This window comes from Erpetoichthys calabaricus, chromosome 7, assembly GCF_900747795.2.
Source record: "Erpetoichthys calabaricus chromosome 7, fErpCal1.3, whole genome shotgun sequence".
Lineage (NCBI taxonomy): Eukaryota > Metazoa > Chordata > Cladistia > Polypteriformes > Polypteridae > Erpetoichthys > Erpetoichthys calabaricus.
The window spans coordinates 133,305,766-133,449,944 of NC_041400.2; the positions used below are offsets into that span (position 1 = coordinate 133,305,766).

A 144,179-nucleotide genomic window follows, 5' to 3' on the forward strand; every position below is an offset into this window, starting at 1 on the left:
AACTGATTGCCAGGTAAAACCTTTACTAACTCTAGAAAAACAAGAACTTAAGCAAGAACTTAAAAGAGGTGGTGTTTCACATTACAGCCAGTAACATAACATTTCAAGAGATAGTCCATTCATAATTATAATAAGAAAGGAGCTTGAAGAATGCAAATTAGAAGGAAAAAACAATTAATAAATATAAAATCTCTGAAGAGAGGGAAAACTACACTGTAATAGATTTTATTTATTCCAATACATGTTCTGAAAATTGTAACAAAGCAAAAACTACAAAGAAAACCACAAATAATACTCATCACCTCATACAACCCATATTTGCAAATTCACTGTCAGCATCTTTAATGAGAAAGTAATATCTAGGCAGTTTTGTGAGTCAAGCACAGAATTTACTTCCTTCAGTAAACTGCAAGACTCTTGTTTTTCCCCTGTAGTAATGAAATAGCTAAATGATTAATTCTCAGTTGCTTTCTATGGTTAAAATTTAAGCACTCCTATACCAAAAATTATGCTTAACTACATTTCATTCTATGACCTATGCCCATGAAACACTCTTGAGGAGTATCTGCTGTTACATGACATAAAACGTTTATCTGAAAACATCCATAAAAAATATGACATATTATAAAAATCACACAATGCAGAAATTCTGGGAAAAACCTCACACTGAGTCATTTTTACAACACTACACAAAAAATATACTTCAACAGAAACATCTTAATGTAGTATAATATTTAAGACAAAAAAGGGGAAAAAACAGTACAATAGATAAACACTTTATGCAGGAATTCAAAGGCTACTAGTTTATATTTTGGGAATGAAATATACAGTGCCTATAAAAAGTTTATTAACCACTTGTGTCAGACTTACTTAATCCAGTTCATGGTTGCAGGGGCCAGAGCTTATCCCAGGTGCTAGGCAGGAAGAAAGTCTGGACAGGTCACTAGTCCATAACGGGCAGATTCATACACCCATGCTAACTTGTGCAGCAGCCATTTTATAATCACCATTTAAATCTACTGTATACACATTCCTACTGCATGGATTGGACTATTGAACTATTCAGGATAAAATTAGAAACATTTAATACATTGTCTATATATATTCTTTATAGTTATCTCTTAACTTACCATTAAATTTATCATTTAAGTATAATGTGTATAAATTAAAAGTCCACAATGGTAGGATCTTTTTCAGACTTTGTTTCTAACACTCAGCTACTTACTCACTTTTGCTCAGTGTTATTTTTGACTTCCATTTAATCTTTAGACCTGTGGTTCACAAGCGACTTTTCTGCTTTCCAAGCAGATGATAAGAGTTAAAGAGAGAACTTGTGGAACTTGTCTGGACAGTGGAATTACCATTCCAAAGTGAAGAATACCAGAACAGATGTTTCCTTTGTGTTTATCAGAAATACAGTTCTGAAGAAAAGGGGGCTGTGGAAGGAATCATACATACATACATACATACATTCACAGGCACACATAATACAATTTAGGGTCATTCTTAGTTCAAAACCTATCTCCAGCAGGAAAAAGCAATGAACAGGGTTCCAGTCCTTTGCTGTGTCCACTCATGCGCGTGCGCACACACACACAGGACAAATTTTGAATTGATAATTCAGCCTGTACATGGAGGACAACCGAAGTAACCCCCACAAACAGGTAGAGACTATGCAAACTCCACAAAAATAAGGACCAAGAGTGGGATAACCTAAGACACTGGATCTGTGTGACAGCAGCATCACCCACTGCAACATCTTGCTCCACATACAAGAGACATTGCTGCGCACATTAGTGCAATCGACAATTGTTAATGCAGTGTTACAATGTCAATACAAATTTTTAAAAAATGTGTGTGTGTGTGTGTGTGTGTGTGTGTGTCAGGAATTTTAACCAATATACTAAAGGCCAGAACATTAAATTTCAACAAATTGTTGAATGGGTCATTTCCTTTCAATGACATATAACACCTTATTTGCCCAACTTAACCTCATAACACAGAGATTAGCTCAGGATCTTACCTGAGAAGAGGGTAAATAAATGTATGTAGTTATTAATTAATAATAATTATTAATAATTATGTAGTAAGGATTAATATCATCAGTCCAGACTTGCTAATGATCAGTCTTTAAGATATCAAGGAAAGGTCAGGAAACACCATGCAAAAAAGCTCAGCCTATTGTTATTAAGCCAGAAAAGTAAAGCTAATGAAAACGTGGAAGATATCTTACAAATAATAAACCCTAACCTCAATGAAAGGGCACAAAAATACACTAAGGCTTTCTACAAGAACACATTCTTATAGTAGATGTGTGGGATGAAATGGTGGCATCCAGGGAAAATCCACACAAAGTGCATTGAAGAATGCAAACAATGCACAGATGATGACTTCCAAATATTTATCAAAATTTCATCTTTAAAAAGTCTTTTGTTACTATAAATCAGCAAGACAGCAAACTTGAAAATAATGGGGGTTATAACTGCATTAAGATTTAATCATCCACATTACAAATAATTTAATTTAATGTAGAGACATGCAGGTTAGGTGGACTGGCATCGAATAATTTAGTCTAGTGTGTGCGTGTGTTCACCCTGCAATGGGCTGGCACAATTTTGGTCGCAATTTTTAATAGTCCTAAATAAAATAAACTGTTCTTGTAGGTGCTCCCTTAAGTTTTCTTAGTTGAATAGGTTACCATGCTAAATGTCAAGCTAACAAAAGATCAAAGGATTCTTATAGATGAAGCATACAAAATTTGAAAAGGTATTACGTATATTATGGGAGAACTTTAAGAGGTACAGGAAATACATATCCACCAGGATATATATAAATGTATAAATATAAATGTTATATAAAGGCACATTTGAATTAATAGTCATGTAGAAAAATGTTTATGAGACCAATATAGAGCCTCAATTCCAGAACATATGCTCTGTCCAAGCCAACACACCTCATCACCCAAAGAGTACAGTGCATATTTGTCAAACATGGTGCTCGCAACATCATGCTCTGGAGCTGCTTCACTTTAGTGATAGTAAAGACTAGATTCAAGATAGAAGGAAAAAATGCAGATATTGGGAGGGTTTCTTTTTTGGCTGAACTGTCTAAACTCTGGTGAAAAGTGGAAGTTAAAGAATGTCACTTTTCTAAATGACAAATAACTGTATATGAAGCACACGACAATCTCAACCAACCAATGGCTATTTGTTTTTAATCATATACAAAATATATATACACATAGGATATCCCCTTACAACCTGACTGAGCTTCAACTCTCCCTTAAATCCTGGGAAAAAGCCAGGTGTGCTAAACTGTTAGTGATCTAACCAAATAGACTTACTTATTAATCAAGGCAAAAAACACTTCTACAAAAAAATATTTAACAATTGTAAACTTGTGCAACCAAGTCCAACCCATTTTATACTGTTTTTTGTCTTAAAAATGATGTTTTTTTCACTTACAAATGACTATTAGAAGGTTAAAAAAAGATCCAACATGCTTTGTACAATAAAGGTGAAATTTCAGCTAAGGTGTGTAGACTTGATATTCGCTGCACATACAGGATGCGATTTATAATAAAAACCAATGCATAAGCATGTTCTTACCGTTTAGATTTAGGGTCAAGAGAATCACATCCATTCCGATCTGCTCCAGCATAGCTCTCATTTGCCCTGTACTGGTCTAGCAGTGGTTTGAAATCACTTTCCATTCTTATAAACTTTGGTGAAAACTTAAATTCCAGCAATGTTTCTTTTGATAAACCCAACCTATACAAATGAAGGAGAAAAGTCAATATCTTGATCATATCAATGATAACAGTTATTACACTGTTAGCTGCATAAATGTACCATTCTGCATAAAATGCTGATATTGTTGATTCACCCCGTACACCAAGTTTGATTACAGATGTGTTAAAATAATAATAACTGATCCAAGTAAGAGTCCAAGACAGGATATTATGAAGAAAGTTGAGTTTAACAATGGCATTCTGAAATAAAGAGACATTCTCAAATGCAGAGACATACTAACTTTTGAAAGGCAAAAAAATAACTCTATTAGTGCCTTAACTCAATTAAACATTCAATGAGACAGCATTACTAATTACTGCACAACTCTACTGCCTAGAAATAATAAACATCCAAGTTTCATTCCTTATAAACAGCATTGCCACTCCTCACTTACACACAGAGTTAGACCTATTGTTCAGGTTGTTCTCCTCACCTATTAATGTATTAGCAAAATCAACATCATGTTGCTATTTGGCAACTCTAAATTGGCCCAATATGATCAAAATGGAGTGTGGGGATATACGAATATGAACCAGCTGAGTGGTGTTCCATCCTGGACTGGTTTCTCTGCTGTACTCCATGCTGCTAGGATAGGCTATGGCTCTCCAACCAGTAACTGAAAAAATGGAATGGATTATATGATAGTATTTAAAAATACTAATAGTAAACAAAACTCATTAACCCTTCTGCTAATATGAATGTCATGCAGAATATAATGCTGATTTTTAAAACTTAAAATTGTATACATTCCTCACAGCTGGAATGGTACTGCCAAGTACAGCAGACGTGAAACCTAACTGTATCTTAAAGACATAAATAAGTGGTTCTTATACTGAAAGGTGAAGTTTATTGTATGTAAAATCCCTCTTTGAACAACAAGTTTCATTTCACATAAATTTTTCATCCGTCTTACGTAAACAAAGGTATTCAAAATATATACTGTATATGCAATGTAAAACTTACCATTTTTCTGTTGTCCCTTGGAAACTGGTAGTAGATCATTAGTAATCACTTTCTGTGAAGAAGACCGTTACCTCCACTTTTCCAATACAACCTTAAGTAGAGTAACCAAAAAATAAAAAATAAACAAATAAAAAATAAAGTTGATGTAATAGTAATAAAGTAGACAAGAACATTGGAACATTCTCACCTGCTTTAAATCAACTCTACAAATTGCTTTGTAGGTTCTATTGATTTTAAAAAATTTAACATTAAGGATGAAAACTGAAAATTTTAAATATTATTATCTTCAGATCACAAGATTTCCATTGTCTTGCTTTAGTATTCTGAACAAGAAAGTACAGTTAATATTTAAACTGGAATTCAATTATTCGAACGAACTGCATTGGCTGATGGAAATATTTGTTCTGTTGACCTCTTTCATGTACCTAGCCTTATGCACTCCAACCGAATGTGAACTTTTTGTTTATCTGCTGAATATATTATATATATATATATATATATATATATATATATATATATATATGCACACATATAGACACACACTTTTTTATTTTTATTTATTTTTTTTTTTAAACTTAACCCCTCAGCTCCTTTCCTCTAAACCATAAACCCAAAATGGTTTAGTTAACATGGGACTTTATATTTATTTACTTACATGCACATAGGCAGTTTCTGCAGATATTCATATGAACAATACTTATGTGCAATATGGCGTCTTTTCCCCAAGAAGTTTTTTTTTTCTTTCTGAAACTGGCATCACACTAGTTGTTGTTTCCCCATTTCCACCTAGTCTGTTTTATATTCCATTGCAAGACTTGCATTTAAGTAGTCCTTTATTTCTTTAAATAACTCCCATTGCTATTTTAATCTCTTGTTTCCGTATTATTGTGCAGTTTGCTCTCCAATATAAAGCATGAAGCACATCGCTAGGAAAGAAATATATATGCAAAATAACCGATCACTGATAGGTTCAGAATGTCATTAATGTTACATGTACAGAGTACAGTAAAATTCCTATTGCAATGTGCTGTTACTGTTACATTATTTAATGTTACTTTTGCATTTTTAAGCTCAATTTTTTGATCTGAGGACAACACTTTCCATAACTCCTTGGATTCAATGTTATAATAAAACACCCTTGATTGGTATAATCTACTTTTTCATTCTACTGATATTTAAGAGTTGCTAAAACAACATGGAAAGGTCATCACCATTACAACAATTACAAAGGATTTACTTTAAGGACTATTCAAAGATCAGAAATCTAAAGTGAAAGAAATAATATGGTCTCGTAAGTTCAAATTTAGGGGTTTAGAAATCAGACTCTGTGAACAAATCAAGTGGGAACCATAATACTAAATTAAAGTCTGCTTAAAATTGAAACAGAAAAAAGAAAAACATGCATACAATGACAGTATTAGTATTTTTTTTCTCAACCAGAAAATTACCACATAAATAAAATTACTCACTTGTGAAAAAAATAAAGCTATATTTGTAAAATTACTGACAAGATAAAGTGTTTCAGTGACTTCCAATTACACACATTATAGAAGTATTTTGGAGCTGCCTTTAAAATATCTGGAAAATTAAGTACTAGCAACCGAACCAACATATTGTAAACTGCAGTAACCATATAAACATTTGGACCCACAATGACTACCAATGTACTTTTCAAAGTTTAAAACTATTCGAACTTCATTAGCATGCTAAGACTAAGACTAAGAAGTCCTAAATATTTTCTGATAAGGTATCCATGCATTATTTATTAAAGGAAAAATCAAGAATAATGAATGACCGTCACAAAGCTTTTTTAGCATACGTTGGTGTGTAAAATATGTATTCATTATTGTGTCTGTTCAACAGGAAACACCTACAGTATGGTGTGGAGTGGAATTATGCTAGTATCCTTTTCCCAGACATGAACACAAACAGATTCATCCCTTCGCAGAGAGCAAGCTTTTTGGGCTGAATGGCATATTCTTGTCACAACAGTTCCATCGCAAGGCCTACTGATGTACACACCGAAACTCTAACTACTATAGAATGGCCAATTAACCTAACAAGTAAGCCTGTGGGATGTGGGCTAAAATTAAAGTAGTCCACATAGACATCGACAATCCATACAGACATTATTTGAACATGCAGCCTCCATATAGACTGAAAGTGGGTACAACATTGCTAAGCACTAGACCCAAATACCACCTGGTTTAAATTACAGTAAAACAAAAAGAAAAAAAATGCTCCGCTACCAAACTGGATAACACCTTCCAGCACATTTCCACTAAAAAAGTGAGTTAATCAACAGGGAACCATATATATGACAAATGCACCTTAATGTTAAGTGGAACATGAGTACATTAAGATGAATCAAGTGTAATAATAAACCCACATGGTTCCTGTAGTACAAGCGGATTATAGAACATTAGGCCAGTTTTCTTGAGAACAAACCATTCCGCTCAAAATATTTTCCAATCTTATTCACCTAATTTCTCCAAAATAACTGAGTTTTGAAGGTACTTAAATTCCTACTCTCTAATACACTACTTGGTATTTTATTCTATGTGTCAACAGTACCATTTGATGCAGACGTAAGACTAGGATATCAAGTATGCCCTATGGAAGAATCTATCATAGTTCCTTTAGCTTTTTTGCTTTCTATTAGCAGTGGAAGGCAATGACACAGACACCAACATTTTTTAACTACTACTCAGAGATTATACGGTACAAAAGATGTGGTTCTAACACTGGGGTAGTATAATCTCCAATATCATCACCTTTAGACAAAATTCCATTTGTATGAGGCCACTAAATGCAAGTATCAGTAATTTTTGTCTTGCCACCCAGCCCTTTCCACTCAGTAATACTACTTTGTGAGGAATACTTTAACGCTGCAGATAAACAGCCTGTTGCAACTATCAGGATTGCCCTTTGTGGCTATTTTGATACTTTTATATGTAAAAATCAAATATAGAAATGGATCAAACAAAACACTTTAACCTGACAAAGTGATGTACATTTTATTCAATCAACAAAATTTTTCAAATCTTAATGACCTAACACTAAAATTGCCAAAAAGCAAATCCATGATTTGTTTGTTTTGTTTTCCCCCATCTCCGCTGTGTCTTTATTTCTTTCACAAGTGTAATTCCAATTCATCCTAAGTGCAACACAGGTATACATGTGTGTTCAGGTCATCGCAACACTAGAACAAGATAAAACAAGATGCAGTGGAACCTCGGTTTGCGAGCATAATTTGTTCCAGAAACATGCTCGTAGTCCAAAGCACTCGTGTATTAAAGCGAATTTCCCCGTAAGAAATAATGGAAACTCAGATGATTCGTTCCACAATCCAAAACTATTCATATAAAAATGATTAATACAAAATCTAAAGTAAAAATACATAAAACAAATTAACCTGCACTTTACCTTTAAAAACAATCATGGCTGGTGTGAGTGAGTTTCTAAACTCTTGTGGGATTCCACCCAACGGGACGACACACGGAAGAGCGTCCCAAAGCAATCGCAGTCTCCCAGCGCTGTAGCAGTTCGCCATAAAAGCGAATCCGAAAAGATCGCGGACATGCTATAAGCGCCTGCCGTCGGTGGGTGATACAAGGAACAAGGAACATTATAAATGCGCAGGGCACAGTATTATTTGGCCACGGCACTGCCTGACTGCTGTGTCTGTGTATAGGAGAGTGGCAGATCCCGCTACAATAAATAACAGCGCTGTTGCTGTTTCAAGCTGAATAAAGCTGGTGTTGCTAAAGTACTGAGACTCAGCTTCGTGTTTTGGGGTGCAAGACGAGGACTCGCACATCACAGCGCACACACACACAGTCACAATGGTGTAGTAAACAGTGTATGCACTTATGGATGTTGACTATATGAATGAGACACGTTGACTAAAACGGAGAATAGGAGATGATTGCCTACAATCCCGCAGCGAGAGAGAGAGAGAGAAGAACCATCAGCTCAGTTGTGATCACATGATGCTCAGCAGACAAAGCGTATACATACTACTCATATTGCAAGACCTCGCTCTTTTATCAAGTCAAAATTTATTAAAAATTTTAGCTCGTCTTGCAAAACACTCGTAAACCAAGTTACTCGCAAACCGAGGTTCCACTGTATCTTGTTTTACCAAATACCAGTATACCAGTATGCAAATTTCTCATGTTGATATGTGCATCCCTGATCAAGCCTCCTTTTTTCAATATTTGTTATTTTCTGCCCTGTGCTGCCTTGAACTTTGATTTGCCAAATTCAAATAACATAACCTCTACGTAAAAAATTCAAAAACACACATCACAAAAAAACATTCTTTAGTAACTCCAATTTCAAATGTTGGAAATATCCTTCAAACAAGAAATCTCATCATTGTGAAAAGTAATTAGAACACACAACATCCACACAGATTTAAAAAACTGGAGTTTTCCTAACAAAGCACAACTTTGCAAAGTTACATTCTTATCTTAAAAAATGCCATGAAAGCTCTTTAAAGAAGAAAAATCTTTGAGAGTTTAGTATATTACATACTAAACTTTTTTTGTGTCATACCTCTATAATTTATTGCAGCTACTTAGGCAGCCATCATGTCTTTTTTACATTCTCCTATCAAATAGCACATCACACTCGGCACATAATTGAGCAATGATTTCTTGATGAAAGATATACAATGCTTGTTCCACAAAAATATATTTTGAAATAAAGTTTTGGCAGTTGAATGCATGGTCCTCTGCCTGCTTGTTGCTCAGCTAGAAATTAAAAGGCAGTGCAGTGATAAATGCTGGCTTGTGAACCACCTTTGCAAACTTTGCTTGTTGTCCCAAAGATCACATTTTTTTCTTGGTACCCTTGATACCTCTCATACTCAAAAGACATATTGGTTAGGCTGATTGACAACTCTAAGTTGCCAGGAATGAGCAAGTGTAGGTTTCTGCACAATTATTCCCTAAAATGGAATGACATCCCATCCACAGTGGGTTTGTTACCCAATATAATACCAGGATAGAAAGACAGTTTACTTTTGCTAATATTGACTTGAAACAGTCTACTCTTCATGAAAACAGTGTCACACGTGCACTTTTCATCTTTTTAATGTGAAGATGGAAACCTCATGAGGTAGCTAAACACAAAAAGAAAAAAAAATACTGCAGTTACCATAGGTTTAATGCTGCTTTATCTCGTCTCCTATTTTCCTTAATACCGAAGAAGTCAGCAAGAAAACAGATACATCACTAACTAGGAGCATATTCAGCCCACATGACAAGGCTGGATATAAAAAACTCACTGTGCTAATTAAATGAAGCAGAATACAGTAAGATGTCCAATAAAAACTTTATACATGGTTGCTTGAGTTATGTTAAACAGCACCAAACACTTCACACATAGGTGTAGTAAAACAATTTTAGATACATACATATTTATGAGGCATTTAAATAACTAGCCAAAATGTCACAGTGACTCAGACATGAGATTTCAAACAGTACTCCAACTCCCTAACTACCAAACAGGCCTCACTGCCTAATGAAACACACAGTGGAAACACTAACAAATCAAAATTTTGTAATTCAGGAAACTAAAATCAACATTTGCAATATGTTACTGTTATACATATTCAAAATATGTTCAAAGTAAAAACATTTAAGGCAAAATGAAAACAATATTATCTGCTAATTAAAGCAGTGTTAATATTTTAATGTGCAATAGAGAACAATATTATTCAACCTTAGAAAAGACATAATACTTTCATCACAATAATTGTAATACTTTTATTCAATGGATCATGGATATTGAATGTTTTTCAAAAACATTTCCAAAAAACAGAATGTAACTGTTGAGTTTTTGCTTTTTAATAATAGCTTCTATGCCTAGCTCACACTTGAACAACTTTCTTAAATGTTCCAAGGTTTTTTAATCCATCCACCTATTACTTATAATGTTCTCTCATCCCTACTTGTATCAGGCACAACCAACAATTTCCAGTCACAGCTTTGAAAGGTGCCAAAGTTCCTGAGTGTTTACCAGAGTGCAGGATGAATCAAGTAACAGGATACTGTGAAAACCTGATCCACATGGGGATATGCAGGCTCCCCATAAACTCTAGGGACTATGCCACAGCACTTATTCGTAGTCATGTGTGATTAGAGGATACAAGTGACATACTAGTAGTCATTTTTCAAGACTTTATCCTTAAGTGAAGATTAAAAGTCCTGAGGGACAAAAAAACTAAGAAAAGCTGGTGATTACCAATTTCAGAAAGATATTTAATACTGCTTAAGGCGGCACGGTGGCGCAGTGGTAGCACTGCTGCCTCGCAGTAAGGAGACCTGGGTTTGCTTCCCGAGTCCTCCCTGCGTGGAGTTTGCATGTTCTCCCTGTGTCTGCATGGGTTTCCTCCAGGTGCTCCAGTTTCCTCCCGCAGTCCAAAGACATGCAGGTTAGGTGCATTGGCGATCCTAAATTGTCCCTAGTGTGTGCTTGGTGTGTGTATGTGCCCTGTGGTGGGCTGGCACCCTGCGAGGGATTTGTTCCTGCCTTGTGTTGGCTGGGATTGGCTCCAGCAGACCCCCGTGACCCTTTGTTAGGATATAGCGGGTTGGATGATGACTGACTGACTATTTAATACTTTCTCTTAAGGTTAATAAAGACTTTCATTTGGTTGGATATACTCAACAACATGAAGTAATAGTTAATTGCCATAAAGTAGTTTAAAGGGAAAGAGAGAGGGAGAACAAAAAGTTCAACATCAACTTTATAGCTGTTACTTTCAGTTATCCTTTTACAATACTAGTCATCATTAATGTACTGTAACTGCAAAACACCACCACATCATTCTTTTCCTGTTCTCTTTTACTTTTCTAAACATATCAAGGTGCTAAATTAACTAAAAGCAGACTGTTTATCACACAACTTGCTTGAATCTCTATGCTCCTTATGTCCCTGCTTCTTTAGATATTTCTATGTAAAAATAGACTTTCCTAGAGTAATCCCCATATAAGCACAGAAGATCAGTAAATCAGATGACTTCAATATCTACCTAAAAAAGACTAACAGGGAAATGTGTAGACTCGAGCTAAATAACATATCACCTTCCAAAATCATGAGAATAAGTAACAGTAGGAGGACTTGTTTTGCAAGCCAAAACATACAGTATTCAAGTCAGACAATTGAGTGATATATCCATAAATGCCAAATCGATTTTGTGGTATAAAATTGTTTTGTTTTTGTTGCTTTCAAATTAACTTTTCCATTTCAAACATTATTGACAGCAATATTCCCATCAGACACCTCTACTTTACTTTTATTAATGCTGAATTTCCACTCAATTGAAGCTGCCCTAAATATGGATTCCTGTCTTTTACTAAACAGTTACATGTAATGCGCAGGAACTGAACCCAGATTTCTTGTTTGAAAGGCAAACATTCCACCATATCATCACGACAATCTGCACACTGCGACTTATTTGTCAACAGATCACACTGTAATTTTTCATAACAACTGTTGTGACCAAGAAGTGAAAATTGCACGTCAAACGCCTGACTTGTAGTAAGGTGTATCTGCGTGTCAAATTTTAAGTCCATGGCTTTGAAAAAAAAGCTCTGCATAAAAAATAAACAAACCATCAGATATTGTGCTTTACAGAGTGTGATTGATTAATCAAATAAAAACTCCAGTTGACAACATTTTACCGAGCATACATGTCGATCTTTGTATTTATTTGAAACTAACCTGGAAAATGCTCAAATGTTATAAACTCATTTCAACTCAATCAACAAATCAAAGGGCACATGATTCCTGACAGCTCAGCCGTAACAAGACATGTTTATCCGAACTAATACTTGCCATTTTAACAAATTCAGCTGGTAATAGTTGTCGGTACAACAAAAAACAGCAAGATCGCCCAGTAATAGCAATAACTTTTAATCCGATCTTATCTATGTAATAATGAAATCAAACAAACACAACCTGTTTACAGAAAGCATAACTTCCTGATTCAGCTAAACAATTACTTTTCAACAGCGCCGAAGGACACCGCGTCTAAACGACGTATCATTAGCCGAAACGAAAGACTACCTCCTTGCAAGACGCAGACATTCACATGTTTTGGTGGTTTTTGCTCTTTGTAGTGAAGTTTCCTGTTTGATCACTAAACAGCCTAGATTATGGCGTTTCGCCAGGACATTATGCAGTTCCGATTTCTTTACAAAAAAACGTTAAATCTTACAATGACAACATGCCATCCGCCTACAGTCGCGGATAAAGAGATGACTCACTTTGTGGAAAGCAGGCGACATATGTCGCGAGTTTAATGATGGGTTCACATAGGCTCAGCAATATTGCTATTTTTACAGCACAAGCTGGGCCTATACCGTAAATAACACGTGAAGTGTACGGAAATTCCTTTCTAATCTAGGAAAACACTTTTTTGCCTTTAAACATTAAGGTAATACAGCGCGGCTTCCCGCTTATTTCAAATGTACAATGGAATTCACAATTTGACAGAAGCTAGGAACATGATGATACTTTTGTGCGATTTGCATGGTAGATCGTGAAGAAATTCATGTTCTGTGCACAAACACGACAAAATAATATCTCTGACAGACTGCAGTTCGCGTTAACTGTTAAACATTCAACACCTACCGCCCTTTATTTTATTGTAAAAGACACTCCGAATATCTCATCCCTTTAAAACTAGCTTCTTATAATTTGTAAATACTAAGCACACCGATAAACATTCACAGCGGCAGTGTTATTATCATTTACCTGAAGTAGCAAATCCCCTAAGTAAGAGGAAATCTTCACCCAGACAAGCAGCACCTCAGTCTGAAAACAAGAACCGATGCAAATATTTTACGCGTTGGCTTGTGGGAGTTGTAGTGTTTTAAACAAGCTGACGTGATTCCCTGTCTGGCTCTGCAAAGGTGCCAGTCAAATTCAGAACTCGCTGATGTTTCACACTCAGCTCGTGAAGGAACGCGCTTAGCGCGTACCTTCCTACGGATGACTGAAAGGTCCAAGCTACGTCTCGTTAGAAACGTAATTGAGCCCAGAAATAAACGCGCTTGGCACTATCTACTGCGAGCTGTTACAGAGTAACGCTCCAGAATTTATCTTTGAGTGAAGAATCATTATATGATTCTATATAAGGAATACTACGGACGAAGAAAAATTATTTTATTTCACGTGTATGACATAAAACCCCCATGTTTTAAAGAGAGCTGCTGGAAATGATAGGACGATTGCTAGCTCGTGACAAACCTCTGTTCAACACGACATGATTTGTCTTCTAAAGATAATGCAGAATCAATCAAAATACCATTGCTTTCCTCTCTTCGCTTTATGGCAGCAATTATTTGTACTGAATTTGTGAATAAACGTGCAAAAAATATGATTTAAAAAGAAAAAGGTACACGTCTTTTTAGGTAAAGAGTATTCATGCAAGAAAATTTACACCTCTTGGCAAGACAATATGTACTTGGATAACCTGAAATTTAAATATTAACTGCATCAAAAATGACACCTGGGCCACCACATTTGAAACACTTCTTATATCCTGCAGCACTTGAATTAGTAACAGGAAATCTTACCAGAGTGGTTGTTTTTTTTATCATGTACCTAGAAGGAGAAATGCATTCAGCTATAAGGGCTGAATTGAAAATAAAAGAAACATACAAAATAGGTGAACCATTAGATTTGCCAAAACAACCCCTCCCACGTCCTGTCTCCCTTTGTTAGTTGCATAGATGGTGTATGGGAACTCAGTTGTTGCATATGCAGTTGGGCCTTTGTCTCTTATGGTACAAGAAAAAAAAACTGCACTCTAAAGCATAGTTTGAAATTAAACAAAACGGAGACCAATGCTGACAATTTGATGCACAACATTCACTCATTCATAGATAATGAACAGAAAATCCTTTGTAATGTGCATACAATCATCTATTCCACAAATGGAGCGAAAAGTAAAATAATGACTTCAAACACATGGTTCGAATTGGGACAAAAAAACTGTAAGTTGTCAAATCTGGGTCCACCAGTACTTTAAAATACAAATGTCTAAATGGAAATCAGACTTATATGGTCCTTGTCTTTCATATGACAAAAATACAAAAGTACAAAACTTTAGTAAACTTTCACAAGTTAGGTAAAACTTACTTAGTCAGGAGTCAGATAAAGAACTCTGTTTCGTAATGCAGAAAGAATTCTCTACAACTTAACATCTTCAAAACCAAGAAACCATTTATTGTTTTTTACCACATCAAAGAGCCTCTACACATGGTCACTCTTCAGGAAGTGGATGTAGAGGTGAGGCATTGCTACAAGTACTTGGGGGTCCTCATCAGACTGGACTGGTCTAGTAACACAGACGAACTAAATAAGAAAGAGCAGAGCAGAAACTTTTTTTATTAATATGAGTAGTATGTAGTTTAAGCTAATTAAGAAGGCAGGCTCAGTTATGGGATGTAGTCTTGACCCGCTAGAAGGAACAGTGAAGGACAGAATGAAAAAAAATCCTCTCTCTGACACACTAACACTGAGTAATTTCAAGCAATGAATTTGTCAGCTAAGTTTGTCAAGAAATGTTATTGGGGCTCCTTTTTACCAATGGTAATGCACCTTTTTAATGCCTTAATGTGACTGTAACTGCCAAGTCAGTTTTCTTTCATTTTAGTTATTCTAGTGTGTGTGGTAGGGGGTTGGTTGTCTTTCCTAATAATAATAATAATAATAATAATAATAATAATAATAATAATTAGAAGAAGAAGAAGAAGAATATTTATTTATTTATTGAACTTCTTTAAAAACGCAACATTTCCCCCTTCTATCTATCTATCTATCTATCTATCTATCTATCTATCTATCTATCTATCTATCTATCTATCTATGTTAGATATTAGATGTATATTAGAATATAACTTGTACTTTAATATAATTTATAAAGCTAGCATGATGATTTAGTGGTTAGTACCGCTGCCTAAGAGCTGTTCTGTTCAAATCCCAGACTGGGGCTGTCAGTGTTGAGTTTCCTTATTTTCCCCATGTCTGTGAGGCTATTCATTTGGGCACTTCAGTTTTCTTTCCAAACCCAAAAGATATGCATCTCTGGGCATTCAGATAATCAAAACTAGTCCTCTGTGAGAGTGCAGGTGTGATCATGAATATGCCCTGTGATTACTGTTGTTCTCTTGGTTCCTGCCTTATTCACAATATCACTTGGATAGGTACCAACTCCCTGCAATCCTTGATTTAATAACCATGTTCAGTAAATAAAGTAATGGGGTACCTAACACTAAAATGGGTATTATTTGTGTTGTCCCATTGCTGTACAAAGATTATTAGCCTTAGTCTTGGTATTATAAATTTATCCTGTTATCTCTCTTAGTAATAAGAGTTACATATTGAAGGTCCTTTTCTGTAGTTCATGAAGGGTCCTGCTACCAGCCATAGATCTCTTTGGAAACTGAACAGATTCAAAACTTCATTAAGCATTATTTGAAGATAGCTAACATAATGAATATGTTGGTAGAGGGCTGCATGCAATGTTGTAAGTAAATATCCATCAAAACTCCTAGTGTGCAGAAAGAAATCTGATCAGAAGAACTGGTCAATGCTCCTGTTGATTTCAGTCCCATTTCTAATTTGTGCTGGGGCACAGCAAAGAAACTGCTGAAGTGGTCAGATAGACTCATTTTTGCTGTTCTATTTTTACCATATACAGTAGTGTTTCATAATGTTATTGCTTTTAAATTAATTAGGATATTGAAGAATATCAGTGTACTAAATGCATCCATCCATCCACCCAGTTTCCAACCCACTGAATCCAAACACAGGGTCACGGGGGTCTGCTGGAGCCAATCCCAGCCAACACAGGGCACAAGGAACCAATCCCGGGCAGGGTGCCAACCCACCGCAGACTAAATGCATTTGTCTTAATGAATCTGTAATAATCCTGGAATATAAAAAAAATGTAATAGCACCTACAGTGTTAAATTGTGCTCATCTATGTGTTCAGACTATGTATCTAATCAATTTACACATTGCATTTTAAAGATCATGTTTGTGAAGAAGCTTGTGTAGATGAAGAATTAACCACTGAAGTAAGCAGTAATGCAACAGTATTTTGCTTCATTTTCTTTTTTTTAATAGAAATCTTCAAATAAAATGAAAAAAACAGTCATACATGATTTCTTAATATAGTGGGCAATCTGGAGAAATCTTTCTTTGTCTTTTAAATGACTCATTAAGTCAGTCTTTGACTTTATTTTGTTACGTCAAGCAAATTGCCAGTGATGTGGGTCCACACAGTCTTTATGGGTAAGTCACCAGATAAGAGCACCTTTATGTTTATAGAATATGTATTATAATAAAGTATTAGAAATAAACATTTCAGGACTATGATTTCCATCCATCCATCCATTTTCCAACCCGCTGAATCCGAACACAGGGTCACGGGGGTCTGCTGGAGCCAATCCCAGCCAACACAGGGCACAAGGCAGAGAACCAGTCCCGGGCAGGGTGCCAACCCACCGCAGGGACTATGATTTGTTAAATGTTATATTTCATTTATTTTCAGCATACAGTTTTGAGGAAATTTAAAGACATGTCCCCGGATAATGTATCCAGAACTGATTACATATTTACAGTACTTCATCAACATGATTTTGAAACTGTCTTTTGACTTCATATGCAATGCAATCAGATGGAGTTAAGGTATTATTTAGGTAAGGAAGACAGATAATGATGCTATTGATTGACTATGTGTTGCATGTTGATTAGCACATACAAATAAGAATTTCACTGTACTGCGTGACAATAATGACCTACTGTATAACCCTAGTTGTTCTGCTGCCTTATTGTGAAGAGATTAGGGGTATTTACACTGTTGGTAAATGACAGGGGGTTATTCAACTACAATCCTGGCTCATAAATGACCCAGAAATACAACATTTTTTTTCTTGTTTGATCAGTTAGCTGTTCAGTAGGCACTAGAGGGCAGGCTAGCACAGCCTTGTAAGAGTACTGGTGGGGACAATCAGTTTGAAACTCCAAGTATGACTTATAATACTCCTATAATAATGATATAGGATAACAATTATAATAATGATAATACTCCTGGGTATGACGTTAAACTGCATCTGGCACTGCAAGCGGTCCTCCAATTTGCAGGGAAATCATGGGGGTTGGTGGCAGGATTGGCACTCCAGCCACCACTAAAAAAACTTCACACACCTCTGAAATGACAGAAAGGATTCCTTTTTGCTCTCCGCAGGAGTAGCTCTGCTGCAGCCTCCCGTAGGCAGGCTGCTCAGATCATGAAGGGGATGGGGGAAAGTCCTCGGGAGCCCCATCCCCGGAAGAGTCGAAACCGTTGGAGAGCCAATGTGGTCAGGTCTGTTGGGGATCGGAACTGGTGTGGTGCTGAGGCATCAGCCGCTGCACTGCAGCACTCGGGTCCCAATGTGCCCATATGGGTAGGCACATGGAACATCTTGTCTCTCTGGCAAGATGATCATCTTCCTCTGCTGTCGGAGGAGCTGCGTAAACTCCGCATTTCAGTGTCGGCACTATCTGAGGTGCGCAGACCGGGGACTGGCCAGATCTCTGTAGGTGGATACACCTTTTATTGGTCTTGTCACTCTGATGGCTGTCATACTCGGGGTGTAGCTGTTGCTGTAGTGGATTGACTTCTTCCGATGGTGTCCGATGTCACTCCTTTCAACAAGCTTATTATGAGACTCAGATTACAGCACTCCCTGGGTACCTTGTCTGTCGTCTCAGTGTATGCTCCGACCGCGGTGAGTGATGTCTCAGCGAGGGTGACTTCAATGCAGCCACTGGCACTGACAGGGCTGGCTATGAGGATTGTCTTGGTCCCCATGGGCCTGGTGACCGTGGTGAAAGTGGCTCCATATTCTTAGACTTTGCAAAAGTTCAGGGGTTGCAAATCTCTGGATTCCGCATCATTGGACTTGGTACTCCAATACTGGTGGTGCAGTGAAGGAGATCGATCACATAGGCTACTCGTGGGCAGATGCTGGAGGCTCTTGCAAAATTGCAGGGTCTACAGAAGTGCCCAGTTTGTGAATTCTGACCACAGACTTGTTGTTGCTACTCTTCGGATCCAGCTTAGGTCCAGTAGGTTACCACATACTAGGAAAATGAGCCTGGACTGGGCCAGACTCCAAGACCAGGCTGTTTCTAATGAGTTTGCACACAGTTTGTGTGAGGATCTTGCAGATTTGGGTGCGACTGACGATCCTAATGTGATGTGGGAGACCTTCTGTGACAAGACCCTGAAGGTTGCTGAGGGCTGTGTTGGTGTTACCGGTGTTCCCAGAAGGAGGTGTTTCATCTCGCATGAGGGCACCCTGGATATCATTGAGAGGAATTGCAGCGACCGGCTCAGTGGCAACTCTGGTCTGTACCGGGAACTGAGAAAGACGGCTGTGAGGACTCTGAGGGCAGATAAAGAGGCGTTTGTTAGAGGAATCTGTGAGCAAGTGACACAACATCTGTGGTCTAGCAACCCACGTCCTGCTTACAGAGGAATCGAAGCATTACGCACATCCGAATCTGTTCCTGGGACAGTTTCAGTCAAGGCGGCTGATGGAATGGTACGGATGACACTACAGTTGTGACCCGCTGGGCTGGCTACTTTGAGCAGTTGTTCAAAGCTGATCATCTGGCTAGGATGTTGGATACCTCTGGATCCATGGTTCTTGAGGCTGTGAGCCAACCATTCTCACTGAGATTGCACAGGTGGTGAACCAGCTGAGGGGAGGAAAGGCTGCAGGGATCTGTGGTATCCAGGGTGAACTTCTCCAGGCTGGTGGTAAGGCTGTCCACCTGACATTGCAAGCAATATTTGCTTCCATTTAGGAGAATGGCATCATCCCAACTGACTGGAAAATGGGACTTGTCATCCCTATCTGGAAAGGGAAGGGTGATCGCCTAGATTGCAGCAACTACATGGGATAACACTGCTCTTGGTGCCGGGTACGGTCCTTGCTAGGGTTGTCCTCAATAAGATCCATGATCACTTGCTCACCTACCAGCGACTGGAACAGTCTGGTTTTATGCCTAAAAAGTCTACCATCGACCGCATCCTGGCACTGAGGATTCTCATGGAGCGCAAACGTGAATATCGTCAGAGTTTCTTTGCAGCCATTTTTGATTTTCGTAAAGCATTCGACTCAGTTGATCGGGCTGCCCTGTGGGACATCCTGAGGGTTCGCTGGATCCCCTTGAGGCTGCTGGATATCATGGCCAGCCTGTACACTGCTACTGTGAGTGCTGTGTAGAGTGGAAGCAGGACCTCTGTGTTTTTCCCAGTTGATTCTGGGGTTTGTCAGGGGTGTGTTCTTGCTCCTACTCTGTTCAATGCTTGTATGGACTGGGTGTTGGGCAAGGTCATGGGGTCCAGTGGCTGTAGGGCATCTGTTGGTGAAGAAAGATTCACAGATCTTGACTTTGCTGACAATGCTGTGATCTTCGCGGAGTCAATGGAGGCTCTGATCAGGGCGCTCGAGAGACTGAGCGAGGAGTCTGAATGTCTGGGCTTCCAAGTGTCCTGGATAAAAACTAAGATCCAGGCCTTTAATAACCTCTTGGGCACAGCCATCAGCAGTGTGTCTGTTTGCGGAGGGAGTGTTGACCTTGTCGAGAGGGTTACTTACCTTGGCAGTGACATTCATGTCTCTGGTGACTCTTCGTATGAAGTCAGTAGAAGGATTGGGGGAGCATGGCGGGTCATGAGGTCACTGGAAAGGGGTGTGTGGTGCTCCCGATATCTATGTAAAAGGATGAAGGTCCAAGTCTTTAGAGTCCTGGTGCTTCCTGTCTTGCTTTATGGTTGCGAGACATGGACGCCAGTGGCGACTGCTCTAAGACTGCAAGGGAAGCTCTGCTTCCTCTACTATGTCAGAAAATAAATGTTCATACAGTAATCCCTCCTCCATCGCGGGGGTTGCGTTCCAGAGCCACCCGCGAAATAAGAAAATCCACGAAGTAGAAACCATATGTTTATATGGTTATTTTTATATTGTCATGCTTGGGTCACAGATTTGCGCAGAAACACAGGAGGTTGTAGAGAGACAGGAACGTTATTCAAACACTGCAAACAAACATGTGTCTCTTTTTCAAAAGTTTAAATTGTGCTCCATGACAAGACAGAGATGACAGTTCCGTCTCACAATTAAAAGAATGCAAACATATCTTCCTCTTCAAAGGAGTGCCCGTCAGGAGCATATAAAGTCACAGAGATAGAGAAAAGCAAACAAATCAATAGGGCTGTTTGACTTAAGTATGCGAAACACCGCGGCACAAAGCTGTTGAAGGCGGCAGCTCACACCCCCTCCGTCAGGAGCAGACAAAGAGAGAAAGAGACAGTTTGTTTTTCAAGCAAAAATCAATACGAGCCCTTCGAGCTTTTAAGTATGCGAAGCACCGGGCAGCATGTCGTTTCATTAAGCAGCTGCACAAAAGATAGCAACGTGAAGATAATCTTTCAGCATTTTTAGACAAGCGTCCCTATCGTCTAGGTGTGCGAACAGCCCCCCTGCTCAACCCCCCTACGTCAGGATCAGAGAAAGTCAGCGCAAGAGAGACAGAGAAAAGTAAGTTGGGTAGCTTCTCTGCCATCTGCCAATAGCGTCCCTTGTATGAAAATCAACTGGGCAAACCAACTGAGGAAGCATGTACCAGAAATTAAAAGACCTATTGTCCGCAGAAATCCGCGAACCAGCAAAAAATCTGCGATATATATTTAAATATGCTTACATATAAAATCCGCGATGGAGTGAAGCCGCGAAAGGCGAAGCGCGATATAGCGAGGGATTACTGTATATGCACTGTCGTATTTATATTGGTTTTAATAAAAGTGCGCTAGAACGCGTTCAACTTCATGACTAGCTCGTTCAGAATCAGGTATTTATTGTAGATTGTTTGACGTGATTTTCTTGTCATACATTTCCGTGCAGCACAGCACGTTAAACCCTCCTGAAGCCCAGCTTCACTGGAGCTCTATGGGCAAGCACAGAGGAGCTTTTTTCACTGCAGAAAAGCTGGACGGTAATTGGATAAATGCACCAAAATCGTCACTTCCAGGGAAGCTCAGCTTCTCTGGGAGTGAATGGAGCAGTGGGCGGGCCAGGACGCTGGGCTGATGCATGATGATTGGAGGAGCTGTTTAAAGGGCGGAACCCCTTTTTTGATTGACAGCATGTCTTATGTATACATCAGCACTACAGAGATTCGAGTTCAGTCCCATGCGGATTTGCAGGTGAAGTTATACGACAAACTGCTGCACTCTGTATTGTTTGCTGGTGATATAAACCATTTTTGTTTGTACAAATCATTCTTTAAATAATAAAAAAAAACATATTATAGCGTTCTTGACTTTGCTCCTTGTTTCAGCCTTGTAAAGTTAGTTCGTTCATATAATTAAAGTAGCTCGTGGATGGGGAAACTAGCCAGCTAGCAAGCTGTGCATAATGGCAGACGCAGACGGTGCTAATATTGTTGACCTGCTTTTGGCAAAACCATTTAGTAGTCTTCCGTACGAGGAGAGACTCAGAATTAAATGGCAGGGCAGACCAACGCCCAAGATTGATCTGGTGCAAAAATCAGGAAAAAATAACAGGTCTTTTCACCTCTCCTGGTATGACAATGTGAACTGGCTGACTGGAAGTGCTGTGACAAAGAAAATGTACTGTTGGCCATGCCTCTTGACGAAACCATCTCAGGGAATGGGATGTGTTTGGTCAAACGTGGGTTTTGGGGATCTGGGTAACTTTGACAGGTCATACAAAGGCATGAAAAGTGCAAAGAACATGTGGGTTCATGTGCAAGGTTAAGTTGTCTGGGCAGGGTCAGGGTTGAACATGCAATCAATGAAGGTCTTCGCATTCAGGTGGCAAAACATAATGAAACAGTAAAAAAAAACAGGACCTTCCTAAACCGTCTAATTGATGTGACTTCCTTGCTTGGCCATCAGGAGCTGGCATTCAGGGGGCATGATGAGAGTAGTGAATCAGCAAATAAGGGGAATTACAGGGAATTTACAGAAACATTAGCTAAATATGGCTCTGTCTTAGCCACACAATTTCAGTCATCAGCTGTGTTTTCTGGTATGTTCCACTCAATCCAAAATGACTTGATCTCTGCTCTCGCAGCCACTGTTTCTGATCATATAAAAGGTGAAATTCAGACTGCTCCTTTTTTTGCATGGCAGGTGGATGAAGCAACTGACATATCTTGCCATGCCCAACTGTCTGTCATTGTTAGATATGTGGATAGTGCAGGTAAAATTCAAGAGTGCTTCATTGGATTTTTGGATGTGTCAGGGGGTCGAGATGCTCAGTCTATGTTTGAAGTTTTCAACGAGAACATGCAGGGCTACAGTTTTAGAGAAAAACTTGTGGCACAAACCTACGATGGGGCTGCTGTCTTTGCTTCATCTCTCAATGGCCTACAGGCCAAAGTTAAAGTAATAGCCCCTAGTGCAGTATTAGTGCATTGCTATGCACACAGACTGAACCTGGTGTTGTCCCAGGGTGCTAAATGCTTGCCTGAGTCAAGAATATTTTTTGCATCTCTCTCTGGGTTCACCACATTTTTTTCAAAGTCCACAAAAAGGATGTCTTTTCTTGAGTCTGCAGGGTCTTCAAGATTGCCCAGAAACGTTCCTACTCGATGGAATTTCACATCACAGATAGTGAGCACTGTGGCAAACAATTATGATGGCCTCCTGCAGACTTTTGACAAGATTACCCAGGATGAGAGCATGGACGATGACACATTAGATGCTGCCAAAGGCTTCATAATGAAACTGGAGGATTTTGAGTTTGTGTTCATGTTGTACACATATGAACAAATATTCTCTGAGACAGATGTTGTCTTTGATATTGTCCAGCAAAGGGCTATGGATGTTCTTTACTGCAAAAAAAGAATTGGGTCTCTCCTTGCTTTTGTCAAGGAGAAGAGGTCAGAGGAGGCTTATCAAGCAGTTTATGCAAAAGCAGCAAATCTCACATCAGACCCTCGAGATGAACCTATTAGAAAACGCCGTCTGTCACAATTACAGGATCCCCAGGACCGCTACAGAAATTTGTACATGGCCATCCTAGACAATCTCATGGAGCAGATTTCTCAGCGTTTTTCAAATTGGAAAGCATGAGCTTCTTAGAATTAGTCAATCCAGGGAAATTTGATGAAATGAGACAAGTGTTTCCAGAGGAGGCATTTGAAAGTGTGCTGAAAAGTTATGGCCATTTCTTTGACTCAGGGAGACTTAGATCTAAACTTCAAGTACTATATTCAGATCATGACTTACAGGGGAGCAGGGGTAAGCTGTGTGATTTCTTGGTGTTTTTTAAAGACATGGAGTTGGATAGTGCAATGCCTCAGCTATACAAGCTGTTGTCGTTAGTGGCAACAATTGGCGCTACATCAGCAGGTGTAGAGAGGAGCTTCTCCTGTTTAAAATGGGTCAAGTCATACACCCGCAACACGATGGGCCAAGATCGTTTGAGCAACCTTGCTCTCCTGGCCATTGAGAGGAAACTGGTTAAGTCCCTGGAAAAGACGGCCAATTGGCACGACAGGGTCACAGACCATTTTCTGCAAAAGGAATGGAGGGCAGAATTTACGTACAAATAGCATAATGAATTTTATGATGAAGGCCTAATATGAGCTTCCCCTGTTTCAAAAGCTAGCAGCCGCCACTGATGGACGCTATCCAGAGACGAAGACTGGACACCTTTGGTACTGTGTCTCTCCGGAAAATCCTTGGGTACCGTTGGTTTGACTTTGTGTCGAATGAGCGGTTGCTCATGGAGTCCTGAATGAGGCACATTATCTGCATTGTGAGGGAGCGTCAGCTATGGCACTACGGCCATGTGGCGCTTTTCCCTGAGGGTAATCCAGCTCGTAAAATCCTCATTGTTGGGGACCCGAGTGGCTGGACCAGGCCAAGGGGTCACCCATGTAACACCTGGCTGCGGCATATAGAGGGTCATTTCCGGAGGGTGGGACTGGACTGCATGTCTGCCTTGGGGGTTGCCAACTGGGATCCTGAATTGTTTTGTTGTGTAGTGGGTGTGGCAACGCACTGTACCAGTGCATGCTCCCCAACTTGACTTGACTTGATGTTGTATATCTAATAAATAAATAAGAATTTGGTTTGTACCTAAACATTTAAATATCAAAGCATCATGAAAGATATGTTTATATATTTAAAATACAGTTTTACTTTATTGGAAATTCAATTATTTTATTATTGTGCTAGGACACACTTTCAGAAATAAAGGTATGAGTTGTCCCTGGAGCTGTACCCTCAGAGGGTATATCAACTGTATCACTAGCGTGGTATTATAATTAAAACCATTAAATACCATATATCCCCAATGACAACACATATTAGTTTTTGTGAGAGTTTACAGTGTAAAGTGGAAACAAGAATTGGTTGGTCAAGGATCCCATGTTTAGCCAAGAGATGTAGTCACATAGGAGGGCACCTATTCTGCTTATCTTGCATATATGAGGGAAGGCAGATGTTTGAAACTATAAGTAATCTCAAACAAGGGTACCATAGCAAAACTCCCTGGACATGGTCACAAGTGGAAAACTATCCCTAAATTAAACATAAGTATAGTTGGAATGGTGGAGAAAGAACCAAGGAAAACATCCAGACAGAGTAAAGCTGACCTCCATGATCAAGCTACAACAGTTTCAAGCTACACCATCCATTGCTATATACAGTAAATGAAAGTGGGTTCCATGGTAGAAGACCAGAATTTTATGGCAAATCACAGCAGCTCAATGTTCACAGAAGACAAAATTATGCTTATACAATAATACCACTACTACTGTAAAACACGGAGGAGGCTCATTAATGTTATAGGGCTGCTGTTCTGCCTCTGGCACCAGGTGCCTTGAATCTGTTCTGGGCACAAAAAAATCAGAAGATTATCTAGACATTCTGTAGTGAATCATATTGTCCTGTGTCAGAAAGCTCTGTCTCAATTGCAGGTCATGGGTCCTCCAGGAGGATAATTACATAAAACATATATTTAAGCACACCTAAGAATGGTTTTAAAGAAAACACTGGGATTTTTTTAAGTGGACTGCTATAAGTCCTGATCTGAATCCAACTTAACATCTATGGACAAAGCTGAAACTCGCAATTGTTATGATTTGCAAATTTTAAAAATGTATTGTTCCAATACCTGCAGGGCATCGTTCAAGAAATAAGTGTTTTTCAGAGGTAAGAGAACTATGAATTCAGAATCTTTTTTTTTCCTTAATACTATTGACAAAGTTTAAAATATGCAGTATTTGCATTTTATTTCAGTGCTTTTTTGTTTTTTTCAGGTGCTGGTATTTTGCACATCCTGTTCCTATGATGCATCCTTTGGTTGCTGGGTGGTGTGTTTTGAGGTTGTGACTTTGACCTTGCAAATGCAAGTGTTTACAGGTCTGCTCTTGCATGCACAATTTATCCTAGCATGGCAAGTTAACCTCATGTTCAAAATCTTTCTTAGCCTTTTGTTTTTGACTTCTCAGTTTTTGATCTATTGCTCTTGTTTGTGACTTATGCTTCTGATTTTGATTTCATTTTGAGAAGTTTGGCTTTCAGTTTTGAACTTAGCTTGCTTTTCAACTATGCATTTCTTCTGTTTATTTGCATAAAAATATCACTAACTCCCTGTGGAGAAATTGGTAGAAGAAACCCGTCAATCTTAAAGAATTGGAGCTGTTTTCTCAAGAAGAGTGGGCCAGTTTACCATTTCAGAGGTGGTAAACTGAAATTCTCATTTAGAGCTACGGAAAGTCCTTGATTGCAGTTGTTGCCTCAAAAGTGTGTGCTACAAAATATTAGATTAGTGGTCCCACTAATTTTTCCCATACCATTTTCATTTATTTTAGTTTTAAATAATATGTAAAGTTTTAATTCAAAGTGTCCTGCTCTATGGAATATGAAATGAAGAATGATGGATTGCCAATTATTTTTGGCAGTTTGAACTTATTTCATGAAAAATTTGGATTCTTTTTTAAATAGTGCAATGGTACCGATACGCTGTGTGTGACTCTGTATAAAATTACCTTTATAATGAGTAGATAAGAAAATATCAGGATTCAAAAACTAAATATGCTAATGGTAACCTCGACTCGGGACGTTGTGGGTCGGTGGGGGGAGTAGTTCGAAGACCTCCTCAATCCCACTAACATGCCTTCCAATGAGGAAGCAGAGCCTGGGGACTTGGAGGTGGGCTCCCCCATCTCTGGGACTGAGGTCACCGAGGTGGTCAAAAAACTCTTTGGTGGCAGGGCCCCGGGGGTGGATGAGATACGCCCGGAGTTCCTCAAGGCTCTGGATGTTGTAGGGCTGTCTTGGTTCACACGTCTCTGCAACATCGCAGTGGCATCAGGGACAGTGCCTCTGGATTGGCAGACCGGGGTGGTGGTCCCCCTCTTTAAGAAGGGGGACCGGAGGGTGTGTTCCAACTACAGAGGGATCACACTCCTCAGCCTCCCTGGAAAAGTCTATTCGGGGGTTCTGGAGAGAAGGGTCCGTCAGATAGTTGAACCTCGGATTCAGGAGGAACAGTGTGGTTTTCATCCTGGTCGCGGAACAGTGGACCAGCTCTACACCCTTAGCAGAGTCCTGGAGGGTGCATGGGAGTTCGCCCAACCAGTCTACATGTGTTTTGTGGACTTGGAAAAGGCATTCGACCGTGTCCCTCGGGGAATCCTGCGGGGGGTGCTCCGGGAGTATGGGGTACCGGACCCACTGATAAGGGCTGTTCGGTCCCTGTACAACCGGTGTCAGAGCTTGGTCCGCATTGCCGGCAGTAAGTCGAACCCGTTTCCAGTGAGAGTTGGACTCCGCCAGGGCTGCCCTTTGTCACCGATTCTGTTCATAACGTTTATGGACAGAATTTCTAGGTGCAGCCAGGGTGTTGAGGGGCTCCGGTTTGGTGGACTCAGGATTGGGTCACTGCTTTTTGCAGATGATGTTGTCCTGTTTGCTTCATCAGGCCGTGATCTTCAGCTCTCTCTGGATCAGTTCGCAGCTGAGTGTGAAGCGGCTGGGATGGGAATCAGCACCTCCAAATCCGAGACCATGGTCCTCAGCCAGAAAAGGGTGGAGTGCCCTCTCAGGGTTGGGAGCGAGATCCTGACCCAAATGGAGGAGTTCAAGTATCTCGGGGTCTTGTTCATGAGTGAGGAGCTGAGCCGTAAGGCAAAGCTCTCAATTTACCAGTCGATCTATGTTCTTACCCTCACCTATGGTCATGAGCTATGGGTAGTGACCAAAAGAATGAGATCGCGAATACAAGCGGCTGAAATGAGTTTTCTCCGCAGGGTGTCTGGGCTCTCCCTTAAAGATAGGGTGAGAAGCTCCGTCATCCAGGAGGGGCTCAGAGTGGAGCTGCTGCTCCTCCGCATCGAGAGGGGTCAGATGAGGTGGCTCGGGCATCTGATCAGGATGCCTCCTGGATGCCTCCCTGGTGAGGTGTTCCGGGCACGTCTAACCGGGAAGTAGCCCCGGGGAAGAGCCAAGGCACGCTGGAGGGACTCTGTCTCCCGGCTGGCCTGGGAACGCCTCGGGATTCTCCTGGAAGAGCTAGAAGAAGTGGCCGGGGAAAGGGAAGTCTGGGCATCTCTGCTCTAGCTGCTGCCCCCCGCGACCCGACTTTGGATAAGCAGAAGAGGATGGATGGATGGATGGATAGAATATGCTAACGGTACTGGCAAGTTGCATCAGCCTGAGGATAGAATTAACAATGAGTCTCTAACAATATGAGTTTTCTATCATTCAAATGACCAGCCTTAGAGCCAGGTGAAAGGGAGCCTATAAAAAAGAATGCCTGCCTCAATCCTATGAATTCCAACTTGTGTGTTAACAACAAGCTGTTCTAAATGCAGTACATCAAGCTACTTAAAAGAGTGATACCTGTATAAAAGCATGAATCGACTGGATCAGCACTGGTAAGCACTGGCACAGCATTTCATTGGTGTCGGGGGTAGTATAAATACAAGATCAGTCTAAATCAGCAAAGCAGTGAGTACTGCAGAGACCCAGAATGAACTTATGTTGATTTCTTAGGAGTTGTTGGAAGGTATCAAGGTTAAGATCTGAGCTATGGAATACCAGTTGCATCATCAGCTCAGAAGGGAAGACAGCTAAGAGACTGCTACCTCTGTGGCCCTGTCACTTCTTCTCCATCTACTGAGGTCCATTGCTTTGGGCATTCAGTTGCTGACAGAGCTTCAGAAAGTATTGACTTGGATAGGCTAATGGAGCTGGGGAAAGTGTGAGAGGTTAATGAGACAAAGGATTAGTGGTTTAATAGAAAAGCCAGTTAGGGGAAGTCTAAAAACTCAGATCTGGACCTGGAAAACTGGTTGAAGTGCCAGTTCAGGAATTAAGACATCCAACAGACTGGTACATCTACATCTCCACAAAAGGAGATTTGCCTGCTCATATGTAGTTGACAGATCACTTCACAGAAGTGCAGCATTTAACACCTTTGCTGCAACATGTCACAGTGCAGCACTCAGTATCCCTGCTGCATTATCTGAAAGCATAGCAGTCAACATCCCTTCTGCGCCACCTGACAGCACAGAGACCCATTCAGTATCCCTGCTGTGGAAGTCTACTGTTGCAAGAACCTGAAGCTGGCCACTGGAAACACTGGCTTTGGTTGGAGGGCCTTATAACTGAGTTGATACATCAGCCTTGAGAATGGCAGCAGTGTTGAGTCTCCAACAGTATGAGTTGGGATTCCATCATTCAAATGAGCAGCTTCAGAGCCATCTTCAGGAGAGGCTATAAAAATGGCAATCCTGCAACAGTCACATCAATTCCAACAAGTGTGGCAATAGCAGGCCATCTTTCTAAGCAGAAACAGGTGCTCAAAAGAATGATGTAAAGAACAATAATTCATTAGGTTGGCTCAGCACAGTGCTACAGTATTATTTTTTCCTCTTCATATAATAACCAATGAATCTTTAATAAATATGTTGGCATGAACACGTTTTTAATATCATTTTATATGTGAGTGAATCACTTTGCCTATAAAATGATTAATCTTGTTTCTACATCTCTCTTTGCTGCTCTACATGAACACATACAAAACTCTGCTGGTTTTAACAGTCATTTTCAGAGTTCAGTTGCCCTCAAAATCTTAGTGGTATTGGAGCAGACAGATTTATGACTGGATGAACTTCCTGATGCAGTCTTCTTTCAATAGCCTTTTATGACATGCAAAAGTTTCAATTATCTTATTCTAATCCCAGGTCACAGTGGTAAATATGATTCACATTATGGTATACTGAAGAGCAATTATAAACATTCCAAACCAGTCAAAACCAGTCCTGATAGCATTATGTGCAATGCCCAAATCAACCCTGGACAGGGCACTAGTTCATCACTGAGTCCATTCCTGCACACACCTGTACATACACGCACACAGGAGACAATTTGCAAACCCAATTAGCCTGACCTGCACATCTTTGTGGATGATAGAGCAAATCCTGAAGAAATTAATGACAAACCTCTATCAATATGTAACCTGCCCAATAAGAAACAATAAAACTCTTGATCTTTGCTATAGGACAATTAAGGGAGCATTAAAATCGATAGCCAACCCATCGCAATGCTCTTCTAATAACAGTTGGGTTTACCTTCTCTTTTATAAGACAGCTTTAAAATGAGAAGAAGTACTCAAAAAGACAATTAAGGTCTGGAATGAAGATACTATTCATTGACTACAAGGACAGTTTTAATGTACAGACTAGAATCTGTTTATGGAAACAAATGCAGATTTTAATAATTTCATCAGTAGCTGTATTATGTTTTGTGAAGATATGCTCATCCCAACTGAAATAAAGTCCATCCTAACAACAAAATCTAAGTAAACAAATCCATATTGTCATTATTATTGTGAGATTTTTGAGACTCCGACAACCTCCCAGATATCCCCCTAACTGCATTGTGCACCGAAGCTCTGTTAAAGCAGGCAGGGATTTGTTGTCTGCCACTGGTACAGCTGCAAGTTCCAAGGCTCCCTGCATGACACATTTGTCGCCCGATGGGTGATGCAAGAAATATTTAAAACCAGTCACTGCTCCCATTTTGATAAATGCTTTGGGAATGTTCTGGTCTTCACAACAATAAAGCTGATTTTTTTCAGATACCTGGACCTCCTTCTCTCTTGTGCAAGTCTGTGACACACACATCACAAGTGGTACCAGAAGTGTCGTCTTGCACAGATGGATCCTCAACAGGCACAAAATGTTCCTTTTTCACAGGAGCCAGATGAGGCCCCTGCAGATGCTCCTGCCCTTATCCGTCCCAGAGATGTACTTGATGGCTCCTTCGGATGATCCTAAATGTTTTTCTTGTTCTGTTTTGAACGTACGGCCATGTTAGTGCGCTGGGACGGAAAAGGCTGGGCGACTATCATGGCCCCTTTTTTCACCAGGGAGGCCCTACAGGACATGCAAAACCTTCCTCCCGAGAGACATGATGACTATGATTTCCTGAGGCAACAAATCCTTCTTCATATGACTATGAGCTCCTTGGCCAGGGGGTGCAAGTTCCAGCTGTGTCAAATGGATCAAGATCACTCTTTCAGTACATTTTGTGTATTACATCTGTACTTGTTACTCATTTGACCTTTATCTGTTTTCCTGATATGCTTGAACAGATTTCTGACATTTATCAACCCTTTATGCTATTTCTTTAAGATGAATGCTATATTTTAATATGGAAAGCCTATAAAAACACTTTATCCTAATGGCTCTGTGACTCCTAAGTCTAATTTTTCTTCCACACAAGGCAATGGTAATATTAATCATCCTATCTCAGTTACACCTTAATAGGACACCAGCAGAAAGGACAGCCTTATCTGTCTTTTCCTTTCTTTTTATAATAGTGGCTCAAGTCTTATGCATCAGATTTATTTCAGCTATCTGAAACCCTCTGAAACCAAATAGTCCAACAACGTTTCACTTTATTTTTGACAACAAATATCCAATAACAGTCTTTAGTAAGAAATATGAGCTTTGTATTTGAAGAGCTTATTTAAAGCCAAGATTTGAACATTACAATGGCCACTATAACTTCGCTTGCTATACATCACCCATGCCATCCTGCCAGATAGAGGATGCCTTTGCAATCATGCTGGCCAGAGTCAGCATCAGAATCAGGCGGCCTTGTGGAATACAGCATGAAGATGATTGCATATTCCATCCCTCCATGCTTTGTGAATCTTCTAACATTGTTTTGCTCTTGGTAAGATAAACCAGTGATTGCAAACTAGAATCATAATTCTTTACATTTACATAGCGCTTTTATCACTACTCAGACTGCTTTACATTGTGAGTGGGGAGCCACTTCAACCACCACTAATGTGCAGCATCCACCTGGAAGATGCAGTGGCAGACATTTTGCCGCCAGCACACTCACCACACTTTAGCTGTCAGGTGGTTAAGGGGTGAGAGAGATAGTCAGTTAGAGACAGGGGATGATTGGGAGCAGAATGACCAGACCATATGGATAATTTAGCCAGGACATTGCGATACACTTTACTCTTTGAGAAGGATGCCCTGAGATCTTTAATTGCCACAGAGGCTCAGGACCTTGATTTTATGTCTGTTCCGAAAGACAGCACCATTTTTATGGCACAATGTTCCTGTCACTGCACTGGGAAATTGGGATCCACACTCAAACCTCAGTTTAAGCACCCCCTGCTGACTTTTGAAAAATGCTACCTTCAAAGAAGATGTCCAAAAAAGTGAAAAGTGCAAGAACTGGGAAATTAATGCTTGGTGAAGAATAAATACCGGTCTGCTAAGAATATGGAACTTCTTAGATTAATATTGTATATTTAAGTGACTCCTTCATCCAAGGTACAGTAGCTTACAAGGTTTGAATACATTGTTACTGCCTGTTGATTATGTTTTTTCAGGTAAAACATGGGTTAAGTAACTTAAGGATCACACAGTAAAGCAGAGACGGCTATTGAATCTGCAACCTTGTGGGTGAAGGTCCAGCACTGAAACCATAACATTACACAATACCAACATTTTAAGTTCATATAAGGTTTAGACATCTATCAGCTACCTGAACATGACTAATTTGCAATTTAGAGGCCCTTGCACTGGCTTAGACTTTCTCTTATTAATTATTACTGTTCCACTCCTGTGTTTTGATGTTTTATTTATGTTAACTTTATCAAATCAAATTCCATGTGCCTGGAAAATTTAGTGGCAATTAAATAGGTTATTAGTGATGCAGGACTTGGGCATGTAGCACTTCTTCTATCACCTCATTATACAAGAAAAAGCTCAACAGTATTTGTTTATCCTCTGTCGACTCTGTCAAATCTCAACCCATGCTGCTATGTTGTATCTTAAATTGAGCAGAAACCCATTTTAGGATATCATGAAATATATTTAAGATATCCAAAAATAAATTTGCAAAAATGTTTAAACCCTGTTTTCCCTTTGTCATGCTGGGGTTTTAAATGTTGCTTGATATTTGTAAAAAATAATTTAAACAATTTTAGCACAAGGCTACAACATAGCAAAATATGAAAAAAATGAAGGGGTCTCAATATTCTCTGAATCCACTGTATAAATTTGGACCATGTCTGAATTTTTTGGCAGATGCTTCCAGGTACTGAAATAACATTAACATTTTCTTCTGAAGCAAAATCTTTCAGGGCAGTCAAAACCTTCACCATTTCAGACATTTCGTAGCAGGGAGCTTTAACACAGTCAATCCAACACTGCCATCTGTCTTTCATTATAGGATTCTTGACATATGTAGTAAGAATAGCTCAGCCCTATACAGTACTGTGGAGTTAAACAGGTTTGAAAGCCATTGCAACAACCCAAAAACACTGATGGATGTCAAAGATGACTACATCACTGATAACAAGGTTGAGCATATGGCTTGCTGTTAAGTTCCAGGCCTATCTTTTGGACACCTTGCTTGCTGCCTAGCATGTTACTTTCCTTGTCATATGATTAACCATGGCAATTGTACAACATCCAAACCTAGTGTTTTAAGGTGATCTAAAAATTCCTTATACAAGCCTTTACCTTTGGAGTCAGTAACATTAAAAAAGCCTTAAACTGCTCATAAATGAAGACACCTTTTGAGGTCAAAGAATCTACAACTCATACCACCACCTTAAGCAGCTCCTAGTGACTCACATCTGCTATGGTTAAGTCAGAGTTCCTCCCTTCACTTATGTTTAAATGTGTTTTTTCTGTGTTTTGTGCTTGTTTTTGATTTATTTATTACAATTATTGATGTAAATTTTGATGTTTATTTTTATTATTTCTCTAGCTATGCATGATATGTCAGTTTTCTTTATTATGTAGATTATATGTGCTTAGATTTAGTCTCTGATATTCCTTGCATTTTGTTAGTGGTTCCCCAAGAGGTAAGACCACCTCTCCATCACGGCTGAGGAATTGCTCCCAACCCTATAAAGATTGATTGGAAATGCAGTCATTCGTTGTTGTGTGCTTGTTGATTTTGTGAGTTCTTGTTTTGTTTATCGCTTCTTTGTATTTATTCCTTCCTGTGAATTCAGTTGCTGTTTTTAGGATTAAGATTTCTTGTTTTTCTAAAGGGGCTTGTTTGCAGAGGATTGCAGAGATTTGTTATGGTCTTGTTTTACCCACAGCCTATGTTTTTATGGTTTTTCCCCTGAAGAGACATACTTTATGCTTTTGATACTCTTTACAATTTTTTTTGCATTGGTAGAGTTCTATATTACTCTACTTTCCCCTTTGTATTTCTTTAATGTGTAGCCTTTGTCAGAATGCCTCAAATCCCATAGACCTACCAGCTGTTTATAAGGTATTGTATTTTTATAACTTCTCCCCACCTTCCCTTCTTCATATATAACCTCGGACAATTACATAGAGTAAAAGACAAGCAGGAGTTAAGTTACAACTTTAAATAATGTATTATTGATAATATTCGTAAAATAATAACAATAAGCAAAGTACACATGCATATTGGAAACCATACAACCTTATAAATGCTGATGTGTAGTTTCAGGTGGCACACAGGACTTGTTACTTATTCTAAGAAAGTAAGTGCAAAATGATGTCTCTAGTTAAGTCATCAATTTCTAGTCAGCTTTCTTCAGAACAGCCTGTCTCAATATTGCTGCTGAGTTGTGCTACTCAGTGTGGTCTTTTTTTCAGTCCATGGTGTGTGAGATGCTCCTTCATCACGATGGTGTAAGAGAGAGATAGGAAGGGTAAAGCAACCAAATTTATACATTCTCTGTTCAAACTCTTCAGCCAATAGGGTGTTGTGTGTACAAAATGGGCTCTGATTCAAAAATCAATCCCAAACAGCCAACTTTAAATCAATAAAATTCTAGTGTAGCACAACGGGTTTTCACACCTGCCCCCAATAGCATTTGTTAAGGTGAAGCTTGCCAGCTAGGTAGTTTGGCCTTCCAGTGGGGGATTGATTGAGAGAGAATGTCCTGTAGATAATCATTTGCCAAACTGGATTTAGGCTCTTCCCTGACCCTGTAATAAAATTCACTATCCTGACTCAGTCCCTTAAGGGGGGGGGGGGGGGGGGGGTGGTGGGGGGGGGGTGGGATGGGGGGTAAGCGTAGTTAAACATCAAACCACTGCTGTTCTTTTCAATGGTATAACACTAATATTACATTGCTTTGTCTAAATTACATATGAAGACATACAAAATATTTTATCAACTTTCACACCACAACACTACTCCAGTTTGATTTTAAAAGTCTGACTTCCATTTTAAGGCCTGGAGAGGCTTATAGTCTCCCATTTTCCCCGAGTCAGGCTTGCCTTGGGGTGAGATATGTTTTTTGAGGGCTATTTTCAAAGATCTCACCCTTTGCAGTTTTGCGGAGCCAGAGGATTCATAACAATAACTTGAATACAGTCCTGTTATTGCTGAATAGTATTTAGCTTTCCTTATCATTTCTACAATGGCATCGAGTGTACCCTTGGCCATAAGGGAAATTAGTTGATTTTAATTATGCTTTTTGAGATAGGTGTTATTTAACTTTTATAACTGAATTCGCCTCAAATTTTCTCACAATCAAACTGAAACATTCATTCAACCTGCCTTAGAAAATTCCATTTCCAGACATAGACAATTTGCCTGAGTGGCACAAATCATATTTTGCGTTTGGACAAATAGTTAACCATTGCAATTAATTTTTGCAAAACTTTTTAAAAGTGGTTTACTTCAATGGCTACAAGGTCTTCGTTCACTTTATCTATAGCTGTGTTTGTTTCCAATCTCTCCCACAGGTTGTGCCAGCTATCCATGTTTCCAATATGTTCGGCAGGACCTTTCATGCTGATTTAAGTGGGCTGATTCATTTCTCAGATTATATAGCCATCTGCATATACTGTAACTAAGTACTCTTACCTCTCACAGACCGCACAATCACTTTTTTTTCAACTGCATACTAGGCATGATCTTCTTATATTTTTCCAAATTTCATCTTCATATAATAGTGAGTCGTTATAAATCTACACTTCTCATTAATTTTTCAAAATATTCTACCTTTGATTAAACTGGCCCACCCCTCACTATTGAGCAATATTCTTTATTGGACACCTGGTTTGGCCAAAGAGTTGGGTCATCTTCTAATGCAGTGGTCTCAAACTCTAGTCCTGGAGGAGCACAGTGGCTGCAGGTTTTCATTCTAACCCTTTTCTTAATTATTGACCTGTTTTTGCTACAGTTTAACTCCTTTTCTTTTCATTTTATTTGACTTATCTTTAAGATTTCTTCTCCTGAATTTCTTCATCGTTCCTCTGAATTGCTTCGTTCTTTCCTTAATTGGCACCAAAAGAGAAATTAAATGTGAAGTGAGTGAGCCAACAGAAGACCAACTAAGTCAGGGCCTCAAACTTCAACCAATTTCACTCTAGCCAGTTGCTTAATTAGGTTGTTAATTAAGCCCATTCTTTAATTCCATGGCTTGTTGCTGCTCTCATTGTGCAATAGCAGACATTTCCAAAATTGTTGATTTTCTGTTTTCTAAGAGCACTGTTAAACTGTGTTGGGGACCTGAGCAGATCAACATTCCTGAGACCTTCATCTTTCTTTGCTTTCAGATATTGTATGATGGATGCAGTTTGCTAACCATGTTTTGGCTTACTTTGTGTCTCATTATTGTATGGCTGCTAATTAAGGAAAAGGAAACAATTGAGGGATCTGAGTCTTCAAGAGCAAATCAATTAAAATGAATTCAAAAGAAGTTAATTAGCAGCAAAAACAGGTCACTAATTAAGAAAATGGTTAGAATGAAAACCTGCAGCCACTGTGGCCTTCCAGGACTGGAGTTTGAGGCTACTGTTCTAGTGTAATAGTATCTTGTTAGATAGGGATTATGCCATTTACACATGCTAGTTGTCATTTCTCAGCATCAAAGTCACTATCATTATGCAAATGTTAAGATGTTTTGCTGTCATCATTAGCCTCAGAATTGTAAGATGTGGCGTGTACTTGAGACTCTAGTAGTGGCAGGACATTATCCAGTTGCTTTTTATTTTCCTTGGCTGTTTGTGTTTTATTGTAACATGACTAATAACCACTAAAAAAGCTGGCATCAGCAGCCTTTTCTTTCAAGAAAAGGAAGTTACCTTGGGGAGCTTGGCAACAAACATTTTGCTTTCTTCCTTTTTTTTTGGTTTGCTCCACATAGGTAACTTTGTTTCATTTTCTATTCAGGAAATCATGTTTTGTACTATGTCCTAGTCCTGAAGTTTATGCCTTATGCTAAAGAATTCCCCACCTTCACTGTGTTGCACTTCCACACGCAATAGATCATTTTTATCCTGGACTGAACTGAGACCTCACATTGACACAATTCCATTGAAAATATAAGCAATAACAGAAAAATTTAGTATGCCTGTACTGTAAGTTTAACATGAATCAATTCAAACATAAAATGCATTTTTTTTCTATGAGGCCCTAGGCTGCTTGGGGCTCTGGGTGCCTTCATACCTTTGCCTGATCTTTAAGTCCTCCCCTGCATAGTCCTACCTTGCATATTTATTTCAGTGATGTCACTACCAGTATCACCATCCACTTCTGCAAGGAGACTTAGTACTACTGACTTTGTTGCTGTGTACAGCTTACCAGAGATTTGAATGAATGGGCAATGTGGCAGAATCCAAGCAGGTCTGGCCTCATCTTACTGCTACCCTACAAGCCTGTTACTGACAGTACCAGCTCTCTGTAATCCAAGCTAGATGCTTTTATTTGTGATTGGAGGAAGCTATTGTTTGTTTTTATCATATTTATTTTATTCATTTTTGGGAACAAATAATTTATAAAGTATAATAAAGTATAAAGTAACCAATAACAGAAACCTCCAGGGATGAGGATAAATGATAAGTTTACAAGAGGATGGAGGATTTTAATTATCCAAATATTAACATGAGGTACAACAGCGAGAGTTTTTGGTCATATTAGAGACTCTTTTTATCACATATTAAATATTGTCAAGGAGGGCAACCTGATTTAGTATTTTGCAATAACCACGACAGAAATCAGGGCTTTGAGGTGATTGAACCACTGTGCTCAAGTGACCATAATAAAATAAAATTCACAGCGTTTTGGCAGAGAGGCCGGCCACTGGGTATGTGACACTGTACTGTTTTGAGGTTGGCAGCATAGATGTAGATGGGTGGTACAGTGTCCTGTGACAGTCACACATAACAGTGAAGTACATGCACTCAATACTCAAACTCGTTGCTCCGCTCCCCCATCACAGTGCAAAATTTAAAGTCAACACTCACCCTTACAGATGAAAAAAAGAGCAAAAACTTTTCTAAAGGGGAGAAATTATTGCAAAATGTTCGGCACAGTCACTTACTAGCAACAAGAACGAAATTATTAGGGTACAAATTATAACTTAATTAACTCCTATACAGACCTAGCATATAACACATGGCATTGCCTTACTTACATTCATCAATGAAAACTTAGGTTCATCTTCCGTAACGGCAAGCAATCCAGAAAATGTACAAATTATCAATGACAGCGGACAAGTACAGTACACTCAATGCTCCAATCTCTCTCTGTTTTTTCTGTGATTTTGTTTATGTTCTGTTTAATTGCAAATAGTACCCTGTTGTGGTGTAGTATTCTTTGAAATTAGTAGAAAAGAAAGTTAACGTTTTGTAACAGAAACTGCATTGGCGTTTCAATGAGCGTCCTGTGTCATTACGAGGGTCATTGCTGGACCTTAGGCCAGCGTCCCGTGGGGTGTGCGATGATAACACATCAGTACCTGTAATCCAAGGATATTGTCAATTCTTTTGACCTGTGGAAGCAAGGCAGAGCCCGTGAAAAACATTAACAGTACCGTACTGTGTTCTAAGCACTTTCTACAAAAGCATTTAACGTAAAGACGATTATGGGAAACGCACCCCGTGCACTCCTGTCGTTGAAAGACAGATTTTCACAAACTCCATTACGCTTGCAAAATTCCCTCTATAAATAATCAAAAAAGATAAAGGGACATCATCTGCAGTATGATTACTTTAAATTGTCAAATATTCGATCACAACACGTAGCAGCATATTCACTGAAGTACGATGCCACCAATTGAGATCATATGACAATTTGGCTGCAATTGGTCTAATGGAGCTGAACTCCTGTTAGTAACGCCATCGCATCTCACACATTAATTTAATATCTAGTGTTGAAAGTTTTAAAATAGGCTTCCATTGGTTGGTTTCAGGCTTGCGCTCTGGGCAGAGGATAATAAACCAGTGAAACGGGTACGAACATGAAAGGAAGAAACCTGACAACAGTCACAGGGGACTAAATCAAGTAGATTGTTGAAAGCAACTGAGTAGTTTCACTCCAGGTGCAAGGGCTTGTGAGACATTCGAGCTAGGGTGAGTATTATTTAAACAGCTTGTAGTTTTGAAGGTCAACTGCAAGTCGGCCGTATTTATGTACTCATTTCTAACCATTACATTTGTCATTGAAAGACTAACCGATCTCAAGTCAATTGAGTTATGTTATCAGATACGAACGAACTATCAAAACCAGTAATAATAATTTGAAACGACAGAATCATTATGTATTTAATTTTCCTCGCTACCTGCTTAGCCTAGTCTCTTGCAGTTTTTGTTTCCACCGCAAATGACAAGAGCAAGTTTGCCAACATCGCCTCTAAAACATAAAGAATCCCTTTCGTTTTGTTCTCTGGTCAAGAGCATCTGTCGAGCTGTGTGTTTGGCCGTTTCCATCTTCGCTGCCGCCGCGCATGCCTCGGCACCCCACCTTGCCCCGCCTACAGAGCCTTTATATTCGCAGTTGCAACCTATTTGGACTTTCTTAGTTTCTAAAGGTAACGGGTAAGTAGTGTACGGCTTGGAGTTTTTGGACACGTTAACAGTGTTTCTTTTATTCTCGAATATATGCTTCGAAGAAATTATGCAGACCATGTACTATTGAAGACTCTAAATCGTCATTTACGTCGGCTTATTGAGCACCTTGTCGTTGCATTTGCGGAGATTAACCTGTGTTTAAACAAATTACTAAACATTAGTTCTTTGACACAAAATGACATAAAAATGTTTATTTACTGTGTTTGCGGTACGTTTATGTCAGACTTAATAGTTGTGTCTTCGTATACCGCAACCACGGAACTCTTAATTTGAGGAAAAAATAAAAATTGTCATCCAAGATCGTGAAGGAATGTTTGCAAAACATTTTTTATACTTGTATCAACACTATAAGTACCGCTGTAGTCATTCTTTAGCGTCCGATGTCGCACTTTGGTTGGGAAGGAACTCGCAGGCGCGGTTTAAACGTTTTTTCTTTTTGCCTACAGCAACAGATAGCGTCTATTTAGTACCATCCACCGCTACACGCATAAATGCTTATCGAACAATAATAGGTATTAGGTTAAAAATATATTTTTGTTAAAATTAATTTTGCTCTTTTTATTCCATGTGGTGGTTTGTTTTACGTAGCGATGACTAGTGAAAAAAGGAGGGAAGTTAAACCGCCAGACAGTTACTTGAGTAGGGGTACAGCTTGTGTGCATCCAGTCAGGGCCCAAACCTTGAAGGCAGAACGTACTCGGATACGCGTACGGTAAGTTCAGAGTCGGGTGTTTTGTTTTAGTTTTCCAAAATTACTTTTGGGCGTTGGCGCGGAAGGTTAGACGTGGTTTTTAAGAAGTATATTCTTCAAAAAAGGAAATGAACGTTAAAATGATCATGGCGTAGAAAATGAAAAGTCAAAAGAGAAATTGCATTTTCATTTTATAATTTTTATTTCGTTTTTTGTAGAAAATAACTCAAAGTATCTTTTTTGCACGCAGTTTGCGAAGGTCAGAGAAACTGTTCTGTGGCCTCCCTTTTAAACATTCTGAACACGAGACACGTGGCCATTATTTCGCACTTTGCCTTGTTTTGGGCAAGTAGTATTTTTTGTCATAATACAGAAATATAGTTATTAGTACATACATTAGTACATAAAGTGTATGAATCAAAACGAGTGGTCGCAGTGGTTCTCAAGGACTCAACTGCAGTGGGAGTAGGGGGCGGCCGAGCCTACTATTGGGCCCCTGGTTAAAGCTTCCTGAGGAGCCCGCGAAGATGACCTGTGAAAATAATTATGAAAACAAAAGGCAAAAATTCTAAAATTACTAAAGCTACAAGAACCTACAGACCTAAAGTCGGACACTGGGTATTCTTAGAGAGACCCTCTTCATCAGTATTCAAAACATTTTAGAGGTGATAGTTTTCTCAGACAACCTTTTTAAAGTGCGTTCATTAGGAATTGTATATGGGTTAGCTGGATTACATTCACACTTTGCATTAAAATGCGTCTCCAAGTGTCCACATTACCGGTTGGAGATCGGATGTGAAGCACAGCAGTTCAGGGTTTAGTGGTGGCTCGTGTCTGACACGCGCAAAACAGGTTATTTCTGCATGTTTAGTCTGTGAGAACGGGTGTTCTAACGAAACATCCCTACCTATCCAAATGATCTACTATTGATACTACCCATGCACAGGACCAAAATTACGCAACTTTTCTACCTAGTGGTTGAAGTTTGAGGTGTTACTGTATTTCAGTAATATGTATGCTTTTCTTAGCCTTACTACATTAATGCATTGTATTACAGGTTTACTGCATAGGTATTTACTGTCAACATTTATAAGTTGCAGGCCTATATTTTGCATGTGTGAACTTTTAATCGTGTACAGCCCATTGTATTCCATGTCACGAGTAATGACCGTCTTGTGAAATCTTTGCATCAGGCTGTCTCTCTTTCGGGCTTAAATGATGCATATAGAATAAATTGAGAATGTTAACATTTCCATAAATAGAACTACAGTAGGGATACTTCGCAAATGTAGGACAAATGTCAGAACACGGGCAGCATTCAATAGCTTCAGTGTTTCTAGCGTGATGAGTAAAATATTTTCGGAAGTGATGCTGGGAAACATACATACACATTTTTTTATATATATATATATATATATATATATATGAAATACCCGGCGTTGCCCGTGAAGAAGTTTTTTTTTGTTTGTTTGAGAAATATATAATTAAAAAACTTTAAAAAAAATAAAAATGAACAAACTCATTAATGTGCAGTTCTTGCAGTCTTGTATTTATGTTATGACATTTGACGCAGGGAACCGACCAACTGTATTTAATTGCAAAAGCAGCAGGGGACTCGGAGTGGTGCTCAAACCTAAAGAATGCGTGCGGTCACCTCCAGTTCACCCTCTGGTGGTCGTTTCGAGTGTCTACTGGATGATAACGTGCATACAAGACCGCAAGATCATCCCCCACCCTAGCCCGGAAAGGGGGTGGGTTAGGGTTGAGTTCATCCTATAATATTTTTAGTCACACCAATGAGAAACTTGCACCAAGTTTCATGAAAATCGCTCAGCCATTCACATGTGATGCTAGAACATGCATACATAAACACACACATTGGGCTTTTATATAATATTATAGCTAGTCATTTAGCCTGTTGCAATAACGGGTGCTAGAACAGTAGTGCAGTAAACATTAGTAGGAACAGTCTATATTAAATGGCAAGGGACTTTGACCTCATTCTGTTTGTTGGTCGTATTTTTCTTTCGGCCTTTTCTTTTGTTGATGTTTACTTTGCTGAGGCTGACCGTTCTCGGTTGTGGGCTGGCCGCTGTGTATTGTGTGTCTTTAATTTTCTGTGACAGTAATACTGGCTTGTATGTCCGTAATATACCTTTTAATTTTCTCTGGCGGTAATACAGGCATGCGCGTCGGTGATATGCCTTTAATCTCCTCTGACAGTAATTACTGGCTCGTATGTGGCTGTAATTGCGTCACTGTATTGTGTACCTTTAATTTCCTTTCGCAGGTAATACTGGTTTGTATTTCCGGTAAAACGCCTGGTAACTTTCTGAGAGTAATATCGTGCATTGCACCGTGCCCCCGCGCATGTGCACTTCACCAGAAGACACACACACACCGAAGGACACCTGGACGCACACACAGGGATTTTATTAAAGAGGATATATATAGAGAAAAGCCAAGCAAAAATGACACCTTTTATTGGCTAACTAAAAAGATTACAATATGCATAGCTTTCGAGGCAACTCAGGCCCTTCTTCAGGCAAGATGTAATCCTATATATACACACACACACGCATACACACATATTAACCAGAGTGGCTCCATTTCATTGCCGGCGCGGATAAGCTAAATATCCACTTTGTTCAGTACTTGCCCTCGATTTTGCTTACTAGCAACTGTTGTAAGCATGGCCGTTGTGTAGTTTCATCCCACACGCCTACATGTTTGATGTTACTGCAGCATGGAAATTGTATTGAATTCTCAGACAGATACCTGGCAGATGAGCAATCGGAGATAAAATGCAAAGCCTCTGTTCACGACAGTGTATGGCATGGGTATTAAAAAGCGATTCATCTCTCTATTTACAAGTTTAAACAATTCAATTACATTTTGCATGTAATCAGTGATACCATTGATTTTAAAGCACATGCACATATATAATCAATTCTGAGCTCACTCCATAATGGATATTTTGCCCCTTTTTTATTTTTTAAATAAGGCATTACAGTAATCCCTCACCTATCGCGGGGGTTACGTTCCAGAGCCCCCCGCGATAGGTGAAAATCCGCGAAGTAGCGACCTGTAGTTTATTTCATTATTTATACACATTTTAAGGGCTTTATAAACCCTTCCCACACTCTTATACACCTTTCTCACTCTCTTGTTAACCTTTCCCACACTCTTAATAAACACTTCTATGCTCTTAAACACTTTCTACATTCTTAAATACTGCACACTGCACGCAGCGATCAGACGTCAATGTGTCTGCACTCGCTTTGTGAAGGTGGGGCAGCTGAACTCACACTGAGTGCAGAAATGGACTTTGTGCTGCTTCTGCCAAAATGCCCTGCTTGTCGCTCTGCGTGGTTAGGAAGAAGAAGAGGAGTGTGTGGTGTGTGTGTGTGTGTGCAGCGCCGCGCAGCTGAACGCACGTTCGCTCTCAAACCCCACTCCCCCGAGGCGCAGCTCGCATTGCCAAGGGGTGGGGAGCTGAATGAACGCTAAGGAGAAGTGGACTTTGTGCTGCCGTTGTCGCTGTGCCTGTCAATAATTTAAAAGCATGTTACATCACCAATTTTCCTGTCTCACTGTCTTGTCTTGCCGTGAGGTTTAAAATGTTTTATAATAGTGAGATGTTACTCAATATCCTTAGCCCGACATCCACATATCATATGTGTTAACAAGAGTGTGTGGTTATAAGTTTTACATGTGTTTATAAAGCATGTGGATGGGGTATTTTTAAGGCTTAAACGTATAAAAATGGATTATTATATGGTCTTTCCATATCGCGATTTTCTGCTGTTGCTGATGGGTCTGAAACATAATTTCCGCGATAGGCGGGCAATCACTTGTATTTAAAAACCCGCAAAGTCGTGAATCCGCGAAAAGTGAAACCGCGAAGTAGTGAGGGATTACCTGTATTACAGGATTAAATTTTTATTTTCAGACATTTGCCATTTGTCATGTGTTATGTCTGCTTGTAGCACTGTGAAACATTTTCATGTGTAGTTTTAAACTCATGCTTTTACCTAGTATTACTGTGCCTTCTGAAGTAATGGGGTCACAATGTTAGTCATTCATCAGTATGGTACCAGTCACTTTAGTACCAAAAAAGCTACTGAAATTTGGTTCTTTTGACATCCCTTGTTGGCATACGCTTATATCCGCTAAATCTTCCTCACCTCTAGCTTTTGTTTAGTTATTTAGCTCGGCCAAGAAACCTTTTGCAGAGTAAACTGCCTTTGCCAAGTGTTTCCTTCTATAAAAGTGCTCTGGTTGCTTTGCATTATAAAGTTAGACAAACATGTGCTTGTTTATGAGATGTGGACAGAGTTACAAATCCTCAGGTTCTGAAATGCTGGTAGGTGAAGGTCTTCAGTGCATTTGTTAAGATCAGTTTCTGTACTTATTTCCAATTTGAGTGTTGCTGTTTTTAGATTAAGAATTATTAAATCATGTGTGCTGTCTTTTTTTTTTTTTTTTTTTTTTTTGTGATTACCAGCTTTTTTTCTGACAAGTCGTAGTACAAGACGTTTCAATTTTAGATAAACCAAATGGATGAAGACTGGATGCTGAAGTGGGTTTGGAGGGTACCAACAGGCTTATGTTCCGAAAGCCAGACTTAATGGTAAGGCCTTTTACCTTGGTACATATTGTCATGCCATTTCATTTGCCTACACACATTATTTTGAAAGTGAACTTTTTCTGAAACACAGATAAAATTGCAAAGAAACTAGTTTCCTGTGCCTTAATATGGGAATTGAGTTTATAACTGCCAGCTTCACTGGTCATTGGTGTTGACAAGTACTGTAGGTCAAGTATTTGGTAAAGCTTCTGTTATACTCTTATTACGCTCTGTGGATTGATGTTAGACTTCAGTCAGGTTAACTGATCTGCACTTGTTAAACAACACTTACTTTTAAACAAGGACAATATATTTAGGTTTTTAACATGTATCTAAACTATTGAGGCCTGGATAAAAAAAGACTTGATATAACACGCTTTTTTTGTTTTCCCCGTAAAAGAGGTCTTTATTATATAGATGATATAAACAAGGTGAATGATTTATTAATTCTTTCCGCTTTTAGGTGTATAAAAAAGTTCAACTTCAGACATTTTAGACATTATGTTCCTCAGTAATGCTATTAAGTGATGATGCATTTTTAATTTATTGAGGATTGTTACTGGGTGGTATTAAAGTTGTTGCCGATGTTTTAAAGTAAATTAGCAACCTGTATGAATAATAGAAGTAATGGGGTGAACTGAAATGTTAAAAGTAAATGAGGGTAAGTGTATGCAAAAAATGAATATGATGTTATGAGATTATTTTGCTTTTGAATTTAAATCTGAAGCAGAGAAATGCATGAATACGATTTTGTTCAAAATCTCTGGGTTTTTTATATTGCAACTAGCGAGCCATGTGCGCCCAACTACATTGCGCGTGTTAAAGTTGTCTGTGAAGGGCTCCCTGTTTAAACGCGGCTGCTAGTCGTGAACTGGGCCCTTCGTCGCACAGCATTATGATTTTTTATAAGGGAAACAAAATTACAAAACAAAACGCCTTGGACATTGATTCGATAGGAACGGCCTACTCAATCACTGTCCGAATAGTAATTATGTGGTGGTGGAGGAGCATTTCTGCTTCTCTCCGTTCACAGTCCGTCTCGTTTTCATGACGCTGTCGTTTCCTGTCACGATCTCTTCTCAACCTTTCTCCAATCTCGCAGTTTGCTTTGTGGCAATCCAAAGAGTAAGGAACTAGGGCTGGGCGATTAATCGAAAAAGTAATCGAAATCGACATTCAGAACCTATAATCAATCAAATTTTTCCAGGTCGATTATTTCGATTACTTTCCCTTTAAAAATACTACCGCGTGTGGAGTCACGTGACCCCGTTACGTTATTGCACCGACATGTCAAGCATGGAGAGCTTAAACACTGACACAACTGAGCAACAAGAGCATTTTGTACCAAAGAAAAACGCAGTCTCTGTCATTTGGACACATTTTGGCTTCAGTAAGGATGACATCGAACAAAATGAAGTCAGATGTAGACACTGTAGAAAAACAGTTTCGACGCCCAAAGGTAACACCACCAATTTGTTTCAACACTTGAAGCACAATCACGTTACTGAATATGAACAGTGCATGGCTCAAAAAAAACAGAGAGAGACTGACAAGCGCCCAGCAACAAGTGCCTTAGCAAAGCAGATGTCGAAAACACAAGCGTTCACAAATGCCACACAGTATGAGAAGAGTTCAAGAAGATGGAAAGAAATAACTGACGCTATTTGTTATTACATTGCAAAGGATATGACTCCCTTGGCTACAGTGGAGCGAAGCGGGTTTAAACACCTCGTTAAAACTCTCGACAGAAGGTACACTGTGCCATCGCGATCACATTTTTCTAAAACTGCGCTGCCAGACATGTACAAGACATGTTGTAAAAATGTAGCTGCTGAACTGAAAAATGTTCAACACTTTGCAGCCACATCTGATCTCTGGTCAAGTAGGATGATGAACCCATTCTTGAGCCTTACTTTGCACTACATTGATGACGATTGGAAGCTGCGCCAGAAATGCCTTGAGACGGCATATTTTCCAGCCGATCACACGGCAGATATGATTGCGCAAGGTCTGAAAGATATGCTTTCTGAATGGGACCTCGCGGAAGAAAAACTTTGCAGCCATTTCGACGGACAACGGTGCTAATGTTGTCAAAGCTGCTGCGCTTAATGGATGGTTACGGCAGCAGTGTTTTGGACACCGACTACACCTTGCAATTGGTAAGTACACATCAGCTTAATTAAATATAATAGCATAAATGCAAAAGAGGTCATTAGGAAGCTTTTTTAAAGGGAGTGAGGCAACACCTTCAGCAAGTTCAGCTACACCCACTCTGTCACTTCAGCAATCGCTAGAAGCAGAGATGAGCAGCTATTTGGTGTCCCCCATGCTGGATAGTGAGGCAAATCCACTGGACTGGTGGAGGAAGCATCATGTACACTTTCTCACTCTAAGTAAGGTGGCAAAAAAGTATCTCTGCATACCAGCTACTAGCTCCCCATCAGACCGTTTTTTCAGTTCGGGCGGAAACATTGTTACATGCCTCAGGTCCTGCCTGAAAAGGTTAACATGCTCGTGTTTCTTAGTAAGAACTTAGCGATCTTGTCATGTCACTGTATGAACATGAATTTACTCTAAGATCACCTCATGCAACAGTGTTTAGAGAGTTCTATTTTCATTACAACAATCTGTTGTTTACATTGATACATTGCACCTTAAAATATTTGTTTACAGAAGATGCAAGAAATGCACTGTTTAAAATATTATTTACAGGATATATGAGTTTTTATTTAGAAGAGATACTGCTTATTTTCTACTTTTAATAAGAAAAACATTGAAAATAATTTATTTTGTTTCTAAAAGTGCAAGTTATTTATTTTTACATTTTTTTATAAGAACAAAGTGACTGTTCGTTTTAGGCAATGTGTGCTTTAATTTCAGTTGTTCAACATTGATGTTCAATAAATAATCAGTGTGTTTCCTTCAATTATTTTAAAATCAAGTAATGCACCTTTCTTTCAAAAAACTCTCACTTGTAATATGTGAGCATATTTACCGTACAAAACTTGTCAGTGAACTATGAGGGCAAAAATAAAAAAAATAAATAATCGTTCATTAATCGTAATCGAGTTAAAATGTTCAATTAATCGAGATTTTGATTTTAGGCCAAGTTGCCCAGCCCTAGTAAGGAAGAAGCGATGCTTCTTTCTTGAACTCCAAACGCAGACTGATGGAAAATCACAGAAGTGTGCCCGACATATATACTCGGACTCCAAGAAGTGGGTGAACATTTGATTTGGACGTAGTGCTGCCAACGACGGTCGATAAAAAACACAAAACATGCCAGATCTAAACACACAGCATGGTTTCAATGCCAGATCTAAACACAGAGTGCTATCGACAGTGTTTGTAAACAAAAGTAACAACCAAGGTGTTGTGTATTCAGCCAGTACAAACAGCATGTAGTCTCCTTTAGTTCAATCCTCTTTAATCACCACACTCCAACCTCTTCCAACGATCCTCCCCCTCACTTCCTCTCCTCCTCCGTCACTACTGCCCTCTACTGAACACAGCAGGAACACCACACAAGGCAGTGAATTCGCAGACAAAGATCAAGATCCAAATGAAGATTATATATAAAGATTTGTTTTGATTCAGCATAACATTGTTGATGAGGAAATGAGCATTGAGTGAACAATTTATTCAATATCTCCCTCTTTCTAGGAGTACTACATATCTCCTTCACAAGAACAGCACTTAGTTTTGACTGGGGCAGATCTAGCAGCCCAGGAGATTCTCAGACTGACGTGTGGCAAAGCTGGCATCCTGTGACAGAGCCACATTGAAAGTTGCCCAGTTCTTTAATAAGACCCATTCTGCTGCCAATGTGTGTTAAAAGAAATACTTGACTGTGCTTGATTTTTATGCATCTGTTAACAATGGGTGTAGCTGAAGCACCTGAACTCTTATCTGGATGAGTATCCACATACTTTTGGCCTCGTAGTGTATTTCAGGTTAAATTGATTGAGCAAAAAGCAGCTGGACCTGCCTCTTGCCTCCACTTCTCACTCAAGGTCACACTCTTAAGTTCACAGTGTTCATATATAAAGGTTTTATTGAAATTAGAACCAGGGTGTGTTAAACTGATTTTTAGATTGGATGAGCCCATGCTTAATGTTAGTCCAGAGTAACACATTGCTAACGGATACTTTCATGCACATTGTTTTTAAATTACTTAATCAATGCTGTATGTAAATGTGCCAGCACCACTGAATTTGTTCCTTAGCTATCTGTAGAAAAGATATCTGGTCCTCTTAAAAGGCCATACTCTTAAAGTGTGTTTGAAAGTTAATGTACAATTTTTTTTTTTTTTGCATTAACTGTTCAGAAATGGCTAGTCTGGTGTACATAAATCCAAGTGGTGGTCCAAGTTTTGTTACAAAAAAAATATTTTGAAGTTTTGTGTGTTAAGCATATATATTTAAAGAATTTTAAGATTCCAGAGATTTCAAACAATCTCGCATAAAGACAAAAGTTCATCCATGTGAGATGGGAGAAGCACTGGTTAACTTCCTTTTTTCTTACAGTATTTTTTTTTTTATATATAAATAGGGAAGCCTTGGGAAGAATGAAAATTGTGACCCATGCTCAGCTTGGTCAGGTTAGTTTTCTTTTGTATAGTAAAAATTAAAACAATGAGTCTTTGTGTGAGAAATCCAGAATGTGATGGTTAAAATCTTACAACATAGGCATTTGGTTTGTAATTTTTTTTATGCATGTGTGTTACCGGTGATATATTGAAACTTATTCCCCCTTGTACACATATGCTGTAGCTCTTCAACACACACACACACAGAAATGAGCAGTCTGGCTTTTAAGATTTGATGTGCTTTTTTCCTGTAGACCCTTGAAGGACTTGGTTGACGTGGGGCAGGTGAAAACTGCTGGCAATGCTCACTTGAAATGCAGATTAAAGCATTTGGGTGACAATGAACAGCAGAACAGATCCCTGTATTTTACCTGTACTATTGAACAGTTCTCACCCATATCTCGTGATGTGCTGCATAAGTAACGGTTGTTCATAGTGAGAAACCACATTACATTTAAGAGCCATGTTGAAAGCTGAAATGTTTTGTGAATGAAAAATTTCATTTGCTGTTTGTTCTTAAATGCTTTGTCAGTAGGTGGAGCCATAATGCCACTTTCCATTATTTTGACTGCACTGAGTGCAAGCTTTTCCTATAACACAGCTAAAGAATGTAGGCATGTTCACTTTGACAGCTTTTGAAGTTTGTACATTAAGTGAAGGTGTTCGTACTACTTACATAGCTTCACGTCTGATTGTATTTCATTGTTCTTAGCAAATACTCTTTACAACAATTTAAGCTGTTAACATACTGCACTTAATTATGGCTGAATACCTAGTGCCTCACTTGTGCATACAGCAGTAACATCAATATAATTAACAATGGACAGAGTCTTGTGTCTACTGGTTATTTCTAGTTGTATTTTTGAATTTAGATTTTTAATTTGCCATGTCATTTGACATGGAAAGAACTGAAACCTTGCACTACACATGAAGCTGTGACAGACAAATTAGATTATATATTTAATTTAAACCTTTCCAGTGGGCCTCTCCATTAAAGCAAGGTTATATGCCCCTGCTGTAGCAATGAGTTATTTTTTTTTTTTAACATTGCTTTAAGTTCAAACATGCTTCATTTATTTTTTCTTGAAAGGCTTGGCAAAAGTAAGGCCAGTCTGTCCTAACTATACAAATTGAAGTGCCTATTGCAAATTCTCGAGTGATCACTTAATTTTGATTATTTTTTCAGGTTTATGCTATATCTCTAGTGGTGTGTCTTATACTAGTAGAAACTTTCGGTTATCATTTTTACTGTCGTACAGTGCATCAGGAAGCTGGTTTTGTTTCATGTCTCTAAAGAGACAGCATGTGATGTTAAATGGGTGATCTATTACCTTCTGACAGAGCTGCCACCTCTGAATCTGTTTACAAACGCATCTTTGGGTTTTTAAATCTTACAAATTGGGAATTTTTTTTTTGCCTTGCTTGGGCCATGGTCTCCAGTTTGAAAGCCATTGGCTTAGATTGCAAGGATTGACATAGTGTGATTAAGGAAAAATAATCCCTAATTCAAACACTTCTCGTGCCTATTGGTTTGTTTGTGTATTCTTGTTTAATCTGCAAGTATTGTTCATTTTAACACTTAAGTTCACACATTTGTTAATTTGTAGGTGATTTTGGCAGTAAAGACAGAAGTGGATTTGGAAAAGATAGAGGTAAGGTTTAAATGAAACAGAAGTTTACATGTTTGTTACTACTATATGTAGTTTGAATTAACACTTGAATTGATTTTGATAGTGTTATTAAAACCCATATTGGTTCCATCTGCTGGAGAAATGTTTCTCATTTAACATGCAAGCAATGTTTATTTTTTACACTTAACACTTGGTATTTAATTTGCAGATAATTTTCACAGTAAAGATGGAAGTGGATTTGGAAGAGAGAGAGGCAAGTTGAAAATGAATGCTTTTTAAATTGTCATGTTCTGTTTCTGGGAATTTTATTTTAATTTTAAAAAATAACACTTCTAAGGCATTCCATAATGCATCATTGCTCCCCTCAGTTTCATACTTGGTCATAGACCCTTGATCTGTATATACTAGACTGTCCTTTTGCTCAGCTAAGTCTTAATTTCATAATCATGGTTATTGGAATTTCCCCAAATATGTTTTACTTGTTAATGTTTATGTATTAAATTTTTTGGATACTGTATATACTGGTCAGTACAATAGTGTTTCCTTGTTTTCCCCAAAAAACAAACTGTTTATAAATGCCCATGACCCACTGAAACCACTTTTTCCTAACATAAATGTAAATGTTTAGTTAAGTATGAGAAAGGAATAAATTCATCGGAGTATGAGTTAAGGTGTATTCAAATAAGCTATAATTAAGGGTAGAACATTAAGGCCCTCACTTGTGTTGTATTGCTCATAGTTTTTAATAGCATTTTTATAATGTTCAGTTGAATTTACAGGTTTTTAAAGTGATCTGTAACTTGTATAATTTAAAAAGAAATCTCATTGTGATCAGGTCTTCATTTGTTTTAATAAAAATGACAAATTAGTGCCACAAGGTGACAGTTGTATAATGAATGTTTTGTTGAAATCTGTGATTATTTTAATCTTTAAAGCATTAATTTCATTTGGTTGCAGTACTCTAAATTCTTAATGCAGTGGAGCTTATTTTAAGAAATTGTACTTGACCCTTCAGTTAATGGTGATGATATTTGATTAATTTAACTTACCTAATTTAAGTATTTGTAGTAACCGACATTTTTGATGGCCTAGCACTTGGGTCTAGTCCTATCCTTGATGTATTTATTATTTATCATTATTGTAGCTTCAAAGCATAACTTGAAAAATGTTTGTTTTCCAACAGAAGTAAATGAAGATTGTGCCTTTTCAAATAGAGGCAGGTTTGGAGGACAAAGAGGTAGGTCTAAATCAGGTATATATAACAGAAAATAGTATGGAAATTGGATCAGACAGATGCGGAGACTGCATTTTATTCCATATGTAGTAGAGATTTTTGATGTTTAGAAATAAGACATCATAGAACTGCAAAAGAAATACAGTATGAATTGTATGTAAACACAAAACAATCTATTTGCAGTCTTTTTTTTTTTTTTTTTTTTTTTGTTAAGATTTGAGACCGCACTGAACCCATGTTCCACAAAATATCACGATAGAAATGTGACTAGAAAATTTTAAGGATAAAGTATGGGCATCTGCTTTTGCAACCTGAACTGTTAGTATCCATTTTTGAAAATGAATGTCACATTCCTCATTTGTTACTTCTGTCAGTTTTCCTTGTAGTTTTAAAGATTTTTCTGTGTTTGTATTTGAAAATGAATCCAAAACTCAATCGGATATATTCTTTTTAAGAATATCTTCAAATTGGTTGAAATCACAATGGAGAGCCTCAAAGTGCTGAACCGGCTGAATTCCCCTCATCCTAAGTTTTGTTTGCACAAATGTAGTAGCAACAGCTTTTGGTTTTATTAAATTCAACTCGTCTCCTTGCAGTTGTAGATTTAAATTTGCTAAACAAATCTGTTAAATAAGCCATGTCACTTTTGAAATAATCAGGTTGGTGTGCTACAGAATCATCTTTTTTTAGAAACTGTAGCACAGAGTCAGAGAGCTTATAAAATTTATTCTCAGGCACCCGCTGATAGTGAACTTCACTATGGAGTAGCAGTTGAATGAATTCATTATTTTCAATACAAAGTTATCCAAACAATTTTGTTCAATGACTTCTGATTTTGTTGACAACTGTAATTCCATAGTGTAATGACCTATGTAGGTGATCACATAGGTGATCAGGTTTTTGGCAACAAAAATGTTGGAGGAGTCATACAATGTACATCGACTACACATGGCTCTGCCTTTTTAAAATATACAATAAAACCATGATAGCACCATTGGTAGTTTTCCTTTAGTGTCAGTAATTTTTCAGCAAATAATTCTTGGGAGTTTTCTTTTATGTATCGTACATATGCTAAAAGTAAAACTTAATTTCCTGTTCAAGTAGACTCGTCAAGTTATATAGAGAACTGGGTTATTTTTAAATAATTGCATAATGAGTCATCTGCATCCCTGGCCATTTCATCAATTCTTCATTGCACTCTGTTATTGCTCAGAGAAGTTTTCTTCATAATATCAGATGCTGGCTTGTGCAGTACAGTGTGTATGACCTGACTAACAGCTGGTTGGATAGTTCTTCACCAATGCCATGCAGGCTTCCAAATTTAGCAAGCAGTATGAAAATGTAAAAGGCGCACAACCAATCATCTTATTTGGATGCTGCCGAATACATGTCAATTTTGGTTGTTTCAGAAATTTTTCTTTGTTTTTCAAAATATGATAAATCCATTTATTTTTCATCAGCATAGATTGATTTGAGAAAAAATTTTGGCAAATCGGGCACATTGGTAATGTTTTGTGTGTAGGTGACTGAATAAAGATTTATTTCAAATATTTAGTATTGCCTGCATTTCTTCTTGGGTGTAGCCATGATATCTGTAAAAGGTTGAATTTAACAGAAACAAAAATGAAGACTTATCACATGCCTAAACCAAAATATTTTAAAATATTTTATTAAATTTAAAAATACATGTAAACTGCCGTTTTATTGGAACAACAATAAGATGCTTTTGTAGACATCATTTGGTGTTCCAGCTCCCCAGACACCCAACACAAACAGGCACCGATACAAATTAAAAGGCACAGAGTCTCTTATTGTAGGAAAAACTCTTCTCACAAGTGTTTCCCACTACTATAGCCACAAGTACCATGAACTTCAATAAGCACACTTTGTCTTCCTTTCTCTTTCTGGTCACTGTCTCCTCCACACAAGCTTTGTCCATCCTTCCATGTGAAGCAAGCAGCTCCTTTTATCTAATTCCAGTGCTTCCAGTGACATGACCCTGCAGCTTTGAACCACTTCTGGGTGAGATTGGAGCCCTATGGAGTAGGGACTCCCAAATCCCACAGCTCCCCCTGGTGGCCCCCACGGGACCCAACAAGGCTGTCCGCTGCAGCTACAATACCCAGCATGGCTTGTGGGTACCCATGTGAGGATCTGAATCTGGTTAGGGCTGCAGCCATTCTCATTTTTAATGTGCCATTCACTGTCCAGGAGGAATTTATAAAATTTTGAAAATGTCCAGAATATTGGTCCATTAAATTGGAAAATCTCCATATCCTTATCATTGGTAAAAATTGAAAGCAGTACACCAATCAGCATTTGCGGAAGTAGTGCACACACTTTTTTCCCCAGAATCTTCACTTCCATTCCGGTAGTAAACAATGCACTTAATGACGAACAGTCAATGTCTGTCCAACTTGGCTTTTTCACTTCCATGGTGGTTATTACCACTTCAGGATAAGCAGAAAGTTGACCAAAACACAAGATTAAATGTTGATGCTAGAACACGGTTTATATAGACTGAGAATCTTAAATCCTAATGTTTAAGGAAATCAACATTTTTTAACAGGTTTTAGGGGATTTTCAAACCAAGGAAAACCAAGAGGTGGTTACAGGGGTGGCAGAGGAGGAAGAGGGAATGGTAAGCATTTGCTTGTTGTTACTATGAAATTGCATACTGTTTAGTCCTACTGTGGAGATTAATAGAATTGTACGATATGTCATAACACTTGTATACTAAAATTATATTTTAAATGTGATCATTTGAAAAGTTGAGTACAACGTCCTTCACATTAGTTCAGCTGTTAACTCCATATTTTAATCTTTTTTAATCTTCATATCTTACAAAGAGATCTCAATGTGTAAAAAAAACTCGCCAAGTACTTTCATATAAAATGAAAAGGTAATGAGAACTAGGTACTACTATTAAAGTTTAAATTATTAGTTGATGATTAAGTCCTTTCATCTCTGTATAAAAGCTAAATGTTTTGCAGTTTCACCATGTCATGGACTATATATATATATATATATATATATATATATATATATATATATATATATACACAATATATAAATTGTCTATCAGTCATCACAGAAAATCATTGATGCCATTCATGGGTGTAGGAGAGGCTCAAAGGCCATTACTTGTAAAGCATCTTACAGGGAAGAAAAATTACTTACAAATGAAGAGCATTCAAAAATGTCAATCTTTACAGATACACTGTACATCTCTCCACTGATTCACCCAATGATCAGACCACATGCTAATAGACATGGCACAAGGTCCAAAATCTACTTTCAGAATCTGTGGCCTCTCTCTTGGTATATGTTGCGCTCTTGATGTTTTGAGAGACAAGATACAGAATAGTTATTCCTTACTCTAAGTAAACCAGAATAAGCAGCAACTCCCCATTCAAACTCCTAAACACCTTCCTAGAATAATGACTTGGTCAGCCTGAACCACAAAGTTGTTCATTAACTGTTTAGCCTGAAACATGCATACTACTTGTGTAAACCTTTTTGGAGATTGGCCATAATTTTAAATGAGAGCTTTTTATGTACCTTGCCAGTTCACAGGCCCCAGTGAAGGGTTAAACTATACTTTTCATGTCTGTAGATACGCATATTTCTATGTATTGTTCCCATATCAAAAATTGAGATTTGATGTATTTTTTCTTGCTAGCACAGTACTTTGCTGTGTTGCGGGTTTGTTGACCAATGGGTCTAGTTGTTTAACAAATTTAAACAGGTTATTGATAGCCAGGCAAGTAGGCAGTTGAAACGTTTGAATAATGACTAGTTGACTGTGAAAATACAATCGCGTCAGAAATTTGGGTGGGGGGGGAATTTGAACAGTTTACTTTGTTTTTGAGCAGTACCCAGAACGAACAGGGTGTGGCCAAAGGCGGGTAGTGAATCGCCCACCACTGCCCCCCATTCAACAGGCAGCCACCCGAGGCACACTGCAATGCTGCCCCCCTCGCCGCCTCTGTTCAGTCACAACAGGGTCACCGCTTGCAGCATCACCAGCTGCCCACCGAGTACAAACAGGGTAGCCGTTCGAGGAACACTGCAAGGCTTGTGTGGTGGACGGGCAGCGAACCGCCCATCGAGCCTCCATCCTGCACATGAGCAGTAGCCGCGCCCCCTCCAGCGTCCCCAGGCCAAAGATGACGGAGCGGCAGTTACTGAGGAGCCTGTGTCGCACCCCCAAGACAGATGAAGGAGCAGCTGCGGCCCCAGTCGGATGTCCGTAACTTGGGGACTACCTGTATGTGAGAAACCGCAATAAATGTTAAATATTTGAGTGCTTACAAATTTTGAACATTCCTGGGCATATTTCAAAGAGTATAGTTTCCCACCACACCACAGTCATTCTGGCCCCTTAATCATCCCCCCCTCTCCTAACTATGTCACATTTTTACTTTTAATAAAAGTAAATAATTTTTATATTTATCTCGGCGAAACTTTAGCTTTGACTGACATGCTTAGCTAGCATTTGGCGCAGTAGCATTGACTTACCATGTACATAAATAACCTTTCATGTCGGAATTATAGTTCATTGCAATACCCAGCCGATGTCGCTTAGCATATAACAGAGTGTAGACATATTTGCTACTTGCTCCTGTGATTACTCAGTTAAGCAGTGTACACTATTAAATAGCATATCGCCAAGTAAAGAAGGTTCCAGTGTGATAAACTAACAAAAAAATTTAAATTACAGGAACTAACACAGCATTTTTATTTTTCTTGAGCCAAGGCTTTTTACTTAAGAACAAATTTTCAATGGCAAATTAATATACCATGATGGTGAAAAATTAAAAACTTGAGAGCTTCAAGTAATGGCATGTGATGCACATTCCTGTAAACTTCCCAGCCTCTTTTATTGGTATTTCTTCTTCTGAATATTAAATCATGAGCCTTGCCTATAAGAGCCACCTCAATTAAAAATAAAAAAAAATCAACAGAAGAACCTTAGACTCATATGTGAGTGTTAGTACGTAGTCATTACTTTAAAGTAATGTCACATTGGCAACTTTCCCAGTGGTTTTCAGTTATAGCCTTAATTCACATTCTTAGCTAGATGAAGGCAGTCGGCAGCATGCTCCCATGAATCCCAGTGATGTAATATGACATGCTCAGTAGTGACTTGCTCCAACAAAATTTCTTTAGTTGTCTAGGTGGCTCTGTGTATGAGATCTGTCAACCAATGAATTCACATCCAGGAGTAGTAATGCATATAATTTCAGCGAAGGGTAAAGAAAGCACATGTTTTGGACATCACAAACAGAAGAGTGGTTTGTCTTTCTAATGTCTCTTGTTTAATGTACGAAGACCTAATTGGGGCAGGTTTAGTTTGGGGATTTTGAGGGGTGTTGCGAAGTTGCAGCTGTATTCTCCAAAACTGTTAAAACTTTATACGGCATCAGCCATGTCAGGCAAAACATTGGCTGTCACAAAAAGGGCAAGAGCAATTGTGTTGGAAGGTCGGCACACAGTTGCTAAATGTGACATGCCCAGCAATTTTCAGTCATTTATATTGCCATGGTCTGGTAATGAGATAATTTGGCAAGTCTGACACATCCAGCGACTAGAAGTCGTGTAATGTGACTTTTTTTTTACTCAGATAATGTTTTAGGGTACTGTTTTTTTAAATGGAGTTAACAATTAATATTAAACAGTGACATTTACTGGCAGTTAATCTATGTTTTATATTTCAGTATAGCAATGTTAAGTGTAGTTTACTGCTGAATTTATATATACAAAAAAGTTTTATTCCTTTTTGGTTCTGAAGACTCCAAACTTTGCAGTATTGTGGCTGGGGTGCTAAATGCATAAACGAGAATTTTTTGCTTAAATTTTTGCTTTGCATTATGAAGGCAAGTGTATAAACTCAAAGTTGCAAGTATTGCCTTGGTAGTAATTTCTTTAAACTGAAGAGTCCTTCAAGCCTGGTTATTGTTGGATTTGCCTCTCTGGCTCTCAAAACCTAGTCCTGTGCAATCATTTGTACACATGACAAATTAATTAAAACCGGCATAAATAACTGTCTAGTGTGAATTCTTTCCCACAACAGTATACATTTCTCCCCCCAAAAAAAGTTTGAGAGGATAAATTACCAGATATTTCCAGAATAAGGTCCTACGTTTACATATAGCACTGATACTTATTTTATGTTAAATGTCACTTAAGTTTTCTATGATGGCTTATTGTGTAGAATAGAAAATTTAACCTGTCTTAGTTTTGTTTTGTTTTTTTTCCACCTTATTTAGGTGAATTGGATGACAGTTGCAGCAGAGAAGTAGAAATTTCTTCAGGTCAGTTAAATCTGGACTTGTCAGTCTTAACAAATTGTCTATTTTCTTGGAGTACTTTTTTGTGTTTCGTCCTCTTTTATATACATTTTGGTCTAAACAATCTTTTTTTAATTGCATTATTTTTATTAGACTTCACTGGTTGGGGAAGAAGATTTGGCAGAGGAGAACAGAAAGGTAAGGTGCCAATATTGTTTTTTCCATTTTTCTTTTTAACCCTCCACTGTAAGATCCAGTGAAACTAAGTCTTGACAATAGTGTAATCTATTTAGAATTCTGGGAAAGTATGCATTGTGCCCAATTTGGGTCATGACCTGTTTATAAATGGAAGCAAATGTTTTGTGCTCTGAAGTTCGATTGGCTAGTTGACTGACAACAAAGTATAGGTTTAGTATTTTTCAGGTTGAAATTATTTATAATAAATTTCCCCTTAGATACTTTATTAATCCCATCTATCTATTATTTCTTCAGTCATGGTTTATATTAATTTACTATATAAAATTGTGTTGTAAATTGCATTTTTTATAAATTTTCACTTAACAGAAAATGCCATGAAACTTATCAAATGTACATTTTTCAAACCAAAAATGTTACAAGTAATGTCTTGATTATAAACATACTGCAAAACTGTGTCCGTAGCATTTTAACAAAAAACAAAACATTGTTATAATATTAAACCATTTTAGAAGGGGACTGGCTGTTCTTTACTTCACTTTGTCCTCTTGCACAATGACTTTTCAATCTGTGGAGCATGGATTCACTCCAGGAAGTAATCAAGCACTGCTATGACATTATTGAACGTCCAGACATAAAGTGTAGTATTATGTGTTCTGTAGACCACTAGACAATAACTGAAAGTGTTCTATGTTACAATAGCCTGTCTCTGTCTGTCTCTCATATACCCCCACCCAAATACTGCTGGATTGATGATGGGCAACGTGTACTATGATAGGGAATATTGAGCAAGCTTATAGCATGCAGTAAGAACTGAACAGATCCTTTAGGCAGTGCATGAAGTGGAACCAAATTACTGGTGGTACTGCTCTGTTGTTGGAGTCTTATTCGTTCTCCCAGTGTGGCATTTTACATGAGTTAATCAGCCCCTCCTGAAGACTAGAGCGTGTTGATATAAGTATATGTTATCATAGAGTCTTGTAGATTGCAGGCTGTTGAAGTGTGAGGTGCCTGTATGCACCAGTAAGTTCAGTTCAAGCTCTAGTTACAGGCATACATTCATCCTTGAGGGCAGGATCGTGGGGAAGTTGCAAGACTGGAGTTATTCCTGGATGGGGCGCCAGTCCATTACAGGGTGTGCACACACACATACACACACACACACAGGATAGAGTAGGATCACTTTAGCAAAAGGCAGGTCTCTCAACTCTTTTAGGGCCATTTTTTTTTTTTTTGTTTTCTCCCAGGGCTGAATATTTTTCCAAAAACTAACATTTTTTTAAAAAAGAACACAAAGCAATTGTTTAACATATCAAATCAACAAAAAATATTTACTTTTGACAAATGTTACTGTCTTGCATGTTGTATGAGCCTGCATACTATATGATTTCACATACATATCACATTTTACACAGCAAAGTCCTGCAAAGTCTGATCATGTTCAAAGCAGCCAGTTTCAGTCATTGCCACATTGCACTGCTTACAGTATGCGTTGCTTTGGTGCCTACTTTTCAATTGTCTGTTGCTGCACTTTCTCACATATATTGTTAGTATGTACTGTAGAGAGACAAGTCACCCGTTTGCCATCATGCCATGTCAGTGCCACCAAGTTTTTTGCCCGCATGAAAACCGTATTGTCATCTCTTTTCATCTTCAGCCTGTCTGGCTTCAACTGTGAAGCCATGTGTCTCCTGTTCACCCTCACAGTGCCACAAGCTCCAATTCCACTGCTGTGTAGCTCCATGAACAATTCTGGGCATGTATAAAAATTGTCCAAATGTACACAACATGACCCAAATGTTCATAGCCCTGAAGCAGCTCTAGCACAACCTGACTTATCAAGGGACAGTTCTCTTTGAAAGAAATACTTTCCTGTATATGTAATTACTTTCAGGCAGAAACCAGTGTTTGCTTCTGCCAGTACAAAATCCTTTATGCCATACTTTATGGGCTTGTCTGGCATATATTTGCAGAAAAAAAGGCATCCCTTTTATTTTATCATAGATTAAGGCACAGACAAATCACGGCCAGGCTGATAAAATAGCGTCTATGTTGGTTCCTCAATGTCAAGCAGGGGCTGAACTTTATGCATGGCGTTATAGCCTGGCTAACCCCTTGGGATTTGCTTCTGTTTATTACAGAAGTGAATAAAACTTTGCAGCATCTCGTACCTATCATCACGCTGCATAACCTGTCCAAAGCCACCAGGGGACAAAGCACGTTTGGACCAATGCTCCCTGAAGTTATATCACCAGTTCTGTCCCATCTCTGTTTGTAATGCCATAACGCCCTTCATCTCGTCTTTTGTTGTGGGTTTCCACTTTGAAAAACGAGAATGCGATGCAAGCGCAGCCCACGATTCAAAAAATTTCACTGCCTATCTGTTTCTCGTCTGACAGTAGCTGAAAAGCAGCATCAGGAGAGAGCAGCCTGAAGTAGTCCAGCAGCTGGTGATCTGTCGTGTCCAACAGCAAGCCATGCTGTCTTGTGAAGTCTGGTAGCCAGTTCGGCTCCCATGGATCAATGTCTGGGTGTTCCTCCCACGCAAACCTTGCTGTAGGTGCACTGGCTGCGCGAATGCGCTCCGCTGGAAGCCGATCAGCTGGCGCAGCATCGGCTGGTGTTCGATCAGCTGATGCCGACTTCTCACTCTCTTGCTCGATCTCCTGATCACTGTCAATAAAATCCGATTCAGAAAAATCAGAGTCCGACTCGGCAATAATGCGCAAAACATCATCTGCTGCAAGGTGGTTATAGTTAACGAAAACTAAAATCAAAACTGAAACTGTTTTGAAACATTTTTGTAAACTGAAATAAAATAACAAAACTGAAATGAAAAACTAAAACTAAACGATACTATTAAAGTAGCTGGAAAGACTAACAAAATAATTTACCAAACATAATTTGTTTTCATCTTTGAATTAATTTTCATGCTGTTAGTTTTTAACCTTTATAACATTTAAGTCTAAAACTGAAAGCCATCCACCACAAGCCGCCCACACATATTCATCCAGTGAACGGCGGCTGGTGACGGAGGGCGGGTGTTCACACAGCATTTGTGGTGGCAGAGCAAGCTGAATAAGCGTGTAAAGCCTGTGGAATAGAAAGCAAATTTATGTGCCTTTCTTTGCACTTGTCTATCAAGATGTAATTCAAATGCCTGAAATTGGAATGTGCTGCTCAACAAAAACTTTACTGTATGGACAGAAAAACCACGAATGAGTAACATTTCAGTTTGTCAGGTGCCTGCTTTTTGTTGACAGTAATTCACCTGCCACTTCGCATATGAAGTATATGAAGGATAAAGTATAGTAATCATGAAAAAAAAAAATCGACCTCGACATTTTGATGAATCTTGCCATTTTGGAACTCCCCAAGTCCGAAAATAGTTTTTTGGAATTATGGCTGTGTGTGTGTGTGTGTGTATGTATAAACACTATCTCAAAAACGCAACTAGATAGATGAAATTCGGCATGTGGCTGTTACCGGAAGTATTTTACCTGAACACATACTTGATTTTTTTATTCAAGCAGCTGCAGAGTCCGATTTATTCAACTTAACTTTTATAATAATTGTTCAATATATTAATTTGATTTGTTGTTGGATATTTATTGTATATAATCATTGTCTTGCGGTTTACTCCTCAAGTATCCATCCCCATATCTGAGTACATGAGAATGTCTAGGTGAGACTACTCCCGATTTTTGAAAACACTGATCAAGAGACTGACTAGGTCATCATACAAGATCAGCATATTGTTGCTGACCAATCACTTTTGCTTTAAAAACATCATTTTACAACGAAGCTATACAAACCTTGTAAAATTCCTGAGTTGGCAATGTTTCTGCTGAATTACAGGTAGGTGGGGGAAGAGAGTCTGCCAAGTGGTGAAAAGCATACTAATTTGTTTTTGTATTTATTCTATATTAATGTATCTTTTTTAGTTCATATTCACAGCTCAAAATACCTGATATTGTGAAAACAATCCAGTAGCAGAATTATGCTTTAAAATATCTGTCCCCATTTATTCAATGTTTCTCTCTCTCTCAAATCAGATAGCTGAAATGTCATATTCTTTTTGCTGTTAACATCAGCCATATCATACATATTGCGTACCAGGGATTTTTCCTGCATTGCATCCAAACCTGCTGGGGTAGGCTCCAAGTTACTGTGATCCTACTCTGGATAAACAGGTTTAGATAATGCATAAATTCTTCTTAATCTCAGATTCTGTCTTGTCATTTTGTACCTGTCCGTACTCCTATTACCTACTCATGCTCTGCTCATTATGGGCGAACTGTTCTTATGCATGGGCTATTCAAGTCTCACTGCCCCCTAACCTTCACACTACATGCTTGTTTTTCTTTATTTCCCATAGTACAGCTAGGTGAGGTCTGCTCAATGATTCAACCCTAAGAGTCCTGTTCTTCCTTAATCCCCGTGATTTTCATGGTCACACCTTTCAAAACACAGTAGAATCTCTTAATTTTTTTTTATATCTTTCCAGGCCTGTAGGCGCAAAATTCTGTCTATAAATTGTTTGTGCCTGATATGGAATCAGAGATCAATATGGCTGGTAGAAAATAACAAAGCCCAGTGTTTGAGATTTTTTAATATTGAAGGTATTCATTATAAGCACATTGTCGTTGGAGCAGGATATGTTGTGTGTTGTAGACAGAGTAAAAAACCCTCACACCTTAAAATTCACCTAAAGTTCATTACAAATTGGCCCATTCTGGGCAATAAAAGGAAAAGAAAAAAAGTGCCAACAGTCAGTGCAGATTTGTTCAGCACAAATGACATAGAAAATATTTAAAAAATTGTTCATATTCAGTACCTAGTTTTATTATGCTTGTTTTTATCAGACAAAAACAAAACCAAATAGTAAAGTGTGTTGTGTAGTGTAGCAAGCTTCCACTAACATTAAATTCCTATTATATCCAAACCGTTAAGTGTACAGTTCTCTCATTGTGACACAAAAACTAAACTCCATAGTAGCTCTTTAACCATACTATAATTACTGAAACTAATATACAGTATATAAAAATGAAATAGAAATATCTTTGTAAAATAAAAACTAAACTAAAAGTACATGATGAAGGAAAACTAAAACTAAACTGAATTTCCAAGTAAGGTCAGAAAAAATATAGAAATAAAAACTAATATAAAAAGGCAAAACTATAATAACCTTGGTCTGCCGAGTGTTTTCTTTTCTGCACTCGCTTCGCTCCCTTGTGACATGTCTGCCATCTTGCCTTTGTTTACATTTCGCAACTCACACACACACGCAAGGATTAGTTGCCAAGTCAACGAGTCTAGCATTCCTCCAAGCACAGAGGGAATGCCTGTGATGTGACAGTGAGTTTTGTCGCCATTAACAGCTGATTGTCACCCTCTATCCCTGGATGTTGACTTTTGTCGACATTCGCCCTCAACAACTCCTGTCGACAAAAGTCGACATCCGCCCTAAAAGAGTTAGAATTCACTCCCACGGTGGTGAAATGTTTATCAGTCATTGAAACAGTTTACATTAACCTTTTAACCACCAACTCCCTAAATATTCCCCATGCCAGGAGAAATCTGAACAATTTTTCATTTTTTTTACTTTACATTTATTCAAGCAGTATTTACCTGCTGAAATACCTGCTGAAATGTTTCAAATAAATGGTCAATTAAAGGATGTAGCTTGAACAAGCGGTCACGGTTTGGATCTTTCATATCTGGCTCAGATAACGGGCAGCAGTCCAGTTGAGATGCTGGGGATACACCCACTCATCGCCATCATCCGATGCGTCGTCATTCACAGTATCATGCAGCGCACGTTGCTGATCATCATTGTCGCTAAAATAGTCTTCAGAACTGCTACAATCGTGATCAGAATTATTGTCCAAAATCGCCTGCAAAACCTCACTTGAAGTCCGTTTACGTTTCGCCATATTCACAGCTTTCACTTTCGAATCACATCACGTGAGCGGCCAATACAAGCGCAGAGTTGTCGAAATACAACGTAGTAATACCCACGCCAAACTGTCCGTTATACTACTCGCCAGGCATTCACATAACCACAGGCAAATGTGCCGGATAATTCCGGCAGTAAGGCGTCGGCAATAAAGCTACGATGCCGGATATATCCGGCAGAGGGCGGTTAAGGGGTTAATTTCCTTTGGTGCAAGGACACTTTTGTAAGACTGCTGGAACTAAATAATCTGTGCTTGGTCACTAATGGTGGTTAGATGTTCTTATGCTGTTTGGAAAGAATGCTTTATGGACGTTGTTTAAAAATTAAGTAATCCAAAACAGATAGGCAATTCATTCTGAAAGAACTTTGATCCCATTATATTCATGGACATGGAAAATGTTTAGCTCATCTAGGAAAGAGAAAGTGTAACTTCATACTTTTGTAAAGTTTCAGTATCCCGATTTCAAGTTCAGAACAAAATGCTTCAAGAAAAATGTTTTACCTAATCTTGTTGTGTTCAGTGCTTTTTGGGAAGAAAGTGATCCTTCATACATGATTGATCCATTCTCCGATTTGAACTTGTACCTTGGAGAGAAAACATCCAGAAATAAACATATTTGTATATTTGTTTCACAATAGCATGTTTTTTCCCTTGTACATTCTATTTAGCTATTTGGTGGTGGTGCTCAACCTCTCACAAGTCAAAGAATTGCAAATTGATAACATTGCCAAATATCTGGTATTTAATTTGTAGAAAATGAAGGGAGAGGCAGAGCACAAGGTTATCAAAGAATACCCAGAGGTAAGTAGGAGTGAAGCAACTGGCTTCAGATTTTTTTTTTTCTTCATAGTTTTATATTTACAGTGATACATTTTGCACTGTTTATGACAAAGTAGCATATTGTGTTTCTATTAATTCAGTCTTGTTTGTGGGTTTTTGTTTCAGCTGTAATGTCCACATTTTTTCAATTTAAAGTTGAATACAGTGCTACAAGTTTTTTTTTTTTTTTTTTTTTTGGAGTTATAATTGATTTATAATGTGTGTTTTTTAGTATAAATACAGATTGTAATCTTACTCTTTATAGTGGAAGGTAAGCAGCAAGAGGAGTCAAGACTATCGGTACATTTTTGCTGTTCAAAAGTTTGCCACATTTTACAATAAATAAAAAAAAAAAAACAAAAAAACATCTGAAGTAGAAGAGAAAACAAATATACTTTCACAGACTATTTGCTTATTTTAAGTAGGCAAAGGTGTTACGGCTGTTATTTCCTTCTACAAGGGTAAACCGAAAGGAGATGCTTAATTTCTCAAAGAAAAATATTTAAGTTGACACATCCATACAATTGAGGCAAGATTAAAATGGACTACAAAATTTGAATGGAATCTGCTACTTTTGTGCCATGTGACTTTTTTGCTTTTAAGTTAATTGTCAAAACTTGATTGTGCATTCAGTTCAGAATTAACAAGAATTAGCCTCCTTCAGGCTTTGTGATTTTTACAGCAGCATTTGTCAAGCTTTTTAAATATAAAACTCTGGTTTATTGTGTTTAACACACAATGTAAATATATAAGGCAGATGTTCCACAATGTTTTTGGTAAAGTAGAAGAAATGTTACTCATTTTAAAGTATTTAAACATTTTAGCTTGATTAAAGACAGCAGGCTGAAACAGCCATTTAAGAAATGCAAGAACTAACAAGTTTATATTCTTTTTGGTGTTTAGTGGGATGCTTAGGGTATCAACCAAAAGTTAGTAAAGCTGCCATTTTTTGGTAAAGTTTTACATTTATGGATGGAAGCATGCTTTTTATGAACTTGTTAGTGTTGAACTCCTTATACCATGGCTTGCTCTTTCTTTCAAACCTAACTACAGCCTAGGATTTTATTAGCCACGTCAGATATAATCAGTGAGACTGATTGGTTAAATTGCCACTACACCAAGTTAAAGCAATATGTAGTGTTATGGTAATGAGCAAACTTGTAAACTCTTCAGGTCCGTGTTTCTTGCTAGACCATAATTCAAGTTATGTAAAAGATAAAATGTCACCCACAGAAACCTTATTTTGTTTCTCCTAAAATGCAAATTCACTTCATTAAAACTTTGACTGTTAGCCCATACCGATCTCCTCCTTCTAACTTATGAAGCATTAATCAAATTTGAAAGCAGCTGCAGTAATATTGTATATGTTTTAAGTTCTACAAAACTGTATGACATGTTTTTTTGTTGTATAGGTGGCTATAGAGCAAATGATGAAGAGGTTTTTTCAAAAACCACAGGTAAAATCTTAGTTCTTCCTTCCTTAAATTTATAATTGGTAAATCAGTAATTGCCATCTTTAAGAAACCTAATCGGCAAGTTGTATACAAGTTTGTGACCGTTTTTGTGTATGTCTCCCCGCAGCTATTTGCCCTTGTCTTTTCAGTGTTTTGGTAATCATTAATACACATCATTTAGGGTTCAAATTTTGCTGAAAACTTTTTTAATGTTGATTTTTGAGAACATAATTTTTGACCTATGCACTTTGTGAGCAACATACAGCCAAATGGCCAGTCCCATTTGGAGCTGCTTTGGCAAATAACTGTATAATATAGCCGCTTCCGATGGCTAAGGAGTTGGATGAAAGCAGCAATTTTTGTCTGACATTTTCAAATTGTTTGCCTTTGTTATGATTCCACGAAAGAACTTTTTTTGTTTTAATCACCAGCATTATTTGTACATGAGATTTGCCAAGTGAACCAATGTGTAGCACAGCGCACACCTGGGGATTTGTGCTAGTAAAAACCTTATTTAATTTGTAGCAGAAATTTGATTTTGCACAACAGCACTTTTTCTAAGTGTCAAATGCTAAACCGTGCTTCAAATCAAAAGTACCCTTTCTCAGTTACAGGTATGTTTTTCCCCACGACTGTGTTTTTGTAAGAGGCCAACCCACGTTGCAAAGTGCCCATTACATTGCAGACTCAAGTGCCCAGTTGGCTGTTAGTAACATTTTAGCTGTGTTGGGGGAGTGTGAGACTGCTTGATAGTTTAGTTTCTGTATAGAAGATGAAAATGCAATTTGCTTTAGGTTAGTGGTTTTGACAAAGTTTTCTTCTAAAATTGCCATGTAGACATCTGAAGATATTGCCAGTAGTGAAAAGCTGAAAATTTCATTTTAATAGTCTTCTGTTGTATGCATGGGATCATTAGGTCACTAGTTTATTTTATTTCAACATCATCCAATATTTTCTAAAATAATTCTTCTGCTGTTAGCTAAGTATCCTTGGCAAGAGGTGTTAATTTTTTTTGTTTTTGATTTGTTTTAATTATGATTATACATTTCATTGGTGAATAACAATCATGCATACATTTTAATGTGTGATGTTAAAACTTTTGACCAGTTGTATATTGTCTGTCTCTCTCTCTCTCTCTGATATATGGGCATATTGTGGGGAAAAAACTACAGAAAATCTTGACATTTTAAATGTTGTGCATGTTAGCTTTTTAAGTGTCTTTATGAGAAATTATGCACACTAATTTCCCAAGTTGATTTTATTTTTATTTTAGGATCCCTTAGTTCAACAGTAGAGGAGAATGGTGAAAAGACAGGTAAGGTTTTTTCTTTTTCAGTAACTATTCACCAATTCTTAACAAGTAAAAGTTAGTAAAAAGAAACGAGTAGCAGTGAAAATCTTTTGGGCTATTTATATGGGTTGCATTTAATTAAAACCTTCTGCTGACTGGAGTCAACCCTGATGCCAATGGCCGAGGGAGAGGCATGAGGAAGTGGAGACGCGGGAAGCGAGCGGGAGTCCATGCTAGGCTAAAAGCTAACCCTAGCCAGCCGGTGCTCCTGTCCATATTACTTTCTAATGTCTGCTCCCTTGACAATAAATTGGACTGCATCCGACTCCAGCGAACTACCCAGTGTGAGTATAGAGACTGTTGTCTTTTTCATGGAGACGTGGTGCAGAGACAGGGTTCCGGATGCTGCAATTCAGCTAGATGGACTAGCCGAGTTTCAAGCAGACAGAAATGCTGCTCTGTGCAGTAAGACTCGTGGTGGTGGACTGTGTGTTTATATCAACACGGAATGGTGCAGTAACTCTGTTATTGTTTCTAGCTACTGCTCACCGCTAGTGGAGGTTGTGATTGTTAAATGTAGACCTTTTTATTTGCCTCGGGAATTCACCAGCATCCACATAATCGGAGTTTACATACCTCCCAGCGCTAAGGACGCTCTCTGGGAATTGTACAGTGCCATCACAGACGTACAGAACACACACCCGGATGGACTGGTTATTGTCGCAGGAGATTTCAATCATGCGAATCTCAAGTCCGTGCTACCTAAATTCCATCAGTTTCTGGATTTTGCAACGAGAGGGACGATCACGCTGGATCTTATTTATACAAACATCCCTGCCACATACTGGGCGGAGCCCCGTCCAAACTTTTGAAATTCAGATCGCATCTCTGTCATGTTAATTCCAGCATACAGACCGCTCGTCATGTGCACCAAACTGGTTCTGAAGCAGGTGAGAACCTAGCCTGCAGAAGCCATCTCTGCTCTTCAAGAATGTTTTGAGTGCACTGACTGGGACATGTTTAGAGGCTACAACCAACAGCAACTGTATAAACATAGAGGAGTACACGTCATCAGTGACTAGCTACATAAATAAGTGCATTGATGACGTCACTGTCTCCAAGTACATCACTGCACACCCCAACCAGAAACCATGGATTACAGAGGAAGTGAGTGTGCTACTGAGGACCCGGGACTCTACCTTCATGGAATGTGACGAAATTGCCCTGAGAACAGCGAAAGCCAAACTATCCCGCACTATCAGAGCGCCAAAACGCGCACGTGCCCAGAGAATCCATGGACTTTTCCTACATGACAAAGATGCACGGATCATGTGGAAAGGCATCCAGGCTATCACTAATTACAGGACAACACCACCTACCTGTGACAGTGACACCTCCCTTCCAGATGTGCTGAATAACTTCTTTGCATGGTTTGAAGCACAGAACAACATGGTGATGAGGAAGACCACCTCTCCTCCTAGTGACCAAGCATTAAATCTGACTGTTGCTGATGTGAGAAATACTCTACGAAGAGTCAACCCACGGAAGGCTGCAGGACCAGACAATATTCCTGGCAGAGTACTAAGGGAATGTGCAGACCAGCTGGCAGACATTTTTACGGACATCTTCAACATCTCCCTGAGCACCGCCATCGACCCAACCTGTTTCAAAACCACCTCCGTAGTTCCTGTGCCAAAAAAGTCACAAGTGTCCATCTTCAATGACTACCGTCCTGTTGCACTCACATCCATCATTATGAATTGCTTCGAGAAGCTTGTCATGAGGTACATCAAAACCCTGCTGCCCCCCTCACTGGATCCCCTGCAGTTTGCTTACCACCGGAACTGTTCCAACAGATGATGCAATAGCCACCACTTTCCATCTGGCTCTCGCTAATCTGGACAATAAGGACACATACGTTCGAATGCTGTTTATCGACTTCAGCTCATCATTCAACACTATCATTCCTCAGCAGCTGATGGAAAAGCTGAGCCTGCTGGGACTGAACACCTACCTCTGTAACTGGATTCTGGACTTCCTGACTGAGAGACCTGTCAGTCAGTCAGGATTGGAAACAGCATCTCCAGAACCACCACACTGAGCACTGGAGCCCCTCAAGGCTGTGTGCTCAGTCCATTACTGTTCACACTACTGACTCATGACTGTACAGCAACGCACAGCTCTAATCATATCAAAATTTGCCGATGACACTACTATGGTGGGTCTCAGCAGCAACACCATGACAGTGCACTTGTTTTGTTATACTTTCACCTTTTGTGAAAGTGCTTATTTGATATTCGGACTTCAGTCTTCACACATTATACACTTCATGTCTGCCTTTTTTTGTTAGTACAAAAAACATGAAAAAAGTGTCTTAGGTATGTGTTCAACATTTCTGTCATGCTACACTTCGATCTTTGTAGTCACAGAACACACATATGAAGTACATGTATTTCAAATAACGATATTTTATTTAACCTATACAGCACTAGGTACTACTTCACTCCCTGATAAACCAGGCTTGAGCTGGGAGAGCAATTTTTGATGTTTCTGCGCCGGTGAGAGAATGGGATAGTAGGCAGCATGTGCTTATCAACACATTTACAAAACAAAAAACGCTGTTGAAGTGCAAACAGATTTAAAGTGGGCCATGTTTAAATAAGAGTTTTTTCGTAGGTTTTGACAATTGTAGTGTTAACCAGGTGTGAATGCTTTTTAAGGAGTCTGATCCCAATCAGTCTTTTTATAAAAAGTTAACCTTTCATATTTGTTGCTGCCTCCAGAAAAACTTAAAGTTAAATATCAGGTAAATTTTTTAAGTTTTAATGCCCAAATGAAGAGTGCTTTGTTAGAACTTTGTTTTAAATATCAGCAATATTGGTCAGAAAAGCATACTGTGCAAACTTGCAGCATTGCAAGCAAACCTATATTCAAACACGTGGTTAATTTTGGAGAGGCCATGAAAGACAAACTAGCAGACTGCCATTAGGTCATTGAAAACAGACAACAATTACTTATTTGAGCTATAGTGCAGCTCTGTAGCCACCGAGCTTTCGAAATTCAGGTAAAAGAAGCCTTCCTGCTTTATTAATCAAAAGACAAGATTCCGGTTAAAGCCGTATGCAGCTAAAGTTTTTAAAAAATGCATTTTAGGCAGTAAGCGTGTCTGTCATCAGCTTGCTAACCCAAACCTTGTGTTCTATCTTGGCAAAATGGATAATGGCTTCCTATAGAGTAAAAGATTACAAAAAAAATTTGTTGTGAATAATAATTTGTAATGTTACACCACAAAAAAAGAACTTGCTAGAATAGGGTCTTTGAATATGTCGTCACAGTGGAAAACTTCGAAAATTGCTTATTTATATAGTATTTCGCCCCTCTGTTACGCTAGACTGTTTTCATAGATGCGTGTGAAGGTTTCATGTTTAAATTTAACTTTTGTATTGTTTGAAATGAACACCTTTGCTGATGTGAGGAATTGTATGCAACCAGTAAATGTTGCATCATTTTAGTATCGTAAGACAGCTATACACAGCAGTTAGCCATATCTTACTTGTGGTATCGGATAAATCTTAGAAATCTTAGGTTAAAACTAGATGCCTTCTTTTTAAATTATGCATAGACATGGAGCTGTGTTGGTAAATTTACTTTCAGTGCTCGAAGACAGTTGGATTTTTTTCTTTTAGTGTGAAATGCTCCCAAACCACTTTCTCATACGTGTGCTGTTTAGCTTCTGCCATGTTGCCAATTACATTTTAAGTAAGAGTTTGAGTTAGTCGAGTAACCCCCTTACTTTTGTGACAGGCTTACAAGCCACTTGCTTAAAGATAATGCTTTAACTTAAAACTTGACTTGAAACTCCAGACTGGAAGCTAACATGAGACTTGCATGCTTAATGTAGGACTTAGTCCCATCTGGTTTTTTTTCCTGTGTTTTCAGATATTAAACATTTACCTGTCAATGAAGCTGTGATGTGTCATCACCACTACTGGTATTTTTTTTGTTTTTTGTAGGCCCTAAAGTGACATATGTTCCACCACCTCCACCGGAAGTTGAAGATTTAATCTTTGCTCATTATGAAACCGGAATCAACTTTGACAAATACGATGATATTGTCGTAGAGATTTCTGGTAAAAATGTTCCTCCAGCTATAATGGTATGTTTTCCATAGCTTACTAATTAATGCTCTACTTTTATTTTATTCCATTTTGGTTTTATAGGTTCAGTTCAGCTTGCAGGCATTGTCTTCAACAAATGGAGTAAAAACTCATTTCATTACATGTTGAGTTAATTTCTGCTCTTAAATTATTTTTTTTTTTTAATAATTTGAATTTTTTTACAACATTTTTATATAAATACTTGATATTCAAACAAGCCAGATTTGGTGTTGTGGTGAATGGAGTAATAACATTCTGTCTTGAACTAGTTTTTTGTTTTAAATGATTAACTTTTAGACTTGTATGGCATTGGGAGATTAGTGCTTAGTATGTTGTGCCATTCTTCAATAAGTAATGTTTGAAATACTAATGTCCCTTAAAGTTACCAGTTATTCACATTATCATTCTCTTCTTATGTTGACCATTGTTTTCATGGTGGTATTTAGAACTTTGAAGAAGCTGAGTTTTGTGATTCATTATGCAAGAACATTTCAAAATCGGGGTATTTAAAACCCACTCCAGTTCAGAAGTATGGTATTCCAATCATTTTAGCCGGGAAAGATCTGATGGCGTGTGCTCAGACAGGATCTGGAAAAACTGTAAGTTGGTGACAAATCTCAATGTTCATGCAGATTGTATAAAATTGTAAACATGCATATAGTAAAGATCCTTTTAAATTTGTGATCTAATCTGCTTCTGTTATGGTAGAACATGAAATTATTTTTAAGTTGTGTACTCTTACATCATTTAAACTTGGCTTTTTGTGTAAATCTGTCATTTGTGACAGTAAATATTAATTATATTCCTTTTGGAGATGAGAGAGAAGGTGGTTCATAAGGTGGTGTATGAAATTAGCGTTTTGTAGTATCAATTGTAATACTTCTGTTACCATAGATGATGCACTGCTAACTTTACCAATGTTCTAGAGAATACAGTACCCTGACATTACCAGGCATTTTTGAAAGCTGATGTACTAAATTTCAAATTAGTTGTTTTAAAACTAATGTAGTTAAAGAAAGCGAAGCATGACATTGCCTTAAGGGGCCTATCTGTTACTGTTGGCATATAAAAGTAAGGCTGCTTAGAATAAACTTCTGCTGAACTAGAATATTAGATTCTGTTGCAGTGTACTCAAGTCCTGTAAACACTTTCTTCAAAGATGCAATGCATTACATTTTTAAAAGTCTTCTATGTCTTGCCTTGTGTGTACCCTTAGTGTTTGTCCTATGCCTTTCTTTCATATTCTTGTCTCAGCCTCTCATAGCCAACACTTCCTCTCTCGATCGGATTCCCAAAAAGCGTACTTCTCAGACTGTTTTTGACCTTTTTTCTCTTCTTACAGGCTGCTTTCCTTTTACCACTTCTGCAACATTTGATGCAAGATGGTGTTGCTGCTAGTAGATTTAGTGAAATACAGGAGCCCGAAATAATAATTGTTGCACCAACAAGAGAGCTCATCAGTCAGATTTATTTGGAAGCAAGAAAGTTTGCTTTTGGGTAAAGTATAAGCTTTTGTTTTGTATTCCACAATGAAGCTGTGTGCTTAATTTGTCCTGTTACAGTAGACCTCCACGGAATCACGGTTGAGAGTTTGTGGCCTCAGTTCAGATTTTTCCTTAGAACCTAACTAATAATTGTTAGCGGAACCCACAAATATCCTCCAATTTTTAAGGCTTTTTTCATGGCAGTACTGTACTGTAGAGAGAACAGGAAGCAACCGTAGAGGATATTGCGGCTTGGGATGGTGAAAGTAGCCAGTCTGAGAGCATTGTAGCTATGCTACTAGAATTTGAAACTTCAACTCCCAGCAGTCCCTGCAGTGGCTCTGATTGGTGTTCTGCTGAGGGTGCAGTGGCTGTTGGAGTTAAAGGATGTCCGCGCAGCTTTTAGAAAGGGGGCCGGTGACAAAAGAAGAAAAACATTTTTGAAATTCATGTTTCAAGTTCCTGTCTGGCTGCCTTCTGTTGGGTCACCTGTATTTGCTCGTTTTGTCCTGTATTGTTTCGTGGCTGGGGTCTTCCGTCTGCCTGTGTACATGAGGACTAAGTGAATTCATGGCCATCCTGAACCCGTCCACCTGTCTTCACAATTTCAGGAACTACCAGTAGGACTATCTGTTTTCATCATTACATTTCATCCGTTGCCATTTTTCATGGACTTTACTGTTTGTGTTTTGCTTGTGCTTTTGTTGTATTTAATGTATAATCGCCGTAAGGGAACAGGGGTGGTATTGTTATTTTCATTTATTTCATTTGTTTTCATTACATTCTTTATTTGCTGTTTGATTACAGGTTTGCTTTGTTTTTGTCTGTGAGTGTGTGCAGGTTGGGCCAAGGCTGGGTGCATCCCTGGAATCTCCACCATAAAAATAAATAAATCGGTCTTCTTGACGGTGTAAATATTAGTGGCACCGGACCGCTACAGCGTTATTCATTTCTCCTTGCTGCTGGTTGACTGCTGCCCTGTGATGCATCTCCAGCTGTGTGTTCTCATGTTTTCCGTTTTATTGTTCTTAAAGCCCCCAGATGCTGCCAAAATGCCCTGCACCTTCTAAGGCTTCTGGCAATGAAAACACACTTGCATGAATTACAGTACATATAGCGGTAACTGATATTTTGCATTCTAGCACTGTGGGAGACATAGCAGTAAAGTACTGTATAGTACAGTAATCCCTCGCTATATCGCGCTTCGACTTCTGCGGCTTCACTCTATCGCGGATTTTTTATGTAAGCATATTTAAATATATATCGCGGATTTTTTGCTGGTTCGTGGATTTCTGCAGACAATGGGTCTTTTAATTTCTGGTACATGCTTCCTCAGTTGGTTTGCCCAGTTGATTTCATACAAGGGATGCTATTGGCAGATGGCTGAGAAGCTACCCAACCAGAGCGCGTATTACGTATTAATAAAACTCCTCAAATATATTATGAGCACAGAGGCTGTTCGCACCCCTAGAGGATACGGCTGCTTCTCAATATACACTGAAAGATTACCTTCACATTGCTCTCTTTCTTGCTGGGCTTACATATGGCTGATTTGTCAAGCGATAATCTTCCAGCACGGTGCTTTGCATACTTAAAAGATCAAACAGCATGTATTGATTTTTGATTGTTTGCTTTCTCGCTCTGACATTCTCTGCTCCTGACGGAGGGGGTGTGAGCAGGGGGGCTGTTCGCACCCCTAGACAATACAGACGCTCGTCTAAAAATGCTGAAAGATTACCTTCACGTTGCTGCATTCTGTGCAGCTGCTTTATCAAGCGACCTGCTTCCTGCACGGTGCTTCGCATACTTAAAAGCTTGAAGGGCACATATTGATTTTTGATTGTTTGTTTTTCTCTGTCTCTCTCTCTCTGACATTCTCTGCTCCTAACGGAGGGGGTGTGAGCAGAGGGGCTGTTCGCACACTGGCCTAGAGGATACAGACGCTCCTCTAAAAAATGCTGAAAGACTACCTTTACATTGTACCGGCGGTGCTTCGCATACTTAAAAGCCAAACAGCCCTATTGATTTTTGTTTGCTTTTCTCTCTCTCTCTCTCTCTCTCTCTCTCTCTCTCTCTCTCTGACGCGCACTCCTTTGAAGAGGAAGATATGTTTGCATTCTTTTAATTGTGAGACGGAACTGTCATCTCTGTCTTGTCATGGAGCACAGTTTAAACTTTTGAAAAAGAGACAAATGTTTGTTTGCAGTGTTTGAATAAAGTTCCTGTCTCTCTACAACCTCCTGTGTTTCTGTGCAAATCTGTGACTCAAGCATGACAATATAAAAATAACCATATAAACATATGGTTTCTACTTCATGGATTTTCACCTTTCGCGGGGGGTTCTGGAACGCAACCCCCGCGATCGAGGAGAGATTACTGTATACGAGTTTACCTTTACATTCTTTTTTTTAGGTAATGTATTAACCTGAGTTTGAAATGAAATTGAAGTGTTTGGGGACATAGGGTTTAAACTATAAAAATAGGCTTTTTTTTAAACTACATCCAGAATTCGCGGGTGCTCTATTAACATAACCCCCGTGAATTTTGGGGTTTACTGTATGTGTATATCTACCTTGTATTTTAAGCGTAACATGTTATAACGCTGCTTAATGGTTTTGTTGTCCAGGTTGGCTATCATGAAGAGTTTACACATTGTTCTTGCATTTTCAAGGGTTTTCCCTCATCTTCAAAAACATTTGTTACTTATATAAAAGCCAGATCGAATGTTTTACCTTGATTTATTTACTTCCCACAGCATAAAGTCACAAGTAGACTGCAAAGCTTCCTCTGTTTGATCGACAAGGGCATGCTCACAAATTACACGTGTAATGCCACGAAAAATGCCTGTTGTCAGTTTAGTACGCAAAAACAATGGTACGAGAATGCAGTTAGGCTTCTTTTTTGGGTACATACACTGTACAGATCTAAACACTAGTGTGGAGAGTCGCTCCACTACTCAAAACGTTTATTTTGGGACATGTGAAGACTCAAACCGGAGACCTTTTGAATAGGAGTTGGTGGTTCTTGCCACTATACTACCAAAGAAGTCACACCAACAAGCCACGCTAACCAGATTTCTTTTTCTTCGGTTATAGTTTTGAATAAAAGTGAACTTGTTCGGTTATACTTGTACCTTTTATGAAAGTGCTTACTTGATATTTGGACTCTTCACACATTATACACTTCGTGTCAAAATTTTTGTCATTAGTACTAAAACAGGAAAAGTTTGTCTTTTAGGTATGTGTTCAACATTTCTTGCATTTCTTGTCATCTTACACTTGGATCTTTGTAGACACGGGAAACAAGTGAAATGCATGTGTTCCAAGTAACTATATATTTTTTAGATTATACAGCTCTAGGTACTGGACTCCCTGATGAACATGGCATCAGTTGGGAGAGGTTTTTGCTGTTTCTGCGGTGGTGGGAGGATGGTGTAGTAGGCTGTTTGGGCTTATCGACACATTTACAAGACAAAAGACACTGAATGGAGATGTGCGAGCGGATTTAAGGTGGGCCGGATTTACAAATTTTTTCGTAAGCTTTGGTAATTCTAGTGTTAAACTAATATCTTGTATGCAGGGACCAGAGTGTGAAATTTAAATACCACAAAATTAATTACACACTTACATGTGCCTAACATGACAAAAGCAAAACTGGTGAATCCTACTCCACTTTGCACAAAAACAGCTGGTGGTTCTGCACCTTTTCAAAGTCCAGGAAATTTGCTAAGTCACGCCAAAGGCTAAAAAAGTTATTGCAATGGTGATAGAATGTACTGCGCCAGTTATTTATTTTTTTAAAAAAGTAGCCTAGTTTTTGGGGGTGGAGTTGATTAACACTAGAATCCCTGAAGCCTTTCAAGATATTGGTAATGCTATGCCACCTTAAATTCCCTCACGGCTCCTCCTCAGCATCTTTGTTTTGCAAATGTGGCAATCAGCAGGCAGCCTGCTCATTCATCCCCCATTGAGGCAGCTGAAGTCTGTCACTAAATTCTCAGAACTTTGAGTCGCTTTATCAAGGAATGTAGTGTACGGAATTGTATAGGGTAAATAATATTTGGAATACATACATTTCGTGTGTGTTACGTGTCAACAATGATCTGTGTAAATGTAGGATGACAGGAAGTAAGAGGCAAACACATTATTACTGTAATATGAAAAAAGTTTTAGTAATGTTGACATGAAGTGTGTGTGCGAAGACTGAAGTCCAGATATCAAAAACTTTCATAAAAGGTATAACAAAACCAGCTTTTATTTAAGAATATAACCAAAGAAAAATAAATTTATTCAATTTACATGTTGCCGGTAATGTGTAAAAACTGAAGCCAAATTATCGATCGTCACAACCTAAACATATCAGCTTGGCTGGTTGGTGCTAAGGCAAGAACGGCTGCCTTTTACTCAAAGGTTGTGGGTTAGAGTATGACTTCTCCCTCATTTGCTGTATTTAGTAGTGAACTGCTATCATTGTATAATAAAAAATATACATTTGATTTGAGTCGGTAACATCCAGTGTAAATTTCGCTACTTATAAAAGATATCGCTGAAGGGATATAAGCAGACACACAAATGCTGGTGAATCATGTCTTCTTGGTATCTTATTACCTCAATTTTTTTTTATTCAGTTTTATTCTTGAATAAAGGCACATTGGTTTCATTATACCTTTTGGTGAAAGTGTTCATTTTATATTCCAGTAACCACTTGAATGACATCAAATCTGATAATTGTTTCTCCATTTGCATTACAGAACCTGTGTTCGACCTGTAGTGGTGTACGGTGGTATTAGTACAGGATATACGATACGTGAAGTTTTGAAAGGTTGCAATGTATTATGTGGAACACCTGGAAGACTTTTGGACATTATTGGTAAAGGAAAGGTAGTACTTTTTTTTTTTTTTTTTTTTTGTCTTAACTGCTTTGTCTTTTTATGTAAAATTTCTTGCCCTTGATATGGCAGAATTATTCCCTATCCTGTAGAATTTTTTGAGAGTTGTTAGTACTCAAGATGAGAGTGCCTGGAGCACCAATCTCTCAAACATAGCTGGAATAAGTGAAGAATATCTATCAGTACATTACATTTTTCACATGTTCTGTAACCAGTCAAATCTAAATTCATCCTGCAATCACTAGAGTAGATGGTGTACTTATTTGAAGAAGTTTTAAAACAGTTACTGATGTACAAAAATATTCACTACATTCCACATCCCCTTGTGCATAGTAGTCTTGCATGCTTTGGTTGATGAGTTGTATACATTCCTCTTACCACAAGGGTAAATCTCTTGTTAGCTTTCTGTTCATTAGAAATAAACTTTCTTAACCATTCTTGTAATAGTTGCCACGTTGTTTTTTTATTATTATTATTTAGGGCTTTCTAAAGTGAGTGCCATTGCAAGGCTGTTTATGTACACATACACCATGCTTCCATTTCGAAGTACTTTTTTTGTGTAAATTGGAGCACAGCATTGTTCAGTTACATAATTAGGATCACACAGCATTCCTATGGTTTAGAATAGGATCTTAATTCACTCTCTTGGAGGCCCGCAGTGGCTGCAGGTTTTTGTTCTAACCAATTTCCTAATAAGATCATCCTTACTGATATTTAACTCCTGTTGCTTGATGGTGCTTTCATTTTTTGAACACAATTTTTTTTATTACATTGTAAAGCATGGGTCGTTACATACAGTCCTGGAGGGTTCCAGTGGCTGAAGGTTTTCAATTCTCCAGTTTTATAACTAGAACCCATTTATTTGCTGCTAAAGCATAGGACTTTTGGGCTTAATTTTAGTTAATCCATTTATGATTCTGAACCCTTAATTGCCTATTTTAGTTTTAAGCATCTTCATTTACATTTTAATTTAACCATCCATGGCAAGTGAAATGCAAGTAACAAAGATCAGCTCTCCAGATAACTTTAATTTACAATGGTAAATGTGGATCAATAATAATAATAGTAATACATTTTATTTATATAGCGCCTTTCTCATGCTCAAGGCACTTAGAGAATATAATAAAGAACGGCAGAATATACAGTATATAGCATTGTACAAACCAGATAAATAAAGAAGATTAAGACAGTAAATTCTGAAAAAAAAAAAGACAACATAATTGATGGTCTAGTACACACACACATACAGGTTACATGAGCACCTTGACAGAGAAGTAAACTGAGAGAAAGGTAATAAAGTCAAGTAGAGCTAAAAGCCTTCCTGAACAGATGAGTTTTGAGTTGTTTTTTAAAAGAATTCATGGAGTCAGCTGACCTGATTAATTTCGGTAGGTCATCCCAGAGTCTGGGCGCTATACAGCTGAAGGCCCTGTCACCCATGGAGTGTAGATTAGTGAGGGGCACAACAAGATTACCAGAATCAGAGGACCTTAGTGGGCGGGCAGGCACATAGTGATGGAGAAGGTCACTGATGTAGTTTGGTGCGAGGTTATTTAAAGCTTTGTAGGTTATTAGTAGGATTTTATATTCGATTCTGTAGGACACAGGGAGCCAGTGAAGACCGAGCAGGATGGGTGTGATGTGCTCGCTGCTGCTGGTTCGAGTAAGGACTCTTGCAGCTGAGGTTTGAATAAGCTGGAGCTGTGATATAAGATTAGAAGGGGCACCTGCCAGTAGGGAATTATAATAATCGATGCGGGATGTGATAAAAGCATGGACAAGTTTCTCAGCATTAGAGAAGGGGAGGAAGGAGCGAACACGGGTTATGTTACGGCGGTGAAAGTAAGAAAGTTTCTTAATGTGATTTATGTGGGCGGAATAAGTGAGGGAGGAATCAAAAATGACACCAAGATTTTTACGGCATAGGCAGGTCTGATGAGATCACTGCCAAGATGGACTGGGAAGGAGCTCATTTTATTAAGTTGCATTTTAGTCCCAATTTGCAGGAGTTCAGTTTTATTGCAATTTAATTTTAAAGAGTTCTGCTCCATCCAGGTTTTAATTTCACTAAGGCAGGTTGTGAGCTGGGAAAGCTGTGATGAAGTTCCACTTTTAACATTGAAGTAGAGCTGAGTATCATCTGCATAAAAATGATAACCCAGTCCATAACTACGGATAATATGGCCAAGGGGAAGCATATAAATACAGAAAAGCAGAGGACCGAGGACAGAGCCCTGAGGGACTCCTTGTGTGACTGGCACGGAGTTGGATCTGCTGTTGCCAAGACTAACAAACTCTTGCCTATCAGTCAGATAGGACTTGAACCACTGGAGGGCAGCGCCAGAGATACCCAGCATGTTTTCCATTCTGGACAGTAGGATGTCATGTCTAACAGTGTCAAATGCTGCACTGAGGTCTAACAGAATTAATATGCTAGTTTGTCCAGAGTCTGCTGCCATAAGCAAATCATTGGTTACCCGTAGCAGAGCAGTTTCACAGCTGTGCTGCACCCTGAAACCAGACTGAAAGGGTTCCATCAAATTATTAGAGGTTAGGTAATTGGTGAGTTGGGAAGCTACAACACGGTCAAGAACTTTTGACAGGAAAAGTAAGTGGGAAATAGTCCGGAAATTAAGATTGTCAGCATCAAGGCCAGACTTTTTTAACATTGGGGTTACAGATGCAATTTTAAAAGTGAGCGGCACAGAGCCAGTGTCAAGGGATGAGTTTATTATTGTTGTAACAGTCGGGATTATGGCATGAAGGCAGGATTTAAGTAGTGTGGTGGGGATGGGATCCAGTACACAAGTAGTCGGCCTCATCTTACAAAGCAGGTTATTAACAAACGCAGAAGTGACTGGTGAGAACTTAGAGAAGGAGCTGGATGGAATGGGAAAACAGGGAGAGATATAAACAGATGATATATTTGTTAGTTGAATTATTTAGATCTTTAATTTTGTTACGGAAAAAGTGGAGGAATTCCTCACAGACTTCAGTAGAAGAGGTAGTTGGACCAGATGCGGGTTTGAGTAGTTTATTAACTACAGAGAACAAAACCCTTGGGTTATCATGGCCACTTTCTATTATTCTGCCATAATGGGTGTTCTAGGCAGAAGTTAGTACTTCTCTGTAAGCTCTTTGGTGGTCAGAGAAAGCCTGGATGTGCACGGTGAGGCCAGTCTTACGTGACATTCTCCCAAGGCGTCGGCCAGCTGCTTTCATAGATCGCAATTCTGAGTTATACCAAGGAGCTGAGCGTTTAACGGAAACCTCCTTATGTTTTAAAGGAGCCGTTTTATCTAATGCTGAATGAAGGGCTGAGTTATAGTGGTCAACAAAACAAAACTATCTAGTGTTGATGGAATAGGTGCAGACAGTAGAAGATCAGAAATGGATCCAGAAAGGATAGAGGGACAGATATTTTTAAGGTTTCTGTAAGAAATTTGTCGTTTACAGGTAGGAGGTGGGAGAGGTAATGAGACAGTGAAAAATACTGCTTTATGGTCAGAGTCTCCCAAATCAGTGCTGTAAATGTTGGCAACAGATAGTCCAGAACTGCAGATCAGGTCCAATATATGACCGCCAGAATGTGTGGTGTTAATATGTTCAGAAATGAGAGGGAGATGATCGAATTGCAAATTTTAGTCCACAAAACCTATGGATAATGTTCCCTGAAAAGAAAGCAACAATGTTATTAAAAATTAATCTTGGTTTAATGAAATCCCCAACAAGCAATATACTGTAGATAAATACCAAGGTTCATTATCAGCCAGGACTGTCTTCTAGTTAGGAAATTGGAAAGTCTGTGCTTTAGTGTCTAGTTCTTTGCCCCACTACTCCACACTGTTCTCATGACGAAATGATGTTCATTGTTGGATAGGTATGAATGGAATGATGTAATTTAAAATTGTGTAAACAGTGGAAAAAAAACAGGGAGAAACACTAATATGGAAATTTAAATTGTAAAAATTAACACACAACTGTATGGGTGGGGATCATTTTGTAACTGTAAAGTCTTACAAGTATCTGAACACTTTTAATAGTCTCTGACTTCCCTTTGTCTTTCTACAGGGTTAGCCTTTTATTTTACCACAAGTCATCATTTAGTGAATTAGAGACTAAAAAAAACCTTTAGCGACTGGGTCAAGGGCACAAGGATGGTGTTAACTGATTAATATTTCAACATTAGGCTTTTTTTTTTTTTTTTTATTAAAGAAATTTAGTTGACTATGTTCATTATGTTGATGATCAGCAAGATTTGTTCTTGAGGTATCCAGTTTACTACTGTACATTTTTACTAAAAACAAGGAGCTTTGAAATTGACTTAAGTGGTTTCCTATTTTTCCCATGTAAATCCGTTAATTTAGAATTAGGTTTAACAGTCAATTGTTTAGTAGCATCAAATTGACTTTTAAGTAGAGTGTAAAATGTGTTCCATAATTGCACGTATATTCAATAAACAAAAATGATTCAAAGATTTAAGTTTTTCCACCTTAAAGTAAATCCTAATTAAAATAAACACGTTTACTTAATATACTTATTTTAAATTGGTAAAATTAATCCACAAAGATTACTTTTTTAGCAGTGAATGAAGCTTATGCTTTGTGGTTAAACGATAAACATGAATTAATATTTTATTATAATTCTATTCAGATAGGTATTTTGGGTATTTTCTAAACAGATTTTTAGGACTTCTCTATTAAACTTCTAGGTTGCAGTTAAGAAAGCTAAACATGATTTCTTCACTGATTTAGTATCCTGTCGTTCTTATTTAATTCAATTAATGCGGCCATTCACCCTCATTCTGTGACAGGATTAAATAGTACTGTTCTTTCATGTGAGCAGTTTTTCATTCTGTCAGTAAAATTGATACAATCTGCTGTGGTATTGTTCCATCTGGCTATGAACTTCCTACTGTTAATCATGGCTCTGTCTTGGAATCATTTGATCTTGTCTCACTTTCACAGTTTAAAAGTACTATTGACATCCTTAAACCTACTCTGTCCTCTTGATATTGTACCACCACGCCTCTTAGTGGAAGCCTTTGATGTTTTGGGTCCACCTTTACTAGCCATTATCAATGGTTCTATTAGTGAGGGGGTTGTGCCCTCATTTTTTAAACATGCTGCGGTGCGTCCCTGCCTAAAAAAGGCAGAATTAGTTCCTGGAGTTTTAGCCAATTTTCGTCCGATTTCCCATTTGCTATTTCTGGCTAAAATATTAGAATTATTTATAATCGATTGATCACCTTAACTCCAATAATTTGAGATCTACCAGTCTGGCTTTAGGCGTTATCATGATGTTGAGACTCCTGAAGTATTCAATGACATCTTGATTACTGACTTGGGTGGCACTGCAGTCCTTGTCCACCTTGACCTGTCCGCTAGGCCTTTGACACTATTGGCCATGAAATATTGCTGTTGCGGCTTGAACATCTTGTTGGTCTTAAAGGAGCTACTCTTTACTGGTTCAGGTCATATCTAATTGGTAGACACTTTTTAGTGACTTTAAATTCCTCTCTTTTTTGTCTACTGCTTCTCTTAAATGTGGTGTTCTTCAGGGATCCATTTTGGGTCCTATTTTACTCTCTCTATACCTTCACCCAATTGGAGCTATTTTTAGGAATATTTAACATTTCTTTTCACTGCTATGCTGATGATACACAGGTTTATATTCCCGTCTGCAACTCTGCAATGAATCAACTGCACTACTGTCTTTGATCTAAGACCCTGGATGGCTAATAATTATCTTGATCTGAATCAAAGTAAAACAGAGGTGCTTATAGTGGGTCCATCAGCTAAAGCCCAAATTGGTCTTGAACTTTTCAGCTCTTTCTGTGTTTTTTGCAAACCAAGTCCGCAATCTTAGTGTTATCTTTGATAGTAACCTCTTTTGAGAAACAGATTAAATCTGTAGATAACAGTTGCTTTTTCTAGCTTCGTCTTTTAGGTAAGATCAAGCCTTTTTTATCTTCTAGGCATCTTGAGCAAGCTACTCAAGCTTTTATTTTTTCTCACCTTGATTACTGCAACTCGCTGTATTCTGGGATTAGCAAATCCCCGATACGCAGGATACAGTTGGTCCAGAATGTTGCCGCTCGCTTTCTGGTTGGGGCAAGAAAGTCTCATTCTGTTTCTCCAATATTAGCTTCTTTACACTGGCTGCCTGTCAGTTTTCGAATTGATTTTAAAATCTTGTTAGTTTTTTAATCTTTACATGGGCTTGCTCCTGCCTATTTATCTGAATTGTGTGCTTTACACCAGCCATCTAGAGTGCTTAGATCCTCTGGTCAGTTGTCTCTCTTGTTGTCCCTCGTACCAAGTGTAAAACTAAGGGGGACAGGGCTTTTGCAGCTGCTGTTCCTCGCCTGTGGAACACTCTAACCTCATTACATAAAGGACTCATCTACAACTGAACTGTTCAAAACAAGATTAAAGACTCATTTCTAGTCACTTGAATTCTGTGACCTTCAGTAACACTGATGGTTTCCTCATTGTGATTATGTAACCTATTATTTTATGTTCATTTATTTCAATTTGTTAATTGTATGTTTTCTTTTTCTTTTATTGTAAAGCACTTTGGCCACAGCATTCCTGTATTGTTTTAAATGTGCTATATAAATAGACATTGACATTGCAGTTCAAGCTTGTAATGTGTACATAGTAGAATGAAATTCTAGCTGTACTTCGTCAACAAAAATCAAAAGACACGTGTTTGCACTGTCGTGTGGTTGGATTTTTTTTATGTTCAGTACTTTGGTCTGTAAAGCATGTTGTGTATATGATTTGCACACTCTTAAGACAAGTAAAGACGAATAAAACTATTCAAAGAAACTAATCTCTGCATGCACAAAATAACTTGAATAATGTTTTCTGACCTTTTATTCTACTTTCTCTGGCCGTGCTACTGTCTGACTTTTCCTGACAGATTTTTGCAATTATCTCTAATATTCTTATTTTTGCAATTTGATTTAGGTTGGCCTAAGTAAAGTGAAGCATCTTGTGCTGGATGAAGCAGACCGCATGTTAGATATGGGCTTTGAACAAGCAATGCGTAAACTGGTTTCTTTTCCTAACATGCCCTCAAAGGATTTGCGACAAACACTGATGTTCAGTGCCACCTTCCCAGAGGATATTCAGAAGTACGTGTATTTTTAATATATGAACAATGCACAAGAATGTTGTAAGGATTTGAGCTATTGCTCCTGTGCACTCCGTTTCTCTTATTTGGTTGGTCACATACTTTTAAGTTTTATGATCAGACTTACTGTTTTCTGTCTGGAACAACTGATAACACTAGCATAGTAGCTAGTACTCTGCCTCAACTCAACCAGAAGCTTAGATTCAGATTCTAACTCTGCTACTGCTAATTTGGCACCTTCTATGTTTTTCAGAAATGTATTCTGAACGTTTCTTCTGTCACTTATAAGAGGGGTGTCAGAGTCGTTTTTCAGTAGATAATCGCTGTAAGCACAGACTATATTAACTGTTTGAATGTCTTTAGAGCTTCAGCCATTTCACTATACAAGTTTGGGAGTTTTTTTTTTTTTTTTTAATACTGGGTGTCCCCCAAAAATGTAAACACAAATGTAGTTTATTAAGATACATCTAAGTTTTGTAATTTAAATTAAAGAACACAAATATAGGATCCGTTATTACAAGTGTTCGAGCTACTGGCTGCTCTGGTCCAGGCACTGCTGATAATGCAGGCCAATGGATTTGTAAACATCACAGATCTTTTCATTTGGTATTTGTGCACATTCTCTTTCATTGACTACTTTCAGTTTATTTATTGTTGAGGTTTTTTGAGCTAAAGCTTATCTTTGTGGATGTGACCTTTTTTTTTTTTTTTATATATAGTTCTTTGCCATGAGGTCTGGTCAGCACAAGGGTGACCTCTTTGCCCAACCCATTTGTTAGATTTCTGTCAACATAGGCCCTCACATCATGTTGGTTCTGGGGTGGTGACCAATAAAACTGCTCCTCATCCCCAATCCCCCTCTCTAATGCATGGCAGGATAGATTACTGGAGCAAGTTCAAGTATACGCCACCAGTTGCAGTGTTGTCTTGATAAACAATGTATTTATAATCATTCAAATTGTGTATACCCTTTATGTAGATTTTCTTTTATGATGTCTGTGCTGTTACTCTGTTTGCTTCCTCAGATTTCATTTATAAATCTTTTTTTTAAATTTGTGCATTTGTGAATGCACTAAATTAACCAACATTTAAGAACATTGCTAACTTGCTAACTAACAGCATTGCCATGTGCTGATTCATATTTGAATAGAAAGACGACTTTCATTGTTCACAAGTGGAGCATTCATATAATCCAGTCTGTTTCAAAACTTCATAACTATGAAGCGAGTTAAAGGCATCGTTTCAAAGATTACTAAATTATTTTTTGCATTTGATTGGATAATTCAGCTTTTCTTTCAGAATTGTGTGGATTAAAGCATCACATAAGTGTTTACACTTTTTTTTTTTTTTTTTTTTTTTTAACCCATTTAACTCCATGGAAGTGAACAGAAATTCAAAGCATCAAAAACAAAAAGCATCAATGTTGCTGATTTAAGATTTTTTTTTTTTTTGTTTACATTTCAGAGTGGACCCTGTCATCCAATTTACTTTTATGTAGATATGTGTTGAAGTATATCCCAGCAAATGGTTGCAGGACAGTTTTTTCATTTTCCATTATGGTGCTCTAATATAATAGCATTGTGATTTATGTGAGTAGACTGACAAACCTACTCAAAGGAATGGTTTCACTTTTTAAAAATTGTAAGACACAATCTGAGTTTTTTGATTCATTAATTACCACAGCTGGATGCACTCTCACTGCTGTGGAACTGGATACATTTCTGACACTTTCAGAATTACTAGATGCTATTATCTTAGAGTAGGCAAGCAGCTGGCCCTGATGGCTACCCAGTGGAATTTTCTTAAAAAAAAAAAAAAAAAAGTTAGCTCCACTTCTATTAGCAACATTTATAGAAGCTAAAGACAACAAAATTCTACCTCTAAAATGAGGACTTATTACAATGTGAATCATACTGACTAGTCTCTTCTGAATAATGACTTTAAAATACTGAAGTTCTGGCCAGAAAGATTGAGAAAGCACTTCCTTCATAAGACCAAACCCTGTTTATTAAAGGCAGACACTTAACATCTAACCTGCGACATTTGTTTAACATAATTATATTCACTCATTAAATCTAACACCCCAGAACTGATTATCTTTAGATGCAGAAAATTTATTTCATACAGTTGAATGTGACTCTTCACAATATATCACAAATTTGGGTTTGTCCCAAAAATACAGGCATGGATCAAACTACTTTTTACTAGTCCTGAAGCCTCAGTTTGTATTAACACTACTATTTCACACTTCTTCAAATTAGAATGTGGTATACGACATGGATGCCCCTTATCACCTCTGCTCTTTGCAGTTGCCATTGAACCATTTGGCTTATGCTTTTGAAATACCTCAGAGATAAAGGGGATTGTCAGAAGGACTTGAACAGAAGATATCTCTTATGTGCAGATGATATAGTATTGTGTATATATCTGACCCACACAGTTCTGTGCCAGCAGTCCTAAAAGCCTTAGCAGATTTTCAAAAGATACCTAGCCTCAAATTACTGTCAATACACTTGTAATTCAATTGCCCTTTACTCTCTCAGAATATGGAACCAATGTAGAAAGCATTTTAAGACTGAAGAAATATTGATCAGTCTTGAACTATATATCATCTCCATTTATAAAAATATCTTAAAATCCCTTCTTTAATAAATCCCCCGGAACTTACTGGGGAATGGATCTGCCACTTAATATTTCAGAAAAGGAATGGAATGCAGCCATGGATAGAGTACACTCTAGCTCCATATCCACAAAGCATTCAGTCATTCAACTTAGTGTTTTATCAAGCATGTTTATCTAGATTAAAATTGTCTGAAATGTTTACAGGGCAAGTGTCAACCTGCGAATGTTGCTTTCTAGTCCCAGCCTCACTGGACTGCATGTTCTGTGCATGGACCAAATTAGCAACATTTTGGACGAATATCTTTGCATGCCTTTCAGACAGCCTCGGTGTCACAATCACTCTGAACCCATTAACTGCTGTGTTTGGTGTACTCCCATACGGGCTTAAATTGGTAAAGGACAAACAAATTGTAATTGCCTTTACTACATGACTAGCATGCAGACTTGCTCAACTGGAAGAATCTCTCCCCATCACTTAAGTCAGTGGGTAACTGATGTTCTATACTACTTGAAATTGCAAAAAAATCAAACTCTCACTTTGAAGATCTGCCTCAAAACTAATTTAAAACTAGGGGGCTGTGCCCCCCTGCTTGCTTCCGGGATTGGTTTACCGGATATACAATTTAAAGAGATTATTTTCATGGGAATTGTTACATATGCATTATTTTCACTTTTTCTTTAAAACTTTAGTAAAAGCAATATTTGGAATTTTCTTCAAGATTGCATTGAATTTTGATTCTGTGTTTGGACTTGCATCGTGACAACGTAACGTATAACTGCTTGTGAGGGAATATTGTTTTTCCCCTCTAATAAATATAATAATATTTAATAAATATCTCGAATGTTTGTCCATGCTCTTTCTTCTTCGCTTTGTCATTGACGTGTCGTCTAGAACGTATAAAATTATTGTCCTGATAAAATTTCTAAGAGCGCAGGAAGTGTGTGAGACGAAGCGTTCACACGACTGAGGTTAGGTGACCGTGGTCTTGTCTGAAAATAGTTGTAAGTAGGGCGTGACTTGAAAGAATCATGTTAAAAGTCTGTCTCACGGGACTTAATACTGCACCAACGTTTTAGGAATCTCTTAATTCTCACTGGCAACACGAGTTAGATGATCTATAAGTCTCAGACTTAGTTTAAATCCAAACAATGTATTCGAGCTTTTTGCGCTGTTCCATTGTTTCACCGAGTAATTTCCATTTGTTCTAATGCAATCTTTCCTATCCTTTTTTTGAGACTTTGGCATTTTCGTACTTTCATTATCTCTAACTTGCTGTGCATGTGTACCGGGCCAACATTTTTGAATTCTTTACGACGGTCTACTTTATCTACTCTGTGTCCTTTATTTCCAGCCCCGGGCGTGGTTAAATCTTTCTTGTGGGGACGTAGAATGCACACTATGGAGATGCGGTCGGATCAGCCACAGTCTTGCTGCTGCTGGCGAGCTGCGTCTTCTGTTTGTCGCGTCAATCATTTAAAAGCCTGTCCAGCAGCTATCCTTTTGTCACTTCGCGTCTCTGCCACTCGCATTGTGAGGGGGGGGGGGGGCTAAATGCACACTAAGGAGATGCGGTCGGATCATCTGCTGGCGAGCTGTGTGTCGTGCTTGTCGTGTCGATCATTTAAAAGCTTATACAGCAGCTGTCCTGACGTCCTGCGAGACAAGGCAGTGAGACAAAAGTGTCTTCCGAGAAGGTCACGTCTTGTCTCCCTCTTAAGATTTTTTTTTTTATAATCGAGAGATATGGCAGGATCTAATCAATAACATTTTACATTTTTTATTTTTTTTCTCTGTACATTGCTGCAGTCATCTTTCCCTTTATCCTGACTAGTCTCCCAGTCCCTGCCACTGACAGACATCCCCACAGCATGATGCTGCCACCACCATGCTTCACTGTAGGGATGGTATTGGCCTGGTGATGAGCGGTGCCTGGTTTCCTCCAAACGTGACGCCTGGCATTCACACCAAAGAGTTCAATCTTTGTCTCATCAGACCAGAGAATTTTCTTTCTCATGGTCTGGGCGTCCTTCAGGTGCCTTCTGGCCAGCTCTAGGAAGAGTCCTGGAGGTTTCGATCTTCTTCCATTTACGGATGATGGAGGCCACTGTGCTCATTGGGACCTTTTAAAGTAGCAGACATTTTTCTGTAACCTTCCCCAGATTTGTGCCTCAAGACAATCCTGTCTCGGAGGTCTACAGACGATTCCTTTGACTTCATGCTTGGTTTGTGCTCTGACATGAACTGTCAACAGTGGGACCTTATATAGACAGGTGTGTGCCTTTCCAAATCATGTCCAATCAACTGAATTTACCACAGGTGGACTCCAATTAAGCTGCAGAAACATCTCAAGGATGATCAGGGGAAACAGGATGCACCTGAGCTCAATTTTGAGCTTCATGGCAAAGGCTGTGAATACTTCTGTACATGTGCTTTCTCAATTTTTTTTATTTTTAATAAATTTGCAAAAATCCCAAGTAAAGTTTTTTCACGTTGTCATTATGGGGTGTTGTGTGTAGAATTCTGAGGAAAAAAATGAATTTAATTTATTTTGGAATAAAGCTGTAACATAAAATGTAGAAAAAGTGATGCGCTGTGAATACTTTCCAGATGCACTGTACGTGTATGTTGTCAATTTTAGTTTAAGTTGTTTGCAATCTTTGTTCAATAAAAAGGCTCTATATTTTGACTGCATCTGTCATCCACTCGTGCATGGGGAAAAAATATCGTCCAATACTGTGAAACCGGTATAATTTTGAAAAATACTGAGATAAAATTTTGGTCATACTGCCCAGCACTACCTGTCACTAAATAAAGCATCAGGAGAAGGAAAATGAATAGAGAGATTTCTGTGCAAGTCTCACTGGTATTGCTGATAAGAGGATTTAAGTTCCACACTTGCTTAAGCAACTGTCAGTGAAAGTGACTTCCTACCTTGTGTACACAGTCTGTTTGGTAAAAAGGCCCATGAATGAATGGTTTAAGTTGAACAATCCTCAATCCATGTTTACTGGCATTAATGTTGCCGCTATCTTTGCATAACCTTGTATGTAGTCCTAATTTAGAACATATTACACCAACAGATTATATTTTCAAGTAACTGATCTTCTTTTGGCTGCTCCCGTTAGGGGTTGCCACAGTGGATCATCTTCCATATCTTTCTGTCCTCTGAATTTTGTTCTGTTACACCAGTAACTGATATCTGAAATATTGAAGTGTCCAGTAGCAATTAAATGCTGGACCTGCACTTAATGCATGTGAAGATAAGAAATTCTGTGACTGTACGGCATTTTCCTCTAACCCTATGCTGTCTTTCTTAGATTAGCTGCTGATTTTTTGAAGAGTGATTACATCTTCCTAACTGTTGGTCAGGTTGGAGGGGCTTGTAGTGATGTCAATCAAGTAATACTTGAGGTTTCTCAGTTTTCAAAGAGAGACAAGCTTGTTGAACTACTTCAAATGACAGGTAAGAATAATTTGAAGAATATACACCTTGTACATCTATTTTCCGGCCCTATTGTTCACTGTAAAAATCAGTAATTGTTTTGCAATTTACTGGTTTTAGAAGAAATAATAATCATTACATTTATATAGCGCTTTTCTCAGTACTCAAAGTACTATCCACACAGGGAGGAACCGGGAAATAATTATTAGAGCATTAGTATTTTAAAGAAAATAGAGGAATAACCAAAATGACCAGTTATAATGCAATAACTTGTACCAAGGTTCTAAAGCATTTGCTTATTTTATTTTGTAGATGTTGAATTTATGTTCCCGTTTTTGGTTTCATAATTAAATGCATTTTAAACTAAAATAAATGTGAATAACTTGAAAGGCTGTGCTTATTGCTGTTTTATGAATGCTACCTTGCAAAAACAGATGCATTGTTACCTAATTGTAACATTTCTGAAATAATGCTTGCTTCCTTCTGCTTTCTTTTTTGCTGTTTAATTTAAAGTTACCCACACTTATGTCGAAGCAAGAATATGTAGTCATTTTGATTGGATAAAACAACAGTTTTTTCAAAGTATTTTTTAAACCTGTATAATAGGTTAAGAGTACTGTGTTTTTGTAGCCCCTAGTTTGTTTCGCCTAAATTTTCATGTATTTCTGTAGTTTATTTTGTAATCTTGATAACCTTTTCAGCAGCTGTTTTTCTCTTTGCATAATTAAGGTTATAGTCTCTTTTCAAACATTTGCTAAAATATTATTTTTTGACCTGGCTAACATTTATGAACTTTATTCTGGGACAGATCCTGTCCATGGTGTTTTCATGCCTTGTAAATGATTTTAATTGAAGAGACTGGCTCGCTATGAAACCAGTATTTGAAATAAGATGGTTCTGTTTGGGCATGTATTGAAACTGAAATTGTTTTACGTAGCATATATATGTGAATTTATATCTCTCTGTGTGTGTGTATATAGATGTAAACATATACATATCTATATGTACAGTATATATGGAGATACGGATGTATATGTGTGTCCGCGCAGTCAGTCCCTCATATCTGCACGTTCAGCTAACTGCAAATCGGAAAAGCAAAACTTAAAATTGTGCACCAAGTATTGTGCTTAACTATTTGAGGGTTGAATATTTTTTCAGAAATGTGCAGAAGAGCGGCTGTCAGAACTCTCTTCGTGGAGGTGCCAGCCACCAAAGCTAAAGGCAGATGTAGCAAGAGAGCAAAGTGAATGCATACAACAAAATATTTTGTTGACTGAGTTATGCTTAATGCTGATTTGGACTCTGACTTATCACACTCCGATTTTGATGCAAGAGATCTGGTGATTGAAAATGAAAGTGATGTACCCAGTATCACCTTATGTCCCCAGCTAATCTTACTGCTTAATGCGTTTGTGTAGTAGCCGGCAACTGCGTGAAGATACTATGAGGTTACAAGTAGACAACCGTCTCGAAAGAGTTAACCCACATGAATAAAGTGATGTTTAGGCATAATCTGCTGTAGTCTCATGCCATTTTACAGATCCACAATCTCTGTCCAGCACTTGAAAGAAAATGTCACATCGTTGCTGACTTGTACCGTGTAGTTAGGCCTACAATAGCTACGTCAGTACTGAACATTTACAGACTTTATTATCCCCAAATCAATGCTGTATTAGAAACATTTTAAACAGCATTTACATTGTATGTGCTATTAAGTAATATAGACTGTTTAAAGTACAGTAATCCCTCGCTATATCGTGCTTCGCCTTTCGCGGCTTCACTCCATCGCGGATTTTATATGTAAGCATATTTAAATATATATCGCGGATTTTTTGCTGGTTCGCGGATTTCTGTGGACAATGGGTCTTTTAATTTCTGGTACATGCTTCCTCAGTTGGTTTGCCCAGTTGATTTCATACAAGGGACGCTATTGGCAGATGGCTGAGAAGCTACCCGGCCTACTTTTCTGTCTCTCTTGCGCTGACTTTCTCTGATCCTGACGTAGGGGGATTGAGCAGGGGGGCTGTTCGCACACCTAGACGATAAGGGCACTCGTCTAAAAATGCTGAAAGATTATCTTCACGTTGCTATCTTTTGTGCAGCTGCTTCCTGAAACAACATGCTGCGTGCTTCGCATACTTAAAAGCTCGAAGGGCACGTATTGATTTTTGATTGAAAAACAAACTCTCTCTCTCTCTCTCTCTCCCTGCTCCTGACGGAGGGGGTGTGAGCTGCCGCCTTCAACAGCTTTGTGCCGCGGTGCTTCGCATACTTAAAAGTAAACAGCCCTATTGATTTGTTTGCTTTCCTCTGTCTTTCTGACAGACTCTGCTCCTGACGCGCACTCCTTTGAAGAGGAAAATATGTTTGCATTCTTTTAATTGAGACGGATCTGTCTTGTCATGGAGCACAGTTTAAACTTTTGAAAAAGAGACAAATGTTTGTTTGCAGTGTTTGAATAACGTTCCTGTCTCTCTACAACCTCCTGTGTTTCTGCGCAAATCTGTGACCCAAGCATGACAATATAAAAATAACCATATAAACATATGGTTTCTACTTCGCGGATTTTCTTATTTCGCTGGTGGCTCTGGAACGCAACCCCCGCGATGGAGGAGGGATTACTGTATATAGGATGTTGTTGCGTTTGCATACAAGGGATTTGAGCATCCACTGGGTGTCCTGGAAACAATCCCCTGCAGATGATTAGGGATGACTGTATCTCAAGAAGATTCATTATAGAAAGTTATCGGAGAACAGAAACTGAGGTCCATCTTACTGAACATTAAGTAGTAAAGGTATAATCATGAAACCTGAACACAACTAGCTACCTATTTAACTAGCTGGAATTGTGTGTTTGATACTAATTAGGGTTGTCAGAAGAGCTGATTTTTCTGATCCAAGTCAGTACTAACGTAAGGTTGGGCGGTATCCAAATTTCGATACCGTCAAACCTCCTCCCTATTTTACCTCGGTATACGGTATTACCATGAATAATAAAAAAAAAATGACGTAAGGCTCAGACAGCGTCACCAAACTGTTGGCTTGTGCCTAAACCGTTCAGAAACTGAATATCAAACACTAATACTGAAACAATAACGAAATAACATGCAGAACAATATTAACTTTTATTAGCAACAAATAGCAGTTTATAAAAAAGTGCAAATACAACAGTCAAACAGAATTAAATTAACATAAACATCCAGAACAGTTTTCGCACGGAGACGCACACACAAATAAATTAAATTAAATCACACCGCCTGAACAACTTTTAATAACAAAGAGCAGCTTATAAAAAAGTGCAAATAGACCCACAACAGTCAACCAGAGTTGAATTAACATAAACATCATCCATATTATAAAAAGTATTGCAAAGCAATAGTCCTAAACAAAAACTTCTTTCCAGTCTTCTTTCCAATATTGTTTTTAACGTAAACCAAATAAAAATACCTGAATCAATTAAATAAATAAAAATAAACACAGTGCGAATAGGAACGAATGGCAAGTGGCATCAATCTAGTCAAGATTTTTCGCTAGAAAAACCAGCATGTTTACTTTGTCCGGCTTTAACAGGGCACGTTGTGGACCGACAACTTTACCTGCGGTGCTGAAAACCCGCTCCGATAGTGTGCTTGTGGCACAGACGCACAGGTACTTTCGTGCCACTCGCGACATCTGGGGAAAACGCCCGGCAGCATTTTTCCACCAGAGAAGTGGGTCCTCCGTCTCCTTGAGTAACTGGCTCCAAACAGTAGGCTGTTATTTCAGCTCCGACTCGGTCCTCTACGGTGCCGATGCTGATGGGACCTGCCATTGCATCAGATTTTTTTTGCAGCATACTTCCCAGAGTCATCTTTTTTTCGTGAGGGTGCAGGTTGCGCCTCTTCCATTCTGATGGCCACTGGACCTGCTGCCTCTAAGCTCACGATCTCAGCCTGTAATTCAGCCTTGGTCTCCGCCAATGCGTTGTCATCCGTCTCATATCCTCCACGGTAACGAGGGTCGAGGAAAGTGTATTTTCGCAATATTTTGCGCACTGAATTGGATTCATACTTGGCCTCCAGCTTTGTTAGAATTCCAGTTTTGATTGACTTTGTTAGCTGGAGGTCATTTTCTGACACAGCCAACACATTGTCCCTGCAGAGCTGTAGTATGGGGAGGATACAGGAACTGGTCACACAATTTTCTCCTGACAAAATATCAGTGAAGTCACCGACTGGTTTCAGTGCTTCGTGAACAGCTTTCAAGATGTCCATGTCCTGCCAGGTCAGGGACAGGCTGCTCCTTCTGTCATCAGACAGGACGTGTCTGATCGCTTGGGCCTGCTTGAGGATACGCTCCACCATTGCCAGTTTGGAGCCCCAGCGAGTTGCGCAGTCCTGCCGACGGATGGATGGATGAATTAATTAATGAATGATGAATAAACGATTAAATTAATGAATAGGCCTAAATAAACAATTGAATGAATAAATAGGCCTAAATAAACGAATGAATGCATAAATAAGTCCATTAATGTATATTATTCCATTTGGTCAAATTTGCATGCACATTTATTTTAGGCTAAATAAGTCCCTTATGCGCATCAAGCCTGCATTTATTTGATAAAAAATACAGGAAAAAAATTACAATTTAAAAAATGGCTTTCTATTTTAATATAGCCTACTTTTCAATATAATTTATTTATGTGATGCAAAGCATATATATATATATATATATATAAAATATATGCCCCTTGTTTTATATTTGAGCCCCTGCCCCTGAGGAACTATCTGCACGTTTTATGCTTACCGTTATGAGACTATGTTTTGGGAGTCCCAAGTCCACTTGCTTCTTGTGGAGTTCATCCTTACGTTGCCAGCTGTGTGAAAAGGCCCCGACAATATTACGGCATAGTCCGAGGGCGCGCTCGGTTTTTTGCCTCTGGTCATGCAGTCCATTTGTGACAGCCAAGTTTAGATCGTGACCGAAGCAGTATAGCCACGGCCAATGCAGGGACCTGATTGCGGCATGAATGTTGGCAGCGTTGTCAGTGGTTATGGCTGAAAGTTTTTTCTCGTCAAGTTGCCATTCCTGAAGTGCAGCTCTGAGCGCAGCAGCAAGATTGTCCGCTGTATGACTCTCAGGAAAATACGTAGTTTGGAGGCATTTGGATTCAAGTTTCCAGTCAGGTGTAATAGTATGGACAGTCAGAGACATATATGGTGTCATGTTAACTGACGACCACATGTCAGTTGTTAAGGAATAACTGTCTGCCGCTGACAGCAGCACTTGAACATTGTCTCTAACTTTACTATATAAATGTGGGACGGCTGTTTTGTGAGAAATATTTCCGTCCAGGCAGCTCGTACTGGGCATCTAGGACCTTTACCATGTCCGTAAAGGACTTTTTTTCCACTGTGTGGAAAGAGACCATTTCCTTCGCCAAGTATATTGTCACTGCATCAGTACAGGTTTTCCAATGGACACTGTCCCTTTTGTACTTTGTTGCTTTCCCGAAGGCCCCCATTATCGTCGGCTGCGTAGTGGCGGTGGACCTAGATGATGTTGGTCCTGCATCGGGAGGCGTTGAAACTCTTGCACTGAGTGAACTCGGGTCCATCCTCGCAGCAGTGAGTGGATGGTGGTTTCATATATGCGACCTTAGGTTCGAGGTATTTCCATCTCTCGCGGTCACCTTTTTGTTGCAGAATTTGCAAATTGCCTCGTCCGTATTTACCTCCTTTCCCTTCTCGTTCGGTCGAAACCCGAAATACTGCCAAACTGCAGAAGTTGTGTTCTTTTTCGAGACCAGGTCACTTGGTGCGCGACTCGCCATCTTTCCCCACCACTCACTTTCTCCTCCACGCTGTCACATGATGACAGCCACGCATACGCATTTTTAGGCATTAAATAAATTAATATTTAATCCTTGTCTCCCATATAAGTGCATTGTTTTTATGACGGTATAACGGTAGTGAAACTGATACCGTTGCTATTTTTAGATCCCGCGGGATACCATATTACCGCCCAAGCCTATACTAACGTTCCAAAAACCTGATGGTTGCCAGCTTTTTCACACTATCTGTGGAACTGGGTAGAAGAAAAGACAAATGTATAGCCTCTTATTATTGCCACTTTTATCCCATAATGGATTTGGTTTAGGGACAAATTCGTGCGTGTTTTGAGAGTGAAATAACATGACCAATCTTGGGATGCTCAGATTAGGTTTTTTAAAGCTGTTGCAGATCACTAATTCCATGTTACTTGCTCTGACAATTCTGTTACTGATTCAGGTCCCAATCCCCAAACTTTGTCTTGCAGTAAGCTTCCTGAATAATCATACACACAAGACTTGTATCCTATATTGAAGTGTTGACTTTGGTGTTTTGTGTAATTAATCTTTAGTCCACAGGTGTTAAAGTGAAATTTTCTTGGCTTTATTGTTCAATTACTAAAATAATACTAAAAATTTCCTTAAAATAGATAGATAGATAGATAAAATGCATACTTTTTACAAAATTCATATAAAAATATTTATCCGTAATGCATATGGCATGAAAGAAAAAATACTTCTAATAATTACAAGTTGACATTGTTCAGTTTCTTCTTTTGCAATGTATCTATCTGAAACCAAGCTTAATTAAAAATTAGTTTTCACTGTTTCACTAATAAAAAAAACTCACAATTGATATTGGCAATTAAACACTTAAATGTAAATGTACATACATACAGGTTTTAATCGATTTTAATCATTAATTGCACTACAACTTTTATTTGCAGTTACAATATACATGTGTTTTCTTCAGTGTACTAGCTAGGCATTCATAATACAGTAATCCTTCACTTATCGCGGGTTCCAAGGCCGACCGCGATAACTGAATTTCCGCAAAGTAGGAACACCATATTTATTTATTTAACGTGTATTTGGACGTTTTTAAACCCTCCCTGTATTGTTTACAACCCACCCTTTACTCTATTAATAACGGACAACTGCTAAGCAATATGAAATCGGTAGATAAGTTTACACTTACTGTATAGCGAAGTACACGTAGCTATATATGACGTGATGATGGTGATGAATATGCTGCGCAGTAAAAATGACGATGAAGGTGATGATGACTTTTACTGCGCGGCCGATGACTGTATTTAACGTCTCTTCAGACGGCGGTGCCATTTCCTGGGGCACCTCCTCCACGGTTTCCGAAGGTGTATCCGTAGTAGTAGTAGTAGTAGGAACTGGCTCTTTTTTGCGAGGCTGCAAAAACATTGTGATCGGCAGTTGCTGCCGCTGCTTCTTTTTCCAGGCGAAGAGCAGCTGGTAGGCGGTCATTACGTCGTCGACCTTGCTGCAAAGATTCCTAAAGCAGATTCCATCCAGACTACTGCCTTATCACGTCCACTTGCAACTCGTTTTGCGCCCTGGTTAAAGGACACTGCGGCCGTAGATCTTATATGCTTTTCCTCCTTTTTAAATAGAAAGAATCATGGACTCATTGATGCTGTAATGGTGTAGCTGTTCCCTTCCTTCAACATATCCAAAACTTTTTGCCTTTTCTGCAATCATTTGCATCTTCTGTTGGCGCTTGGACACGACCCCTGAGGCAGTAGCACGTTAATGCTGAATGAGTGAGATGAGACTTCCTGGTTAATGCAGCACTCCGTCACTGAGCCAATCAGCAGCACACAGGAACTTAACTGCGTGCTCTGATTGGGTAGCTTCTCAGCCATCCGCCAATAGCATCTCTTGTATGAAATCAACTGGGCAAACCAACTGAGGAAGCAAGTGCCAGAAGTAAAAAGACCTATTGTCCGCAGAAACCCGCGAAGCAGTGAAAAATCTGCGTTATATATTTAGATATGCTTACATATAAAATCCGTGAAGTCGTGAATCCGCGAAAAGTGAACCGCAAAGTAGCGAGGGATTACTGTACTTGAAATTTAATTATAGATCTGGATTACTGTTTTGCTTTTATAGTACTTCGTTTATTTAACAACATGTATTGTGTGACGTGCATATAATTAACACAGTACAAATCTTAAAAAAAAAAAAAATGCAAATGTATCATGTTCATAAGATACAAGGCTAGCATTCTTAACAAGTTTACATGTAAAGGTAAATTTTTTTGTTATTCTACAGTAAGCCTGTTTACTAACAAATTTTTAAATGATTTTTTTCCAAATGAAAACAGAAACTGACAAGTGGTGCAGTTTTATTTAACTTCCTTAGCTTTAAACCTGAGCGTTACTCGGGCTATGAAAACAGCTAAATGTGTTAATCCAGAGTATCACTCGGGCATCTGTACAGAGGTGTCTTGCGTAAGCGTTAGGACCGAGAATCACTTGGGCCGTAAAAGTGCTGCTGTTCTTTGGAGAAATTCTGAGTGTAGGTTTTGCCATTGTAGCAAAATTTTGGAGCGTTTACATTTCGGACCGTAATGTTGGCATTGAAAAGTCTCATGGCTTAAAAGGGCATACTGACATGGATACAGTACATTACATCAAAAAAAGCAACATTTGGCATAAAGCTATACGTGTTTTGTGAATCTAAAACGGGGTACTTTTGGAATTTGGTTCTGTACACAGGGAAAGTGGCAATGTTTGAACAGAAGTAAAATTTGTATGGCATTGCTACGTCAATGGTGCTGACTTTGATAGATTCTCTGTTGGGTCAAGGTTACTCTGTAACCATGGTCAATTTTTATACTTCGCCTCAGCTATTTGACATCTTGCTCCAAAGAGATACTGACACGTACGGAACAGTGTGTCCCAACTGTCGTGGCATGCCTGAAGACTTTGGCAGAGCTAAATTACAATGAGGTGCACTAGAAGCTTAGCAAAATGGTAAAGTGCTTGCACTGAAATGGAAAGTCAAAGATGTTTGTTGTCTTAGCACTGTACATAATGCAGCTATAGTCGCTGTACAGGTAAAAGGCAACAAGCAGGTTACTAACCCTTGTGCTGTGGTCAACTACAATAGCACGGTGGATGGCATAGATTGTATGGATCAAGAATTGATTTTTTTTTATCCTGCTATGCAGAGGCAACAGAAGAAATACTACAAAAAGATAATTGTCACCTGGTGGAACAGTCCATTTGGAATACATTTGTCTTGTACAAAGAAAAAGCTGGCTAAATGATCTTATCCAAACTTTATATTCCAGCTTGTAGAACATATCATTGCAGCACCTCCACCATTCACACTACCGCTAAAGTGATGCGGTTGACCCGGCACATCGCAGATCAATCCAGAGCATCTTATTGGTAAAGATTTTATTATGTACCTCGAACAGGTAAAAAAGAATTCAACTCGTACCTGTGCAGTTTGCTCTTTAAAAACTGGTAAATTTGGAAATCAAATCCGAAAAGGAACATGCTTTTTTTTGTCCCGGCTATGATGTTGGATTGTCTTTCACGGTGCTTTAATATTTAGCACACAAAGGACTCATTTTGAGATTATATACTATTTTGGCATCATTAGCAGTAGTATTACTGTTAATATTTTAATTGCTCATTTCATAATTTTTTTCATCATTACAATCATTTATATCACAAGTAAACTTTTGAGATTTAATGTTTCATGCCAAAAAATACAATGCTTTTTAGACTTTTTTTTTTTTTTGGGGGGAATAAAATGCAACGCTAAGGAGCTTAAAGGACAAAACATCTGAATCTATTAAAATAGATTTTCTTGCTATTTGTGTAACTGCACAGAGCTTGATTCTTTTTTCTCAGTTTATTACTCCACTTGAACGTAAAGTCTAATATTTAAATCTCTTGCCCTTTCGTAAAGCATGCCTTGGTTTGACTTGGTTTACACTACAGGAAGTTCACTGGCACAACTACCATAATACTAAATTAACATAAGGCTTAGAAAAGCATGGACTGGAAATTTAGAGAATTGTGAAAATCATCAGATTTAGATTATCAGACAATTGATTGAAGCACCACTAGACTGAGAATACTAAAAATAAAATTCATATAGGTTACAATGCTTCGAAGCACAAGGCACATGTTCTTATTAATGTAACGCACAATGTTCCAACAGAAACAGAATTGCTGAAACCTGCAGTTAGCAGTTTATGCTTCATTGCTAAGAGTTTACAAACACTGGTTGTCATTGGTTTTTGAAGGTAAACTAATGTTCATTGGTATAACCCAATGAATCTGCCTATTTATGCATTTATTTATCAATATGTATCTGCACAAAGCCAAATTGTCCCCACGGGGACAAAGTTCTAGATATCTTGCTGTCTAATTTTTTTATTACAGGAAATGCACAATATTGTACAGTTAGGTCCATAAATATTTGGACAGAACTTTTTTCTAATTTTGGTTCTATACATTACCACAATGAATTTTAAATGAAACAACTCGGATCCAGTTGAAGTGCAGACTTTCAGCTTTAATTCAGTGAGGTGAACAAAACGATTGCATAAAAATGTGAGGCAACTAAAGCATTTTTTAACACACTCCTTTCATTTCAGGGGCTCAAAAGTAATTGGACAAATTAAATAACTGGAAATAAAATGTTAATTTCTAATACTTGGTTGAAAACCCTTTGCTGGCAATGACAGCCTGAAGTCTTGAACTCATGGACATCACCAGATGCTGGGTTTCCTCCTTTTTAATGCTCTGCCAGGCCTTTACTGCAGCAACTCCTGGGTTGCTTTGGCTGTATGTTTTGGGTCATTGTCCATCTGTATCATGAAACACCGCCCAATCAATTTGACTGCATTTAGCTGGATTTGAGCAGACAGTATGTCTCTGAACACCTCAGAATTCATTCAGCTGCATCTGTCCTGCGTCACATCATCAATAAACACTAGTTTCCCAGTGCCACTGGCAGCCATGCCCACACAATCCATCACATTGCCTCCACCGTGCTTTACAGATGATGTGGTATGTTTTGGATAATGAGCTGTTCCATGCCTTCTCCATACTTTCTTGCCATCATTCTGGTAGAGGTTGATCTTGGTTTCATCTGTCCAAAGAATGTTTTTCCAGAACTGTGCTGGCTTTTTTAGATGTTCTTTAGCCATCTTTAAGTCCAATCTAGCCTTTCAATTCTTGAGGCTTATGAGTGGCTTGCACCTTGCAGTGCACCCTCTGTATTTACTTTCATGCAGTATTCTCTTTATGGTAGACTTGGATATCAATATGGCTACCCACTGGACCTAACTGTTGTTCGTTTGGTTGGCTGTTGTGAAGGGGTTTCTCTTCACCATGGAAATGATTCTGCTATCATCCTCCACTGTTGTCTTCCGTGGATGTCCAGGTTTTTTTGCATTGCTGAGTTCACCAGTGCTTGCATTCTTTCTCAGGATGTACCAAACTGTAGATTTTGCCACTCATAATATTGTAGCAATTTCTCGGATGGGTTTTTTCTGTTTTCGCAGCTTACGGGTGGCTTCTTTCACCTGCATGGAGGGCTCCTTTGACTGCATGTTGACTGTTCACATCAAAATCTTCCACATGCAAGCACCACACCTCAAATCAACTCCAGGCCTTTTATCTGCTTAATTGATAATGACATAACAACGGACTTGCCCACACCTGCCCATGAAATAACCTTTGAGTCAATTGTCCAATTACTTTTGAGCCCCTGAAATGAAGGGACGGTGTTAAAAAAAAAAATGGTTTAGTTGCCTCACATTTTTATGCAATTTTGTTCACCCCACTGAATTAAAGCTGAAAGTCTACACTTTAACTGCATCTGAATTGTTTCATTTAAAATTCATTGTGGTAATGTATAGAACCAAAATTAGAAAAAAGTTGTCTGTCCAAATATTTATGGACCTAACTGTATATGTCAGTAATGGAGGTACTTTAATAAAATGCCATTAAATTGGATGTGTTTTCCTGTGATATTGTAAAATATCAAAATTCACAGGTGAATAGTATTGAACATTCTGATAACGTGATGTATCTAAGAATTCTTCAGTGGCTTTGTACAACTTAAAAGATAATAATGGTAATAAATTATAAACTAAACTACCTGCTGGTAATAGCCATTGATAAATGATTATCTATTGCAAGAGAATTTTCCAGTTGTTTCTAGCAGCATTGTTAATGATGTTTCACTAAATTCTGACTTTAATTTAAAAGTTGTGTGCCGAAGTTTTAACAATGGGCTCATGTGTTGTACACCATGGTACTAAAGTTTTCATGTGAAAGATGGTACTGCTACATATTAGCTGTTTCAAAACCACCTCTTCATTCTCCAGGAAGGAATTGCAAAGTTTTTGTTTTTAATGTATAATGAACAGTGGTCTCAAATATGAATATACAAATTTATAAAATAAGGCAGTTATTAATTAGAAAAAATACTTGCCATTTCATTGGCGCATTAATGTGAGTTCTCTGAAATCTCACGTTAAGTTTATTCTAAATCTGGTCAAAAAAAAAGATACTTCATATTTGGAGATGGGCCAATAAAAATATTTTGATTTTACCTTTGGCAGGCAAAACAACTTGGCAGGTGGGCCATGGCACCAAGTTCCACATTTGAGTACCGAAAGAGAAACAGAATAGGTGAGGGTTAGTGACAAATTAGAACGATCATGTTACTTATGTTTTAGTGCTAATGACCAACAGACATGCAGTCTGTACAGTTAATCAGCAGCTCTAGTCAGGATATGCTAAACTGAAGTAGTGAGTCTTCAGCTGGGATTTAAAAGCTGAGACTGAAGGGGCATATCTCTTATAAGTAGCAGGCAGACCATTCCACAGTTTAGGGGCCCGTAACTAAAAGCTTGATCTCCCACTGTTGTTTTATTAATCCTTGGAATCATAAGCAGACCAGCTTCTTGAGATCTTAATGTGCACTCTGGTTTGGAAGTCATAAGATCAGACAAGTAAGCCGGACCTTGGCCATTTAATGCTTTGCAGTATACAGTGCACCCGGAAAGTATTCACAGCGCATCACTTTTTTCATATTTTATGTTACAGCCTTATTCCAAAATGGATTAAATTCATTTTTTTCCTCAGAATTCTACACACAACACCCCATAATGACAACATGAAAAAAGTTTACTTGAGGTTTTTGCAAATTCATTAAAAATAAAAAAACTGATAAATCACATGTACATAAGTATTCACAGCCTTTGCTCAATACTTTGTCGATGCACCTTTGGCAGCAATTACACCCTCAAGTCTTTTTGAATATGATGCCACAAGCTTGGCACACCTATACTTGGCCAGTTTCGCCCATTCCTCTTTGTAGCACCTCTCAAGCTGCATCAGGTTGGATGGGAAGCGTCGGTGCACAGCCATTTTAAGATCTCTCCAGAGATGTTCAATCGGATTCAAGTCTGGGCTCTGGCTGGGCCACTCAAGGACATTCACAGAGTTGTCCTGAAGCCACTCCTTTGATATCTTGGCTGTGTGCTTAGGGTCGTTGTCCTGCTGAAAGATGAACCGTCGCCCCAGTCTGAGGTCAAGCACTCTGGAGCAGATTTTCATCCAGGATGTGTCTGTACATTGCTGCAGTCATCTTTCCCTTTATCCTGATTAGTCTCCCAGACCCTGCCGCTGAAAAACATCCCCACAGCATGATGCTGCCACCACCATGCTTCACTGTAGGGATGGTATTGGCCTGGTGATGAGCAGTGCCTGGTTTCCTCCAAACATGACGCCCGGCATTCACACCAAAGAGTTCAATGTCTCATCAGACCAGAGAATTTTCTTTCTCATGGTATGAGAGTCCTTCAGGTGCCTTTTGGCAAACTCCAGGCGGGCTGCCATGTGCCTTTTACTAAGGAGTGGCTTCCGTCTGGCCACTGTACCATACAGACCTGATTGGTGGATTGCTGCAGAGATGGTTGTCCATCTGGAAGGTTCTCCTCTCTCCACAGAGGACCTCTGGAGCTCTGACAGAGTGACCATCGGGTTCTTGGTCATCTCCCTGACTAAGGCCCTTCTCCCCCGATAGCTTAGTTTAGATGGCCGGCCAGCTCTAGGAAGAGTCCTGGTGGTTTCGAACTACTTCCACTTACGGATGATGGAGGCCACTGTGCTCATTGGGACCTTCAAAGCAGCAGAAATTTTTCTGTAACCTTCCCCAGATTTGTGCCTCGAGACAATCCTGTCTCAGAGGTCTACAGACAATTCCTTTGACTTCATACTTGGTTTGTGCTCTGACATGAACTGTCAACTGTGGGACCTTATATACACAGGTGTGTGCCTTTCCAAATCATGTCCAGTCAACTGAATTTACCACAGGTGGACTCTAAGCTGCAGAAACATCTCAAGGATGATCAGGGGAAACAGGATGCACGTGAGCTCAATTTTGAGCTTCTTGGCAAAGGCTGTGAATACTTATGAACATGTGCTTTCTCAATTTTTTTATTTTTAATAAATTTGCAAAAATCTCAAGTAAACTTTTTTCACGTTGTCATTATGGGGTGTTGTGTGTAGAATTCTGAGGAAAAAAATGAATTTAATTCATTTTGGAATAAGGCTGTAACATAACAAAATGTGGATAAAGTGATGCACTGTGAATACTTTCCGGATGCACTCTGTTAAAAGGATTTTGAAATCTGCCCTAAACTTAACCGGGAGCCAGTGTAAGGATTTAAGAACTGGAGTTATGTGTTCATATTTTCTTGTTCTTGTAATAATTCTTGCAGCAGCATTTTGGATTAACTGGAGGCTATATAAAGAACGGTTTGAACATCCGGTGAACACCGCATTGCAGTAGTCAATCCTACTAGAAATAAATGCATGAATTAATTTCACAGAATCCTGTTTAATTAGAAAGCGCCTTAATTTCCCAACATTTGTAAGATGGAAGAAACATGATTTGGACAACTTTGTAATATGCGCTTTAAATGACATGCTAGAGTCAAAGAACTTCTAGATTGCGGACTGATTCAGTAAAATTAATGGTGATTCCAACGGAGTTAAATGATGACGAAATATTGTGATCAGCGTCATTCCCTCCAACAATTAACATCTGTTTTATCTGTGTTTAAAGACCAGTAGTTCTCATTCCTCCCCTCCTTTAATTCACTAACACAACTAAAGACAACATCGGAGAAACTTCATTTGATCTAAATGAAAGGTATAACTGGGTGTCACCTGCATATGAGTGAAAATTAACCTTGTTTCCTAATGATAGATCCCAATGGAAGCATGTAAAGTGAAAACAGTAAAGGTCCCAGTACTGAGCCCTGCGGGACACCATATCTCACTTCTGTGTATAATGGAGTACTGTCAGCACAGTTCTGTACATATTGAAATCGATTTGATAAATACTAAACCAAGCAAGCACAGTGCCTGTAAGGCCAACATCATTTTCTAGCCTGTGCAGTAAAATAGAATGGTCAATGGTGTCAAATGCTGCACCTAAGTCTAACATAATTACAATGGAGTTTCCTTCATCAGAGGATATCAGAATGTCGTTTACAACCCGTGTTAGTGCTGTTTCTGTACTATGACCAGTGCGGAAAACAGACTGGAATTTCTCAAATTGTAATGCGTAAGGTGTGACTGAAACTGATTGGCGACTACTTTTTCTAGTATTTTAGAGAAAGAGGGTAAATTTGAAATAGGCCTATAATTTAGTGTGTGGGTCTAGGTCTGACTTTTTAAGTAATGGTTTAATGACTGACACTTTTAGTGCATCGGGTACTGTGCCATGCAATAGTGAACTATTGATAATGTTTAGAATAGGCGCTGCAAGAACATCCATTGCACTTTTTACTCGTTTTGTTGGCACTGGATCTAGGGAGCAAGTAGTGGGTTTCATTTTAGAAATTAAAGTTAAGACTTCCTGCTCAGTTACAGGATTAAAATTGCTAAAGTGCTGAATGCAATGTGAGGCAGGGTCTGCTAAGCTAGTATGCAGTTTGTACTGTGATGCGGAGATCTGGGATCTTGTATTTTTAATTTTGTCATTGAAGAAGTTCATAGTCTGTACTGCTAATGCTTTATTGTTCTCCATCTGCGCTCCAGTTTTCAACACTCGCTAATCTAAGAGCTCGAGTGTTTTCATTTAACCAGGGAGAGTTTCTATGTGTTTTTATTCCACTCAATACATTGGTTGACATGGAGTGCAACTCTGGATTGTCTCATTTACAGAGTTTAAAACTTTACTCTAGTTTTTGGTACAACTCTAGTGGGATATATATTAATTTCAGGACACCTTGACCAAATTTCATAATGCATGTATTGGTCAAATTGTCTGCATATATTGACTTTAGGCAGCTTGTTTGGTTTAACACAGGACACTTAATTCTTTGGCAGGTGTATTTGTTAATGAGTTATGAGTGCTTTGCAACTCATAATTAGCTCAAAACTCAAATGTTTTGCAGACAAATTTATTAGATTTGTACTGAAATCATTGGTTTATTGGTACTTATATTGGTTTAAGTAGAAATCAATCGTATATTGGAAAGTATTTTTACATTAGTGCACATCATTCAACCTATATGTATTCATTTTAGAACAATTTCAAAAATAAATTGAATTGAATGAATATTTAATACAACTTTTTTTAATGTTAATGTAAACTTAATTACCAGGAAAATTAACACACATTATAGTGAAAGAATGTGCCAAACTAAATTTGTTCAAAATGATACAACTTACTTTGTGGAAAGTCTTTGAGTTTATTTTTTTGTTTTCTCAGCCTCCCATATTAAAAGGTGTCCCATGCCTTCAGTTAGAATATGTACTTTGCATCTGTATCCATATAGTGGTAAAAGAACATGTCCTGATTAGGCAGATAGCATATTGAAGGTATAAGCCTATTGCTTAAAAGTATTCAATATGTGCAGTATTCATTCCAATAAATGAAGGCAAAGGAGCTGATTATGCCAACATTGTTCCAGTTGATTGAACAAACTTGCATTAAATGATCTTGTGTACAAAGGAAACTTTATTGGTATGTAAGTAACGCATCGTCTCTTATAATGTTTTAATGTTCTTAATCAAACATATCCAAATTAAAAGCTGTAATTTAAAAAAAATGTATGTCTCTCTTCCCCTCTCCCTCCAGGTACTGAAAGAACAATGGTTTTTGTAGAGACTAAGAAAAAAGCAGATTTTATTGCCACTTTTCTTAGTCAAGAGAATATTCCAACTACAAGCATTCATGGGTAAGTATATTAAAAATATCTGTTGGTACATAATATCACTTTCTTGACTTTTCCACATGGTCAGAGGCATTCTAAAATGTAAGGTTTTATTGAGTTATGGTGACTATTAGAGCTTCTGCTTAATTGCTAACGTGTGTGATTCACATGCAAGATCATTTGACTTTTTTTTTCTTAAGAATCCCCTAAGTACGTTAATTTAATCCAGTTAATTTGACCACACTTCACACATAATGAAGCAGTGCCAAATTAAAGTCCAATAGTAGTGGGTCGCCAGTGCTTGATTGTTTCCAGTTTTGGTTCTTGAAATTGAACTTAATTCACACACACCAGCAGGGTTGTCCCTCAGCCCTTATAATATGGGATCATCTCATAGTGGAACATAAAATGCCTTGTACCATGTTGAATCAATCTTCTTTCGGCTGCTTCTGTTGGGGGTTGCCACAGCAGATCATCTTCTTCCATATCTTTCTGTTCTCTGCATCTTGTTCTTTTACACCCATCACCTGCATGTCCTCTCTCACCACATCCATAAACCTTGTCTTAGGCCTTCCTCTTTTTTTTTTTTCTTGCATGTCAGTTCTATCCTTAGCATCCTTCTCCCAATATACCCAGCATCTCTCCTCTGTACATGTCCAAACCAACGCAGTCTCGCCTCTGACTTTGTCTTTCAACCGTCCAACTTGAGCTGACCCTCTAATGTTCTCTAATCCTATCCATCCTCGTAACACCCATTGCAAATCTTAGCATCTTTAACTCTGCTACCTCCAGCTCTGTCTCCTGCTTTTTGGTCAGTGCCACTGTCTCCAACCCCCGTAACATAGCTGGTCTCACTACTGTCCTGTAGACCATCCCTTTCACTCTTGCTGATACCCATCTGTCACAAATTACTCCTGACACTCTTCTCCACCCATTCCACCCTGCCTGCAGTCTTTTTCACTTCTTTTCCACAATCCCCATTACTCTGTACTGTTGATCCCAAGTATTTAAACTCATCCACCTTCGCCAATTCTACTCCCTGCATCCTCACCATTCCACTGACCTTCCTCTCATTTACACACATGTATTCTGTCTTGTTTCTACTGACCTTCATTCCTATCCTCTCTAGAGCATATATCCACCTCTCCAGGGTCTCCTCATCCTGCTCCCTACTATCTCTACAGATCACAATGTCATCAGCAAACATCATAGTCCATGGGGACTCCTGCCTATTCTTGTCTGTCAACCTGTCCATCACAATTGCAAATAAGGGCTCAGAGCCAATCCCTGATGTAATCCCACCTCCACCTTGAATGAATCAGTCATTCCTACCGCAGACCTCACCAGTCACACTTCCCTCGTACATATCCTGTACAACTCTTATATACTTCTCTGCCACTCCCGACTTCCTCATACAATACCACAACTCCTCTCAAGGCACCTTGTCACATGCTTTCTCCAGGTTCACAAAGACGCAATGCAACTCATTCTGGCCTTCTCTATACTTCTCCATCAACATCCTCAGAGCAAACATTGCATCTGTGGTGCTCTTTCTTGGCATGAAACCATACTGCTGCTCACTGATCATCACCTCCCTTCTAAATCTAGCTTCCACTACTCTTTCCTATAACTTCATGCTGTGGCTCATCAATTTTATTCCCCTGTAGTTACTTTTGTCCGGCACATCACCCTTATTCTTAAGTATTGGTACCAGTACACTTCTTCTCCACTCCTCAGGCATCCTCTCACTTTCCAAGATTCCATTAAACAATCTGGTTAAAAACTCCACTGCCATCTCTCCTAAACTCCTCCATACTTCCACAGGTATGTCATCTGGACCAACGGCTTTTCCATTCTTCATCCTCTTCATAGCTATCTTACTTTCTCCTTGCTAATCCATTGAACTTCCTGATTTACTATTTCCACATCATCCAACTGCTTCTCTCTCTCTCGTTCTCTTCATTCATCAGCCTCTCAAAGTACTCTTCATTTGCTCAAGACACTCTCCGCGTTTGTGAGTACGTTTCCATCTTTATCCTTTATCACGCTAACCTGCTGCACATCTTTCCCAGCATGGTCCCTCTGTCCAGCCAATCGGTACAGGTCCTTTTCTCCCTCCTTAGTGACCACCCTCTCATACAACTCATCATACGCCTTTTCTTTAGCCTTTGCCACCTCTCTTCACCTTGCGCCTTATCTCCTTGTACTCTTGTCTACTTTCTGCATCTCTCTGACTATCCCACTTCTTTGCCATCCTCTTCCTCTGTATACTCTTCTGTATTTCCTCATTCCACCACCATGTTTCCTTTTCCTCCCTCCTCTTTCCAGATGTCACGCCAAGCACCCTTCTTGCTGTCACCCTTACTACATCTGCTGTAGTTTCCCAGCTGTCTGGTAACTCTTCACTGCCACCCAGTGCCTGGCTCACCTCCTCCCTAAACTCAACCTTGCAGTCTTCCTTTTTCAACTTCCACCATTTGATCCTTGGCTCTGCCCTCACTCTCTTCCTCTTCTTGATCTCCAACTTCATCCTACAGACCACAATCCTATGCTGCATAACTACAGTTTCCCCTGCCACCACTTTGCACTCTTCAGTCTCCTTCAGATCAACTCTTCTGCATAGGATGTAATCTACCTGTGTGCATCTTCCTCCACTCTTGTACGTAACCCTATGTTCCTCCCTCTTCTTAAAATACGTATTCACCACAGCCATTTCCATCCTTTTGGCAAAATCCACTATCCTCTGACCTTCATTCCTCTCTTTGACACCATAACCTACCCATCACCTCCTCATCTCCTCTGTTCCCTTCACCAGCATGTCCATTGAAATCCGCTCCAATCACCAGTTTCTGACCCTTGGGTACAACTGTTCATCACTTCATCCAACTCACTCCAAAAATCTTCTCTCTCATCCATTGCACACCCAACTTACAGGGCATATGCACTAACGACATTCATCATCACAACTCCAATTTCCAGCTTCATAATCATTACTCTGACACACTTTTCACCTCAAACACTCTTGACATACTGTTCCTTCAGAATAACCCCTACTCCATTTCTCCTGCTATCCACACCATGATAGAACAATTTGAATCCACCTCCGATCCACCTAGCCTTACTCCCCCTTCCATTTAGTCTCTTGCACGCACAATATATCAACCTTTCTTCTCTCCATCATATCTGCTAACTCTCTCCTCTTACCAGTCATACTGCCAACATTCAAAGTTCCTACCCTCGGTGCCACTCTCTTTACCTTCTTCTCCTCCTGCCTCTGGACACGTCTCCCCTCTCCTTCTCCTTCTTATTTGGCCAACAGTAGCCCAATTTCCGGCAACACCCTGTTGGCTAACGGTACTGGTGGCGGTCATTGTTAACCCGGTGTTCGACTGATCCGGTTTGGAAATTTGTATTGTTGTCCGCATATTGATTTGGCAAAATTTTACACCGGATGCCCTTCCTGACGTAACCCTCCCCATTTATCCGGGTTTGGGACCGGCACGAAGAAACACACTGGTTTGTGCATCCCCTGTTGAATCAATAAGGGATGCAATTTCTCCCGTTGTTTTTGTATATAATTTTATATATGCATTAAATCTTTAAAGTGCAGAGAATAAATTCAAATCAGTTGTGCAAGCGGAGTGAATGAATTTTATTTTCATGTTACACTAACATTGCATATGGACTAGCACTGCGTGAGATTGCACATCAATGTCATTCTTGACATTATGCTGGCCCCACACATTGACAGTATATATAAAAAAGGAAAGTCTCCTTGTGCGGCACGGTGGTGCAGTGGTAGCGCTGCTACCTCGCAGTAAGGAGACCTGGGTTCGCTTCCCGGGTCCTCCCTGCGTGGAGTTTGCATGTTCTCCCCGTGTCTGCGTGGGTTTCCTCCCATAGTCCAAAGACATGCAGGTTAGGTGGATTGGCAATTCTAAATTTGCACTAGTGTGTGCTTGGTGTGTGTGTGTCCTACGGTGGGTTGGCGCCCTGCCCGGGATTGGTTCCTGCCTTGCGCCCTGTGTTGGCTGGGATTGGCTCCAGCAGACCCCCGCGACCCTGTGTTCGGATTCAGCAGGTTGGATAATGGATGGATGGAAGTCTCCTTGTGCAGTATAGTGGAATGTCCAGAACAAGAGTTAACATGTGTGATGTCTAAGTGGCAATAATATATTTGGCTCAGCCCTGTCACTGGTGATGAATACTCCTGCTGTCAAGTTTTTTCAGTCGCCCATTGTGGGTTAATTGACCTGAAACAGTATGGTAAGGTGCTGTGCCCATGTCTGAGCATTTAAAGAGCAGACAACAGAGTAGAATTACTTGATTACTTGTACCTCACTTACACTCTCTCTCCCCCCCTCCCCCAAATGTAGACATATGTTGTTAATTGTATGTTATCTACTGTATACTAAATTATAGCCTACTTTAGCCTATTTTGCTGTAACCAATAATTGGTGCGATTTGCTCATTCTATTTTCAATCCATGTGGGCTTAAGGTTAAGAGACTTAATAATAATAATAATAATAAATTTTATTTATATTGCACTTTATATTTTAGCAATCCCAAAGTGCTACAGAGTAAAAATAGAATAATAAAATAAAAAAAAACAAAAAAAAAACAGAAGAGTCTATAAATATATTTTATATGTACTTATTTGCTTAGACACTTTTATCCAAAGTGACATACAAAGGTCAACATAATTGAGTAACATCAGTCTAGGGATTGTTGTGAACAAGTGTAGCAGGACAGGTTAAAGTTGATCACCTAAAGTGAAGAGCTATAAAACTTTTATATAACAAAAAAAAGATCAATTAACAATGATGTATCTGTAGAGCACTGATTTGTTACCATGCACAGTTGGCATCATTAGACATTTACTGGTAAGACCATATGTTGGAGAGAAGGAACATAGCACCTCCTCAGTGTCTGTTTTCGTTTGCCATTGTGGTTTTCATTGAGAGGCCACCCCACTCATGAGCATCGATGAGTTGCTAAATGAATAGAAATGTTCAGGATTTTTTGAAGCATGATATTTCATCCACTAGATGGCAGTAGAATAAAAATGTAAATCAGAGCTCATGGTTTGTCACACCTCTGCAAAACTCGAACCTTTGAGCTCTGTTTATTGCATAGCATTTCAAATAGTTTTTTGGGCCAGGTACAACTTCATCTGCTACTATGAAAGAACTGAATTTCATAGGGTGCGTTTCTTAAATTTGTGCTTAGTGCATGTACTCTTAAAATTTCCCCCAAAAGTTCTTTGATCACAGGTTCTCCACTGGAGCTACATTTGCGATTCATCAGTTAGTTATTAGCTACTCATAACATTTAAATCCATGCAAGCTCAATAGAGCTCAGTTCAATATAATCTTGTATGTACATTTTGCTGTTGCAGATGACAAAAGTCAGAGCTGAAGAGAATTAAAGTATACATTTTACTGGAATGTTGCCAGGGAATATACAGTTTGATAAGTCCAAGGCTGTACATGATTCTATTATGCATAGAGTAAATGTGTATTTTTAAATATTTCAGATTTTTAGAAATTACAATATTGATTTTTGAAAGTGTCAAATGTTAACATTTGATTTGTAGATGCTCCATATTTGACCTTAATATGTTTACTTTAATTGACAAACAGCAAATTCCGACAGCTTCAGCTTTTACTGTAGTTAATTTTTGTCATCCATTATTTATACAATTTACAAATTAACTGTTTATGCTTATATTAAGGGACCGAGAGCAAAGGGAAAGGGAACAAGCACTTGGAGATTTTCGTACAGGAAAATGCCCAGTCCTGGTTGCCACTTCTCTTGCTGCTAGAGGTCTTGATATTGAACATGTTCAGCATGTTGTTAACTTTGACCTTCCTAATTCAATTGATGAGTATGTACATCGCATTGGCCGTACTGGACGCTGTGGAAATACTGGCAGAGCTGTATCGTTTTTTGACCTAAAATGTGACATTCCTATTGTCCGTTCCTTGGTGAAAGTTCTTTCAGATGTATGTATTATGTTCTCTATTTTTTTTTTAAATAAAATTTGTTTCATATATATTTGTTTATAGAGTGTGTTTTATATATATATATATATATATATATATATATATATATAATATAATATTTTTTTTTTTTTTTTTTTATAGGCTCGGCAAGAAGTTCCTGCTTGGCTGGAAGAAATAGCATTTAGTGCTCATGGTACAACAGGGTTCAATCCAAGAGGAGCAGTCTTTGCAGCTTTGGATACCCGAAAAGTATGTGTTCCAGAATACTTTTAATGTTCACTCTTTACTTTTAAGTGATGAACAGTCATGCTAAAACTTTCATCTGAAGTGAAATGTGATGGCTGCTGATGCAAATTTTAATATATTGTAAGGAAGTGGAAAGAAAAGTCTTAATTTTCTGCAAATATGCTAGAACATAGTCTTGCTCATTGCAATTCACACTCAGCTACACACACACACTCGGCTAGTTGATTAATTCGCAAATGCAAGGTGAGATTATGAAAAGACAGTATTTACTACCTTGGGATTAGCAGTGATTAGGGATGCAGGATCCTCATGAATATGAAAATCTGCTAATACATTTTAGGGGTCCCATCTTGCCTCCTAATAGGTAGTATATTGTTCATCACAAGCCTTACCAATAACATACAGCTGATTATACAAATTCTAGACAGTACATTACAGTTCTATGTATAGAACACCATAAAAGTAAAATATTGAATTACTGTACCATTTTTTTTTGTACTGAAATAGTAATAGTCTTCGTTCATGGTGGTAGCTACAGCAACAGCTTCATGGATTTCAGGCTTTCTTTTTTAATATACCTTACTGTTGACTCTGTAAAAGAATACTCCACCCAAAAGCTGTTTTTAAATGTTGCTTGCCCCCATGTAACAGTATGAAAAATATCCATTGGTGAGAAAAGTGTAAAAAAAATACCAAAAGAGTTTAGAAACCTTACAATGCATAAAGCATTTTTTTTTCGTGTGTCCAAGTGTAGTGACTCTTCAGGGAAAAGCAACTGTATTGGATAGGTTTCCTTGTTAAAGTCACACAAAAAAGATTCCAGTGAGCCAGCAGATAGCAGTTATTCAATTAGAGTGAAGATTTTGTATTAATTTTTATATAAATATTTGTGGGTTGTGAAACAAATTATCTGAGTCCCCATTATTTCTTATGGGGAAATTCACTTTGGATTACAGGCACGTTTCTGGAACTAATTATGCTCGCAAACCAAGGTTCTACTGTATGTCTCATTTCTGTATATGTGCTTTTCCTAAGTTTTTTTTCAGTATTTTTAATTTTATTTGAATTCTAAAGGCAAAACAGTCCCCTGCTGTAGTTAGTTCTTCACATATATGACATATATACGCTTTTCTCACGCAAATCTTTGGTGTAAAGTTTAAATTTATTAATTTTAAATTTATAGCCAGTCATTGCATTTTATAATGTATGCTATGTGGCATAAATCACCACTGGAAAAGAAGTCTATAAACTTACTAACGCATCTTCAATTTTTACATTAGAAAGTATGCCTTCTGTGTTTCTGTTGCATTTTTGCTGGTACTATTTTTCTCAAGGTAAGGATATGTTTTTTATTTGCTTATATTGTGACATGAGTCCCCTGTCTTGCACCCCAAAACATGAGGTTGAGTCTGTCATTTAGCAAAACCAGCTTTTATTCCGCTTCAAACGAACAGCATGGTTATTGCACTGGAATCTACCACTCTCCTACACACAGACACAGCACTGCAATCGGGCAAGGTCGTGGCCAACCATGATCTTTTCGGATTTGTTTTCACAGTTAGCTGCTACAGCATTGGGAGCCTGCGGTTTCCCCTGCAACTGATGGGCTGTCTTCCACAGATGTGGCGATCACGCTTCGGGATGCTCTTTAGTGCGTTGGCCCATTGGGGGGAGTCCTAAAAGAGTTTAGAAACCTTTCAAGTATGTTGAGAAGTGGCCTTCCTGGGAGGAATTCTCATATAAACATGGAAGTAAATCAACATATTAAATACTGTATGTGGCATGAACAGTTTGATATCCTACTTTGAGAGGAAACCACTCTTCTGGGGGAGAGATTATTGCAAAGAAAGATTAGCAGCAAGGGAGTGCACACAGCTGTTTTTTTTCCTCCTTTAAAATACCTGTCATAATGGTGTTTTGTTAGAAAATATGTAAGTTATTTTGCAATGTGTATATAATTTTACTGTGGGGATTAATGCTCAACTTTTCTTCGCTTGAGCAATGAACATATTCAAAATTATTTTTTTTAAACGTGTCCCATGGGTTCCATAATAACACCAAGATTGGCCGTGTAATTTTTAAAGTTTACACAAAAACGCTTAACTTTTGAACACTTCTCCATATATACCATGTTTGCGAAGAAATAACTTCAACTTAAAATACTGAACTTAGCCTTTAAACAATTTTAATGTCTTGGTCATTAATTTGTGAATGGATTTTCTTTTTGCACTAATGTATAAACTTATAAAATGTAAACTTTTTTAAAATTGGTGTTTGCATTGTGAAAAATGGCACGAAATGTGAAGCTAAACCTGCTTATATATTCACAATAGCGTACTTTTGCACTTTTTGATTCCTGCCTGAAATGTGTGCCTCTCAATCTTTGCAGAGTTCAAGCTTCAGTAAAGATCTTGGAAGTCTGAATGACCCAATGAACCCTTCAGAGGATACAAATGAGGACCTTTGGGAATGAAACATAGCTCTACAAACAGTTCTGCAGTTCAGTGATTCATGTTTTGATTAATCACGTAGCAGTGTTGTGCTGGCCCTTGATTTCTCAAATTTGTAATGGATGTTTGGTGTTTTTCTTTTCTGTAAACTGAACAATTAATCATCTCAATGATTAAGTTCTGCAGTTCAGTGATTTCATGTTTTGAGTACAGTACTTTAATGTTGATACTTTTGATTAATAACATAGCATTTGTTTGCTTTCCCTTGATTTCTCAAATTTGTAATGCACGTGTGGTAGTTTTCCTTTCTAGTAAACTGATCAATTAACCTTAAATATGTCAAGGGAACTGTTTAATATATATTTTAGATTTAATTTGAGCTGTTAACCCTAAATGTTACATTTGAGTGCTTATATTAGCTAGAAAATGAAAGGAAGTATGTATAGATAGACTGTGTCCTGGATATTTTGTACTTATTAAAGCACTTTTAAACTGTGTACTTTCTTGGAACTTCAGTTTCTTTTTGGGAGCTAGAGTTTAGCATAATATAAATCATTATAGTTAAACACGCTTCTGCTTGTAGTGTTGTGCTTGGATTTTTTTTTTTTTTTTTTTATACCTTTTTGGTTGTGGTTATCTTCTGAAGCAGACGTGTTTTATCTAATTAAAAAGTTTGGGCAGTATTTGTGCTACTTTGTTTTTCTTGTATTCAGATTTTTGATATTTTTAAGTTGGAAATACTTGGAGAAATAAAAGCATTGCCTTTTTATTTGCTTTTCACATCTAAACCTCAGACACACTTATGAATGCACATTTTATTCCATTATTCCATGTAAGCGTAAGCTTGTATGGTTATATGGAATCATGCCTGGAATCCTAATTATACTTTTTTTCTTGTACTGTGGAAGGAATTTATCCATGTATTCGGTGTGAATTCTGGTTAGAATTATGTGAAGATATATTTTTGTGTTCTGTTATTTCAATTGATGCTGGAAAATTAAAAAGTGTACAAAATACAGTGCAAATATGAATATATAAAATTGTGTCTGCTTGTTACCACATCATGAAAAAAAATGTTAATACATTTTTTATAACATTTGGGGATTTTTAAATTACCCGACTTTTTTCCCAAAGGTTACTAAATGCTTTGTCTGCTATCCTGAATCGAAATGGTAATATAAAAATGAAGTTTACCTGGAAGTGCTGCAACAATAGGCATTACCTTATACATTGCATGTGTGCCACAATTTACCTATTTGTTTTGCTTTGGATTTTCAAACATGTTTGTGCCCATGGGAGATATTAAGACAGTGACCGTTGCCCAGATCTTCATGGCCTATAGTGTGTTTCCACAGTTCAATGTCGGCAGGGTATATTTTGAACTTGCTAGTAATTTTATTTTTATGTAGCTCATAAATTTTGGTGTCCTGCCTTTTGCAAGGGTTTGCTATGCCCGTCTCGTTTAATTTTTTCATGAGTTGGTGGGTTATAGTGATAGTGGTTATAGTTCTCATCCTCTTTCCCCCCAAACCCTCCCAGGATCATCTATATAGCAGTATTTCCAGTATTGGGTCTGATAGTTATGATGGATTTTGTTTTGCCTACTGTCAGTTTTTCTGTATATTCTTATTGAACTCAAATTTTAAAATTTGATCACAATCTATTTTTCTTGACAGTTTATTCTATGTATGTTCAGTACTAGTTTCAGTGTTCATGGCTGTATATAATACGTAAGGTAAAGTAAAGTTACGTTTTGTAAATTTTGGTGCTGGGCAACAATTTTTAATCGCATGATTGTTTGCATCACAACAATCCCATTATGTGCAAAATTCAATAATGAACTCAAAAGTAGTGTATTGAGTGTATTTGGTTTGCAAACACTTTAAACAAATAAGGTGCTTTTTAGCAGCAGTATTCCCTTTACATAGTAGCAGTAAATCTCAACTTGTACATTAATCAAATCAAATATTAAACCAAAGCTATTTGCCACTGCCAGGGCATTAATGTTGTATCTAGTTGGTTATAGAAAAACAAGTTAACCCTCAGAGTCCAGAGCCATGATCAAAACATAACGGGCACCTTCTGAGCAACAGCAAGTTAACATTTCTAAATCTGTTTTCTTTTTTATCTGAACAGTAGCAACTCTTTGAGGGTAATTTTTTTACAAAATACTCAGTTTTCTGAAAAGTGCATAAAGCAATGGTTTGACACACAAATCAACGTAAAACGTCTGTTACTGTCTGTTTTGCCTGCTGTTGGCACCTGTTTGCAGCTACAGCGGCTTGACGGCCAGCAGGAATGCACGGTGAACAAAGCTAACTTTCCTTCTAGCATAAGCATAACAAAGCACTGTAACAAGCTCACTGATCTGTATCGATGGCTAGTGAGACTGAGGCTTTCAAAATAAACTGTTAGCATGCGATAAAATAACTGCATTAATAGCATGTTAATTTGCCCAGCCCTAGTAAATGTCTTTGGTCATATACATTAAAACAGTAACAAACACTTAACTAGAAACCTGTCACAGAAGAGAGTATATATGGATTTTTTTTTTTTTTTTAAACTATAGCTGCGAAAGGAGCAAATGATCTGATTACACTGCTACTATAACAACTTAAAATGCAGGAGTTTAGCAGGAGTATCCTTGATTTGCTGTTTTAGCTTCAGGCTGAGTATGCGTGTTTCTAGAAAGAAATTGGATTAAAAGACAGCATTGTTATCTTGGGGCAAGTGTGACTCCGGTTTATGGATTAGCCTACTCTCATACCCTTCACTTAAGCACAAGCCTATTCTATTCTCTTAAGTACCCCACATAGGGACTTGCTAGCTTTGGCATAAACAATAAACTGGTATCTCCAGACATAATGTAGACGCTTAAAGCTGGGGTGTCCTGACTTTCTTGAGTTGCAGTCCATCCACCCATTATCCACCGCTTATCCGAGGTCGGGTCGTAGGGGCAGCAGCCTAAGCAGGGAAGCCCAGACCTCCCTCTCCCTGGCTGCCTTCTCTGGGAGGACCCCGAGGTGTTCCCTGGCCAGCTGGGGGATATAATTCCTGGGTCTGCCCCGTGGCCTTCTCCCAGTGGAACATGCCCGGAACACCCGTCCAGGGGGCATCCTGAGCAGAACCACCTCAACTGACTCCTCTCAATGCGGAGGAGCAGCGACTCTACTCTGAGTCTCTCCTGGATAACTGAACTCCTCACCCTATCTCTAAGGGAAAGTCCTGCGGAGAAAACTCATATCCGTGATCTTGCTCTTTCGGTCACTACCCAAAGCTCATGGCTGTAGGTGAGGGTAGGAACATAGATCGACTGGTAAATCGACAGCCTCACCTTTTGGCTCCACTCTCTCTTCACCACGACGGACCGTTGCAAACGCCGCATTACTGGGGATGCTGCACCGATCTGTCAGCCTCCTGCTCCATTCTTTCCTCACTCATGAACAAGACCCCGAGATACTTGAACTCCTTCACTTGAGGCAGTAATGTGCTCCGAACCCGGAGAGAGCATTCCACCCTTTTCCGGCTGAGAACCATGGCCTCGGATTTAGAGGTGCTGACTCTCATCCCCGCTACTTCACACTCACCTGCAAACCACGCCAGTGAGAGCTGGAGGTCACTGTCCGATGAAGCCAACAGAACCACATCATCTGCAAATAACAGAGGTGAGATTCTGAAGTCACCGAACCATACCCTCTCCGCTCCTTGGATGCGCCTAGAAATTCTGTCCATAAAACTTATGAACAGAATCGGTGACAAAGAACAGCCCTGGCGGAGTCCAACCTCAACAGGAAACGAGTCGTGACTTATTACCAGCAATACGGACCAAGCTCCTGCTCTTCCTGTACAGGGACTAAATGGCTCATAACAAGCCATGTACCCCGTACTCTTGGAGCACACCCTACAGGATGCTTCGAGGGACATAGTCAAATTCCTTCTCCAAATCCACAAAACACATGTAGACTGGTTGGGCAAACTCCCATGCCCCTTCCAGGGTCCTGGCCAGGGTCTAGTCCAGTGTTCCACGGCCAGGACGGAATCTGCATTGTTCCTCTTGAATCTGAGATTCGACCATCGACCGAACTCTCCTCTCCAGTACCCCTGTATAGACCTTCCCGGGGAGGCTGAGGCGTGTGATTTCCCCCTATAGTTGGAGCACATCCTCCGGTCACCCTTCTTAAAAAGGGGGACCACCACCACAGTTTGCCAAACCAGAGGCACTGCCCCCGATATCTATGTGAGGTTGCAGAGATGTGTCAACCAGGACAGCCCCTCAACATCCAGAGCCTTGAGGAATCCAGGGTGAACCTTGTCCACCCCAGGGGCCCCACCACCTCGGAGCTTTTTAACTACCTCGGCCCCCCCTGGAGTCCTCCAGCTCTGCCTCCTCTAAGGAAGGCATGCTGGTAGGACTGAGAAGATCCTCGAAGTATTCCTTCCACCGGTCAATAACTTCTGCAGTTGAAGTCGGCAGGGCCCCATCTCCACTGTACACAGTGTTGGTGGAACACCACTTTCCCCTCCTGAGGCGCTTGATGGTTTGCCAGAACCTTCTCAGTGCTGATTGAAAGTCATTTTCCATGGCTTCCCCAAACTCCTCCAATGTCTGGGTTTTTGCCTCAGCAACAGCCGATGCCACCACATGCTTGGCCCACTGGTACCCCTCAGCTGCCTCTGGAGCCCCACTGGTCAACCAGACCCAGTAGAACTCTTTCGCCAACTTGACGGCCTCACGAACCTTAGGTATCCACCACCAGGTTCGTAGATTGTTGCCAGGAGAGGCACCGACAGCCTTGCGGCTACAACTCCATTCTGCTGCTTCGACAATGGAGGCTTGGAACATGGCCCATTCAGACTCGATGTCAATTCGCTTCCCTCGGAATACGGTTGCAGTTCTGCCGTTAAAGATCTTTCTGACCGGTTCCTCTGCCAGACGTTCCCAGCAGACCCTCATTATTCGTTTGGGTCTGTCTGGCAGCCTCTCTCGCCATCTGATCCAACTTGCCACCAGGTGGTGATCAGTTGACAGCTCAGCCCCCCTCTTCACCTGCATGTCCAAGACATAAGGTCACAGATCAATGACACAATTACAAAGTCGATCATTGAGCTGCGACCTCAGGTGTCCTGGTGCCACGTGCACTTATGGACACCCTTATGCTTGAACATGGTGTTCGTTATGGACAATCCATGGCCAGCACAGAAATCCAACAACTGAACACCACTCGAGTTTAGATCAGGGAGGCCGTTCCTCCCAATCACACCTCTGCAGGTTTCACTGTTATTGCTGATGTGAGTGTTAAAGTCTCCCAGCAGGACGATAGAGTCCCCAGGAGCTGCACCTCGTAGTGCTTCTTGCAGGGACTCCAAGAAGGCCGGGTACTCCGAACTGTCGTTCGGTGCATAAGCGCAAACAACAGTCAGAGTCCTTCCCCCAACTTGAAGGTGCAGGGAAGCAACTCTCCCGTCCAATGGGGAGAACCACAATGTACAGCCCTCGAGCCGGGGGGCCATAAAAAAGCCCACGCCTTTCACCCACAGCAACTCCAGAATGGAACAAAGTCCATCCTCTCTAAGAGGAATGGTTTCAGAGCCCAGACCGTGTGTAGAGGTGAGCCCAACTATATCTAGCCGGTAACTCTCACACCAGTTCGGGCTCCGTCCCCGCCAGAGATGTAACATTCCATGTCCCAAGAGCCAGTTTTGGCAACCGAGGGTTGGAACGCCAGAGTTCCCGCCTTCGGCCACCACCCATAACATGTTGCACCCGATCCCTATGGCCTCTCTTGCATGTGGTGGGCCCACAAGAGAGTCGAACAATGTTGCTTCTTCAGGCTGAGCCCGGCTGGGCCCTGTGGTCGAAGGTCCAGTCACCAGGTGCTTGCCAGTGAACCCCTCCACCAGACCTGGCTCCAGCGTGGGGAACCGGGTACCCTTTCCCGGGCATGGGAAACACAGATCCTTGGTTTAAAATCATATGGGGTCCCAGTATCGAGTTAAAGTTAAGTAGACTTGCAGTCTAATTTTAAAATGGCCAGCTCAACATGATATACCAAATCGCAAAAAATTCCTTTTATTTAAAAAGTTATTCTGATGACTTATACTTCATGGAATCAGCCACATTTTCATAAATCATGAATTAGCTTTTCTTAAGCAGGCCTACCTGTGGTCATTAGTCTGGGTGGGTTGGTAAATTTGGACTTACAGAAGTAATATTACTGGGAGGAAAAGGCTGATTCACACCAATATGAGCCAAAAAGTGCAGTCAAATAGGTAATTTCCTTTTTTTTTTGGTTGGGGTACTGAGTAAGTTCCCGTACTTCCAGCCGAAGTCCTTGACTTCACTTGAAGGTCAGCCTACAGTGATAAAATCCCATCCTCTAGCACTGATGAATTCATTTAAAGTTAGGTGCCAAGCTGAGGAGCAGAACTGACATGGTAATCTCTCTGAAGTTCTGCCTATGCCTGTGCAGGAGACACAATCTGCCCGGTGCAGTCACTCTTCAAAGCAAAGGCCTGGGTCTCTGCTGCCCATGGCTCCATAGCAGGGCTCCCCATCCAAGCCCAGGTTCCTGATGCCCATGGCTCTCAATAGGGCTCACAATTTTGGCTTCACCCTTCCCCCCAGCTGCTAGTCCCCTCAGTGTCTGCGGGTGACACCACATTTCGAGTCACTCCAACTCCTAGGTAAGCGCTCAGTAGGAGCACCCCTTCCACAGCCTCCAGCTCTTATGGCCTTGAGGCTCACACCAAAGCATGTCTGTCTCTCTCTCTGTCTTCAACACACGTGCTCTTTCTCCTTATCACTGTTGAACTTTTTTCCTCGTTGCCTTTGAGCCGCCTCTATCTTTCTGTTCTTCGATTGCTTTTCTCTCTGGCCAGTCTATTCTCTTCTGAGATGATTCCTACCTTTTCTGTCCTGTGCAGGCTCCTTTTATCAAGGCTGTTTAACTGGGTGCAGGTGTGAGGTGCCTGACTGATCCACCCACCTCCACGTGTTTGTGGTGTTGCCAGCCCACCACTTCCATGAACCACAGAATGAAACATAATTGTGCACATCTACACCTGTGATTATTTAGAAAGGATCACCTATTGCTCAGTGGTGGACTCCCTGCTTAAGCCCCCCATTCCACGGCAAGGCTCCACCTTTCATCCAACCCAGTGCAACTGGTGCCTCAGTTGCACTAAAAACAAATAAAAGACTAAAACAACCCCCATTTCTTAAACAAAACTTGAACGCTCCCTCCCCCTTGTAAAAACAGGACATTAAAATGATCAAGAACTTTAAAACGACATTTAAAAACAGTATTAAATAAATGTTCAATAAGAAGTTAAAATCTGAAACATCCTCTTCAGGCTCGAGTCTTGTAGGTTCTTTTAAATGTTAGGCACCTATCCCACATGGCTCATTCCACCATTGCCACAAAATGTGATGGTGTGGGTCGGCTCCATCCTATATGTGCCTTCTGGGAGTCTCTTAACCCCGTCACTGTCGATAACCTAACTAAAGGATGAGCCAGGTAGATGAAGACACACACAGCAAGGGGTAGGTGCAAATAGTTGAACAATGCTTTTGTTGAAAATCCATCCAGGAACAAAAGTGCAAATTGTGCAGTGCAAAATATTCATTATGTAAATCTATTAAAATGCTAAAGGTTAAGATTCATAATATACGATCCAATAAAACCAATGATGTTAAAAGCCACAGACAGTCCATAAAATCCTTGAGCCCCAAAGCTTTTAAACCTAGCGTCTCCTCTCTTTATCCTGTCTGGACCTTGTAGAAGGAGGAGCCCACCCACAATGCCACACACCAGTCCAGGTAAGATTGATGAGAGCAGAAGGCTTAAAATGTGTCTCAAATCTTGGTGTAGGAACAAAAGGGTATAGGTTTATAAGGCATTTGGACTCCTTTAAAAACAAATAGAACCTGTTTCGCCATAACAGATTACATTTGAATCGGAAAAGCACCAATATGCTGGGGGTGTGTACGAATAGGTTATTTTAGGATTGTTTAAACTAGGAAATAGTTCAGGGGTGCAGGGAGGTTAGGGTTAGAGGAATCAAAAATAGTGTTAAATATCTGTCTATATATATAAAATCCCTGTGTGCGTCCAGGTGTCCGTGTGTGGGTGTCTTCTGGTGAAGTGCGCATGCGCGGGGCACGGTGCTATGCGCGATATTACTGTCAGAGAAAGTTAGAGGCGTTTTACGGAAATACAAACCAGTATTACTGCGAGAGGAAATTAAAGGTATACAATACAGTGACGCATATTACAGCCACATACAAGCCAGTATTACTGTCAGAGGAGATTAAAGGCATATTACCGACACGCACGCCTGTATTACCGCCAGAGAAAATTAAAGGTACTGTATGTTACGGACGTACAAGCCAGCGGACGTACAAGACGGTATCCTTCAGTAAGGGTGCGCACAAAAAGGCGAGCCTCAAAAGGACGACCTCAATTGGGCGCAGCGAATAAAGGCGCGTGTAAATAAAGATCTGCACCTGTTGCTCTTCACATATTCCAGAGCCATTTGAACTAAATTATCTACGCGCCCTTATTGAATAGAGCCATACAAGACAGTATTACTGTCACAGAAAATTAAAGACATACAATACACGGCGGCAGCCCACGAAGAACAGTCAGCTCAGCAAGTAAACATCAACAAAAGAAAGGCTGAAAGAAAGAAAAATACAACCAACAAAAAGAATGAGGTCAAAGTTCCTTGCCATTTAACATAGACTGTTCCTACTAATGTTTATGCACTACTGTTCTAGCGCCTGTTATTGTAACGGGCTAAATGACTAGTATATATATATAATTCACTAAGCAGCTGACCATGGCAGGCACGACACAAGACAGAGCCCCGCCCACCAACAATTCACTAAGCAGCCGACCGTGGTACGCAAGACAGAGCCACGCCCGCCAACTCTAAGACCATGGGATATGCACGACAGAGCCCCGCCCACCAACTGTCACCCTCTTCCCGCGTCCACCCTCACTCTCGTGGCATGCACACTGCCTGCTCATGTGCCAGCACGCAACACCTCAGCAAACACCGCCTCAGTCGCTTTCGTCTCTGCTACAGTCCACATGCACCTCTGAGCCACATTGACTTTTCATTGTTCTTTTCGGTTCCGGCTGCTTTTCTATATATAATCCACCTAGTCGCCTGACCATGGGATACGCACGCACACAAGACAGAGCCCCGCCCACCAACTGTAACCCTCCTCCCGGAACACTGCGACAAACTCAACACAGAACAGAAACTTTCTGTTTTACACGCTGCATACAGCGATTCATATCCCTGTCAAACATGTTTCTTCTTAGATGGTCCTGCAGGACCAGGGAAAACCTTTGTCTACAAAACCCTGATTCATACCATCAGAGCTAGGGGAGACATTCCTACAACCGTAGCATCTACAGGAATAGCTGCAACATTGTTACTGGGTGGACGAACTGCACATTCCGTTTTTAAAATACCGTTGAGGCTGAATACTACTTCCGCATGCAACATCAAATCTACCTCACCACACACTCAACATCTTCTGCAATCCAAATTGATAATATGGGATGAGGCGCCAATGACACATGCATACGCATTCCAGGCAGTTGACAGGTTATTACGTGACCTCACGGGTGACACACAGCCATTTGGAGGCAAAACAATACTATTGGGTGGAGATTTCCGACAAATTCTCCCCGTCATTATGCGTGGCTCCCGAGCACTTACTGTCGCCAGTTGCATTAACAAGCAACCTTTGTGGCATCACATACTGTATATGTTCTTACACTGATGACAAATATGAGAGCTCTTCCTGAAGAACAACATTTCGCAACATGGCTCCTTGATGTTGGAGACAGGACAAACGGAACACCTGTGACATTGCCTTCACATTGGTTTCCTTTTATTTCTGATCCTGTTCAACAACTATGTGGCGACATCGACTTTCTCAACTGTCACTCTGGAACAACTCGGCACGCGAGCTATAATTGTCTCTGCTACAGTCCACATGCACCTCTGAGCCTCTTGACTTTTCATTGTTCTTTTCGGTTCCGGCTGCTTTTCTATATATAATCCACCAAGTCGCCCGACCATGGGATATGCATGCACGCAAGACAGAGCCCCGTCCGCCAAATCTAACCCTCCTCCTGCGTCCACCCTCGTTCTCGAGGCATGAGCAGGCAGTGCGCATGGGGTACGCACGACAGAGCCCCGCCTGCCAACTCTAAGACCATGGGGTACGCACAACAGAGCGTTGTTCTTAGTCACGGAAGCATAGTCATACAGTATCACCATTCACTTCCGAGATATCCCTGACCCCCATCAGATTCAAATTTGCCTTTTACTTTTACACGCAGACAATTTCTTGTTAGATTGGCCTTTGCAATGACAATTAATAAGGCACAGGGCCAAACTTTCAAAAAGATATGCCTGTATCTGCCAAAACCAGTTTTCAGTCACAGACAATTGTATGTTGCTCTCTCCAGAGTTCCATCTTTTCATTCACTCACAGTCGTATTCTCAAACCCATCCCATTTGGACAACTGTGTCTTTCAGGAAGTGTTCACCCATCAATAAATAATTATGCGGTGTATGCTACGCGGGCGGCACGGTGGTACAGTGGGTAGCGCTGCTGCCTCACAGTTGGGAGATCTGGGGACCTGGGTTCGATTCCCGGGTCCTCCCTGCGTGGAGTTTGCATGTTCTCCCCGTGTCTGCGTGGGTTTCCTCCGGGCGCTCCGGTTTCCTCCCACGATCCAAAAACATGCAGGTTAGGTGGATTGGCGATTCTTAATTGGCCCTAGTGTGTGCTTGGTGTGTGGGTGTGTTTGTGTGTGTCCTGCGGTGGGTTGGCACCCTGCCCGGGATTGGTTCCCTGCCTTGTGCCCTGTGTTGGCTGGGATTGGCTCCAGCAGACCCCCGTGACCCTGTTTGGATTCAGCGGGTTGGAAAATGGATGGATAGATGGATGTATGCTACGCCGCGGGTTGGCTAGTTATCCATATTAACATTAATTCCAGCACAAAGCTTAAGTACAAAGTAAAACTAAACACGTTAAAATAGTTTGCTGTAATGCCAGAAGAATCAAAAATAAAGCAAGTGAGTTGGAGTTGCATGTAGCTGAGCTGAAAATTGGCCAATTAAAGATATGGACGAAGATCACACTCTGTAGATGGGCACACATTCAATGGAATATATACACAACAAAGGGAGCAGGGGAGTTACTGTTTATGTAAAATAGAATTTAAATGGTTGTCTCCTTTGGTTCAACAATGAGCCACATCTTAGGGAGGATGCCTGGACGTGCAGGGAAAGGGACCTTATTTTAGATATGTGCTATGATACCCCAATGCAGACAGTAATTTCAGTGTGCATCTATTTAATATTTAAAAAGGGTTAGGGTTAGGGTTAGGGTTAGTTTACAGGGGCATATTATAGTCATGGGAAACTTTAACTACACAAATATCAACTCGGCTAAACTTGCACATAGTGGAGCACAAGACAAGAGTTTTTAGATGTAATCGTTGACTGTTTTTAAACACAGTATGTTTAAAGCACCATTGTGGAAGAAAGCCTGTCTAGATTGAGTATTTTGTAATTATTAGGATAAAATTCAGGATGTTGAAGTGATTGCATCTGTGCGCTGCCAAAACACTGACAATTGTACTGTATTACAGTCACTTGACCCTAATGGTTCAAAGAGTAAAAATGTTAAAAGTTTAACTTTGACAAGGCAATTTTTAACCATATGTGGCAAAATCTAACTGGGATAAGCTTATAAGTGTGATTTACAGTTGAGGAGCAGCGGAACAGGATTAAAATTACACACATGTATAATGGAGGACCGGTATGTCCAGAAATTTGGAATTATTAAGAAATTTATAAAAAATCTCTACCGTGAAAAAGTAAGGAGATGAAGAGCTACAAAGGAAAAAACAATTGTGTAAGGTGTAAAAGACTTACAACTCCAGTGTGAATAGTAGGGCACATGAGAGAATCCATTAAAAAGGAGATTAGAGAAGCTAAAAGACAGTTAGAGGGGAATGTGTGTCAGGAATAGTAAAGACACAGATTGTGAAATAGCAAATACTTTAAGCTTGTATTTTTCTGAAGTTTTTACATGTGAGGAAATGGTTAACCTCCCAGTGGTAAAGGGACGATTGAGTAGGTACTGAGTGATTTGGAAGTAGCAGAAGAAGTTCTGCTGATATTCAATGTGCTGAAATCTATCAAATCACCAGGGCTATATAATATTTCTCCTTAAGTACTAAAGGAAGCTAATGAGTGTAAACCCTTGACACCTATTATTAGGAAGTCACTGTACACTGGGAAATTTTGAAGGACTGGAAAAAGGTCAGAATTTTCCATTATATATAAAGGGTGATCAGGCAGATCCAAAAAAGTATAGGACAGTAAGTTTAATGTGCATCACATAAATTAATGGAAGGAATTATTGAGCATAAGATTAAGCCATGGCAAGAAAAGGAGTTTTAGTGAACAATTGGCATAGGTTCAGATCAGGGAGGTTGTGTTTTACTAATATGCATGAATTTTATGAGGAAGCATAAGGTCATGCTAATGTCATCTGCAAACATCATAGTCCACGGAGACTCCTGTCTAATCTCATCTGTCAACCTGTCCATCACCATTGCAAATATGAAAGGGCTCAGAGCCGATCCCTGATGTAATCCCACCTCCACCTTGAATGCATCCATCACACCTACCGCAGACCTCACCACTGTCACACTTCCCTCGTACATATCTTGTACAACTCTTACGTACTTCTCTGCCACTCCCGACTTCCTCATACAATACCACAACTCCTCTCGAGGCACCCTATCATATGCTTTCTCCAGGTTCACAAAGACGCAATGCAACTCCTTCTGGCCTTCTCTATACTTCTCCATCAACACCCTCAGAGCAAACATTGCATCTGTGGTGCTCTTTCTTGGCATGAAACCATACTGCTGCTCACTAATCATCACCTCACTTCATAACCTAGCTTCCACTACTCTTTCCTATAACTTCATGCTGTGGCTCATCAATTTTATTCCCCTGTAGTTACTGCAGTCCTGCACATCCCTTATTCTTAAAAATCGGTACCAGTACACTTCTTCTCCACTCCTCAGGCATCCTCTCACTTTCCAAGATTCCATTAAACAATCTGGTTAAAAACTCCACTGCCATCTCTCCTAAACATCTCCATGCTTCCACAGGTATGTCATCTGGACCAACGGCTTTTCCATTTTTCATCCTCTTTATAGCTGTGCTTACTTCCTCCTTGCTAATCCGTTGCACTTCGTAATTCACTATCTCCACATCATCCAACCTCTTCTCTCTCTTGTTCTCTTCATTCATCAGCCTCTCAAAGTACTCTTTCCATTTGCTCAACACACTCTCCACGCTTGTGAGTATGTTTCCATCTTTATCCTTTATCACCCTAACCTGCTGCACATCTTTCTCAGCTTGGTCCCTCTGTCTAGCCAATCGGTACAGGTCCTTTTCTCCCTAACTTAGTGTCCAGCCTCTCATACAACTCATAATACGCCTTTTCTTTAGCCTTCACCACCTCTCTCTTCACCTTGCGCTTTATCTCCTTGTACTCTTGTCTACTTTCTGCACCTCTCTGACTATCCCACTTCTTTGCCATCCACTTCCTCTGTATACTCTCCTGTATTTCCGCATTTCACCACCAGGTTTCCTTTTCCTCCTTCCTCTGTCCAGATGTCACGCCAAGCACCCTTCTTGCTGTCACCCTTACTACATCTGCTGTAGTTTCCCAGCTGTCTGGTAATTCTTCACTACCACCCAGCGCCTGTCTCACATCCTCCCTAAACTCAACCTTGCAGTCTTCCTTGTTCAAATTCCACCATTTGATCCTTGGCTCTGCCCTCACTCTCTTCCTCTTCTTGATCTCCAACGTCATCCTACAGACCACCATCCTATGCTGCTTAACTACACTTTCCCCTGCCACTACTTTGCAGTCTTCAATCTCCTTCAGATTGACTCTTCTGCATAGGATGTAATCTACCTGTGTACATCTTCCTGCACTCATAACCCTATGTTCCTCCCTCTTCTTAAAATACGTATTCACCACAGCCATGTCCATCCTTTTGGCAAAATCCACTATCCTCTGACCTTCTTCATTCCTCTCCTTGACACCATACCTGCCCATCACCTCCTCATCTCCTCTGTTCCTTTCACCAGCATGTCCATTGAAATCCTCTCCAATCACCACTTTCTGTCCCTTGGGTACACTGTTCATCACTTTATCCAACTCACTCCAAAAATCTTCTTTCTCATCCATTGCACACCCAACCTGTGGGGCATGTGCACTAATAACATTCATCATCACACCTCCAATTTCCAGCTTCATAATCATTACTCTGTCTGACACTCTTTTCACCTCTAAAACACTCTTGACATACTGTTCCTTCGGAATAACTCCTACCCCATTTCTCCTCCCAACCACACCATGATAGAACAATTTGAATCCACCTCCAATCCACCTGGCCTTACTCCCCTTCCATTTAGTCTCTTGCATGCACAATATATCAGCCTTCCTTCTCTCCATCATATCTGCTAACTCTCTCCTCTTACCAGTCATACTGCCAACATTCAAAGTTCCTACCCTCAGTGCCACTCTCTTTACCTTTCTCCTGTCCTCCTGCCTCCAGATGTGTCTCCCCCCTCTTCTTCTCTTTCTTATTCTTCTTCTTCGGCCAACAGTAGCCCAATTTCCGGCAGCACCTTGTTGACCAACGGTACTGGTGGCGGTCGCTGATAACCTGGGGTTCGGCTGATCCGGTATGGAAATTTATATTGTTGTCCACATATTGATTTGGCAAAATTTTACACCGGATGCCCTTCCTGACGTAATCCTCCCCATTTATCCGGGCTTGGGACTGGCACGAAGAAACACACTGGTTTGTGCATCCTCTGTGGCTGGGTTGGACTCTCCCCCCAGATCATTACAATATTAACCAAGCAGCATAAGGAACCTACCGCCCACATTGAGAAGTTGTTTGCAACATGGATTGAACATCAGAACCAGAAGCATATGCCCCTCACAACAAAGGTGTGAAGTGTTTTTAAAATGCTAAAAGGAGAAGTAGGACCTGAAGGAGAGTATATTTGACCTCTATAATTAATAAGGTATTCCTGTATTCAGTGGTTGCCAGCTTCCAGTCCTGGAGGGCTGTGGCAGCTGCAGGTTTTCATTCTAACCCTTTTCTTAATTAGTGACCAGTTTTTGCTGCTAATTAACTCCTTTTCCTTTCTTTTTAATTGAGTTGTTATTTTAAGATTTGTTCCCCGTCATTGTACCTCTGAATTGCTTCATATCTTTCCTTAAATGGCATCCAAACAGACGTTCAACGTAGAGTGAGTGAACCAACAGAAGACCACCTCAGTCAGGACCTCAAACTCCAACCAATTTCACTCCAACCAGTTGCTTAATTAGGTGCCGAGCCTTGTTGTTAATTAAACCCGTTCTATAATTCTATGGCTTGTTGCTGCTCTCAGTGTGCAATAGCATACATTTCTGACACTATTGCTTTTCTGTTTTCTAAGAGCACTGTTAAAATGTTTTGGGGACCTGAGCAGATCAACATTCCTGAGACCTTCATCTTTCTTTATTTTCAGAAATTGAATGATGGACTCAGTTTGCTGGTCATGTTTTGGCTCATTTTATATTTCATTATTGTTTGGCTGGTAATTAAGGAAAAGGGAGCAATTAAGGTGTTTGAGTCTTCAAGCGCAGGTCAATTAAACTTAATTCAAAATAAGTTAATTAGCAGCAAAAATAGGTCACTAATTAAGAAAAAGGTTAGAATGAAAACCTGCAGCCACTGTGGCCCTCCAGGACCAGAGCTGGGGATCCCTGCTGTATTGAGTTGTTTCCCCGGTGTCAGACCCTCACCCAGACATATGTTGATGGACAAAGCAGAAAGGTCTAACTCATGTTGTATACCAACCCCTCCCATGACATGCCAAGTTCCTAACGAAGCTAAAAGTATTTGGAAAGGCACTCTTGGGATATATGGTCTACTGTACATTGTTGACTGTCATCTAGCTACTCTCTGTGTCTGTTAATTTATCAAAATAAGATAATGTCTTTAAAGGTCGTAGTAAATACTTTTAGATAACCAAGGCTCCCTGTAGTGGTTAGTCAGCAGATAGAGACTGAAAACTCACCTTTCAAACCTTAATGGAAAAGGCATTTGTGCCAATTAGTGTGTAAGAATTTAAACTTGTCCAAGGCTCAGAAATATATTGTAGTCCAAGAGGAAAAAAAAAGTTAACACCTTCCTTTAAAAATGTTTGTTTTTGGTTTTTTTTTACCAACGCTTAATAGAAATTAAGCACACCATTCTATAAAATGAGTGTCTTAGATTTACTGCAGGAGCAGTTAATAAGATTTGAGCTGAGGTACCACACAGACTAGGCCTCATCTCTTTGAAGGAAAGTGGGGTGCTTCAGCCAGACTTTAGTTAACCGGGGGCTTGTTTAATCTCTAGGGAACTACTTATTTTCTAGTAGCAGCATGGTCTCTCTAGTTGAGACAGCCACAGGGCTCTAGGCAAAGAAATTGTGATTGTCAAGTTTTGTGGAAAATGTGAGTTTGAAAATAAGAATACCTTCTGTCATTTTGTCACCCATTGAAGCCTGACGTAAACTTATTCTGTTACTTGGGAGGTTAAGAGGAAGGCAGCATTGCATGAGAGAGAGCACTATTTGTAATTCTATCTGTCTGTAGTATTTGCATTGCTTAATGGGTAAATAAATGGGTGATAAATGAGTTTTCTAAAAAGATTTCATTCCTTTAATCAGAAATTAGAAGAAAATACATCACAGAAGTTCATGCCCTCCTTAATGGAGCTTGCTAGGAAACAAGGCACTCCAGATTTTGAGGCTTTTGCAGTTTGTCTCCTGTTTATAGATTTGTGTATCTTTCAGTAATCTTCATGTCATCAGTACACCTCATTGTATTCAATAAAGTGAATGAGTTTGGTTAAATGTAAATGATGAGGATCCCACTATTTAAAAAACAAAAAAATGACACTGTCACACACATGCACATGGGAGGCAGCTTAAAGAGCTTGAGTAAGGGCAGTTCCGAGTCAGACCGGGATGTGACAGAGTGCACTGACTCTTTTTCTCCCTTTCCTGCAGACCAATCACGGGAGATTCCACCTGGCCCTGTTGACGTCACTTCCGGGTCCGAGCCTATGGAAGAAGACCTTGCCAGCTCCGGCCCCTGTGATGTCACGTTCAGACTCGAGCCTATGGCTGAAGACCCTTATGAGCCCGACCCCTTTGATCTCACTTCCTGTCTTCCCCTTTAAATGCCTCCACCTTTCTACTATTCCCTCAGTTCTGTTTTGGACTCGGTTTTCTGCACATCAATGCTGTGTAACATTTTTACAATTTTGCAGCCAGGATACCAATTATACGGGTGGTTGCCCTAAACCTTGCTATGACTTGTGAACAAGTTTGTGACACACATATCCAAATTATAGACCTTCCTACATCAGTCATTTTTCCTCTTTACTATAACATTTTCCAATGAATGATCCCTTGAAGACATCTTTATGTACTGTTGTCCTGGGGTCATGACCAGCATCTCCATGTAATGATATGAAATGGAGATATATACTGTATATATCGTATTATATTAAATGTGGTGCTCTTGAGTGATTTTGTTTTTCTTGATTGGTGGTAGTCCATTTCAGTATATCAAAAAAAAGTTTAGGAGGTTCTTTAAAAATGTAATGTTCAGTGGAAACAGAAAGAGAAAAAAAAGAAAGAATGTAGACATATCTTCATGGCTATTTTAAAGGAAAATATTTTATGGATTTGAGGATGTGTGGCAAAGTAGTATGATTGTCACTGCCACCTCCCAGTGGTGGAACCTGGGTTTGAAATTGTGGTCTGGTTATTGCCACCCATATTGCTACCCATATCACCTTGGTTTTTCTGTGATTTCCACTCACATGTCAAATACAGTCGACCCTTGATATACAACCGGCCTGACATGTGAACAACTTGATTTACGACCAAAATTTTTGTTTTGATTTACGACCAACATCTTGCGTTACGACCCGAATGCGGTCACGTGTATCCGCTTGCGCGATTGTAAACAAACAACCGAGAGCGTTAGTAAGCGTCAGTCGGAGCCCAAATACATGTGTTTGTGGACGTAATTTCGGTTATTGCAGTGATTTACCTATATATATAATTCACTAAGACCATGCAAGCAAGACACATAATTGCTAAGGAAGGAAGAGAAGGTAACAAAGGTAAAGAAAGCGATCACAATCAAAACGAAGAAGGAAATTGTGTGGAAATATGAGAGTGCTGTTCGTGTGACCGATCTCACTAATATGTACAGCATGTCGAAATCCACCATCTCGACAATTTTACAAAGAAAAGATTTGCATAAGGAGGCTCCTTCTAAACAACCACCTTCCGTTTCATTCTCCTCCTCCTCCTTTCCTGCAGCCCAAAGATGTCAAATTAAATGGTGAGTACAGTATGAAATTGGTGTTTCTGGAATAGAATAGAATGCCTTTTATTGTCACTATACACATGTTCAATGAGATTAAAAGCAGCTCCTTCAGTGCAGACATATGTGTAGAACACAACAAGTAAATAAACAAATAAACAAATGGTGCGAAAAGATGCAAAGAAGTTGCAAAAAAAAAGTTCTGCATAGGGCTTGTATGGTTGTTTCTTTAGCCTTAGCATAACGCCGGATCTGCTGCCCCGCTTCTGCTTCCTTTCCCTCCTCCGTCTGCGTCATCTCCTAGACCTGACAACAATCCACGGAGAGCCCGCTGGTCTCGCTATGTTGTCTGGGATGTTGTGCGTGTGATGAAAAACACTCGAAACAGATGTCTGGCTCTGGACACCGATGTCTATAAGGTTCTGATGGGTGTAGCGGATGTTCGCGAACCGATCGTGCACAAACGAGCAAGAAAAAAAGTACAAAAACACAAAAAAGTGCACTGAAAAGGAGAGCCCTGAGCCACTGCGACCATGCGCACCGCCATGCACCTAGCTTAATCTAGCCTACTTCTGGTAGGCTAGGCACTTTTTATGACTTTTTGGTTAGTACATTAGAAAAATTATTGGTGTTTTGATAAATTATGCACATTATACAACCCTTTTTTATTATGAAAAGGTTAAGTAAGTGTTGCAGTGGGAGGTTCAGAATGCATTATGGGTATTTCCATTATTTCTTATGGGAAAAATAGTCTTGACTTACAACCAACTTGAGTTACAACCAGCCCTCGCAAACGAATTGAGTTCGTAAGTCAAAGGTCCACTGTACAAACACTTTGGTTGGCTGATTGACCCATTCTATGCAAGTAGCTGTGTGTGACTTGATCTGAGATGGATGGGCTCCTCATCCATGGTTAACTCTTGTTTTGCAACTGATGTTTGGTTGTTCAACTTGACACCATACATAGAAGCACACTGGTACAGTATAGAAGGGGCCCTACCCTCATGGCAGGGTGAGGTGTTCTTTGCCTCTTTGAGATGAAAAAGTGTCTTTGTAATCCAAAGCTCCCAGCCAGTGAGCAGCATGGAGTATTGCAACACCACAGAGAGAAGTTTTCAACAGACAATGTGGGATACACTCTGGTTTGTTGTGACCCAGTAAAAATAATGGATTTTGAAAAAGGGGTGAGTGGTCCATCAAAAGACTACTTAAATTCTTTGTGAGTGAAATGATGAAGCACTTAAAGAGTATCACTCATGAGACACGCTCCTTTACTTAATCTGGCCATTGGGGTACTTGGCCACTAGAATATTTTGGGGAGGATCAGGCTTGGATTGACTCATAGAGCTGGGGAAAGTGAGTGCAGATTGTGTTGCCTCTGACCCCAAGTGAGTGATGTAAAGCAGTGCTGGTGGTATGAATATACAGGCAGCTGATGGGGCAGAAAATATATAACTGAATGAAAGAAGGCATGAGGTGAGTAAGTTATGGAGAGACACTGTGCTTCACAAAGAATTAGGCCATCAGCACCAAATACAAAGCCAAATACTACAATGAAAGAAAAAACACAAAATGAATATCTATCAACATATTTTTCATACAGTACAACTACCAAGTGATGGCATGTAAAGATATCTAAGCATCAAATACTCAATACCAAAAAAATAAATACTAATGAATATTAGTCAATTTCTGATTTTTGTTCAATGGGTAAACTGTTATAATATTGTATATAAGTAATCAACTTGATTCATAATAACTGCTGCTCAAGAATAGTGAGATGTGCAAGTTCACATAACACCATAAATTGAGTCACTGAAAATCAACCAATCGATTGCTTAAAGGAGCTCTAGCCTTCAAGCACCAAAATAAAACTGAAAAGTTAAGAGAAATATTGGCAAAAAATGTACACTTCTTTAAATATTTTACAGAAAAACATTTCAGACTCATTCCTAAAATTACAGAGACACAATAGTACTGTACTTAAAATCACAAAATACAAAACTAACATTAACCATGGGTGTGTAGAGTATGGTGACCTTATTCTTAAACATCTGTCAGTGTTTTGATAATGACGCAGTACATCAATGCCTCCACAAATAGCCGACACTAATTGATGATTAATCTCCCAGTGGAGACGTGCTAAATGTGAAACTCCCACATCCGCCACCAGAGCTGCTCACCCACACTACTCATGACCCACGCAAAAACTCCAGTGTGATAATTATTCATTCATTTAAAATGCACATGCGACAGACACTCTGTATCATAAGCACCTCCAATATTGTTCACTTTTACTATTAGTGCATCCATCCATCCATCCATTATCCAACCCGCTATATCCTAACTACAGGGTCACGGGGGTCTGCTGGAGCTAATCCCAGCCAACACAGGGCGCAAGGCAGGAAACAAACCCCGGGCAGGGTGCCAGCCCACCGTAGCATTAGTACATTGATGTTTTCAAATGCCAATGAATAATCTGATTTTATGGAACTCTTTCTCTCTTACAAAACTTTATGTTTATTTTAAACATATGCAATTCATTCTCCACACATGTGCATAACACAAATTTATATTTTTAATAGGAGTCATTTTAGTAACCTTTTCAGCTGTAAACAGTTAATTGTAATTGGAAGCTTGATCTTTGCCAGACCAGGTTAAGAAGAGCACAACTGCTCCTCAAAATCACCATCCCTACTTTCAGTGCCTCATTCATGAAGCATTGGATTGGTTTAGAAATGCGACACTCTATAAGCTGTCTAAACGCACCCACCCACTTTTAAGCAAAATTCGCTCATGGTTGTCTCCAAACGTTCAGTTATATCTGTTATGTTATATCTGGCTCTTTAAGACTACATTAGGTGACATGTGCTGAGGGACCACCAAGTGTCAGCTCCCCTCCCATCAACTATACTCCCTGATACAACATGGATGGCAGCCATACTTAGGATGAATTGCCAATCAGTTAATTAGTGAATTAGTTCAGCAGCCAGCTGCTTATCTATGTTTGAGCTTACTACATTTACTGCCCCTTTTCATTTAACAACACAAGCACAAAAACATTATTTGATTGAAAATTGGCCCATAGAACTCTTCTTTAGAATAAGTGGTAACTGCTACTTATTCATCTTCATCAAAACTAATTTGCTTTCTCTGTGAAATAAAAAAGGAAGTCACCAGTTAACAACTAACAACAATTTTTTTTTATGAATTCACTCTTATCTTCAGAATAATTGTTACCCAAGACCACCATAATCTGAAACCAACCTGTACAGTAAATTATTGAGGTGAGTTTACTATTTATTTTTATATTATGTTGTCAGCTGCTGGGGGATGAGACAGTGCCCCACCTCCCATTAATGGAGACAGGCCACTACTTCAAATTCATTTACCACATAGATCAATCACTTTCCCACCAACTTGCACAACTTTCATATCTTTTTTGTCCTCTTTCTAACTTACCGTGCTGTCTTTCCTCCTTACAACAGCTGATCCTCTTTGTCTCCCAACTGGGGTGGAGTGGTGGCTCTGAGGCTAAGGATCTGCACTGGTATCCTGAAGGTTGCCGGTTCGAATACTCTGCTGGGCCCTTGAGCAAGACCCTTAACTTGTAATTGCTCCAGGGGCGCTGTACAATGGCTGACCCTGCGCTCTGACCCCAAGGGGTATGTGAAAACTAACAAATTTCTAATACGAGAAATCGTATAAGACGAAATAAAGAACAAAAAAACAAAAGAACTCTGAACATGTATACTTCTCCCAGGATTTTCAATTTTTTTTTTGTAGGGAAGGCTGTTATTTAAGATTTATGGCCTAATGATTCTTTGGGGACTTAACTATATAATACCTGTGTTACATAAAAAAAACAAGTTTGCAGTTCTGCATTACTTAAAAACTGAAATAAGGCACGTGTGAAAGGGTACCAAAGACTGCAATTGAAAAAGACATATTACTTTTTTAAATATTTTGGATACACATTTTAAACACATGTTTTTGGCTGTGTGCATTACATCAGCAATGCAGTTTTAAGATTGTAAAATGTGGTGTGCAGCCATGGGTCAAGTTTAAAGGGATGTGCTAGTCAGGGGTTTCCAGACAACAGTCAGCAAAGGGTCTTCTACCAGTACACAAAAATAGAAGGATCTACATATTTTACTAGGTTGTTTATGATGTCAAACTACAAGTTGAAATTATATGCATCTCATTGTGGTATAGTGGGTCTGCAGATTAACGTTTTAGTGGCACGTTTTTAAACAAATTGAATGGTCAGCTCGATCTCTGAGGGTGTGTGTGCTCGCGTCGCTGTGGGAGGTAGGTGAGGTAATTGAGGCGAGATGCACTTGCATGTCAGCGTGCAGTCTGTCTCAATTGCTTCATCGGCCTTCTGCGGCGTGTGATTGAGGCGATGCGGCCACAGAGGCATATAAGGGGGAACCGGCATGAAAAAAGAGAGAGAAAAAGGAAAGACAAAACAAAAGATAAAAAGGACGGAGGTTAAAAGAAGGAGAGAGAAAGACAGGAGTGAGCAAGAGCTGGTGTAAGATGGGAGGAAGCAGGCAGCCAGGAATAGAGCCCCAGGAAGGAGCGTGTAATTCTTTTAATTTATTTATTGAACATTTTGCACTGTACGTTTTGAACACTGTTTTTGATGGTTTGTTTTAATAAAAGTACCTTATCACTTTCACACCTACCCCTTGCTGTGATGTGTGTTTGTCCTCATCTGCTGGCTCATCCCTTGGGTACGTTATCGACGGTTGCGAATTCAAGTCTATCCCTGGAAATTCCCAGTAGCGTGGAGCAGACTACCCGCACCGTTACACTCATCTACAGTATATGTTAATTGTAATAAAGTGTGCTGCTTTAAAGCATCATCACAAAAGCACAATCATTGCAATTGGATTATGTCACTCATACTGTAGAGGTGCTCACCAAAGCCAAGTGCCGATGGATAATTACTCTATTACATCGCTCTTTTAGGTAACGCGCTCACCATTGCTGCAGTAGCTGGAATTCTAATGTGACTTTGACAGGCTTGCTGTTTATAGCGGCTCCTCTACAGCTGGCACTGAAGCTGCATGTTTGCCTGACAGAATGCCAGCTGATACTATGAGCAAATAATCCCTTGATAGTGTAAAAAAATAAAACTATCTTTCCTTTCAGCATATGAAGGCACAATTTTTTGTTTGCTCATAGCAAAATATTGGCATGAGCCAGCTCTGCCTCTGGGTTTAGTATTTAATAACAAATGCTGAACCAGTGAAATGTGCAGTTTTTCATAGAAAAGAAGAAAAAGTAATGTCAAAGCAACACACTGTTTGTAGCACGTTACATTTTATAATAAGTGACCGTATAACATTTAGTTACTTTTTTGTGAGTAGTGAATATCGTATACTTGTATAGCCATACCACATGTACTTCAGAACAGGTCATCCACCTGAAGCTAAGCCAGTACTTGGATGGGAGACCATCAAGAAAAAGCTTGGGTTGCTGCTGGAGGAGATGTAAGGCCAGCAGCAGGCACTTACCCTGTGGTCTGAATGTGGATTCCGTTGCCCTAATGCAGTGATGGGGGACACTGTGCTGTAAAACATGGTGTTGTCCTTCAGATGAGACATAAAACTGAGGTCCTGACACTCTGTAGTTATAAAAGATCCCTGGACATCCTTTGTAATGAGTAGGGTGTTTCCCGATGTACAAGATAAGTTGCCCACCACAGCTTAGTCATTCTGGCCCCCTAATCATCCCCTGTCTCTAACTGGCTATCTCTCTCGCCACTTCACCACCTAACAGCTAATGTGTGTTGAGTGTACTGGTGCAAAAATGGATGCCTTCGCAACATTCAGGGGGATGCTGCATATTAGTGGTGGTTGAAGTGGCTCCAAACTCACTGAAGCGCTTTGAGTAGTGGGAAAAGGGTATATAAATGTAAAGAATTACAAAGTATTAATTATTATTATTATATGGAGCTAACCTCCCTTGAGACAGAAACATGCCAACATGGTGTGTGCTTCTAGCATCCGTCCTTGACCCTTGCCAGTTATTCGGGATTTCTCTTATGTGGTCAGATCTCACTTTTTTGCTCTTGTCACTGCCAGTCTTTTTACTTCATCTGACCAGAGACCTACACTGTGGTTAAGAGCTCTGCCCCTTGAGCAGGTCATAACCACAGCAAGAGTGTAGACAACCTATTAGTGCAAAATGTGGCATAGGGCATTCATATTATTATTATTGCATATTAATGTTATTGATGTTTGAAATGTGGAATGCATTTGGAATATTGTGGTAAACGAGTTTGGTCAAATAGAAGAATGTGTCTATCCAGGTTAATCAGTTGTTTTATTGTAACATCTACTTACATTTATTGTAACCTGACCAGAAATGTCATTTCCTTCAAAGTGTAAATATTAAACTAAAAGAAAGCTAATGCACTTTCTTTCTAAGACATTTTTTTAAATAACATTGATGAGCCTAATGTTCTTGTGTGGTTGAATGCGTAACCATAACAGTTTTTTAATGGACATGCAAACAGTTCAATTTCTTCTACTATGATAATAGTGTCAGCTCCTACATAGTAAAAAAGTCATGTCTTTACTGCTGTTATTTCTTTCTGTCATTTATTTCTTCCACCCAAGCAGAAATATTGTCTACATTAGTTCTCTTTGTTGCTCTAATGTGGAAATTTTAAACTGCTGATGCCAAAATCTTAACATTGCAACCAGTGCCATGTGCACATGACCCCTGTGCTGGCTCCACTATACTAGTGTTCTGTTCAACAATGAATTCTATTCAAAGCTTTGTTGCCAAATATTAGAACTAATAATTATAAAAATCTATGACTGTTGTCATTGATTGCTGCAAATCAACCTGTCAGCACCTTAGAACTTTGGCTGCTAAGTATTTTAAAGCCATGTACAGTATTTAGTAAAGTTATCATATCACCTGAGGGCCATTTCCAGAAAATAATGGAGAGCCAGGGGCCAGTACGCCATGTGTTAATTGTAATTATGCTGAAGCATCTGTAACAATGAATGATCTTTCTTTCACATTAGTGTAGCAGTGCTACTTAAGAACTGCATCTCCCAGCAGTCCCTGCTGGGGCTGCTGGGGTCAAAGGTAGCCACAGGCAGATAAAAGGAGGGCAGAGGGCAAAGAAAAAAAAAAGTTTTGTTTTTGGTTTGTATTGT

General features: G+C 39.2%; 2 protein-coding genes across 5 annotated transcripts in view; one reads left to right on the forward strand and one right to left on the reverse strand.

Moving 5' to 3' along the window:
• The window catches only part of slc38a9 (solute carrier family 38 member 9), a 53,082-nt gene extending 39,355 nt beyond the window's left edge, over window positions 1–13,727 (reverse strand). Inside the window, exons 1-4 of one of the 4 annotated variants that reach the window (XM_028805403.2) lie at window positions 13,524–13,719; window positions 4,755–4,845; window positions 4,225–4,407; window positions 3,609–3,770 (exon numbers count right to left, since the gene is read on the reverse strand). In XM_028805403.2, the coding sequence (XP_028661236.1) occupies window positions 3,609–3,712 (104 nt within the window). In that variant the 5' untranslated portion in view covers window positions 3,713–3,770; window positions 4,225–4,407; window positions 4,755–4,845; window positions 13,524–13,719. Of the gene's footprint in view, window positions 1–3,608; window positions 3,771–4,224; window positions 4,408–4,754; window positions 4,846–12,725; window positions 12,745–13,523 lie in introns of those variants that run through there. The other 3 variants (XM_028805404.2, XM_051929587.1, XM_051929588.1) reach the window with 3 other exon arrangements.
• A 36,358-nt stretch (window positions 13,728–50,085) lies between these two features.
• Window positions 50,086–119,031, forward strand: ddx4 (DEAD (Asp-Glu-Ala-Asp) box polypeptide 4). Its single transcript, XM_051929590.1, has 20 exons — window positions 50,086–50,129; window positions 51,725–51,769; window positions 51,957–52,001; window positions 52,932–52,985; window positions 55,552–55,623; window positions 59,255–59,299; window positions 59,429–59,473; window positions 66,184–66,231; window positions 67,662–67,706; window positions 68,977–69,018; window positions 73,008–73,150; window positions 73,598–73,750; window positions 74,494–74,648; window positions 79,386–79,515; window positions 86,498–86,664; window positions 92,604–92,749; window positions 109,704–109,803; window positions 115,515–115,785; window positions 115,927–116,034; window positions 118,421–119,031. The coding sequence occupies exons 11-20, from the start codon at window positions 73,148–73,150 to the stop codon at window positions 118,502–118,504; spliced, it is 1,317 nt and encodes a 438-aa protein (XP_051785550.1). The 5' UTR covers window positions 50,086–50,129; window positions 51,725–51,769; window positions 51,957–52,001; window positions 52,932–52,985; window positions 55,552–55,623; window positions 59,255–59,299; window positions 59,429–59,473; window positions 66,184–66,231; window positions 67,662–67,706; window positions 68,977–69,018; window positions 73,008–73,147; the 3' UTR covers window positions 118,505–119,031.
• Window positions 119,032–144,179: the final 25,148 nt, after the last annotated feature.

What these genes read in the sequence shown, in the direction of transcription:
- ddx4 (XM_051929590.1), top strand. An exon ending in GCAAGAAAGTTTGCTTTTGG is followed by an intron (nt 74,649 to 79,385) that starts GTAAAGTATAAG and finishes TTTGCATTACAG; the next exon opens with AACCTGTGTTCGACCTGTAG. An exon ending in TGAACTACTTCAAATGACAG is followed by an intron (nt 92,750 to 109,703) that starts GTAAGAATAATT and finishes CTCTCCCTCCAG; the next exon opens with GTACTGAAAGAACAATGGTT.